Raw genomic sequence first — 140,209 nt, forward strand, 5'->3', positions numbered from 1 at the left:
GCAAAGGACGCATTCTTCACCGAGCATCCTCTTTTCTTGCATATTCAGGTTTGACATCGATTTTTATGGTTTCTTCTTTAAGTCGCATACTGCCGCTTTCGCTGCTGCCAGTGTTTGTTTTCATATTGCCAGTATTTTCACACGCCAGTGTTTTCTTGTTGTCATTCCTGTTTGCTTGTCTGTACAGTAACATGGAATCGCGTTTTGAAGAGATAAAGAAAGAAATGAAAGAATTTAAGAGCAAGGTTGAACGAGACCTCCGAAAAGAACTGAGGGAGATTAAAGAAAGTCTTGAGTTCTACAACAACGAATTTGAAGACGCCAAAGCAAAAAACGAAGCCCTAGAGAAGGAAAATGCAGCATTGAAAAAGGAAAACGAGGCTCTGCGGAACGACTATGACAACATAAAAAAGCAACTAGAGGAGCACGATCTCAGGATCGTAGCAGGAGAACAGTACTCTAGAAACTGCAATGTCGAAATAAAAGGTATTTGCAGGAGCAGGATGAGGATGTTACAGGTACTGTATGCAAAGTTGCAACATTGCCGGACATGACAATAACGCCTGATGACATTGACGTTTGCCACAGAGTAAAGGCTCGCAATGACTCAACTTGTCCTAACATTGTTGTTAAACTGAAAAACGGATCGCAGCGCAGCCTGCAGTGTTTCTTCAGAAGGCCAAAAAACCCCCACTTTCAATGACTGACCTTGGACATTCTTCAAGTAACCCCATTTATGTGAATGAACACCTCTGCCCAGCCCTAAATGTGCTATTGGGTAAAACTGTTCAAAGGAAAAAAGCTTGCCACTGGTAATTTGTCTGGGTTAAGGATGGCAAAATCTTTGCCCGTAAGGAAGAAAAGTCAAACGTTCTGCATGTGCAGTGTGAGCGTGATGTTGAAAAGATTGCCTAACTTGTGTGTGCCTGACCTCGTGCTGTGTTTCTGCATCCCGAAATGGCGAAAACACCTGTAGAAGTTAACTCAATATTTTGCTCCCATGGTCTAAACAGTCTCACATGTTTTCACTTAAATAGGCGGTCAGCGCGAAATAAAGACGATCAATTAACCGCTCTTCTAAACAGTTTTAGATTTCAATTCGACGTAATAATGCTTACCGAAACATGGTTTATATGCGATTCTGACGTCATGAAGGATGCAGATTACAACACGTTTTTTCTAAACCGACCAAACAAACACGGAGGTGGTGTGCTAATGCATATGAAACGATGATTTCAGTCTGAATTACTTGAAGAATTTCCTTTTATCACGTTGAGTACTGAGTGTCTTGCTCTAACATGTAAAAAAATATCTGCTTTAGTAATGTATCGTCCCCCTGAGGGTAACGTCTCTAGTTTTCTCTGTCTTATTTATAGGATACTTAATTATGTAAATGAAAATAAGCTCGTTCTTATCCTTGGAGGTGATCTCAATATTGACATGCTAACTCCATCTACATTACAGCATAACTTTGAAACACTCCTTGACTCGCATGGATTTAACAACCTAATTGAAACGGCTACACGCGTGACACCGAACAGCAACACACTGTTAGATCTATTTATAACGAATGAAGCTATACAAAATAATACCTCCGGTGTTCTTGCCTCACATATCAGTGACCACATGCCAATTTTCCTATTTAGTCGAATGACACTGAAAGACAGGCTGAAGAAGCCAGCCGTCCCAAAAATACAGACCATAAACAATAGCACATTACAAAAATTTCGCAATATGCTCCTAGGAACAAACTGGGATGTCATATATACCTCAGAAACATCTGATGAAGCGTATAATAATTTCTTGTCTCTATTTCTAAAAGCCTATTTCGTATCATTTATTTCAGTCCCTAAGCAAAAACCAACAAGATCTCAGAAACCTTGGATATCAAAAGAATGCCTTAAAATGATACGAAGAAAAGATAAATTGTTCAAGAAGTTCATCACTACAAGAAACACAAATGACTGGGAGATATTTAAACGCCATAGAAACAAAACCAATGCTTTTATACGGAATAAGAAGCGAAAGTACCTTTACGACCTTTTACAGCCAGAGTGCAACTCTAAACCGGATGTTCTCTGGAAAAACATAAATAAAATCTTAAACCGTTCTTCTACAGATCATAGCGTTGGTGAATTAACAATAAACAACTCCCAGGTTTCTGGCATTGAGTTGGCGGAGGCTTTCAATAATCATTTTGTAAGTTTAGTTTCGAGTTCATATCATCCTGAGGCTACAAATGGAATCAATAGGAACAGTGAGAGTTTCTCCTTAAGTCCCACAAATGAGACTGAGATTCATACAGCATTCATTTCTTTGAGCAATAGCACGGTTCGTGATATCGATGATATACAAATTAAGCCAGTGAAATATTGTCACGACCAGAGGAGCCGTGAAGGTAGACGGCGGGGAGAACCCAAGACCGGGAGCCTTCTTTTTAATTATCGAGCCAGCTTCCACGACACAGAACAGAACAGCGCGCCACGAGAGCCCACCGCCGCTTCGTCGTCGTCTTCGACTCAGCGCGGAGGCCGCGCGGCGCGTTAGGCGCGTGGCATTATTCCCCCCCGCGAAAGCAAACATCGTCTCGATGTGGAATGGGATATGTACAGTGAGGGGAGGACTGGGGGTGAGGTGAACTGTACAGTGCGCGCTAGATGACATGCAGGGGAGTCAAGTTCACACGTGGGGTAAGGGGAAAAGGTACGAAACAGCGTGAACACAGCGCTCAGTCACGCGAAAAGTACGGCTTTAAGCGCACTACATGCACGATTTCAGGCCGTTGACGCTGAGGGCCGACGACCACAGTTCCATGGGGGACAACTTCGTAGTTGACGCTGTTCAGGCGGCGCAGGACCTTGTACGGGCCAAAATACCTGTTTAAAAAGCTGTTCGCACAATCCCTTGCGGCGCACTGGTGTCCACACCCACACGTGGTCGCCCGGCTCGTTGTGCACGTCCCTGTGCCGAAGGTTATAGTGTCGGGCATCGGCGCATTGCTGGTCCTTGATGTGCAAGCGGGCCAGCTGACGGGCCTGCTCTGCTTGCTCCACGAAGTGGCCAGCTTCAGGGGGAAGCTCTGCGTCGCCGTACGGCAGCATGGCGTCTAGCATCATGCGGACCTCTCTGCCATACACGAGACGGAACGGGGTGAACTGGGTGGTTTCCTGCGTCGCGGTATTATATGCGAAGGTGACGTACGGCAAGACCTCATCCCAGGTGTAAAGGTATCGGTAGCGTTCGCGGGGGTCATCGGAACGCGGCTGGGGGCACTCAAAGCGGAGCGTCTCCTTTCTTGGAACGCGGCCGCTCGCGAACGCGCCGGGAAGTACGGGTGTCCACCCGACACGCGGTACCGAGCACGAATGTATATTTGTGTTTATTTTCATTTGACACGACCGTGCGTTTGGGTTTGTGGAAAGGGCGTTTTGTCCTACGGAAGCTGGAGGGCTGGCCAGGCTCTCGATAAACCAATCATGTGAACATCGTAACATGATTGGAAGCCACGAAATGTAGGCCGGGCCTTTAGGGCTTTAAAACCGGGCCCCGGAGCTGGAAGCGGGGTTCTGCGCTAAGGTGAGATGCTACGCATCTTCGGCCACGCCGAGTAGGGGCCTCCCCTAGTATTAGCCAGATCCACCCTTTTTGTTGTTCGTTGTATCCAACTTGTACATCCTGTAAATATCTGTATATAAATCTTCAGTTATTGCCTTTTTTATCCCTGTGTCTTCAAGTCTTCAAGTTGGAACAAACCGTCTCCGACGGGGGCACCCCTGGTGCAAGGAGAGTAGAAGAACCTGATCTTTACTCCAGGTTTTGTGTTCAACGTCGACGTACATCGAGATCATGTCCGCCAATGTTTTGTTGAGCCGTTCCGTTAGACCATTTGTTTGGGGATGATACGCTGTTGTTGGTCGATGAGCAGTATGGCTAAGCGCTAAGATGTCACGTAGGACTCGGGCTGTAAACGCCTTGCCTCGGTCAGTAATGATGGCCGATGGGGCGCCGTGTCTAAGCACGATGTCGTGCATAAAGAAGTGGGCAACTTCGGCGGCAGTACCTCGCGCAAGGGCCTTCGTTTCAGCGTAGCGGGTCAAGTAGTCTGTGGCGACTACGATCCACTTGTGGCCGGAAGACGAGAGAGGAAATGGCCCCAGAAGGTCCATGCCGACTTTGTCGAATGGTATTTGTGGCGGCTCGATGCACTGAAGCAGCCCAGGAGGCTTGAGCGCGGGTTTTTTTCGCCGCTGGCATTGCCGGCATGTCCGGACATAATGCTTGACACTTGAAGTTAGGTTGGGCCAGTAATAGTTCTGCCGAATTCGGGATAAGGTGCGGGTAACTCCAAGGTGGCCGGAAGTCGGTTCATCATTGCAGGCAAGGAGGACTTCATCCCGCAGATCAGACGGTATGACGAGCAGGTAAGTTGTCGGACTTGAAGTAGAGCTCTTTTTATAAAGCACCCCTCTCCGCAGGCAGAACGACGATAGTCCACGAGCTAAGTTTCGTGGTATTTCAGGGCACCCACCTTCGAGATGTTCGATGAGCAGACGGAGCTCGGCGTCGGCACGCTATCTGGAAATGAGCTCAGATGTGCTGACCGCTCCAAGGAAGCTATCATCGTCGGTGGTGTCTTGCGGAGGAGGTTCGACGGGAGCACGTGACAAGGTATCAGCGTCGGTGTGTTTCCGGCCTGACTTGTAGGTGACGGTGAAATCGAATTCCTGCAGGCGTAATGCCCAACGTGCTAGGCGGCCGCAAGGGTCCTTTAAATTTTTCAGCAAGCACAGCGAGTGGTGGTCGGTGACGATACGAAACGGTCTGCCATAGAGGTATGGGCGGAACTTGGCGGCGGCCCAGACTACCGCTAAACATTCTTTTTCCGTGGTAGAGTAGTTCAACTCAGCACGCGACAGTGCGCGGCTGGCGTAGGCAATTACTTTGTCGACACCGTTTTGCCGCTGAACTAGAACGGCGCCAAGACCGGCGTTGCTCGCATCCGTGTGCACCTCCGTGTCGGCATCTTCGTCGAAATGTGCCAGGATGGGCGGTGATTGGAGTAGGCGTCGTAACTCGTCGAAGGCAGTCTGTTGTTCGTTGCCCCAGGAAAATGACGTGTCATCACGGGTTAGGAGCGTCAGAGGGCTGGCGAGCTGGGCGAAGTTTCTAATGAAGCGGCGATAATAGGAGCACAGGCCCAGAAAACGTCGGACAGCTTTTTTGTGGGAGGGGACCGGAAAGGCAGCAACGGCAGCAAGCTTCTCTGGGTCAGCGCGGATTCCGTCAGCACTAATGACGTGCCCGAGGAACTTCAATTCGGTGAACCCAAAGTGGCATTTTTCTGGTTTGAGGGAGAGGTTGGCGGATCGAACGGCTTTGAGGACAGTCCTGAGGCGGTGCACATGTTCCGTGAACGTTGCGGAAAAAATGATGACATCGTCAAGATAAACAAGACAGGTCTGCCACTTCAAACCGGTGAGAACGGTGTCCATCATTCTTTGGAACGTGGCAGGAGCACAGCAGAGCCCGAATGGGAGGACGCGAAATTCATACAGCCCGTCCGGTGTAATGAAGGCGGTTTTCTCACGGTCCCTCTCATCAACTTCTATCTGCCAATAACCACTTCTGAGGTCGACCGAAGAGAAGTACTTGGCTTGACGAAGTCGGTCGAGTGAGTCGTCGATACGCGGGAGCGGGTACACACCCTCATTGGGGAGCTGAATTCGAGAGGACAGTGCACGCTCTGCGCTCTCCCGGCGGTCGCTGTTGGCGTACGTACTCAGGAGCTGACGTCGAAAGTCCGGCCACGTAGAGAAAGTAGTCTCATGGTTTTCGAACCACGTTCGTGCAGAGTCTTCAAGGCGGAAGTAAACGTTACGCAGCTTTGTAGCGTCGTCCCAGCAGTTAAAGGTCGCGACCCGTTCGTAGTGAGCCAACCAGTCTTCGGCATCTTCAAACAGGTCGCCGTGAAAGGGCTTAGGCGTGCGTGGAGTCTGAAGGGTGAGATAGGTGGGGCTGGCTGCAGGGACAGTCGTAGGCAGGGCGGGCAGTGGCGTCGCCATGAGTGGAGTGGTAGTTGAAGGCGCGCTGACAATAGGAAGGGCCTCGGGGGACAGGCCGCGGATCCTCCGGCTGGCACGATGGACAGGGGTGGTCACAAGAGGCGGACTCGTCGAGTCGTCCTCAGGAGTAGGGAGCATCGGCCGCACCTCCACCAGTGTCACGACCAGAGGAGCCGTGAAGGTAGACGTCGGGGAGAACCCAAGACCGGGAGCCTTCTTTTTAATTATCGAGCCAGCTTCCACGACACAGAACAGAACAGCGCGCCACGAGAGCCCACCGCCGCTTCGTCGTCGTCTTCGACTCAGCGCGGAGGCCGCGCGGCGCGTTAGGCGCGTGGCATTATCTTTTAGATCTAATCTTACCACCTCTTTCATTTATATATAATTTGGTTCTTTCCAAAGGAAAGTTTCCTCAAAAAATGCAGGAATCAAAAGTAGTCGTTCTGTACAAGGGAGGTGATAAAAACAACATGTCGAACTACCGTTCGATATCTATCCTACCTGTTTTTTCTAAGGCCTTAGAAAAATTAATACAATCTAGAATCATTAAGTTTGCAGAAAAATGTAATCTAATTAATTCCGCACAATACGGTTTTCGTAAAGGCCGATCCTCTGAACTGGCCCTCCTGGCACAGAAAGAATTTATCCTGAAAGGCTTTGAAAACAAAGCGATGGTCGCTGGTGTATACATTGACTACTCCAAAGCATTCGACCGTTTAAATCATCAGACTCTACTAAAAAAGTTTGAAATATATGGAATTCGAGGTATACCCTTGGACTTAATACGTTCGTACCTGGAGCACCGCAGACAGAGTTGTAATAGGCGAAAATCTTTCTTCTTCTCAGCGTGTTACTACAGGCGTGCCTCAAGGAAGCATCCTAGGGCCCCTATTGTTTAATTTTTATGTCAATGACATTGTAAACATTAGTACAAGGCCAGAATATATAATATACGCTGATGACACAACACTTTTATTTCGAAACAATGATCACAGCCAGCTTGTAAATAACATAAATCAATCATTAGATAATTTAAACGCTTGGAGCAAATTGAATTCACTGGAGATAAATGTAATCAAAACAAAAGCTGTGTTTTTTCCACAAGGCAGTCTCCAATGCCTATCATGCCCTCAAATCATTACCTAATTTTTGGCCATGCTCCTATCGAAGTTGTTGATGAAATGAAAACTCTAGGCGTTTATTTTCACAATAATATGTCCTGGGATAAGCACATAAATGAAATAATTTCACGCCTGGCAAAAACAGTAGGTATTTTAGCAAAACTCCATTTCTTCCTAGCCGAAAATTAAGCTACATATCTATAACTCGCTATTCTTGTCTCAACTAAATTATTGTTTTCTTGTATGGGGTACAACTAGACAAACAAATTTAAATCGAATATATACACTACAAAAAAGGCTATTCGCCATATAGCTGGGAAAGACTACTACACTCATACCGCGCCGCTTTTTAAGAATTTTAAAGTAATGTCAGTGCACTATCTCTACTCGTATAACTTAGCAGTTCGCTACAAACAGCACATAACTACCTCTGAGAGTGCAATGCTGTCTATCGCCAGTTTAACGACACTTACACGAACATATCCTTCGCGCTCTGCTCATTACTGGACGGTACCTTTCGTACGAACGACGTTTGGCCAGAGAATGCTCGCACATTCTCTCCCCACTGTGTTAAACTATTTTCGCCAAAGTAATGTTCATATTGAAAATGTTAATAAGAAAACAATACATTCATTCTTTCTCTCACAAATGTAATTTTTTCTGGTTTCCTGCAGTGTGTTCCTCCTTGTCTTTTTATATTTTTTTGGGTTTGCTACTATTCACAGTTGCTGTTATTTGCTGATCATGTTTATCCTTCACATTGTGCCTTTGCCTTTAACACACACACAAAAACTGAACTATGTGTAGTAAAAGCTACTATGTCTGTAAATGTGCTCGTACAACTGTTACTACTATCGACACCTCGCTGTCTTGCCATGTAATGGGGCCCTGAGCGCCGTCAAGTGAATTAACGTTCACTTTTTGTCTCGGGTCCCTCATTTCTTACTCAAATGGAAATAAACTTCCAACTTCAAACTTATAATAAAGGTAACTTTTATCCCATACATAGCCTGTTGCATACTACATATCTACATTATACCGACCTTCACTGAAAACACTACATCAACTACACAAGCAGCATAAAACAATCTCCTTCTAAAGCACTATTTTTGCTTGTGCAAATTTTTAAATTTCGACTCTTTATATAGATAGTGCTGCTTCATCCAATGCTTTCAGCATATGCACCAGCAGCAATTTTCATTAATTACATTTTGCCGGCACAGAAGAATGCAACCTTTATATAACATCTTTTCAGATGCCTAGCATAATGAAATTGTAAACACTGACTGACAGCATGCAAGTATGGCTATTAAAACAGTTGCCTTTCATACCTGCTTTCACGTGCAGGCCACGTGAGCTTAATTAAATTTTATGTTCACTACAATGTGAAATAAAACAAGTATGGGTTCTGGTGAGTTATTGGAAATTATTCACATCAGTAAACATCACCTTCTTATTCAAAAAGGAAGTGTGAACAGTGCAAAAAAGGTTAACAGTCTCACACATCTGCACATCACATTACAATTTACATGCATAAACGCTTTTGTGATCTAATGTTTGGTCATCAACTAGCCCAGACCTTTTCACTAGTAAAAAGACTAGTAAAAAGAACTGAACAAACCCACTTTTTAGCCTGAATGAAGAGCAAGTTACATATCAACTTAACATCATTAGCACGCGCACCTTGCCATTCGAATGCCTGCCGGCATGAAAAGTCACTCTTTGGGTCAGCAAAGAATGTTGCAAGCTGTGTGCAAAAATGACCGCATGCTAGGAAACGCAGAGCACATATGAGCTGCTAATTTCTTGCCTATCAACATTTCACGCTCATTGTTTTCTCTCTCGCTTTCTACTTCATAGTAAATAAAAAAAAGAAAAATTAGCCCCGTCTATTCACTCCCAAAAAGCGACTTGGCAGGAGGACTCGTCTTGTAGCGCTAAAATTATAACAGGATTACTGTCCAATGAGAATCGCATACAGTGCTGCGGTAAATGTGAGCACTGCGCGCAGTACGTGCCACAGAAGCGCGCACACTATTCGGAACGGAGACTGTGCTTTGGACTTACCTGACTGAATGGTCGTCAGCAGGGAGAAATACGTTGTGTTGAAGAGACGACCGGCAATGTTCTTGCGCACAGGAGACGAAGGATCAGAGCCCGCAGCGAAAGAAAGCATGGGAATGATGCTTGCACATTGCGCCGAGCGGTCGTGTGAATAGGCTTCCTCCGGCCGCTACGCGGCAGCCTCAAAACAAACGGGGCAACAGCCTTCGGAGCTTGCAATGCGCGGGTTGCTCGCTTCTTTTTGCGTGCGTCGCTCTGTCCATGTGGTACTAATTTTTCCGCCCTCTCCGCGTGCTCAAAGCTCTTGCGTTCTCGGATACAACTAGCGCCTTTCAGTATGCGTTTTAAGTATTTAGTGCAGCCGGCTATTATGCAGATGCTGCCGTAAATCTGCGGTGTATGGAACAGAATAGTTTTCAGAGTAGTGGAACGTACGTTCTCCTCAGCTCTCATTTACTGCCACATGCGGAAGTCACTGCGAAATAAATATCAATAAACGGCCCTTCCTGCATTTCTAAGTCATTCATAGAACTGGCTAAAAAAGCCATGTAAATGCTAGAGCTTTACTGATTCCACGTCATATACTTCAGCTTTCTTTTTGCTTATGGGGCGGCACGTGTTAGGAGAATCCGAAGAAAGCAAAAAAACCAGCTCAGTTAAAAAATAATTTCGTTCAAGCGAAATAGATACACCTAGAGAAATATGAATTTATTAAAGCCGAGCCGAGTGATAAGGAGTTTCAGGATAACAAATTCGATTCACGACTTTTGAACTTTTGAAGAAAATGGAACTGAAGAGGGTTTCAAACGAGAGTCGAGCACTGCTGATGTAGCAGTTCTCATCGCTCGAGTGTGCGCGAAGTTTCTGAACTATTTTCATGTATGGGTCAACTGAGCGAAAATTCAGCACTGGCAGAGCTATGCCAGTCCAAGCACCCGTTAAGACGCTTCAACCGACGGGTGATTCGGGCGATTCCGTCTATTATACGCGCTTTCATTTTATTCAATATAGGCAACTACCACCGCTGAATTTATTTTTCTTGCTAAATATCGGTTCATCAGTGCGATACAATGTGTCCTTTAGCTCAATATCATTTGTGCGTACAAGATACAAGTCTCAATCATCCGAAGCATCTTACGATGATGAAGGAAAATCTGTCTGTTTATATGCCATGGTTTCATTTATGTTCGAGCTTGGGCCTTCGGACACGTGTGGCACCAGGTTTCTTGCTCAATTCTGTGCTTTCATAGCGCTACAATTCGAAAAAAATATTGGAGGCAATCAACTCCATTTCTGCCTATCAATACTATTTGACTGTATTAAAGCTGCACAAAACAACCAAAAAGCTACAAATTACGTACACGTACACTGAGTTCCAAGCTAATTTCTGCTCTTGTGTGCGTGCAGCACAATTTCAGCGGCAAGAGAAGTGCGTAATAGGCTTAAATTGCGTTGGTCGCCTCGCTCCCTGTTTATCAATTTAAAATAAGCTGAAATCGATCTGCTTCTACATAAAACATTTGTAGGATCCAAAACATAATTAGGAAATACAGCTATCTCGAAAACTGATTACGGTGGGCTTCACTATCTTGTGATTAGAAAAAGGGTCCCTAAACATCTTGGAAAGGAAACGTCGAAATGTCTTATATGCTGCGTTGAGAAGTTTCCGAGCAGATGTACAAGTTCTGGTGATCTCATAGTGGATCCGCAAAACTGCGACTCAGAGACCTAGCTCGTGTCATAATAAAAGAGATCTAAACAAAAAACTATGTATATATTATATCGAATAATCAGTCCGCGTTCACAACGCAGTTCAGCCGCAAAATTATAGTTTCTCTAGTTGCTTGCCGTTTTCGTTTTCAGCGTTGTTTGTATTAGCGGCGAAGGGACAAATTTATCAGCGAGTAGCGCTCGTTTTTGATGAAATCGAGCAGAAATATGAGACTGCAATCTATTCGGTATTTGCGTTACCTTACAATATATCTTCACTTAACATAAAATTACTGCGTGAACAGTCTTGCTCGTTAGTGCGCATTTGATTTATTAACTTGTATGTTTGTTAAGTTGAACCATTTCTGTTATTCGTCTGGCATCGCTGATGTTCCAGTTAAGACTCGAGCGACTGTAACGAGCAATGCTTTATCGAGGCTATTCTTGACATGTGCAAGGTGCGATCTGGCTGGTGCCTCACGAGAGAGCGTAACGCTGGTTTCATGAACACTATCAGGAACACGGGCCATGTCATAACAAGGGTTTCCTCGAAAAGCAGTACAAGTGATTCGGAACTGCACGGGGGGAACTAAGCGGCCTGGTGTTAATCTCACGCTATTAGAAAATTAACAACAGCGGTAACGAATAGAGCTTAAGCTGGTTGCAAAGCAGAACGGTTCGTTTTAAAGCTTTTATTGATGTTTCAGTAAAACATAGGCGAAATAATTTTGATACTTCGGGTATATGTTTGTTAGAGAAGCGCTAAAATTTTGATTTCGCTCAGAGCTGCGATTGGTCAAAGGAGTAACACAGCACCTATCATGCCGTCTGTATTTGCTGACTTGCTGCTTTTTTGAAACGATATTCAATCAAGAGTATGCAAGCACATGGACCGAATATTAGTGATTATTTTGATCGTTAGCGACGAAGAGCATGTTTGCATGCGTGAAGGTTGTCGTGGCCGATCGCGGCCAATGGACCTTTCTCCAGTAATGTTCAGCGCATCCGCCAAGCTTCCTCGCCCGCCATTATTGCTGACCATGTCAGGCGGAAACGGGGAGAAGATCGCTGTACGTGTTCTTCCAAGAAAGTGCTTCTGATTCCTCGCAGAAGCGAGGAGGCGCATTCAGTTTCGCCAGCGCGGATGATAGGATCCTTGCAGTGGGAAAGCGTGTGTCCACAGATGACTCACGCCTACCTGTTCTGGCTAGGCGATGCCAGCTTAGCTCTGAATTGTTGTTCTCAAAGTAACCCCGTCACCCCCGCTTTCGGGAGGGGGCCGTCTTCGAGAGGGAGGGGAGGTGGTCAGGGCTGCATACTTTGCTGTACAGCGTCTTCGCGCAGAAGAAACAGAACTGGTTTTAGCAGAGTAAAAAAGAGGGTAAGTTTTCTGAAAGAGAATAACGGCCTCAACGTGGGTGTTAGCAGAGTGTATCGTTAGTCCATGCGCCTTCAAATAGCATAAATCATTAAATGCACCCTTCTTAACCCCTTCCTTCTTATGTTGAACTCCCATGGCAGATCCAGATCAAGTTTTTCTGCTCCGGTGGGAGCAAATCTATTCGAATGGCAAAACGACACCCCAAATCGTCTGTTCCAATGGCAAATCGCGATCAAGCGCGCACCGCGATGCGCTCCGTGTTGCGAAAAGATTTCCTCCGCCGAAATCTGCGGATTTGACCGGAAGCTCGCGTGACGTGTACTTGCTTTCGCGTCTACTTGCTGTCATGACTGCGCGCTTCCTGTCGACGCTCTGCTGTGGATCGGACAGCAATGGACGGCATGGATGCAGCGTCGTGCCGTGCGGTTCTACTACAGCTTTGTGGGAGCGACAGTTCCGAGTCAGACACGGAATCAAGTAGTGATGATGAGTTCGATTTCTCCGACACAGACAGCGAGAGTGAATTTTCTCTGCGTAAACGAGTTTTTTGCCTTTCAAGAGACTTATGGTGGTAGGCTTCGTCGAAGACGTCGTTCGGCAGTACTCGGACGAAGAGGTATCGTACAATTGGATTAATCGCGTTTGCTAGAAGAGCCGTTTTGTGAAATCCTGTGTTCTCCTTAGTTCCGCAGGCATTTTCGGCTGTCGCGACGTGTATCCGAGCAGCTCAGAGATTCGCTGCTTCATCAGAATGCCCTTCAAGCAGTCACGGTGGAGTGCCAGCGAAATCGGCGGAAACTCACGTTCTAACTTTTTTATGGTGAGTGTACACTCTTGTTTACCTGCTTTGCTTGTTTTTTTTTTGTTCAAAAGATAAGTGTTTATTTCCCGATCGCAGAGCTGCGCCTCCTCGTGAACGCGCCTATTAGTACTACGTGGCCGGTTTGGTATCCGATGGCCAGTCTCACTGTGATGGAACGTAGGTTCAGTTCCGGCCAATCCGTGGTCGCTTAGGCGCTGTCTTCAATGCCTCGCGTCCCGCGTGCATTTAAGACGAATTCGTCTTTGCGTTTGCTTCGCAGGCTTTTTTTTTCGCGTAACCTTTCAGATTCATGACTAACCCCTTGTGTACATTGAAGCAGTGCCAAACACTCGAGTTCTTAACCTTAAAAAAGAAGCAACGATAACAGCGAAATTCCATTCAGCTTTACTCAGGTGAGTACGAAATAATTATAATCTATACAGGCTCGCTTTCTGTTCCTTTGCGAACAAAGATGCCAAACTTGTTGCCAAAGATGACCTTTCCTGCTGACAAGAAAAAGCTGGCATCTGAATTTCAGTAGGTTGGTATTCACACTTCCTAAAAACTATTTGTGCAAAAGACTATGACATTGTATTAATGCCTGTCTGCATGTTCCAGTGACGCCAACATTGCTTTTTTTCCCACTAGGTGTCTCGAATTCCAGGAGTGGTTGGCTGCCTAGATGGCTCCTATATCAAAATTCAGTGCCCAGAGAAAAAGGTCGCGTCCACATACTGCAACAGACATCAATACCTGTCCTTAACGCTTCAAGGAGTATGTGACTACAACAGACGACTTCTTGACGTCTGCGTTGGAGGTTCGAGCAAAATTCACGCCTCGCCGATCTTTAAGCTGTCGTCGCTCTCAGAGAAACTGACAAATTGCCAAATTTCACAGGAAAGGTCATTTACAGGAAGATATTTTGCAACTAAAAATACTGTTAGAAGAGCATTTTTAATCCGAGCCTGACCACAAAAAGGCTGAGACCACGAAATAGGAAAGCCAACTGCTTCGTGAAATTCCGAGTTAAAAAAAAAATGCTTCATTCACACACGCAGCTTCTACGTAGAAAATTGTAGGTTCTTTGCCGACAAACTACAGTCAAGTGGTCACCCCCCGATCGCAACATATTTGTACTCGGAGCTGAGAAGAAGAACGGAAAGAATTGGTAAAATGATAACGTATACCTTGCCTTTCCGGCTCTGCCGAAGTCATGGTGTGTAGCAAGGCGCTCAATTCTGGGTTTGCATCCGGCGTGAATCCGTGGATTTGGTCCATTTCAGACCTCCGTCAGAGAGCAGAAACAAGTGCAGCAAAATGCACGACGCACGTGGAAAGAGGCGGGAGGAAAACAAACGCGGACGGAATGCTGGGATTGTCTGTGTCCGGTCACGCCTCGCGCCCGCTGCAGAGCTTTTCCTGCACTAAGCGCTCCCGCGGGAGCGGGTACCTTCCATTTGCAAACTAGGAGGCAGTGTACTCCGTCGGAGTGGGGCGCTCCGTTTGTGATCCGACCGAGCGTTCGCGCTATGCCATTGGAATTCAACATTAGTGTGCGGCGAACGTGCCCCATGCCGCCGCAGCGCAGACACTGCATCGGCCGCCCGGGCACCACCACGAGAGCCAACTCGCCAGCAACTCGAACTTGGTGGGGCAGGTCGCCCACCTTCATGGCTGGCTTCATCTTTAGGAGCACGGTCCTCATGGTGGACCCTTCTTCTTCATGCCGGCGACGCGCCAACGCTCCCGGGTGACCTCGTTCTTGTTGCCGAACGCCGCGAAAGCTGTCCGGATGTTCTCGTCGGCAACGCCGTGTAGCACCCAGTTCAGGGGCAGCTTCTCCTGGTGGTCTTCTGCGTCGAAGAAGATCCAGCGACGTCCCTTAACTTCGAGCTCCTTCATGGCGGCCAGTTTCTTTTCGGCATCAGCGCTGCTGAAGGTTACCGCCCACACATGGTTAATCTGATACGCCCCTAACGCCACAACGTCGGGGAGAGCACCAACTTTGACGAGGGCGTCTCTGCAGTCTTCGAGCCTGTACGGTCTCACACGCACGTCACCATGCAGAAACACAGTGTTTAAAACAACACGTCCGGTGGGCAGGGTCGGCAGAACGATCTCGTAGTACTTATCTGCATCGCTGTCAAACCTGTTTTCGCGGCCCGCAACGGCCGCTATCACCGCTACGTGGGAGCTCATGATTCTGCGATCGTCCGCTATCGCGTCAGGAAGTAGAATGATAGCGGCCACTGTTCAGGTCCGATTAATTCTGTGGCACAAAGTTATCTTCCTATTGGCCAAAACAAAAGCGAAGCCACCAGTAAGGTTCGAACTCACGACCGCTGGTTTACAAGACCAGTGCTCTACCACTGAGCTATAGCGGCTTTTTTTTTCTTTATTTTCGGCTTGGCGGAAAACGAGATCACTGTACATGAAATGTTAAAATGCGTCCTCCGACACTGGGAGGATCGTTCATTAAACGTTTGCTAGTTCATCCATTATACCCATCTATTCTGGCGGGTCATTTCCGGACTTGAGTGCATCTCTGACATATAAAATGCTCTCAATAAAATACTGCCTCGCAGGGCGAGTATCAATGTCTGCATTCGACTGCCATACGCACTTTCCGCATACTGTGCAGTCCCAGTAGCATGACCATATCGAGGGGTATGCAACCAAGATATCTGACAGGTAGAAACCGGATGCCGCGAGATGACAACGGGAGGTCTTTTTTTAAGGATCTTTGAAGGATGTCCCACAAGAATACGGTATCCCAGCACTCGAGGAAGATATGTTCTCTGGTCTCTGGCTTTCTGCACAATAGACAGTTTGCAGACAATGGAACAAAGATTCCTTTTGCTTAAAGCCAGGGTTTTACCGGCAGTGTACTGCTGTGGAACTGCAAGAAGAACGTTTTGGCTGAAGAACGAATTGGAATCTTTTTAACTCTCTTTGGGACGTCTCCTCCTAGACCTGCACAGTACATGCAACGATACATAGGCACAGGCATCGTTAATTCCATATATCTTTGTACAATTGCTTCTCGGAGACAGTACACAAAAATTCTAAAGAAAAACGAGATTTCAACATCTGGAAAGCAGCAACAATCTCAAACAAGAAACCGCGGACACACGTGCTTCGTACGTCACTTGTCGACGCAACGAAATTGGGAAGGAGTTCATGTAGCCTAACTTGTATGACGCTTCTTAAGAAAGGATCACATTGGTGCCGAAAAAAATATAAATCTGCAGACGACCCGTCTCAAAAACAAATAGGCTAGCCCCACCCTCCTCTTTGACCGACCGGAACAAATTAATCCGACTCATTCGCTCCCATGTAGAGCCCCACACAATAACTGTGAGAACACTGTGCAGTTTATGAAAATTTACAGGCTTCTTTTAGAGGCTTCATGCACATAACTTGAAGCACATACCAAATTTTCGCCACTATAATCAAGTTTCATACTGCAGCCTGAGCAAACACTGACAGCTCGCGTCCTCCCAAGTTCTGTGTTCTCTCTCGCGCTTTGTCAGTTTAGCCATTCCAATATTCAGTAGCGTCCTTGTAATGCACAAGGGTACCCCTAAATAGTTTCCTAGTGATTCAGTCCATTGCATGTTTTGGAATGATAAAGGTTTGGTCTCCCAGCTCCCGTGCCAAAAACCTAAGCATTTCCCCCAATTCACAGTGCTACTTGACATTCTACAAAAATTTCTTTACAATGCTCCCAGTTTCGTTGATGCTTTCCCTGTCTGTACATGAAACTGCTGTATCATCAGCGTAGGCTAAGAGTTTATATTCTCTCGCCACTAGATGGAAACCCCTCACTTGTTCATTTTGAATAAACTTCAAACAAAACGGTTCCATGTATATCGAAAACAACAGAGGAGATAGTGGGCATCCTTGCCTCGCGAATGTCAACAACTGAAAGGGTGTTGTGACGCACTTGTTGACAATAAGGCTCGTGAAACTCACAGCATATGACATCTTAACGCCTTCCAATAGCACCGAACCTACATTAACGTGTTGTAATATGCTGAAGAGAATTTTATGCACGACGCAATCACAGGCCTTTTGCAAATCGATCTGCATCATGGCGACACGTTCCCCCCATGCATCACAACACTCTATGATGCTTCTGGCCACATGTATGCTTCTAAAAATTGATATTCCTTTAATCCCGCATGTGTGGTGGGGTCCAACTATTTGTTTCATAACGCTCTGGAGTCTTCTCGCCAAAGCCTTCGTGAAAATTTTATAACCCACGTTTGTCAGGCTGATGGGGCGATACGATGTTACTGAAAGCTGTTTCACGGGATCGTCTGTTTTAGGAATAAGCACAACGTGCGTTCTCTGAAAAGACAGGGGCAGTCGCTTTTCGTCATAAGCCTGTTTGAGTACGCGGTGCAGTGCACCTGATAGTTCGCCCTTGAAAGTCTCATAAAACACCCCGCCTATAGCCTCGGTTACATGAATGCGACAGAAGTCGACAACACTAAACTTTTCGAGGGAAAGAGCAGGTTTTGAGAAGGAAAGGCACGACTCAGCCTCTACTCTCCTTCTCGACGTTTTTGCACTTTCCCTCAAAAAGTGAACTGGAGTCGACTTTTGTCGCATTCATGGTGGTGGTGGTGAAAACTTTTATTTTGTGAAAAAGAGTTTGGGAGCCATAGAGTGGCCCCGCTACATGGTCGGCGTCCGGGACACCGCATGACAAGGCCCCGTCTCTCGGCCGTTTCACCAGAGCCCTTTGGGACTCAAGCGAGGAGCAGTCCAGGAGGGCAGTCTCCCATGCCTCTCTGGAAGGGGTAGGGGAAGGGGGGAGGTGGGGATTTTGAGAACATGCCCACACCATGTGGAAGATATCACAGGTCTCCCCACAGTGTGGGCATCGCCCATCCGTGTTAGGATCGTAATGTTTTAGAGTAGAGTACCTGTCTGCAGGCGCCTTAAAGTTCGCTCTTCCGTCTTACTCAGCCCTTTTGCAGGGGCCGGGAAAAGGCGGCGGTTGTCCCTATAATGTGTCAATATTTCCCTGAATCGCACAGCGGCTGGTTAGTTTCCGAGCCAGAAGAGCTGGGATGAGGAGCCCGGTGAGTAAGCGCTCGGGCAGCCGCGTCAGCGGCCTCATTACCTCGTAAGGCCTGGTGGCCAGGAGCCCAAATGATTCGTTTGGGTGTTGGATCAGTGGCAGTCCGTCGTAGAATACAAGCAGCTAAGGGGGAGATCTCCCCTGCCAAGTAATGTTCACATGCTTTTCGGGAGTCCGTGATGATTATTCTCGAATTGGCGCGGGCGGCAGCAAGCGCTATCGCTACTTCCTCGGCCCGCATTGAATTCGGGGCTCGAAAGGAGAGTCCATCAACGTGCATTTCCTGGTGAACGACAGCGGCCGAGTAGAATCCCGTGGGCGATGGCCCTGCTACGTCTAGATAATATACACCGGGTCGGGAGCGGTGTTGTCTCTCAAGAGCCCGAGCCCGCGCTTGTCGTCTGTTTTCAAGCATGTCGGTGTCCATGTTACGGGGGAGCGGGGAGACCCAGAGCATATGGCGCCATAGTACTGGGATACGCTCCGCCTTCTCTGGAGTGCAGTCGTGTTGGATGTGTAAACGGTTTAGCAGGCGGCGCCCAGGAGCCGTCTGCGTGAGCGCGTGTATTGGTTCACGAGGTGGGCCTCCCGCAGCTCCTGGTAGGCGTTTAGCACCCCCAATGCCTTGAGTTTGGCATTAGATGTAGCCACCGGGAGATCCAGGGCTCGCTTAGTTGCCTTGCGGATGATGGCGTCTATTCGCGCCTCGTCTTGCTTAGTAGTGCGGAGATATGGCACGGCGTAGAGGATCCGGCTAGTCACGAAGGCATAGACGAGCCGAAGCGCGTCCGTGCCCCGCAGACCACCCCGCTTGTTGGAAACGCGGCGGATCATGCGCCCTACCTGTTCGCCTACTCTCTTGAGTTTCGCAATAGTGGAGTCCGGTCTGAGTCTCTGGTGAATGAAAAGGCCCAGAATACGGAGCTCCTGCACCTCTCTAATAGGACCTCCTGATAGAGAGATGTGTATTGCTGTCCTATCCTTTGGGTTCGCTCTGACATGCAGAAGCTCTGATTTCGCTGGAGCACATTGGAGCCCACAGTCATTAGCATATGCATCGACTATGGAAGCAGCCTGCTGAAGGCGGTCCTCCATGTCCCCAAGGCTCCCCTGAGTGGTCCGAATTGTAATATCATCTGCATATAACGCGTGTTGAATGCCTTCCACCCGGGCCAATTAATTGGCTTGGGAGGCGCATCATAGCAATGTTGAACCGGAGCGGTGATAACACTGGTCCCTGAGGGGTACCCCGTGTTCCCATCATGTAAGGGCCGTATTCCTCGCCCTCAATCCGAAGAAAGGCCTGGCGCATTCATGTAAACGGGGCTTATGCCGTCTTGTCCGGCCGTTTGGCCAAGGCAGAGTTCACCAATTGCTGTCCTTACCTCTTCCACCAATTCTAGCGCAAAGATAGCATCCTTATCTAACTTAGGCATGAGGCTTAGAAATTCGTGTTCAAATCCGTCGTCTACACTTCTCTCCCGACCGAGTAAATCACGATAGTAATCTACAAAACCTTCCCGGATTAAATCGGGGTCGCTGGTCACAGAATCAGCGTGCCTTATGTGTTTGATTTCATTCTTTGCTGCGTATCTCTTTTCGTCTGATAGAGATCGCTTCGTTGGTGCCTGTCCTAAAAGCAGTCTGTAGGCACGTGCCCGCACAACGGCTCACATGTACTTTTCTTGGGCGATAACTTCTTATTTTTCAGTTCTTTGATTTCCTCCGTATACCTGCCTGGATGCCCACATTCCAAACTCAGGGCAAAAGTTAGGTCGCACTGCAAATCTTTTTCTTTTTTCCTTTGATTGTGCTTTAAAAGGCCGCTTCTTCAATAGCTTTCATCTTAATTTGTTCTTTAAACTGTTCCCACATTTCGATTGATCTTTCTGGCTGAGCTTCTAGTAGAATATGATACTTTCCATTACATGGTTTAGAAAAACTTCGTCTTGTAGGAGTTGAACATTCAATTTGCATAACTCCAAGTTGAACAGCGACTTCGTTTTTTTAATCCTATTGCGGCAATTACTTTATTGTGATCGCTGAAAGATACACGTTTGACTTCATATCGCGTGCACACTGGCAAAAGATCAGTGGAACCATCAGGCTATCGAGTCTGGCATGGCTTGTTCGTTGAAAGTGCGCGAACTCCGGAATATCACCACTCGATAAAGCGTATCCGATGTCCTCCAAGTCATTGTCAAGCATCAGTTCGCTCAATAAATGTGCACTCTTGTCTCGAACGGCTTGCCGACCAACTCTGTTTTTGGCTCTGCATACGCAGTTGAAGACTCCAAGTAAAATAACATATCTGTCAGATTTCAGATAAGGCTTTACTTTTGCAAAAAACAATTTACGTTCTTCCTCCCTATTGCGCGCATAAACGCAGATACTTCGCCACTCCACGTTTGACAATAAAAAATCACAGACAATAAATCTACTGTTTTCACACACAGTCATAGCTTCAAATTGGACAGACAGCCAAGGATTTGCGAATAAAGCACAACCTCCCAACGCCCCAACAGCATGGCACACACATACTTCGTATTTTTCTCTAAAAGGCTCGACCATGCGGTTCGTCTGCTCTTCACTTATTTTCTAAAAAAGCACGTCTCACTTGATACTACTTACGCTGCGCAGACAGCCCTCGCACTTCCAAAGTGGCTACACGCAGTGCTGTGATGGAATTTGCTGCCATGTTGGCAACGAGTGAAACGAGCCGCATGCTCTCACCTTGAGCTCGTCGGCGAATAGAGACGTCTTATGTGCCGCAACATCGCTCCGGTCTAGTGCTTGGCGCCTCGGCAACTGTTTAGGCGTCTCGGCCCCGTCACCGACGCCACACACAACTCTTAGTTCCACGCTGGTAACGAAAACACTTTCCCCTGTCATGACGGGGGCGTAGTTCCCGCAGGTCTCCGTTCCGGTGGGATGGTAGGCTTTGGCTTGAAGCTTGGGCGCTGTTGAGTCTGGGCATCCCACCGCTCCTACCACTGTTGGGACTGGGTGTCCGAGCCAGGAAACGGTCGAGGCGACGGTGCGACGGTGAGTAAAATGCCTTTTATGTACAGTATGTACAAGGGCTTTTACATGATACAAGGGTCAAGAGCACCACGGGCTAGCAGAAAGAAGAAGGGCGGCCCCGGCGGCGAGCGTAGCTCCGGCGTGATGGCTCTTCTGCTGCCCGTCTGCTGGTCGGGTTCAGCGCGGCTCCGCTTTTAAAGCCGCTGGTAACGGTTACGGCAGCCAGCCGTTCAAATCCTCCAATCAGGTCACGGCACTGGCCACCGTTCAAATTAGACCAATGGTCGAGAGGCGACGGCCGATGACGCGTCGGAGGAGCCCGCACCGACGGAGAGGAGGGGAAGAGGAAGGGTCCGTGTCGGCGCCGGCCTGGCGGGATGAGTCACGCTGCACGTCGCGACATGTCCAAGAGAGTCTGGGCCTGCTTTGAGCGACGGCGGGCGCGCAGCGCTTGTTTCCAGAGAGGCCAGCCAGTGAAATGTGGGCTCCGGCACTACAGCACCACCGCCGCCAGACAATGCGCCACGAAGACGAGCTACTTCCGCGTGGCTCGGATGCGGGGAGCGCTCGTACGCCAGGCTCCTCCAAGTTCTCGTCCGGTGTTCAGCCGCAGGTAGCTCCAGGCTCCTTTCCAAGAACGGGTCCCGCTCGTCAGGACAGGATCACTGTTCCGCAGCTTTGTCGCCCATGTGACTGGACCAGCTTCACTCGGTCGTTCGGAAGAGCTTGCTTCTCAGCATTGGTCGTACATCGTTCTGCAGGTTGCCAAGAACCGACCGACAACAGGCAACACCCAACAAGAGCAAGTGCCCTCTGTCACCCGTGAAAACGCCAGACTTAAAGGTCATAAAATCTCCGCTAGCAATAGTTCTGTCCCCTTTTTGCTCCCTCTTCAACAAGAGACACATGTGGGATACAAGAACTTGAAAGTAATTAACTCAAACAAACTGTCAGACACATGAAACACTCGGAATGAAATGAATGCCAAATAAATTCGCTCTCTTGATATCACTCGGCCAGGAAAACACTCAGCTGAGGCCACAAATGAGGATATCAATTTTTCCCCGATCTGCGAGCGAACTTAACAGCTGTTCTCGAAGAGACAAAATGTAAGTCACGAGGAGGCGAAGGCAGCCTTGCTTAGAACACACGGGTTAAGGCGTCTACGCCAGCGTTTAACTCGGTTAAACGACACCCGCCACCGCGGAAGCTAATGACTCTGCCTCTTTCGCTGTGGCTGCGCTTTTCTCTCTCTCTCTACTACCGTGGAAGCTAATGTCTCTGCCTCTTTCGCGGTAGACGCGCTTTCCTTTCTCTCTGTACTTGTCTTTCCAGTTTCTACGGGCGGTACAGTACGAGAATGACTGGTTTTCTCTTACTAGCGACTTGTCCCTTTCTTTGCGCTTCGCGCGTCAGTTGCGACGATCCATAGCGAGTGCGCAACGCTTCCGATGAGACCGTTCTTTCTTTCTCTTTGTTCGTGGTTGCAAGTGAGATCCACGACTCCTCGATTTCTCGCGCACCTTTTTGCCTCTCCGCTGAATGTGAGGTTCGTATCTACACGGCCTTTTGATTTCACGCCTACCGAATAGCGTTATCCTGACACGCGGCTTTTCATCCCGCTACCTAAGCTTGGCCGAGCGCTTAGGCGGTTTTTTCTTGCCTCTGCCACTACGGCCCCGTAAAATCTTGGCCTTTTTGAGCCGTACACGCGCTTTCCTTGCGCGCGCGTACCGCTTTCTGCGGGAGCGCGGTTTCTCCCGTTACTGCAGCGGAAAGCGAGAGCCGTCATGAGAGCACGCGCCTTTGCGCGTCTTGCTCTCTCCGTGCTGGCGGCAAGATTCACGCTTGTCCCGCTCCTTAATTTTTCGCTTCCCGGGCAGCGCTCTCTTTAATCTCGGTTTGCTGCCTTGGTGCACTTTTCCGCGCGAATGTTTGTACGATTTCTTTTTGCAGTTTATTTGACTGCTCAGATCTATGTGCCTCGACACACTGATGCGCTTCGCTTTGCGCGATAGCGACGCCTCGAACACTTCTTTAGCTCTGATTGTGACTCTAGTTTCAGGGCTAACAACGTGAATGACTTTACTGAAGTCACTTTGCCAGCGACGCTGGCGCTTCCGATGGTGGAAACCCGTTTTCGCGCGTTTGCCCTTTCTCTCTTTTCGGCGGCGCCCGTCTTTCTTCTGCCTGCCTTTCATCTTTCGGCGGCACCACTCTTTCTTTTGCCTACCTTTCATCGTCTTTCGGTGACAGCTCTCTCTCTTGAGCTTGCCTTTACTGTCGTTTCGGCGGCAGCACTGCTTGTCGATCACCTTGTGGTGATAGCTCTCTTTTCGGAACTGGCTGTTACTTTCTTTCCGGTTGCAGCTTTCTTATGCCTTCCTTTCATCTTCTCCTGAGGAAGCACATGCTGCTTCCGTCGCCTAGGTTCCTGTTCCCTGACAATATCACTCTGATTGTCAGCCGATTCATATGTGCTACCTAGTTCAGGCCTGTCTCTAGCGCCTTTATTAAGTTCCTCCAAACTATGCTCTTCCTCGTCAGCCTTTACGAGTGCACATTTGTCCTCATCTACCTCGGATGGAACGGCATCTAGAGCACCCATATTGTCTGGAAGGTCCTGTGCTCCACTGTCGTCCAGCACCTGAGCTTCTTCAGGCGCAGACGAACCAGTGTTTTCTCTTGACATTAATGCTGACACGCAGCTCGCGTCCTGCTCCTGACGGGTTTCAGCCGATTGCGGATGAGGGTTGGCTCTGCACTCAGTCGCGGTGTTCTCGCTACTGCAGCTGCTTGCTGGAATGTCACAAAGCTCAGAGCAGTGCGTAAGCACGGGACTCGTTTCGCATTCCTCGCCAGAGACACTAACGCACAACTCAACGTCCGCAAACTCTCCATGCGCCTGCTTCCGTTGATCGTAAGTTTCGGGTTTCTGCATCTCTGCCCAACGCGCTGCACAACACGGTGTGCCGTCCTCGTTTACTTCGCTAGCGTTGGCACTGGCGCTTTCATTAAGGTCCAGACGGACATCCTCTCTGCCCTGTTCGGCAACTTCTCCTGCTTTCGACACGCTAGGAGATCCGCTTTCCGGTAACTCCGCCACAATTTCAATGGGCGAGACCTCTGTAAGTGATTCGTCCGATGCTGTGACTACGTTATCCGATGGTAGAGAGGTTTCCTCGGTTGGCGAATGCGGGGCAATTCCCAATGTTACAGCAGCAGTTACATCCGCCAAGTACGGACTACGTTCCTCTGAGCCGCACTGGCAGTGCTGCTCCACAGCGACGCACTCTACCTCTGTGTCCCGATCTTCCGAACCTTCCGCATTTTCGAGCCATTCTAAAATGTCGGCTTTAAACTGGTAGGAAAAATCGTTAAACGATGGGGTGCTATTCTCTCGCAGGTACCTTTGGCGAAGGTCCAGCGGTGACACGTTATATCTCGCCAGTAAGAAGCTTTTCAGCTCACCGTAGTCCGCCAAGCCGCCGTCCAACAGGCGCTTGACAACGTCCTACGCTTCGCTGGAAAGCAGGGCTACCAAATGCTGTGCCCAACCATTCCGCTCAACGCGCTTTCTCTCGCAGACGCGCTCGAACTCCGCTAAATATTTCGCCATATCTTCGGCGATCACGAAGGGCTGCGGCCTGTCTCAGCTGCTGACCGTCAGTCTCATGCAGAGCGGACAATGTTTTATATCTCTCGAAATCGATCTCATGCGCTTCAAGCTCCAGATCCATCAGTTTCTTAGCGCGGGCATGCCGTTTTATCTCAAGCTGCCTCCGTTTTTCTGCCTCTTCGCGCTCAAGCTGCTTCTGTTTTTCTGCCTCTTCGCGCTCACGTTCTGCCTGTTCGCGCTCAAGCTGCTTCTGTTTTTCAGCCTCTTCGTGCTCACGGCGTCTTTCGGCCTCCTCGCGCTCACGGCGTTCTGTGATCTCTTCCCAGGCCTCATTGGCTTCCTCAGCCGTTACATTCTCCTTTCGCATGATCTCAAGAATAGCCTGCTTTGGTTTTGCGGGGCCCAAATCAATGCCCAACTCTTCACAAATTTCGATGAGTTCCTTCACTTTGAAGTTCTCCATCGCGCGCAATAGCCTCTTGTAGTTTGCCCTTTTCTTAGAATTCCCTTGCCGTTCACTACTATAGCGCTACTAGTATGACACGCGCAAGTGATTCTTTCCAACAACGCCTCGTTTACTCCCTCTGCACCAGCTTTCGTTTCAAAGCGCCCCGACTTGGCTCGAAATAGCAAAGCTCTCCACAGTGCTACACACACAGCCCTACTCTAGACTACAATCACGTGTGCTAGAGCAGTCTGGCGAATTGAGGAGAAAACATCAGGCACTCACCGCGCCGAGGTAGCTGACGCCGGTCGATCCCGCAGCTGCCATCCACTGTTAGGTCTGGGCATCCCACCGCTGCCACCACTGTTGGGACTGGGTGTCCGAGCCAGGAAACGGTCGAGGCGACGGTGCGACGGTGAGTAAAATGACTTTTATGTACAGTATGTACAAGGGCTTTTACATGATACAAGGGTCAAGAGCACCACGGGCTAGCACAAAGAAGAAGGGCGGCCCCGGCGGCGAGCGTAGCTCCGGCGTGATGGCTCTTCTGCTGCTCGTCTGCTGGTCGGGTTCAGCGCGGCTCCGCTTTTAAAGCCGCTGGTAACGGTTACGGCAGCCAGCCGTTCAAATCCTCCAATCAGGTCACGGCACTGGCCACCGTTCAAATTAGACCAATGGTCGAGAGGCGACGGCCGATGACGCGTCGGAGGAGCCCGCACCGACGGAGAGGAGGGGAAGAGGAAGGGTCCGTGTCGGCGCCGGCCTGGCGGGATGAGTCACGCTGCACGTCGCGACATGTCCGAGAGAGTCTGGGCCTGCTTTGAGCGACGGCGGGCGCGCAGCGCTTGTTTCCAGAGAGGCCACCCAGCGAAATGTGGGCTCTGGCACTACAGCGCCGAGTTGGGACAGTCTTTGCGGGCGCTTCCTCATTCTCGGTGTTCTCTGAAGTGCCTGTCAAGATTTCGTCATCCTCACGAGTACGCTTCGCCGCAGCGCCGCTGCACACATCCTCACTAGCGTCCATGGGGGCTGTGTCTTCCCTGAAAACAGCCGCGAAACCGTCGCCCAAGGAATTCTCTCTTGCGTTAGATTCTCGTGCCGTAGCATATTCATGCTGTATGGTGGGTGGTGCCTGAACAGTGTTCTCACGGTCTTCAGGCACCTGCTCAGAAGAGACGAGGTAGCCGCCGTATCCGCTTCTTTGAGACCCCGTTGTGCCCCTGATGTCTCTTCGGCCTCCGCTTCATCATTAAGTGCTCCACAAAACCATCACCTTTACAGACTCCGCCGCACTTGCTTCCGTTTTCACTCACTGCCCCTCGTAATGTCAGAAGCGGCGGCACAGGCTGCAGCACGGAATCTTGCAATCCCGTCGTATATGTCCGGTCGACTTGCACCGCATGCAGAGCGGCGGCTTTCCCGGCATAAAAATAAGTGAGATCTCACCTGAACTTCTCAGACGGCGTGGAATGTCGTCAGTCTTCACTCCGACTTTCAGTTTCAAGGTACGCGCTGTGGGGCCTTTGTACACGTCTTGAGCCCGCCACCTTTCCTTCGTCACGTTCGTCACCTTTCCGTACAGGGACAGGGCCTCGTGCACATCCTCGTCGGCGACGCCGTAAAGCACCCAGTGAATCTTACGCCGAAGGTCTTGGTTGTTCGGATCCACGAGGATATACGGGCTGTTTTTTCCGTTTCACATCACTGGCAGTCAAAACCTTCTTCGTCGCGTCGACGCTCTTCACTGTGACAGCTCACTGATCGTTCATCTGGTACGCCTCCAAAGCCAGCACTTCGGGGAGCAAACCTAGACGAACCAACGCATCCCGGAAGAACACGGAAAGGCCTGTTCTTTGAATCAGCGTGTCAGATGACATTGAATGCGACAAGTTGGACTCGTACAGTCTTATTACTGAAGATTTTGAAGTGCTATCAGCCTGTACTGGCAGGTTCGTGTTTTCGGTTTGCTATCGTCCACCGAAGGGAAATATGGTTAGGTTTTTGGAATTTTACGACTGTTTTCTTTCATTTATAACAGATAACAAATACACTCTAATAGCTGGAGGTGATTTTAATATCGATATGTTGAAGGATAACTCCTCTACTAGAGACTTTAACGCAGTCTTGGCCTCGAACGGATTTATTAATCTTATTAACGACCCAACAAGGGTAACACAAGAAAGTGAGTCACTTCTTGATCTGCTGATTACGAACACTTCCCAACCGATAGTTGAGTCGGGCGTAATATCATGTGCGATCAGTGACCACCTTCCAGTGTTTGCATGCATAAATAAGACTAGACTGGTAAAGTACCGACAGGAGAAAGCGAAGTACCAAAGTATAACCAATGCTACCCTCAATTCATTTCACAGTTCACTAGAACAAGTTGAGTGGGATAGTATTGACGTTACCAGTGACGCAAATGAGGCTTACGATGAGTTCCTCCGAGTATTTAAACAGCTCTACCATTCCTCTTTCCCGCTAAAAGTGCGTGCAATAAAGCGTAAAACTCGCAAACCTTGGATATCTTCTGAGTTGCGCCAAGAAATTAAAACGAAAGACAAACTGTACAAAATCTTTTTAAACACACGTTCAACAGATGACCTAAGCATTTTTAAGAAATACAGAAATAGATTAACAAAAAAGCTACGTCTCGCTCGTGCGGAATACTTCGCGACATTTCTTGAAATTAAAAATGGTCGCCACGATCTGTTGTGGTCAAGGTTGAATTTCTTACTGAGGCGTGAGCAACCACAGGCTGCCCCGCGGGCTTTAAAGCTTGATAACAAAGATGTATCCGGCAGAGAGTTGGCAGATGCCTTCAACAACTTTTTTACCACTCTTGCCCATAACACCCCGTCAAGTGATTTCAACACCTATTTTAGCTCTTACAATAGGGACACAATATTTCTGAACCCAGTTACGACAGAGGAGGTTATATCAGTCGTACAAAGCCTAAATAACAGCCATAGCTGTGACATTGACGGCATTCAAGTGAGGCCTGTCAAGCATGTTATAAGAGTTATTGCCCCTGTTCTTGCAGATATATTTAACTTATGCTTTACTACGGGCACATTTCCTAAAAAAATGCAAATAGCCAAAGTAACGGTTTTGTATAAGAAAGGAGACCGCAATGATTTAGGAAATTATAGACCAGTATCGATACTCCCAATATTCTCGAAAGCTTTTGAAAAAGTTCTCTATACACGGTTGTCTGATTTTATTGATAAACATGACCTTTTGTCACCTAATCAATTTGGGTTTTGTAAAAATAAATCTGCCGAGTTAGCACTACTCGAACAAAAGGAATATATACTAACACAGTTTGAAAATAAGGCCTTTGTTATTGGTGTCTTCGTGGACTTCTCGAAGGCATTCGATTTAGTAAACCACAGTGTACTCCTGAAAAACTTGGAGCGTTGTGGTATTCGTGGACTGGCTCAAATGATCCTGAAATCATATCTTTCGCATAGAAAACAGGCTGTAAGCATAGACAATGTGACATCTGAACTAAAACTTGTTACTTCTGGCGTTCCCCAGGGTAGTATATTGGGACCATTACTTTTTAATATGTACCTAAATGATATCTCCAACATTAACTCCGCCGCAAAATTTATTATCTACGCTGACGACACTAGCATCTTTTTTACTGGAAATGACCTTGATCTCCTTGTTCGGGAATGCAATGACACCTTGAGTGAATTACAAAAGTGGTCCGAATCCAGATACATGCGTATAAATGAGAAGAAAACAAAAGCTGTCATATTTCGTCCTAAAAACAAAGTACTTCCTTCCCCCATCGAGATTAAACTAAACTCGCGACGTATAGACATAGTTGAACAATTTAAATGCCTTGGAGTAGTTTTTTCTTCCAGCATGTCTTGGGAACACCACACGGACCATATTGTCACGAAACTGGCTCAAATAACCGGAGTCATAAGTCGGCTCAGATACGTCATTCCAAGAACAGTAAAGTTACTCCTCTACAATTCACTTTTCTACTCCTATTTAAACTACTGCCATCTAGTGTGGGGCACAGCTACGGTTAGCTGTCTTCAGCGTATCTACATTTTTCAGAAAAAGTTCCTTCGTCATGTTTACAATGTCCCCTGGGACTCGCCAAGCAAAGATCTCTTTCTACAAAGTGGTGTGCTAAAAATACACAACTTGTATAAATATCGCTTGAGTGTCCGGTTTAAACTCGAAACACGTAGAAATGTAAACCACATACGTAAACTAGCTGAACTACATACCCGAGATGCAAGCTACACAACAAGGCATGCGGAGACGTGGATAGTCCCGACCCCACGGTTAAACTCGGATAGAGAACGCCTGCAGTTCACTCTTCCGTCCCTGCTAAACGCGTATATATATAATAATTTTGACCTTTTCAGTTCGTCAAACAGGTCTTTGCGTGCTTTGTATGCTAGCATGTAGGATTTTTGTTTTGTGTTTTTTTTTTCTTCTCTCCTTTGCTGCCATTACCTGTGTCTACCCAATGTGAATATTGTGTCAATATTGTATAATGTTCTTTCGTTTTCTCTTGTATTGTATACTTGTTATCACCTTCTGTATTAAAAGTCTTGCTGTCAAGCTGCTGCCAAGCGAAAGGGGGCTGCGGCTTAGTCAAGCTGTTTCTCAGCTTTTTCTGCGCCTCCGCTGTCTGTATGTTTACAAGGCAGAAATAAAGAATTTGAATTTGAATTTGAATTTAAAGATGTCATTGAAAACAATTTTTTCCTGTTGGCAGAGCTGACAAGATGACCTAGTATTCTTCATCCGAAGCAGCAAAAAACCTGTTTCCGCGACCAGCAACGGCCGCTGACACCGCTCCGTCGGAGCACATGATAAAACGTCCGTTCGCTTCTGCGTCCGGAAGTAGAATCCTGAGCTATTGCGGCCGCTGTTCAGGGCCCATTAACTCTGTGACTCAAAGTTACTATCTTCCTCTGGGCCAAAAAAAAGCGAAGCCGCCAGTGAGGTTCGAACTCACGACCGCTGGTTTACGAGACCAGCGCTCTACCACTGAGCTATAGCGGCCGTTGTTCAGGGTCGATTAACTCTGTGACACGAAGTTACTATATTCCTCTGGGCCAAAACAAAAGGGAAGCCGCCAGTGAGGTTCGAACTCACGACCGCTGGTTTACAAGACCAGCGCTCTACCACTGAGCTATTTTTTTTACTGCCAGGATTATAGTCAAAATGAAAGGGTACAAGGAGTAAAACATATCAGCCACACTTGGGCTAACATGACACTAAAATTTTTTCAGAGACACCAATGCATCCAGACAAGCAATCCATTCTGGTGGATCAGGGAGCGCTCGATAAACTTCTCTGAGACATACGATACTTTCGATAAAGTGGTCTCTGACAGAACGCACGACAGGTTCGGCATGTTCAAACTGCATTCTCGTTTTCCACAGCGCGTGGAGGCCCAGGACCATGATAAGATCGTACGGTATATCGTCCGAAGCGTCTACCGGCAGGATTCGTATTCCATATGGGTCAAGAGGCAACTTTTTCGTTAATGTGCGCTGGAGTACGTCCCAACGGAAAATCGGGTCCCAGCAGTCTAGGAATATGTGCTCTATGGTTTCGGGCTTTTTGCATAAAAAGCAGTTTGTTGACCACGGTATGAAGATGCCTCTTTCCTGAAGCCAGGTCTTAACTGGAAGTGTGTTGGTATGTAGCTTGCCCCCTGAAATGCCACTGGGCACGGTGGCATTTCAGGGATGCGGTCACCTAATCCGTTCCTCTTCATTCCGCAGTTGTGGATCGGTGTGCTGTTGGCCACCGCCAGCTGCTTCGCCGGGCCGCCTGTGCATGAAAAGGAGTTCGTCATCCAGAACATCACCGCCTTTCACGTGGATCCTGTGCTTCATCCGACGCCCTGGAATTTCATGATAAGACAGTCAGCGGCTACACGCACCGATGACAGCGTGCATGACCCAGGAACAGCGCCACCACATCACCAGCCTATAAATGACCCACTCGGGACCGGCGCGCCCACTGGGCACGGTGGCATTTCAGGGATGCGGTCACCTAATCCGTTCCTCTTCATTCCGCAGGTGAGGAAACGCTACGCAAAATGTATTCGTTCTAGTGATCCCTTTCTATTTCTGCTGCCGTGCCCATGGATATGTTGGTTCTTCTATCGAGTTGCTCTGTACTTGAAAGAATTGTTAGTGCTGGATGGTGATATTGAGACAAATCCGGGTCCCAATAATGCACAACTTTCAAAACAACTGGAAGATATAGCTGCAGACATCAAAGAGATAAAAGAAAAACGGTTGACTGACATAGAAACTAAGCTGGACGCAGTATCGAGACTGGAAGCCAAAATCGTTCTCTGTCAAGACCAGCTCGAATCTATGAATCGTGTAATTCAAAACCTGGAAAACAGAATAGATGATTTGTAAAACCGCAGCCGTAGATCTAACTTAATTGTTTACGGCTTCAAAGAAGAGGAAGACGAGACTTCTGAGTCCCTGGAGCGTGATGTTAACCAAAAGATCATTCAAGACAAACTTGATCTCGCACCAGTTACCATAGAGCGCATTCATCGTTTGGGAAAACCTGCAGAGAACAAAACTAGGCCAGTTATATTCAAGCTCCTGGACTCTCGTCAAAAAACCGAAATTCTAAAGCAAGGACGTAAACTGAAAGACAGTGGGATATCGATCGGTGAAGACTTATCCTATAAAACAAGAGACATAAGAAGAAATCTCTGGAACAGTACCAAGCCTAACCGCGATAAAGGCGACAAAGTTTCGTTAGTTTTCGACAAAATTTTTATCAACAGTCAAGCCTACGTTTGGGACTATGAAAAGAACGACAATGTGCCTTTGCGAAAAAACTATCGTACGAAACAGGCACGACCCTTAACGCCTTCAGCGGTGCAGTCAACTCCATAGATCACGCAATTCTAAGCCATAAAAAGGTCTGTGCTTCTAAATACCGAATTCCCCAACATAAACGTAATAGAGGCGACAAAGGAATTGCGACAGTGACAGTGAATAAGCATCTCCGAATAATTAATGTTAACGCTCGAAGCGTCGCCAATAAAACCGAGCAGCTTGAAATCCTTCTCCTGCAACATGACCCTCACGTTGCGGTTATAACAGAAACTTGGCTGCACAGCGAGATTACCGATGACCTCATCTTTCCACCCTCGTACAAGGTATTTCGCAAGGACAGGCCCTCGAGAGGTGGAGGAGTTGCAGTACTCCTTAAAAATAATATACAGGCTGTTTCGCTAGAAGATGTACCTGATCTTGAGTGCCTTTGCATGACACTGTTTTGCTGGGGACATTGCTTTATTTTGTATGCGGTTTACAGGCCTCCTAATGTAACACAAGATTATCTAACTAAGTTACAAGTTCACATGTCAAATTACAAAAAGAGTAAAATATTGCTATTCGGTGATTTAAACTTACCTGGCGTTGACTGGGAACGTCTGCAGCCATGTTCCGGGTACAAAAAAAACGTGGATATTGTATTCGACATTATGTTCACGCACAACTTGTGTCAAGTGGTTCGCGAGCCAACCCGCGAATTTCGCATGAGTAATTCAGTGTTGGATCTTGCATTTGTTCCCCAAGTTTTCCATGATTGCAACGTGTCTGTCGCACCAGGACTTTCAGATCATCATCTTGTTAGTGTTTTCATTCCCATAAAACCGCTTGCCAAAACAAAAACATGTAAAGCACATCCTATCATGGACTTCACACGTGCCGATGATGTCTCAGTTATTGAGCATCTTGAAACATGCATTGTCGAATTTGATGGAACCGACGCCTGCGCACTCTGGAATCAGTTTAAGAAAATGTGTCACTATTGCCTTAAAAATTTCATACCTTTAAAATACAAAAACATTCGCAAGCAGACGCCTTGGATGACACGCAGTATCATTCATCTCAGACGCCGAATCAAAAGGCTAAAAAAGCATCGCGCACAGCAGAGCACAATCAACCATTTAAGAGAAAGCCTCGCCCTTGCTGTACGCCGTTCAAAAGATTATTATTTCAAAACAACTCTGCCGAACTTCATAAAAAACGACCCGGGTAAATTCTGGCGCCACATTAGCGATAAAAAAGCCCCTATATCAGAAATTACTATCAACGGTACAACGGTTACCAATCCGCCTGCCATTGCTCACCATTTTAACAATTACTTTCACAGTGTATTTTCTCAACCAAAACCGTACGATGCACCAAGCACAACTTCAGCACATCCATCTGAAGTTAACTTCATCTCATATGATGGTGTCGTTTCAATGTTACTAAACCTGAAAATTGAATCATCCCCAGGGCCCGACGATATTCCTAACGGTTTTCTTCGGAGGTATGCTGAATCTCTGGCCAGGTTTTTGGTTATTATATTTCGCGTGTCATTGTTAACCGGATGTGTACCTGAGGACTGGAAGATAGCCCGAGTCGTACCTGTATTTAAAAAAGGCGACCGCCTTCAGGTGACCAATTATCGACCTATATCCTTAACGTCATCTTGCTGCAAATTAATGGAACATATTGTCGCAACTAGCATTAATGAATTCTTAGATCGCAACAACATTCTTACAGATTACCAGCATGGTTTTCGCAAAGGGTTTTCCACAGTAACTCAACTACTTTCAGTCATCCATTCATTTGCGGCATCACTTGACAATAACAGCCAGATTGACGCGATCTTTCTAGATTTCAGTAAAGCGTTTGACAAAGTGCCACACCACAGCCTAATTCTAAAACTAAAAACTATTGGACTTCCGCCTATTTTTATTTCCTGGATAAATGATTATTTAACTAACCGGAGTCAACATGTTTCAATCGGTCAGCACCAGTCTGGCTGTCTCCCAGTCACATCAGGTGTGCCACAGGGAAGCGTACTGGGGCCACTACTTTTTCTAATATACATTAACGACATCATCAATGAAGTTTGCCCTGGCGTACATATTCGATTATATGCTGATGACTGTGTCCTATTTCGCGATGTTAGCAATGAAAACGATCAGAGTGACCTACAAAATACGCTTACTAATATTGTACAGTGGTGCAAGCGCTGGGACATGACACTGAACGCAGATAAAAGCGTTTCTCTTCGCATAACTAACAAGATAAACGCTCTAGAATATGTATATAAATTAGAATCATCACCATTGCAACAAGTAGCGTCCGTAAAGTACTTGGGTGTAACACTTACTAATAACCTTTCTTGGAACTCTCACATAGATATCATCTGTTCACTCGCATTCCGTAAGCTCTGTTATATAAGGCATAAACTTCGAAACGTCCCCGCTAACGTTAAGCTCTTAGGTTATAATACTCTAATTAGACCCAAGCTTGAATATGCTTGCATAATTTGGGACCCGTATACTAAGTCTAACATAAGAAAGCTCGAGAACATTCAAAGGAAAGCAATTAGATTCATATATTCAAAATATCTACCCACTGACTCCCCCTCAGACTTGATGCATGCTAACGGTATTGAAGAACTACAGTTAAGGAGACGAAATTTTCGTTTAGATTTTCTTTCATTACTTCTTAACAATAAACTCAGACTTGACCTTTCTGCTTATCTTTCCCCAATGCCAACACGGAATACACGACACTATCACAAAGCTCTTTTAAAACCATATTTTGCCCGGATTAACTCGTTCAAGTTTTCCTTTTTCCCACGCACCATATCCGACTGGAACTCATTAACCGAACCTAATCAACCCTGAAAATCAGACGCGTTCCTCAGCCATCTTTTTTCATATTGCGTATTATGTATTTTTTCTGCTTTGTCTTGCATTGCTGTATTGTTGTTTTACTACATTATCTTTGCTGTATTGTATTTTTGTTGCTATAATTTTGCTTTTTGTGCACCTGCCCTTCCTGCTTGGACCTAACCATGGTCTGCAGTATGTACATAAATAAATAAATAAATAAATAAAGAAAAAGGTTTTAACTGAAGGTAATATTGGCATTTTCTTTACTCATTTGAGTACGTTTTGTCCAGGGCGTCCACGGTGTGGTAAACGGTATAACGGTACAGGTAGCATGGTGTGAACAAGGTCTTTATACAGTTTCTTCTTACTAACACTGCACAAGTAGTCTTGTGAAAACCGCACGTTTAACAACCTGAACGCGAGCACTACTTCGCGCAGATAACCAGTCACAGCGCCACATGTGTTATCGCATGACGTCACAATGAATCCTGGGAGAAGTCTACGTAGCCTCACCTGCATCACGGTGCGGAGAAAGGGGTCATTTTGATCCCTTAAGAAAAGAAATCGTGACACGACTTGCCGCAAAAAACAAGTGAACCAGACCTAGCCCACCACACTTGACTGAGATAAACAAATTAGTTCGGCCAGATCTCTCCCAGGTCGAGGACCAAATGAAAACAGCGAGGACACGATGGATTTTTTGTATGCTCGTTCGCGATGCACACAACACGTTCATCACATACCATATTTTTGAAATTAGGAAGACATTGGAGACAGTCGCACGGGAAAACATTGACAGCAGTCTTCCCTGCCATGCATCAGCCTTTTCTTTTGCCTTCGTTGTTTGATCGGTCCAGTATTGTTCAGGATCACGATAACACTCGAGGGGCGCACCGAGGTATGGTTTAGGAACTGTTGACCAATGAAGGCGACAAAATTGCTCCGGCGTGGCGTCCCAGTCTCCATGCCAAAATCCATAACTTTTGTCCCAATTTATCTGGGCTCCGGTGTATTCGCAAAATTGTTCAACAACAGCTGTGGCTTCTTTAATGCTTTCTTTGTTTGCGCATAATACGGCGATATCATCCGCGTAGGCCAAGATTTTTATTTCTGCCTCACGTACTCTATATCCTGTTATGCGTTCATTGTTTGCAATTGCCAAACATAGGGGCTCAAGGTAAGCCGCGAACAGCAAGGGCGGAAGAGGGCATCCCTGCCTCACCGACGAGCGAACGCTCAGGCTGACTGTCAGTTCCCCGTTTACGATGATTCGCGTTGAGCAGTCAGTGTACGCCATTCTGACGCCTTCAGTGGTAACGCAGCCTACGTTAGAATGCTCTAAAATGCAGAGCAGAGCCTCGTGCGAGACACGGTCGAAGGCTTTGGCCAGATCAAGCTGCATCATCGCAACGCGCTCGCCAAAAGCGTCACAACACTCGAGGACCGTTCGCGCGACATGCACGTTTGTTGCAATGCTTCGGCCTTTGATGCCGCAAGTCTGATGCGGCCCTACCAACTTTGTTATAACGCGCTGAAGTCGTGTCGCTAATACCTTCATAAATATTTTCTAGTCCACATTGACAAGGGTTATCGGGCGATAAAACCCTGGCAAGAGACGTTTTGCTTCATCGTCACTCTTTGGTATCAGCACGACGTGTGACGTTGTGAATGATAAAGGAAATCGCTTTTCGTCGTATGCCTCAGTGATGACATTGTGCAAAATCTGAACAACAGAACAGTTGAAAGCTTTACAAAAGGCAGCTCCTAGGCCGTCAGGCCCGGGTGCTTTGCCAAGGGACAGGTCATCTATTGCGTGTTCTATTTCACTGACGGTTATCGGTTCTTCCAGTTGCGTCTGTACTTCTTCGTCCAGCTGTGGCATAAAGGAAAGAAATTCTTTCTGGAAGCTGTCTTTCGTATCACGTGGGTGACCTATCAAGTTCCGAAAATGCTCGGCCATCACTGTCTTGATAACCTTTTGGTCAGTCGTGATCTCGTTTCCGTTGGCAAGCTGCCGGATTTCTTTCCGACATGCGTATCTTTTTTCGTCGGATAATGTGCGCTTTGTTGGCGTTTCTCCCGCCCACAGCTTCTCGGATCTTGCTCGTACAATTGCCGCTTTGTATCTTTCTGTGTCTATAGTTTCGAGCTGTGTTTTCACCCGCCTTATTTGCTCAGTACATTTACCGGGCTGAATGTTTTCCATGCTTATCAAGAATTCTAGTTCCTGGCGAAGTTTTGTTTCGTTTTGTTTCTGGTTGAACTTATTGATGCTGCTTCTTTCGATGGCTGTTATTTTAACTCTCTGTTTAAACTCTTCCCATTAAACTCCGAACTGGTTTGGCTCCAGTGTGAGCAACTTCTCTAATTCTTCCGTTACTGCGGTAACAAATGCATCATCTTCCAAAAGCTTCACGTTAAACTTCCAGAGGTTCCACTTGAAGCGAATTTCGTTTTGCCTTCTTCCAAACGTTGCAGTTACCCAAGCAGTGGTCACTGAACTGGACTGGTTGCACTTCATATGCTGCACATGAAGAAACCAGTTCGGGTGATGCGTATAATCTGTCTAATCTCGCGTGGCTGTCACGCTGAAAATGGGTGTACTGAGGACGTGTACCATTCGTCAATACGCTACCAATGTCTTCTAAATCATAATCATGCACCAGGGCACTTAATACTTCTGCGCTCTTGTCCCGAACTCGTGTGCGTTTAGCGCGATCATCCATTGTACATACGCAATTAAAGTCGCCCAACAATATCAACACTTTGTGACAGTTAAGGTAGGCTTCAACACGTTCAAAGAAAGATCGACGCTCGGTCTCAACGTTGGGTGCATAGACACAAATGACACGGAAAGATAAATCCTAAACAGCAAAATCAACAACTAAAAGGCGACCACTTTGGCATGACAACACTGACTGTACACAGATCCACAAGTTATTAGGGATGAAAAGGGCGCAACCACCTGATCCACCATTCGCATGACAAACGCATACATCGAAATGCGTACGGAAATTGGACACCATTCAGTCGGTCAGTTCTTGGCTTTCGATTTTCGTCTCTTGTACGGCAACTAAGTGTAATTCTTTATCAAGAAGAAGGCGGCTTAGCGGACACTGTCGCCTTCTTGCACCTAGCCCCCGGACATTTAACGTTGCTACGCGTAGCATTTCCCCGAGATTAAGAGCCATGGTAACACAATGGAATGGTGCCCATCGCCGGAAAGAATTCTCGCTCCCCAGGTCTGTGTGCCCATATACACACCGCAAGTCTGCCAACAAAATATACACTGGGGCCTGCAGGAAGAACCTTGGTGCCAACAGCACCTTGCCTCGATACGAAAAGAAAACGGCACATCGACACAGCCATATAGCTTAGAAATACCCCCGTTCCCATTATGACGAAGGCAACACAAAGCTACGGAGGCGGTTTACCCGCCTGTCGAGAGTCGACCGGAATGTTCGGTCGCGGCTTGAACGACGCCCGCCTACCTGGCGTTTTCTGCGGCGGCTCGTCCCCGCCGCTTTCGTCCCGCTGCTGCAGCATGCTGGTGGTGTCTTCATGCGCCCGCTTCCCGGCTGCGGGACTCACTGATTCACGGGATGTGTCCATGTTCTCTGCCGCGGTGTGGTCGTCGCTCACGTGCGGTTCAGGCTGCTTTTTTTCTACGCCTTTCGGCGTAGCCGCGACGTCCTGGGCAGGCGGTTATTGCCGTTCCGCGGCGTTTGCCACAACGACAGGTTTCTGCGTAGTTTGCATTTGAGGCTGATTTGCCGTTGGCAAATGCGCTGCTTGTCTGCCTCCCGCCGACGATAACTCCTCGACGTCCGCCTCATCCATTAGCAAGTCGGACGTATCCTCCTTGCTCCCCAGTCCGGTGACGCTGGCATATGTCCGCTCGCACTGGCTGTCTTCCTGTCTGAAGCGCCGGCAGGCACCACACCGTGGGATGCGGCACTCGCGGCGAATATGACCCGTGCCGCGACAGCGAAGGCAGAGCGGAGCCCTGCCCGGCACAACCACGAGGGCCAGCTCACCTGCAACACTTAGCTGATGGGGCACATCGTCGATTTGCACTCCAGCATTCAGCTTCAGTGTCACGAGCCTGGTGGTAGTGCCCTTGTCGGTCACTCCTTGGACCCGCCAACGCTCGCGGGCGACTTCAGTGACTTTGCCGAACGGGGCGAAGGCGAGGCGTACGTCCTCATCCGGTACACTGTGGAGAAGCCAGTGCACCTTCATGCGGACGTCCCTGTTGGCCGGGTCGATGACGAGGCAGCGCTGCTTCTTCACTTGCAATTCACCAATGCTGGCTAGCTTCTTCGCCGTTTCAGCGTCCTTGAACGTGACAGCCCAGACATGGCTCATGCGGTACGCCCCCAAGGCGATAACCTCGGTGAGCACCGACTGTTGAGCGAGGGCGTCGCGGAAATCTACTACCCGGTACGGGCGAGCTCTTACGTCCGCGTGCCAAAAAAACTGTATTCACAACGAACGGACCTGAAGGCAAACTGGGCAGAACAACCTGGTACTCACTATCAGTTGACATAAACCTGTTTCCGCGGCCAGACATGGCCGCTGTAGCCGCTCCAACGGAGCCCGTCATCACACGTCCGTTCGCTTCGGCGTCCGGAAGTGGAATCTTCGCTTCGGCGCCCGGAAGTGCAATCACTGAGCTACAGCGGCCGTTGTTCAGGGTCGATTAACTCTGTGACACAAAGTTACTATCTTCTTCTGGGCCGAAACAAAAGCGAAGCCGCCAGTGAGGTTCGAACTCACGACCGCTGGTTTACGAGACCAGCGCTCTACCACTGAGCTATAGCGGCCGTTGTTCAGGGTCGATTAACTCTGTGACACACTTACTATCTTCCTCTGGGCCAAAATAAAAGGGAAGCCGCCAGTGAGGTTCGAACTCACGACCGCTGGTTTACGAGACCGGCGCTCTACCACTGAGCTATAGCGGCCGTTGTTCAGGGTCGATTAACTCTGTGACACACTTACTATCTTCCTCTGGGCCAAAACAAAAGGGAAGCCGCCAGTGAGGTTCGAACTCACGACCGCTGGTTTACGAGACCAGCGCTCTACCACTGAGCTATAGCTTTTTTTTTTTCTTTATTGCCGGCTTGGCGAAAAACAAGATCACTGTACATGAAAGGTTAAAATACGTCCTCCGACATTTGGTGGAGCGTTCATTAAAAGTGTTTCAAATTTGCAAGTTCATCCATGATACCAATCCATTCTGGGGGGTCATTTTGGGCCTTGAGTGCATCTCTGACATATAAAATGCTCTCAATAAAGTACTGTCTCGCAGGGCGAGTATCAATGTCTGCATTCCGGACTGCCATACGCACTTTCCACAGACTGTGCAGGCCCAGCAGCATGACCATATCTAGGGGTATACTACCAAGATCTCGGACAGGTAGAAACCGGATGCCGCGAGGTGACAACGGGAGGTCTTTTTTTAAGGTTCTTTGAAGGATGTCCCACAAGAATACGGCATCCCAACACTCGAGGAAGATGTGTTCTGTTGTCTCTGGCTTTCTGCACAATAGACAGTTTGTAGACCACGGAACAAAGATTCCCTTTGCTTCAAGCCAGGGTTTTACCGCCAGTGTATTGCTGTGGAGCTGGAAGAAGAATGTTTTGGCTGAAGAGCGAATTGGCATCTTTTTAACTCTTTTTAGGACGTCTCCTCCTGGGCCTGCACTGTATATGTACGATACAAAGGCACGGGCATCATTAAATCACATATATCTTTGTACAATTGCTTCTTAGAGACAGTACACAAAAATTCTAAAGAAAAACGAGCTTTCAACATCTGGAAAGCAGCAACCACCTCAAACAGGAAACCGCGGACACACGTGCTTCGTACGTCACTCGTCGACACAACGAAATTTGGAAGGAGTTCATGTAGCCTAACTTGTATGACGCTTCTTAAGAAAGGATCACTTTGGTCCCGCAGAAACATAAATCTGGAGACGACCTGCCTCAAAAACAAATGGGCTAGCCCCACACCTCCCTCTCTCACCGACCGGAACAAATTGGTCCGACTCGTTCGCTCCCATGTAGAGCCCCACACAAAGACGGCGAGAACTCTGTGCAGTTTCTGAACATTTACACGCTTCATGCACATAACTTGAAGCACATACCAGATTTTCGCCACTATAAACAAATTGCATACTGTGGCCCGAGCAAACACTGACAGCTCACGTCCTCCCCAGTTTAGTGTTCTCTCTCGCGCTTTGTCAGTTTCGCAGTTCCAATATTCAGTGGCGTCCTTGTAATGCTCAAGGGGTACCCCTAAATAGTTTCCCAGTTATTCAGTCCATTGCATGTTTTGGAATGATAAAGGTTTGGACTCCCAGCTCCCGTGCCAAAAACCCAAGCATTTACCCGAATTCACAGTGCTCCCTGACATTCTACAAAATTTGTTTACAATGCTCCCTGTTTCGTTGATGCTGTCTCTGTCTGTGCAAAACACTGCTATATCATCAGCGTAAGCTAAGAGTTTAACTTCAGTCGCCATTAGACGGAAACCCCTCACTTGTTCATTATGAATAATCTTCAAACAAAACGGTTCTAAGTATATCGCAAACAACAGAGGAGACAGTGGGCATCCTTGCCTCACGGATGTCAACACCTGAAAGGGTGTTGTGACGCACTTGTTGACAATAAGGCTCGTGAAACTCTCGGCATATGCCATCTTAACGCCTTCCATTATCACTGAACCTACATTAACGTGTTCTAATATGCTGAAGAGAATTTCATGTACTACGCGATCAAAGGCCTTTTGCAAATCGATCTGCATCATGGCGACACGTTCCCCCCAAGCATCACAACACTCCATGACGCTTCTGGCCACATGTATGTTTGTAAAAATTGATCTTCCTTTAATTCCACTGAGCTATAGCGGCCGTTGTGCAGGGTCGATTAACTCTGTGACACACTTACTATCTTCCTCTGGGCCAAAACAAAAGGGAAGCCGCCAGTGAGGTTCGAACTCACGACCGCTGGTTTACGAGACCAGCGCTCTACCACTGAGCTATAGCGGCCGTTGTTCAGGGTCGATTAACTCTGTGACACACTTACTATCTTCCCCTGGGCCAAAACAAAAGGGAAGCCGCCAGTGAGGTTCGAACTCACGACCGCTGGTTTACGAGACCAGCGCTCTACCACTGAGCTATAGCGGCCGTTGTTCAGGGTCGATTAACTCTGTGACACACTTACTATCTTCCTCTGGGCCAAAACAAAAGGGAAGCCGCCAGTGAGGTTCGAACTCACGACCGCTGGTTTACGAGACCAGCGCTCTACCACTGGGCTATAGCGGCCGTTGTTCAGGGTCGATTAACTCTGTGACACACTTACTATCTTCCTCTGGGCCAAAACAAAAGGGAAGCCGCCAGTGAGGTTCGAACTCACGACCGCTGGTTTACGAGACCAGCGCTCTACCACTGAGCTAAAGCGGCCGTTGTTCAGGGTCGATTAACTCTGTGACACACTTACTATCTTCCTCTGGGCCAAAACAAAAGGGGAGCCGCCAGTGAGGTTCGAACTCACGACCGCTGGTTTACGAGACCAGCGCTCTACCACTGAGCTATAGCTTTTTTTTTTTTTCTTTATTGCCGGAAAACAATACATGCGCAGGCATAAAAAGTCGCTAGCCAGACTTTGGCTAAGGCGACGGATTAAAACATTTTCATTTCGATCAATTTGTCCATAACTGCCACCCAGTCCGGTGGCTGAGGTTGACTGCGGAGAACATCTCTCAGAGAAACTACACTTTCTATAAAGTTTTCCCTGACTGGTTTCACATTTGCGTCTGCGTGCCTAGCCGCCATCCTAGTTTTCCAGATGCTGTGGAGGCCCAGTAGCATAAACATATCGTATGGCACTTCGCCACTTTCTATAGGCAGGAACCGGATGCCATATGGAGTAACAGGTAGCTCTTTTTTTAAAGTTCTTGGCAAGATATCCCAGTGGAAAACCGGGTCCCAACAGTCGATAAAGACATGTTCGATGGTCTCGGGTTTTTTGCACAGTGTGCAGTCGACTTTCCATGGTACGAAAATGCCTTTATCGTTTAGCCATGTTTTCACCGGGAGGGTACCCGAGTGTAATTTAAAGAAAAAGGATTTGACGTTCGGTCTTACCGGCATCTTCTTAACTCGATTTAGCACATCTTTGCCTGGGCCTCCGCAGTAAAAGGATCGGTTAAGGGTACAGGTATAAAGATATCTAACAAATCCTTGTACAATTTTTTCCTGGGTACAGCAGCCAGATATTCAGTCGAAAAATGAGAGCTCAAAATGTGAAAGGCAGCCACAACTTCACGTAAAAACCCAGTTACAGCACGATTCGTGGCTGGGAAACTGGACACAACAAATTCCGGTAACACATTTCCTAAGCGCACCTGCAACATTGTGCGCAACAAAGGATCGGTTTGATCACGTAGAAACAAAAATCTTGAGACAACTTGTTTCAGAAACAAGTTGGAAAGTCCAAGGCCACCTCTTTTGACCGGTAGGAACAAATTAGCTCGACTAGTTCGCTCCCAATTCGAGCTCCAAATAAAAACAGCAAACACTCTATGCAGCTTCTGCACGTTTGCTCTGGTGATGAGCAAAAACTGCAAAAAATACCAAATTCTGGCTATCAAAAATACATTGCACACACTTGCACGCGCGAAAACAGAAAGGTCACGTCCTTTCCATCCATCCGCTTTTTTCCTTGCACTCTGCGTTACCTCACCCCACAACTCTGTACTGTTCTTATAGTGCTCTAAGGGTACCCCCAAATACTTCGCAGGGGAGGTCGTCCATTGCATGTTAGCAAACACTGCGGGTGTGCTCTCCCAATCACCGTGCCAAAATCCAATGCACTTATCCCAGTTAACTTCGCACCCGGTCTTTTTGCAATAGGCCCGCGCAACTTTGACAACTTCTTTAACGCTTTCTTGGTCCGCGCAAAAAACAGCAATATCATCAGCGTAAGCAAGCACTTTTACTTGCACCGACTGAAGAGTGAAACCACAGATCCCATCATTGTGTAACAGCGATAACAGAAAAGACTCAAGATAGATCGCAAAGAGCAGAGGCGAGAGCGGGCAGCCCTGCCTGACCGAGGAACAGACAGGCACAGGTTCAGTAAGCTGTTTGTTCACTATAATACGCGTAACACAGTTTTCGTACGCCATCTGTACACCTTGTAATATTACAGAGCCGACGTTGGCATATTCTAGAACGGCGAAAAGAATTTCGTGTGACACGCGATCGAAGGCCTTCGCCAAGTCAAGCTGCATCATGGCAACTCGTCCCACGAACGCATCGCAACATTCAAGTACAGTTCTAGCAATGTGCACATTCGTTCCAATGGTGCGACCTTTAATACCGCACGTTTGGTGCGGCCCTACAAGGTCCTTTATAACCTTTTGCAGTCTATTGGCAAGAATCTTCATAAACACTTTATAGTCGACGTTGGTCAGGCTTATCGGCCGATAAGCCCCAACGGACAGCAGTTTAGCCTGGTCTTCACTCTTGGGCACTAAAACCACGTGTGCTGTTTTAAATGACGGCGGCATTTTCTTTGTTTCATACATTTCAGTGAAGACGCAGTGCAGAGCATAAGTGAGTTCGGCTTTGAAACTCTTATAAAAATCACTGCCTAGGCCGTCAGGACCAGGAGATTTTCCGGTACTCAGTTCTTCGATCGCTCTTCCCACTTCGCTTACGCTGAATGGTACCTCCAGCCCTTGTTTTATTTCATCTCCAAGCTTTGGCATACGAGACAAGAACGTTTCTGTAAAGCCCTCTTCTTCAAGCTGACGGCGCCCAAACAATTCCCCATACTGTTCAACAAAAGCTAACTGAATCATCTTGCTATCATTCGTTGCCTCGTTTCTGTACCTAATTTGTTTTATTTCATTTTGAGTCGCATACTTCTTTTCGTCACTAAGCGAGCGTTTAGTAGGCACTTGGTCAAGCCAGAGACGTTCAGCACGCGCCCTTATCACGGCAGCTGCATACTTGTTTTTTTCGATAATCTCAAGTTTACTTTTTGTTTCTCTTATCTCTTTCTTATATCTTCCCGGCTGGGAACTTTCCAGGCTTACGAGCAAGTCAAGTTGGCAATGTAGTTCTTTTTCTTTAACACGTTTATCATGGCAAATAACGCTTGCTCTTTCAATCGCGTTCATTTTCACTTGCTGTTTGAAATCTTCCCATCTAATTACCCAGTTCCCAGGCTCTGCTGATAGCAATGCTTTAATACATTCATTAACTTTACTACCAAAACGTTCATCCTCGAGTAACTGTGCATTAAACTTCCAAAGATCCCACGAGAAACGAGATTTCTTTTCTTTTTTTCCCAGGGTAAACGCAACTAAGCTGTGGTCGGTAAAAGACATGTTTTCCACCTCGTAGCTGCTGCACAAAGGAACAAGATCAAGGGACACATACGCTCTGTCCAATCTCGCGTGACTTTCACCCTGAAAGTGAGTAAAATGCGATGCTACCCACAGAACTTCAGCAACATCATCTAAACCATTTTCGTGTACAAGCGAATTCAACAATTCCGCACTTTTGTCGCGGACAAGTCTTTTTGTAGTTCTGTCCTCTGCTTTACATACGCAGTTAAAGTCACCCAACAGCACAATTAACCGCTCACAGCATACGTATTGTTCAAGACGCTCAAAAAATCCCTCGCGCTTGTTCTCTTTGTTAGGGGCATACACACATATGATCCTCCACAGTAAATTGCAATAAAGAAAATCAACTACAAGCAAACGGCCAGTTTGACACACAGTTAAATTCTGTTCGACAATCCCCATGGAATTCCTAATAAAGACAGCACAACCCCCCGATGTGCCAGACGAATGGCACACACAAATATTGTAACGTGTCGTAAAAGGCTGCACCATACGGTCCGTCTGTTCCTGTCCTTCGACTTTGGTCTCCTGGACGGCTATTATGTCGAGGTCATTATCGAGGAACAACCGGCTTAGTTGGTACTGACGCTTTTTAGAAGCCAGTCCCCTGACATTAATTGTTGCAATGCGCAACGCTCCAACAGGTGTCGAAGCCATCTAGTTTAAGTACAGGAGCCGTATGGTGCGTACCTGAGGACACAAAGCGACGGCGGAGGGCGACTTGCCTAGTCCATGGTGCTCGATGGGTACAGTGCCGGTATTCCAACGTCTCTTGCACCTCTGCCTCATGCGTACGGACTGGAGACCCAGCCCATGCAGTCCGTCACCAAAAAAGGCCATCTCGCGTCCACAGAAGCCACACACAACGCACTCACTCAACTAAGGCGGCGGCTTAGCCGCCGCTCGTTGATCGGCCGGTATATTCGGCCGCGGTTTCAGCGTCGCTCGCCTCACACCAACAGTCTTCGGGGGTGGCTCGTCGCCCTAGCTCGCCTTAGGCTCTCCGTTCGCACTGTGCTCGTGCGGTCGCTTTCCTCCCTGGTTGCTGGTTGACGCATCCGTCACTTCCATGCTTTCAGCATGTTGGGGAACGACGGGAACTGACGCCCCACTCCCCGAGAGGACTTCGCTCTTTGACGTCTTAACATCTGCAGGCGGCGCTTCCTGTTGCTGCAGCTTACTGCTGAGCGTCTCCGCGGTTGCGGATGTTCCAGGAGTCGCCACAGCCGGGGATTTTTCCTTCTCCGCTCCGTCGCCTGCCTCTGCTGCAGCGTCTTCCGCGTCAGCCTCGTCCATGACAAGCTCGGACGAGATGTCATTGTTGACTGGGACGGCAGCGCTCGCGTACGTGCGTACACAGCTGCTATCCTCATGTCCGTAACGGCGACAGGCGCCGCACCTTGGAACTTTGCACTCACGGCGAATGTGCCCAGTACCGTGGCAGCGCAGACAGAGCGGAGCTCTGCCCGGTACAACCACGAGAGCCAGCTCACCGCCAACCCTGACTTCGTGAGGGAGGTCTTCCAGTTTCACGCCAGGATTCATTTTCAATGAAACCAAGCGCGTCGTCGACCCCTTGCTGGCGACACCCTGGACGCGCCACCGTTCCTTGGTGACTTCGCTCACCTTGCCGTACGGGGCGAAGGCTACCCTCACGTCTTCGTCGGGCACGTTGTGCAGCAGCCAGTGTAGCTTGACGCGGACGTCTTGGTTTGCCGGGTCAATAACTAGACAGCGGCGGTCCTTCACTTTTACTTCCCGGGCAGCAAGAATTTTCTTCACCGCATCAGCACTGGTGAAAGTAATAGCCCACACATGGCTCATGCGATACGCCCCCAAGGCGATAACCTCGGGGAGCAGCATCAGCTGAGCCAGCGCATCCCTGAAATCTTCGACCCGATAGGGGCGGGCCCGCACGTCAGCGTGCAAAAACACTGTGTTTAACACAACATTTCCTGTAGGAAGGGTAGGCAGAATCACCTGATATTCATCTTCCGAGGCAAAAATCCTGTTTCCGCGGCCAGACATGGCCGCTGTAGCCGCTCCAACGGAGCCCGTCATCGCACGTCCGTCACGCTCGGTGGCCGGAAGCCGAATCCCACTGAGCTATAGCGGCCGTTGTTCAGGGTCGATTAACTCTGTGACACACTTACTATCTTCCTCTGGGCCAAAACAAAAGGGAAGCCGCCAGTGAGGTTCGAACTCACGTCCGCTGGTTTACGAGACCAGCGCTCTACCACTGAGCTATAGCGGCCGTTGTTCAGGGTCGATTAACTCTGTGACACACTTACTATCTTCCTCTGGGCCAAAACAAAAGCGAAGCCGCCAGTGAGGTTCGAACTCACGACCGCTGGTTTACGAGACCAGCGCTCTACCACTGAGCTATAGCGGCCGTTGTTCAGGGTCGATTAACTCTGTGACACACTTACTATCTTCCTCTGGGCCAAAACAAAAGGGAAGCCGCCAGTGAGGTTCGAACTCACGTCCGCTGGTTTACGGGACCAGCGCTCTACCACTGAGCTATAGCGGCTTTTTTTTTAACCTTTTTATTGAACCAAACACGATACATTGCTAAAAGAACTCGGCCTGCTTCGGCCGGTCACAAGTTAAAATTTCTTCAGTGTCACCAATTCATGAAGCACACTCAACTATACAGGTGGGTGCGCATGGGCTTGGTACACATCTCCTAAGTAACATACACTCTCCACGAAGTTCTCCCTTACAGATCGAATAACAACATCTCCATTCCGGACAGCCATTCGAGTTTTCCATAAACTATGCAGGCCCAGGGGCATAATTATGTCATAAGGGACACCGAAGGAAACAGAAAGGCTCGAGATAAAGCGCAAACAGCAAGGGCGAGAGTGGGCATCCTTGCCTAACGGAGGGACGCAGAGGGACGGCTTCACTCAGGTTCTTATTGACAATTATCTGCACCGTACAGTTGCTGTAGACCATTTTAAGCCCATCTTGTACTACCCTGCCTAAATTCACTTGTTCCAGAACCGAGTACAGGACATCGTGCGCCACACGATCAAACGCCTTCGACAGGTCTAGTTGCATCATTGCGACTTGGCCCCCGAATACATCACGGCATTCACACTCAGCTATAGCGGCCGTTGTTCAGGGTCGATTAACTCTGTGACACAAAGTTACTATCTTCTTCTGGGCCAAAACAAAACGGAAGCCGCCAGTGAGGTTCGAACTCACGACCGCTGGTTTACGGGACCTGCGCTCTACCACTGAGCTATAGCTTTTTTTTTCTTTATTACCGGTGTCATGACACTCAATATACAGTCAAAATACACCAGCCTGACTTCGGTTGGCGGAATACAGTCAAAATTTCTTCAGACACACCATTCCATCAAATACATTAATCCACTCAGGGGGTTCGGGTAACGCCTGATAGACTTCTCTCATGTAGACCATATGCTGAATAAAATTTTCGCGTGCAGACCGAACATTAACATCTGCATGGCGGACTGCCATTCTGGTTTGCCACAGACTGTGGAGGCCCAGTAGCATGAACGTATCAAAGGGAATGCCTTCATCACACTTGACTGGGAGAAACCGGATCCCGTATGGCGTTATTGGAAGTTGTTTCTTTAGAGTTCGCTGCAGTATGTCCCAATGGAATATAGGGTCCCAACAGTCAATAAATACGTGTTCAATAGTTTCTGGTTTTTTGCAGAGTAAGCAGTTAATTGTCCAGGGTACAAATATCCCTTTCTGATCTAGCCATGCTTTTACGGGTAGTGTGTTCGTGTGCAGCTTAGAGAAAAATGATTTGACTGAAGGTCTTACCGGCATTTTTTTAACCCGTTTTAAAACGTCCTTTCCTGGGCCCCCACAGTAAACAGACCTGTACATTGGTGTCGGCAGTAGATTTTAAATTAAGTCTGCATACAGTTGTTTTTTTGTAACAGAGCATAGGTAATCCATGGAAAACCTTGAATGCAACATGCGGAGGGAAACAACAATTTCATGGAAGTAACCAGTCACACGGCGACATCTTATATCACTTCTAGTCACAATAAATTCAGGAAGCGCTTTTGCAAGTCGAACTTGTATGACTGTGCGCAAAAACCTGTCGCTTTGGTCGCGCAGAAAAAAGAAACGTGACACAATCTGCCTAATAAACAAATGAGAAAGACCCAGGCCTCCATCGCGGACTGAGCGGAAAAGGTTTGTACGACTCACCCTCTCCCAAGTTGAGCCCCATATGAACACAGCAAAAACCCGATGCATTTTCTGCACATTTGCGCGGGTCATACACAGCACTTGCAACACATACCAAACTTTGGCAATCAAGAACAAATTGCAAGCAGAGGCACGCGCAAACATTGAAAGGCCGCGACCCTGCCAGTTTCCCGTCCTCTCCTTCATTCTCTCCGTTGCATCACTCCAGTAGCTTGCGGGTTCCTGATAGTGCTCGAATGGCACACCAAGATACGTCGTAGGTGTGCCTGTCCATGTCGTACAAGCAAACCTTTCTGGCTTGGTGTCCCAGTTACCGTGCCATATACCAACACTTTTTTCCCAGTTTATCTCTGAGCCCGTCAGCTTACAGAAAGCCTTAGCGAGGTTGACCACTTCCAACACACTCTCGCGATCTGGACAGAATACGGCTATGTCGTCAGCGTACGCCAACAGTTTTACCTAAGTAGAATGCATTCTGAAACCTCGTATTGCTGTTTGACGAATCACTGCTAAACAAAAGGGTTCGACATATATAGCAAACAGAAGAGGAGACAGTGGACATCCTTGTCTTACTGAAGATTGCACTAGAACCCTTTCCGTTAGTGACTTATTTATTATCAGCTGGGAACAACAATCGTGATAGGTCATCATTACACCGTCTAAAATTGTGCTGCCTACATTTGCATGCTTCAATATGCAGAAGAGGACTTCGTGTGACACTCTGTCGAAAGCTTTCGCCAAATCGAGTTGCAACATGGCAACTTGGCCGTCCATGTCGTCGCAGCATTCTAACACATTTCTGGCTACGTGAGTGTTCGTGAAGATTGTTCTGCCTTTGATGCCGCATGTTTGATGCGGCCCAACTAAGTGCTTGATCACACCTTGCACCCGCTCCGCGAGCACTTTCATACACACTTTGTAATCGGCGTTCGTAAGGCTGATAGGTCTGTATGAACCTACTGACAGCAGCTTGTCACGATCATCCGTCTTAGGAATCAAGACGATATGAGCAGCTCTGAAGGACGGTGGCACCCGCCTTCTTTTATACGCCTCATTGATAACGCGATGCAACACATATAAGATAAGATAAACTTTATTTTCCATCAAAAAAAAGATGGAGGGAGACGGGGCTAAAAGCTGCAACCGCAGCTTGACTGGTCCCCGCCCCCCTATATGAAAACGACAGGTGGCACTTGACAGAAACATTTAGCAACAAAAAGCATATCAGAAGAACAGTCGTTTTGACACGACTAAATGAAGAAATGCCTATTGTAACAATACATGGCAACAAAACATGATACTGAAAAAAAAATCTCAGGAAGGTACATTGAACATGGTTAATTGAACATGGAATTTGAACATGGTTACCGAAAAAGTGATACATCAGATTTCAGGACTAACAACAGAACATCTCTATGAATTATACAATATTAATAGCGGTTACATACAGTTTGCGTTTTATTGAAGAAAAATATTCTTAAGCTGCGTAGAATTCAGCGCTAAAATGTCTACATCTTCAGACAAATAGGAGTTTAAGACCGAAGGAATGCGGTGTTTTAGGGTTTGTGCAGCGTAATTTGTTCTGCAGGAGCCAACTTTCCAGTATTCTGGTTTTCTTGTGAAGTGACCTGACGAACTTTTAACGGCTAGTTGTGCTAATTTTGTTAGGATTTTGCTATTTTGCCTCCTTTCTCGAATTAATGCGAGACATAGGTTGTACTTGTACATCTCTTTAATGTGTAATAGGCCCAGCTTGTGGAATAATGGCTGTACATTAGAATCATGTGCAGAGTGTGTAATGATTCTAACTGCCTTACTCTGTAGTCTGCTAAGTTTCTGGATACCGGTCATTGTGGTCGTTCCCCACACGAGTATGCAGTAATTTAAGTAAGACAGAAAAAGAGAGTTGTATAGAAGCATCATGACATTTTTCGGTAGAAAATATTTGTTTCTGTGGAGAATCCCAACTACACTGGCGATTTTTGAGGCTATATATTCTGTGTGCCTGTTCCAGGACATCGTTTCTGTAAAAATAACCCCTAGTGTTTTAAATTCGTCGACAACATCTATCTCCGAACCATTTAACTTAAGTCTTAACTCAGACGGAACTAGTCTTGATTTCGCGCGGAAAACGATCGCTTTTGATTTCGAGCTATTAATTATTAGTCCATTGTGTTTTGCCCAATCACTTACTTTAGCTAACACGGAATTTGCAGTGCTAAACAATTCTGTACATTTATCGGAAGCACAAAAAATGCTAGTGTCATCGGCATAGATGACGAACTTAGTCTGCATATCCACGTTCACAATGTCATTTAAGTATATATTAAATAAAAATGGCCCCAAGATACTTCCTTGCGGGACTCCTGATTTAGTACAAGTCACGCTTGAAGAATAACCATTTAGCTCAACATATTGTACGCGATTTGAGAGGTATGATTTAATTAGCTCAAATGGTAGACCGCGAACACCGTAATGTTTTAATTTTTCGAGGAGGAGATTTCGGTTGAGGTAGTCAAATGCCTTGGTAAAATCCAGAAATATGCCTACTACATACCTTTTACTATCTATATTGGTTAAAATGTATTCTTTCTGGTCAAGCAAGGCAAGTTGGGTAGATCGAAACTTCCGAAAACCGTACTGGGAATCAGTTATGCTATTCATTTTTTCAAAAAACGTTTCAAAGCGTATTAGAATAAGTTTTTCTAACCCTTTAGAAAACACGGGAAGAATAGAAACTGGGCGATAGTTATTAAGATTGTTACGATCACCTTTCTTGTGTATAGCTCGTACTTTTGCTATTTGCATGTCATTAGGAAAGACTCCAGAGCTTATGCACAAGTTAAAAATGTATGACAGGATAGGTGATATAACATCGAGGACATACTTTACAGGCTTGATTTTCACGTCATGGACATCACAACTGGTTGAATTTTTTAGTTGCATCATTGTTAAGTACACTTCATTGGGGGTGACAGGATTCAGGAAAATACTACTAGGATATTCTTTATTGAGGGACTTTGCATGATCATGATTAGGTAATGCTGGTACAGGTAAATTGGCAAAGTGGTCGTTGAATGCATCCGCTAAGGCATGGCCAGATACCGTCGCGCCATTTATCTTTAGCTCGCTAACCGAGCCCGAAATTGATGAACGGCCAAGAACATCATTGAGTTTTCGCCAAGTAGACTTGCAGTCATGCTTGACTGCATTAAAATAGTTTTCAAAAATAGGCACTTTTAGCTTTCTTGATTTCTTTATTAAGACAATTTCTATATTGTTTAAATTCTTTCAGCTTAGCCATATCTCGGGTCTGTATAAACCTATAGAACAAGTCATTCTTAACTCTAATTTTACACCATAGGTGATCGTTTATCCAAGGTTTCCTGATCTTCCTAGACACACTAATAGTTCGGAAAGGAAAATGTTTTCTGTAAAGCTCATTGAACCTATCTGTGAATAAGCAGAAGGAAACATTAGGATCATCTGATTCTAGAACGTGTGACCAGTCCTCCTTATTTAATTCATCCCGAAATTGGTCTAATTGCGCTGGTAAAATTTGCTGGTAGGTAACTACGCGATTTACTTTTTTTCCCTTTTCTAGAGGCTTCACACATATAAAAATAGGAAGATGATCACTGAGATCGCATACAAGGACACCTGATTTAGTTTTATTGGCTGTGTAATTAGTTAAGAATAAGTCAAGCAGTGTTGATGTGCTGGATGTAATTCGTGTTGCAAGGTAAATGGTGTTTCTTATATTTTGTGCTTCAAGCAACAGCTTAAATTCTTTGATACGACCTGAAGTTGTTTCAAGCATGTTTAGGTTGAAATCTCCCCCGCAAACAAGGCCAAGTTCGCAGTCATTAACGTAAGAAAAAAGGGACTCAAGAAAATCGAAGAAAACTGGCAAGTTTCCTTCGGGGGGTCTATATACCACAACAAGAACCATCTTGTTGCAACGTAAAGACAATACCTCAAAATCTGTTGTTGATTCCGTGAAAGCTGTCAGCAATTCGTATTTTATCTCCTTCCTTATCAGCATGGAAACACCGCCTCCTCTGCCGTAACTTTGGTTGAGATTACATGCCTGATATTCCGCCGTACAAAGTGCCTCATCTTCGTGCCGATACCATGTTTCTGTCAACATGAGTATATTAAACTGGGTCTTAATTTGACTGAGCAGAACCTCTAGTGGCGTGCTTTTATTTCGAGCAGATTGCATGTTAGCATGAAATATTTTAAAGGACGAGTGAAAGTCTTTGCCTACAGAAGTGTCAAAGTTATTCAGAGAAACATATTGTGTATCCATGGCAGAATCTGAGGGAAACAAAATAAAAGCACAAACGTGGAACTATCGAGGGCCACTTCTTGCAACTTTGTTCAGTTCGTTCAAAGCCTGGATGCGCCATGCACGCTCTCCGTCTCTGCGCCGTAGAAAAATCCTAGCATTTCTGTGCCACACATACTGGAAGTCGTGCTCTTTGGCCCATTTCTTCGCTTCAAAAAGTAGTTCCCGTGAGTGCTTTGTCAAGTTCTCTTGTATGTAAACCTGTGATGGGTGGGTGCTTAAGGCGCGCCTCTTCTCAAACCATTCTTCTCGTGTGTCTTGTCTGGCGAAGCGGAGTATAATGCCAGGAACCCTACCGGGCTTTGCCGGAAGGCGGTGAATGGCTACAACTTCATGCTTGGCTAACTCTGGAACATCAATTGTCTCAGCGAGAGCGTTGATTTTGTCAAGCAGATTTTCCTGCTCACTCTCTGCGACTCCGTGAATCTCTAGGTTTTGCTTACGGTTCCTCCATTCAAGGTCATTTAACTGTTCTTGCATAGTTTGCACTCCCACTGTGTCCTGCTGTTCAAGTTTTTCAACCCTAGCCTTAATTTCCTTGATTTCTGTTTCATGACGTGCTGTGTCCACGAGAATCTGGTCGTACTTGTCAGACATTAATTGCACAGCTTGTTCGATGTTTTCGACGGTGCTCTTCAGGCTCAGAAGGGTTGCAAGTTTTTCCTGTATGTCCACAAGAGCTAGACTAATGTGGGACATTTCGTTAGTCTCATCTGCAGCCTCTGAGGAACTAGCTTTCTTCGATGCACCTCGTGATCGCCCTACTCGGCACGTTTGGCATCGCCATGCCTTTTTTGTCGTTTCCCTCATGCCGTTAAACTGAGCTTCGGCGATACCAGTGCATTTCCCCAAGTGATAGACATAATTGCACTCATTACACTTCAGGTAGGATTCATCCTTGTCTATTTCTGTTGAACATGTCAAGCATATCAAATCATCACCCATGTTTACAGCACAAGTTTCTGGCAGCAACAGAGAACACACAAACTAAAAAAAAAAAACCGCGCAATCGGTACAAGAAAAAGAAGACTGACCTGTAAAAAGTCACAAAATTGCCTTAGCCGGAGCTGTCAGCGTGTCCCCTGTCGCTGCCAAAATGCCCGCAGATGCGTGCCGTGTCTTCTTTATAGTCCGTGTTGCAGGTGGGCGTGGCTCCCGGCAGGCTTCACCACGGCTATGATAAGGTCATTCCGCTTCGTAATCGATGGTCCTCTGATATGGCTTCGCCGACTGCAGCAGGCCACACGGTGCTACGCGCAGGTCAAGCGCTGCCGATGACAACTGTAAAAAGTCACAAAATTGCCTTAGCCGGAGCTGTCAGCGTGTCCCCTGTCGCTGCCAAAATGCCCGCAGATGTGTGCCGTGTCTTCTTTATAGTCCGTGTTGCAGGTGGGCGTGGCTCCCGGCAGGCTTCACCACGGCTATGATAAGGTCATTCCGCTTCGTAATCGATGGTCCTCTGATATGGCTTCGCCGACTGCAGCAGGCCACACGGTGCTACGCGCAGGTCAAGCGCTGCCGATGACAACTGTAAAAAGTCACAAAATTGCCTTAGCCGGAGCTGTCAGCGTGTCCCCTGTCGCTGCCAATGCTAGTTGATGGGCGAACGCTTTGTAAAATGTGGCTCCTAAGCCATCTGGTCCAGGGGACTTTCCTGCCGGCAGTTCGCCGATTGCGGCCTCGATTTCGCGGACACTTATCTCTTCCTCAAGACTGTCTCTGACGTCATCTGCTATCTTTGGCATACCAGTCATGAATTCCGTGATGAAAGTGTCGCTGACACGAGTGACGTTGCTAAACAACTCGCGATAATATTCCACGAACGCCTGCTCTATCTTTTCCTGCTCACCCGTCACCTCGTTCTTATAGCGGATCTGTTTGATTTCATTTTTTTTTATGCATACCTTTTCTGGTCAGTAAGAGTGCGTTTATTCGGTGCTTCCCCAAGCCATAATCGTTCGCCTCGTGCACAAATCATAGCTGCCTTATATCTTTCATTGTCTATCACCTCAAGTTCACTTTTGGTTATTCTTATTTCGTCTGCCACTTTTTCAGGCTCCAAACTTACAGCGTTTAACAAGTATTCTAGCTGGCGCTGCAGAGCTTTCTCATTCTTCATCTCATTTCGACGCTTGACGCTTGCTCTTTCAATCGCAGCCATTTTTACTTCATTTTTAAATTGTTCCCAGGCAGCCGAGTAAATTTCGGGCTCATCATTCACTAGCCGCCCTAGTTTTCCTTCAACTCTTTCAACAAAGGGTTCATCATTGAGCAATTTAGCGTTCAACTTCCACAGGTGCCAGTTAAATCGTGGCTGCTTTTGCTTATTGCCAATGACGAAACTTACGAGGCTGTGATGAGAGAATGAAACAGGTATAACATTGTAGCTATTGCAGGGGGGATTAGAGCTAGGGACACGTAAACTATGCCAAGCCTTGCTTGACTCCCTTGCTGGGCGTGAGTGAATTGTGGCCGCCCGCCGCTTGTTATTGTGTGACCTACATCCTCCAAGTTATAGTCGTCCACCAAGGACCTAAGTAAGTCGGCGCTTCGATCATATACGTAGGCCACTTTCGATCTATCCTCCGAAAAGCATACACAATTAAAGTCTCCCAGCAGAATAACATTTCTTTCACAAGACAGATACTGATTAAGTTGCTCAAAGAAAATACATCTCTCATTGACATTGTTGGGGGCATAGACACAAACCAGACGCCACTTTTTCCCGTCAACGAAAAGTCCAAGACGATGAGGCGTCCATTTTCAGACACAGTAATCATTTCCTCAATAATCCCCACACTTTTGCGTATCAATACAGCACAGCCGGTAGATCTTCCTACGGCATGGCATACACAGACATTATAACACGTTGTGAAAGGTGACACCATGCGATCAGTCTGCTCTTGTTCTTCCACCTTTGTTTCTTGTACCGCAATTAGGTCTAGCTCGTTTTCCATGCAAAGGCGGCTAAGCTGGTATTGCCGTCGTCTTGCAGCCAAGCCTCTGACATTAATTGTCGCTATGCGTAGGGAAGAATTTAAGTTATTCGCCATTTTGAATCAAGTAAATCAAGCAGAAAGATACGAATGGTATCATTACAAACATTACTGGCACTGTTCTATCAATTCTAAGGTGAAAAATTACAAAATGACACAGTATAACCAAGTCCAGTGAAATCTTCAACCGTACCTCGAATGTGTTGCTAGAAGTTTCCGTTGTTTCTTCCATTTCCAATCAGAAGAAGTCCGGCACCTTCGACGGCACCAAGCTTGTCCGCTAAGTGGGCGTTACCGCCGAACTTCTATCCGGCGGGATGTTCGGTTTCGGGCGTAGCGTCGCCCGTCGCACCCCTGGCGTCTTTGGCGGGGGTTCATCGTTATTCGGCTCGTTTGGTTGTCCATCCTGGGCAGCTAACTCATCATGAGTTCTCTTCACCACCACACTTGTGCCTTCCTCGCTCGCGTCCATTGCCTCAGCATCGTCTGTTGGAATTGTTCCGCCGTGCGAGCTTAGAGAGCTTGCACCCGTAGACGCGTTCGACGTAGCGTGCTCCGGTTTAGAAGTAGTGGGAGACGCAGAATCACTGGCCTTGGCCTTGTGGTCATCTCCGGACTTCTGTTCTGGAGACTTCGCGTCCTCGCCACTCTTCTCCTCTGCTCTTTGCAAAGATTCCTCAACTTCGGCTTCATCCATCAACAGGTCGTTGACGTCTAATTCCCTCGTAGCTTTCTGCGTAACAGAGGCATACGTCTTCTCGCACTGCTGTTCTCCGTGGCCGTATCGGTGGCATAGTGCGCAGCGTGGCACGCGGCAGTCACGTCGAATGTGGCCGGTATTGCGACAGCGCAAGCATAGCGGGGCCCTGCCGGGCAGCACCACAAGCGCCAGTTCACCTGCAACACGGATCTGATGTGGCAAGTCGTCCACCGTCACGCCCGTCTTCAAATTTAAGGCCACCAAGCGCGTCGAGGACGCTTTGTCTTGCACACCTTGAGCACGCCACCGTTCCCGGGAGACGTCCGTCACTCTTCCGTACGGCAAGAGCGCCACACGTATGTCGTCGTCCAGTACGTTGTGAAGCATCCAGTTAAGCTTGATACGCAAAGCTTGGTTGTTAGGGTCTATCACAACGCACCGCCTTTCCTTCACAATCAATTCCTTCAAAGCCAAAAGCTTTTGCACGCCGTCTCCGTTTTTGAAGGTTACAGCCCATACATGACTCATCTGATACGCCCCCAGGCCGCTAACTTCAGACAGCAGGCCTAGGCTAGCCAGGGTGTCACGGAAGTCTTCCACACGATATGGCCTTTCACGCACATCGGCATGCAAAAAAAGAGTATTTAAAACAACTCGCCCTGTAGGTAGCTGAGGCAAAAGTACTTGATAATCCCGGTCATCGGAGCCAGAAATCCTGTTACCGCGGCCCTGCTGGGCCGCTGAAGCCGCTCCTACGAAGCCCATGACACACACGTCCGTTTTTTTTTCTTTATTGCCTGTTCTGCGGCCAGCAACAATACATACACAAATGGAACAATTTAAAAGGCACTTGCCGTTCTTTGGCATGCGCCGGTGTTTAAAAGCGCTTCAAATTGACAAGAGCGTCGAACAGCGGCACCAGTCTGGCTGGTCACTGCTTGCTTTACAGACTTCACGTATGAAAGCAACACTTTCAATAAAGTACTCTCTGGCGGGTCTTGGGTTCAGATCGGCATGATGCACAGCCATCCTAGTGCGCCATATGCTATGGAAGCACAGGGTCACAATCATGTCATAGGGCACCCCTCCTCCATTAGCGGTAGGAGAAAGCGGATGCCGTACGGCGTGACTGGCAAGTCCTTTTTTATGGTGCGTTGCAGAATGTCCCATAGGAAAACCGCGTTCGAACACTCAAGAAAAATGTGGTCGATGGTCTCCGGTCTTCTACAGTGCAAACAGTTTACAGTCCACGGGACGAAGATGCCTTTTTGCTCGAGCCACGGCTTAACCGGAAGCGTCGCAGTGTGTACTTGAAAAAAGAAGCTTTTTACAGATGGCCTAACCGGCATCCGCTTTACCCTTTTCAAAACATCTTTACCCCCTCCATGTGGATATACTGAACGATACAATGGCACTGGCATACACACATCAACCATATCTCTGTACAGTTTCTTCCGGGTGACGTTGCTCAGGTACTCTGCTGAAAAACGTGCCTGAAGAAAGCGGAAAGACAAAACAACCTCCCGTAAAAATCCGCGCACACTTGGCCCGTTGGCCAGAGGAGATGACACAACAAAAACCGGCAAATGATCACGCAGTCTCGTTTGAATGACTGTCCGCAGAAATCCATCGCTTTGGTCTCGCACAAACAGAAACCTGGAAACGACTTGCTTCAAAAACAGGTGGGCACACACACACGTCCGTTCGCCTCGGCGTCCGGAATTGGAATCCACTGAGCTATAGCGGCCGTTGTTCAGGGTCGATTAACTCTGTGACACAAAGTTACTATCTTCTTCTGGGCCAAAACAAAAGGGAAGCCGCCAGTGAGGTTCGAACTCACGACTGCTGGTTTACAAGACCAGCGCTCCACCACTGAGCTATAGCTTTTTTTTGTTTTTTTGCCCGGGATTTTTTTTTCTGTATTGCCTGTTTTGACAACGATAACAAACAAACACACAAACAAAGCGCTAAAACACGTGAACCGGCCTATGGTCAGCGTGGTTGTTTAAAACTTCTTGAGGGCTTCAAGTTCATCCAGCACGCCAAGCCATTCGGGTAGCTCCGATTGGGCTCGGTAACATTCCCGCACACGCACAACACTTTCAATGAAATTTTCTCTTACAGGTCGAATGTTTACATCGGCATTTCTCACTGACATCCTGGTTTTCCATATGCTGTGGAGGCCCAGTAGCATGATGAGATCATAAGGAACATCTCGGTCATCTTCTACCGCTAAGAACCGGATTCCATACGGCGTGATTGGCAGGTCTTTCTTTATTGTTCTTTGTAGAATGTCCCAATGGAATACCGGATCCCAACATTCTATAAACACATGCTCGACTGTCTCAGGCTTCTTGCAGAGCATACAGTTAACCGTCCATGGCACAAAAATGCCCTTTTGTTCTAGCCAGGTTTTAACTGGCAGAGTGTTAGTATGGAGTTTGAAGAAAAAACTTTTCACGTTAGGATTTACTGGCATACATTTCACCCTTTTCAGAACATCTTGCCCTGGGCCTCCGCAACCAAGCTGTCGATACACAGGTGCAGGCAGCATGACATCCAACAAATCTTTATACAGTTTCTTTCTCAACACATAACTTAAATAATCTAAAGAAAAGCGCACTTTCAGCATGTTAAAAGCCGTGACAACTTCGCGCCAAAATCCTCTTACGGCTGTCGTTCTTTGATCAGAACAGGACACCAAAAACTCAGGCAAAGCATTGCGCAGGCGCACTTGCACAAACGTACACAAAAAAGGGATCATTCTGGTCTCGCAGAAAAATAAAACCCGACACAATCTGTCTGATAAACAAATGCACAAGCCCCACTCCTCCTTTTCGAACCGAAAGAAACAGATTTGTCCGACTCGTACGTTCCCATGTGCTTTCCCACACGAAAACAGCAAAGATTCGATGTATTTTTTGTATGGTTACGCGCGACATGATCAATACCTGCCAGACATACCACACTTTTGCAACCAAGAAAAGGTTGCAAACAGTTGCTCGTGTGAACATAGATAGGTTCCGGCCATTCCATGCTTGCGTTTTCCTTCTGAGATTCTCTATTTCCCTATTCCAATATTCCTCAGTGTCATTGTATTGGTCAAGTGGTACACCCAAGTACTTTGAGGGCAGCGCTGTCCATCGCACATTGGCAAACACTTCAGGCTTTTGATCCCACTCCCCGTGCCAGAATCCCGATGATTTCTCCCAGTTAACACGGCATCCCGTTTTAGCGCAGAAATCAGCCGCCACTCTAACAGTTTCTTGGACGCTTTCTTTGTCTCTACAAAAAATAGCGACATCATCTGCGTACGCAAGCATTTTTACCTCCGTTGCTTCCACCGCGAAACCGCGTATCCTTTCGTTCTGTATCATGCTCAAGCATAACGGCTCTAGGTATAAAGCAAAAAGCAACGGGGATAATGGACAGCCCTGCCTCACAGACGATTTCACTGGCACTCTTTCGGTGAGATTCTTATTTATAATAATTCGCACTGCACAATCAGAGTAATCCATTTTGACTCCCTCTGTAATAACACTTCCTATGTTCACAAATTCTAGGAGATTAAAAAGCACTTCATGGCACACTCGATCAAAAGCTTTTGCTAGGTCGAGCTGCATCATAGCAACTCGTCCAACAAAAGTATCGCAACACTCCAAAACACTTCTCGCCACATGTATTTTGGTCGTAATACTTCGTCCTTGTATTCCACAAGTTTGGTGGGGTCCCACTAGGTGTTTAATGACGCTCTGTGTCCTTCTCGCTAAAACTTTCATAAGGATTTTGTAATCTACATTGGTGAGGCTTATCGGCCGATAAGACCCAACCAAAAGCAGCCTTGCTGAGTCCTCGTACTTCGGAATCAATACAACGTGGGCAGCTTTGAAAGATGGCGGCAATTGTTTTGTTTCATAGGCTTCTTCGATTACTCTATGCAGGACCTGACTTAGTTCATCTTTAAAGGCTTTGTAGAAAGCTGCACCCAGGCCGTCGGGCCCAGGGGACTTCCCGGCATTTAACTGGTCAATTGCTTTCTCTATTTCTGTTATACTGATTGGAGCTTCAAGTCTTTCCTTCTCACTCTCATCTAATTTGGGCATTAATCGCAAAAAGTCACGTTCAAAGCCGTCCTTCTTCACTTCCTCCTGTCCTAGCAAAGCTTGATATTGCTCAAAAAAGGCGTGTTTTATCTTCTCTGGATCAGTGGTTTCTTCATTTCTGTACATTATTTTTGGTGTTTCTTTTTTCGAGGCATAGCTCTTTTCATCGCTCAGTGACCGCTTAGTGGGCACCTCACCCATCCATAATCGCTCAGTGCGTGCCCGCACAACGGCCCCTCGGTACTTATCTTCATTGGCCTGCTCTAGCTTTCTTTTAACTTCCTTTATCTGGTTCATGCATAAACCAGGCTGCGCAGATTCTATGTTCAGCAATAGTTTCAACTGGCTGTGCAATTCCTTTTCTTTGTTTTTCTTCGCGTCTTTGTATGCTTGCTCTCTCAATAGCTTTCATTTTTACGTCATTTTTGAAACCTTCCCACCTTTCCAACCAGCTTTCGGCTCCAGACACATGCAATGACTTCAGTAAATTATTTACCTCGCAAACGAAGCTGTTGTCGTTCAGAAGTTTGGCATTAAATTTCCATAAATCCCAATTAAATCTCACCTCCTTTAATTTTGATCCTAAGGTGAAGGAAACCATTCAGTGGTCAGAGAAGGATACTGGAATGACTTCGTAGTTTTCGCAGAGCGGCGCCAGATGCACCGATATGTATATGCGATCGAGCCTGGCATGGCTTTCACCCTGGAAATGAGTAAACTGTGCCTGACTGCCGGGTGATAACATGCAGCCAACATCAATTAAGTCGTACTCCTCTACGAGCTCATCCAGAACCTGCACACTTTGATCCTTTAGAGTACGGACTTTAGCTCGGTCCTCTGGCCTGCAAACACAATTGAAGTCTCCCAAAAATATAACATGTCGCTCTGTTTTCAAATACTGCTCGAGGTTTTCAAAAAAAAATTCTTCGGTCGGTTTCTTTGTTAGGCGCATAAAGACACACAACACGCCACGATAAATCACAGAATGAAAAATCCAGGATAACAAAACGGCCACTTTCGCAAACAATGACTTGTTCCTCCAAAATCCCAATACTGTTACGTACAAAGAGCGCGCATCCCGCCGATGTTCGAACCGCATGAGCTATACAAACATTGAAATGAGTTCTAAAGGGCTGCACCATGCGGTCCGTTTGGTCCTCGCTGCTGACCTTCGTTTCTTGGACAGCAACGATGTCCAGCTCGTTTTCGATAAGTAGCCTACTAACCTGGCACTGCCTTCGCCTACTTGCCAAGCCCCGAACATTCAATGTTGCTACACGGAGGGATTTTGTAAAGTTTGCTGCCATATTTACGCTAGGACACAAGGACCGCACGAAGCTTACCTCGACAATCTGAGGTACGCCGCCGGTGTTGAAAACCGCGGCACTGTATGACGCAAAGTTACTATCTTCCTCTGGGCCAAAACAAAAGCGAAGCCGCCAGTGAGGTTCGAACTCACGACCGCTGGTTTACAAGACCAGCGCTCTACCACTGAGCTACAGCGGCCGTTGTTCAGGGTCGATTAACTGTGTGACACAAAGTTACTATCTTCCTCTGGGCCAAAACAAAAGGGAAGCCGCCAGTGAGGTTCGAACTCACGACCGCTGGTTTACAAGACCAGCGCTCTACCACTGAGCTTTTTTTTTCTTTATTGCCAGGCTCACAACAACAATACAGATCATAAAGAAAACTGATAAAAGTGCCGCCAGTCCTTTGGCCGACACGTGTGGTTTAAAATTGCTTCATAGTAACCAAATCGTCAAGTACATTCAGCCAATCCGGTGGATTAGGTTGGGCTCGGTATACATCTCTGATATACGCCACGGTCTCAATTAAGTTTTCTCGGACGGGACGTGTATTGACGTCTGCGTGCCGTACCTGCATTCTGGTCTTCCATAAACTATGGAGGGCAAGGAGCATTATCATATCATACGGTACTTCTTTGTTGTCGACAGTTAGAAATCGGATGCCATAGGGATCTATTGGGAGTTCTTTTTTTATCGTTCTTTGAAGAACATTCCAATGAAATATTGGGTCCCAACAGTCTATGAAAACATATTCAATTGCCTCTGGTTTCTTGCACAGAAGACAATTCGTTGTCCACGGGACAAATATTCCTTTTTTCTCAAGCCAAGTTTTCACTGGAAGTCTCCCAGTATGTAATTTGAAGAAAAAGGATTTCGGCGCTGCTTCAACTGGCATCCGCCTTACTCTTTTTAAAACGTCGCTTCCAGGACCTCCATAGTACATAGAACGGTACACAGGCACAGGTAACATGATATCAAGGAGGTCTGCATGTAGTTGACGTCTTGAAACGGAAGAAAGATATTCCATCGAAAATCGGACACTCAACATTCTAAACGCACATACCGTCTCGCGTAGGTAGCCAGTGATTGCTGTACCTGCTTCTGTGCAGGATGATACAATGAACTGGGGTAACATTTACGCATCCTCACTTGCAAAACAGTTCGCAAAAACGGGTCCTGCTGGTCTCGAAGATAGAGAAACGAGACCCAAGCCTCCGCTTCTGAGAGGTCGAAACAAATTTGTGCGGCTCATTCTTTCCCAAGTAGAAGTCCAAATAAAAACAGCAAAAACACGATGAACTTTCTGGATATTGACACGTGGCACAGACAAAGCATTCATGATACACCATATTTTGGAAACTAGATAAACGTTACAGATACTGTAGCTCGCGAAAACATAGATAAATCTCTGCCCTGCCATCCTTCCGCTTTTTCACGTACTGGATTTGTTTCTTCTGTCCAGTACCGCTGAGTGTCTCGGTAACAGCACAGCGGTACACCGAGGTACTTTGTAGGCAATAGCGACCACTTCATCAGAGCGAAGTATTCCGGCCTGTTGTCCCAGTGCCCGTGCCAAAAGCCTGAACTTTTTTCCCAGTTAATTTGGCACCCAGTCTGTTTGCAGTATTTCCCTACAATAGTAACAACTTCACGTGTACTATCTTTATCTGAAAAGAAAACAGCGATGTCATCCGCATAGGCTAGGACCTTAACATGAGCGTCCTGAAGCTTAAAACCAACCACCCTATCACTTTGAAGCGGAGCTAAACACATCGGTTCAAGGTACAGCCCAAATAGCAGCGGTGATAGCGGGCAACCTTGTCTCACCGATGAGTGCACATTCACGCTCTCGGTAAGATTGCCATTTACGATGACACGCGTCGTACAAGATGCGTATGACATTTTAACGCCATCCAGTATCACTCGGCCCACATTGGTGTGCTCAAGGACGCAAAACAAAACTGCGTGCGACACTCGATCAAAAGCCTTTGCTAGATCGAGTTGCAGCATAGCAACACGACCTTCAAAAGCATCGCAACACTCCAGAACACTGCGGGCAACATGAATGTTAGTATTTATCGTGCGGCCTTTGATGCCACAAGTTTGGTGCGGGCCTATCAAAAGAGTAATCACTTTCTGCAGTCTGTTTACTAGTACCTTGGTGAATATTTTGTAGTCTACGTTGGTGAGGCTAATTGGGCGATAAGACCCCACCAACAGGCGTTGTTCAGGATCGTCAGTTTTAGGAATTAGAGTAATGTGCGAAGTGCCAAAGGACAGCGGCACTCTTTGCTTATCATACACCTCTGATATTACACAATGTAAAAGAAGGGCCACCGATGCTCTAAAGGCTTTGTAAAAACCTGCAGTTAACCCGTCCGGTCCAGGTGCTTTTCCGGACTGTAAGCCTGCAATGGCGCTTTCAATCTCGCTGACTGTAATCGGTTCTTCAAGTCGTGCTTTTGTCTCCTCATCAAGGGTTGGCATAAGCGGTAAAAAGTCAGCTTCAAACTCTCCTTCAACGTTTCTTTCCTGTCCTAACAACTCACTAAAATATTCAACAAATGCTTGCTGTATGGTTCTGCTGTCTGTAGTCACCCCATCCTGATATCGTATGTTTGATTTCTTTTTGAGAAGCATATCTTTTTTCGTCAGAGAGGGCGCGTTTCGTGGGCGTTTCCCCCGCCCATAGCTTTTGAGCTCGAGCTCTTATCACTGCCGCTTTATACTCATCTTTGTCGATCTGTTGTAAGCAGTTTTTCACAGCTCTTATTTCGTTCATATGTCTTCGTGGCTGACCACTTTCACTACTAGCCGCCGTGGTGGCTCAGTCATTCTACTTCCAGCCACCGAGCGTGACGGACGCAGAATCATGGGCTCCCACGGAGCGGCGATAGCGGCCGTTGCCGGCCGCGGAAACAGGTTCGCCAGCGACGCAGATAAGGATTACGAGATCGTTCTGCCTACCCTGCCCACCGGACGTGTTGTGTTAAACACGGTTTTTCTGCACGGGGACGTGCGTGTGAGACCCTACAGGGTCGAAGACTTCAGGGACGCCCTAGCCAACGTTGGTGCGCTCCCCGACGTCGTGGCGTTGGGAGCGTACCAGATAAACCACGTGTGGGCTGTGACCTACAGCAGCGCCGACGCCGCAAAGAAACTGGCCGCCATGAAGGAGCTGGAAGTCAAGGGACGCCGCTGTATCGTTTTTGACCCAGAGGACCACCAGGTCAAGCTGCGACTGCACTGGATGCTTCACGGCGTCGCCGACGAGGACATCCGTACGGCATTCGCGGCGTTCGGCAACGTGACCGAGGTCACCCGGGAGCGTTGGCGCGTCGCTGGCATGAAGGAGAAGGGGTCCACCACGAGGACCGTGCTCCTAAAGATGAAGCCAGGCATTAAGGTAGACGACCTGCCCCACCAGGTTCGAGTTGCTGGCGAGTTGGCTCTCGTGGTGGTGCCCGGGCGGCCGATGCAGTGTCTGCGGTGTGGCGGCGCGGGGCACGTGCGCCGTGATTGCAAGGTGCCCAGGTGCTCGAAGTGCCGACGCTACGGTCACTCCGAGGCCGACTGCGTGCGCACCTACGCGTCGGCTACCGGGCGTGTAGCGGCGAGCGACTCCGCAGAGCTCATGGACGTTGTCGAGGCGGAGGAAGCAGCCAGCGGCATCGACGACACGAGCAAAACGGCGGGGGTTGAGCCTGCGGTTTCGACCAGCAACACCGACGCGGCTGGCGCAAAGGAGAGCGGGTCTCCCATCTGTGACCAACCTTTGACGCCTCTGGAGACGCCCAAAGATAACCCGAGCCCCCCAGAGCACGTGGAAGCGGAAACAACGGCGGCCAGCGAGAACCGCGACGAGAAGGCAGACGCCCGCGTGAACACCGGCGTGACCACCCCTGCGAAGCGTCCGCACACCGAGACCAAGGCCGACGGGGAGAAGGCAGCAGAGTCCAGCGTGGAGGAACCGCCGACAAAGACGCCGCAAGCACGACGACCCAGTCTGCGACCGCGCCCGAAGGTTCCGGATGACAGGCGTGGCGGCGGCAAGGCGCCGCCTGACCAGGTCCATGTGCTCGCGCCGGATGACACCGGCGGCGACGGCATCGTCTAGCGATATGCTGGGCGCGGGAGGTAAGCACCATGCTTTCGGTCCCTTCTTCTTAAGTTGAAATGGCTTCCGCAACTCCGTTCAAAGTCGCCACCTTAAATGTCAGAGGCCTGGCAGGCAAAAGAAAACAAAGCCAGATGTACCGACTTATAACGGAGCAAGATATTGATATATTAGCAGTGCAGGAAACTAAAGTCGATGGTGAGGAAGAGACCGGGAGCATGGTGCGACGTTTCACGTCTAGATATTTTGCCGTTGTCAGCCATGCGGTGGGCACATCGGCTGGTTGTGTTCTGTTTGTCAAGAAGTTGCCGGGGCTAGAGGTACACGGGCATCATTCGTGTTTGTCGGGTCGATACGTGTCCATCGATTTTTCGCTCTGTAACATCGACTGGCGCATTGTTTGTCTGTATGCACCTAATGTGGTTGATGGCCGAGCCGCGTTTTTTGAAAGCGTCGAAGAACGGCTTCGCACGGACAGGCAGCTCATTGTTATGGGCGATTACAACTGTGTTCTAAGTGCGCGCGACAAGACAAGCGTCCGAGGTTTCAGGGATAAAAGCACCGAAGTGTTGTTACGAATGATTGTGAACTGCAACCTCGAGGATGTAGCAGAGTGTCTTGAAGGAACGCGTGCTGTAAGGTACACACGATTCGAGGGCACAAGTCACGCACGGCTAGACCGAATTTATGCATCCGCGGAAACTGTCCCTAAATGCAATAGTTATGTAGTTCTGCCGGTTTCATTTTCTGACCACTGTTTGGTTCAATGCTGCATAGGGTTCATTAAGAAGGGGAATGGTTTTTCATGGGAAATGTGGAAGTTAAATGACAAGCTACTCCAGGACGAATTTTATAACCGAGCTGTAAGGGAAGAAATAGCAAAAATAGAACCAAGTAGTAACATGAGGATTTGGCAGCAGTGGGAGCTCACTAAAGAAACTTTAAAATTAAAAGCAATAGAAAGAGCCACCTGTATACGTCATGAAGAAAAAAAAGAGGAAATGGAGCTAAAGGCACTGCTTCAGAAGATGATAAAACAAGAATGCCGAGCGCCTGGTAAATGGATAGAAGACATAAGAAAAACCAAACAAAAGTTACAGCTTATTGAAGAAGAACGTTATCGGGGAGCGCTGGTGAGGGCAAGGGCAGAAGATATGGCTGCAGGGGAAACGCCAACGAAACGAGCGCTCGGTTTAGAAAAAGCCCGCGCCGAAAGAAATCACATTAACGAAATAGAATGGGGAGGTGTTTCAAAAACGGACATCGATCACATCAAAGCAGCCTTTTTCCAGCATTACCAGGCGCTCTTCGCAGCGCATCCGGTAGATGTTATCACATTTAAGGAGGCGTTTCTAGCCGAGATGCCGCGTCTGGATGACGAAACAAAAGACAGATTAGAGCAGAAGATAAGTCAAGGGGAAGTTGAGCAAGCAATAGACAGTTTAAACCCTGGTAAGTCGCCTGGACCGGACGGGTTCAGCGCGGCATTCTACAAAGAATTTAAAAATGTAATTTCCCCGGTCTTGCAGGTAATCTTTAATGAAGCCTATAAAGTAAAAGCACTGCCTCCGTCCTATGGGTCGTCCCATACAGTGCTGATTCCCAAGACGGACGACATAGACAGATTACGAATGGTAACAGCATACCGACCCATAGCACTCACTAACGTGGAGTACAAAATTTACATGAAAGTTTTGGCACGAAGGTTGCAGACCGTGATTCATTTATTAGTTGGTCCGCATCAGACCTGCGGGATTAAAGGGCGGTCTATTTTTACTAATATTCACGTTGCGCGCAGTGTCCTAGAAACCTGTGATGACACTAACGGTCAGGTGGCTATTCTCCAGATCGACTTAGAAAAGGCTTTTGACTGCGTTGCCCATGAACTTTTGTTTTCAGTATTAGGCCATGTTAATGTTGGTTCTGTTATCCGCGAGGGTGTGGCCCTGGCATACCGGAACTGCACGACGAGATTGATCGTTAACAAGAGTCTGGGGGCCCCCATTAGCGTGCAGCGTTCGGTGCGCCAGGGCTGTCCCCTCAGCCCCCTTTTATTTTGTATTTATGTGGAGACCCTTTGTTTAAAGATACTGAACAGCAGGAGTATTAACGGATTCACTTTACAAGCAGCTGAAGTAAAGCTCTTGGCGTATGCTGACGACATTGCTGTGTTTTCCGTTGACGAGGGTGGCATAAGCGAGGCCGTTCAATGTGTACGAGATTTCAGCCAAGCTACTGGAAGCGGCGTTAACTGGTCGAAGTGCCTCGGGCTTTGGCACGGAAGGTGGGCATCTACGCCTGAGCGGTTTGCCAGCGTGCCTTGGACGACGACGCCAGATAAATACTTGGGCGTTCCACTCGCTGCTTACCGTGACAGTGAACAGCATTGGACAGCACAGATTAAAGAGATACGGGAGAGAGCGGATAAGTGGAAAGGAACGACCTTGTCCATTTTCGCCAGAGCCACTGTTTGCAACTTGTTCTTTATCAGCAGGCTCTGGTACGTCATGCAGGTGCTGCACTGTTCACGGTTAAGTATTCAAAAGCTACACCGAATTTTCGCCATCTTTATCTGGTCGTCTGAATGGGAGCGCTGCAGCCGGACCAACCTGTTCCGACGGGTTCAAGACGGCGGGCTGGGACTGGGCCATTTGTTTTTGAGACAGCTGGTCAATCGTTTTTTGTTTCTTCGGGACACAAGAGACCCGTTTTTGCGTACCGTATGCCAAGTTAGGCTGCGGCATCTGCTTCCAGAGTACATCGTCGGAACTGCTGATGTTTACAGTAGAGTCACCGGTTTTTACCGGGAAATCGTAGCCAGTGTAAGGTTTCTTTCCGCGCGGTTTTCAAATGACTTTCTGTCGACTGTGAATCGAAAGAAACTGTACCGTGCTTTGTGCGATGTAGTTTTCCCGGTGCCCTTGTACAGGGCCTTGTACAGTGGAGGCCAAGGCAAAGATGTTTTAAAGAGATTTAAAAACATGCAGGTGCCATCAGGAACAAAAACCTTCTTTTTTAAGCTCCACACCGGAACCTTACCGGTTAAAAAATTTTTAGAAGGAAAGGAATTATTTTTACCTTGGGGATCCAACTGTTTAATTTGCAGAAAGCCGGAAACAATAGACCATGTATTTTTGCACTGTTGGGAAGGGGTTTATTTTTGGGATGTTTTGCAGCGAACCTTAAAGAAAGAATTTCCACTAGACCCGTATGGCATCCGGTACTTATGTGTTGAAAATGAGGATGGGGTGCCTTTTGACTTAATAATGCTTACAGGCCTCCACTGTATATGGCGCTCCAGAATGGCGGGCTACCATTGTGACAGAGACGCAAGACCTGCTAGAATTTATTTCCGCGAAAGCATGGACATGTTTCTCGCCATTCAGAAAGCCGCTGCGGAGCCTCCGGAGTGGCTCTCAAGACTAGAGCCGCTCTGTACATTGCGTGAGTTTTAATTTGACGAAGCCAGATGCATGCTGGCTGACCACGAGTCATATGTATATAGCGTTTATTGTCTTTTGTTGATTGTTTGTGTTGTGAAATTTTCTGTGTCAAAGCCAGGCAATAAAGAAAAAAAAAAAAAAAAAAAAAAAAAGCCGTGGTGGCTCAGTGGCTATGGTGCTCGGCTGCTGGCCCGAAAGACGCGGGTTCGACCCCGGCCGCGGCGGCTGAATTTCTTTGGAGGAGAAATTCGAGGCCCGTGTACTGTGCGATGTCAGTGCACGTTAAAGAACCCCAGGTGGTCGAAATTTCCGGAGCCCTACACTACGGCGTCTCTCATAGCCTTAGTCGCTTTGGGACGTTAAACCCCATAAACCAAACCAAACCAAACCACTTTCACTACTCGAGAGAAATTCAAGTCGCTCGTGAAGTTGTTTTTTTTTTTCATGTTTTGATTACACCTATTTATGCAGCTTCTTTCAATTGCTTTCATCTTTACACGCTGCTTGAGTTCGTCCCACTCGGCTGCAGCATTTGCCGAATTAGCTTCAATAACATTTTTTATTTCCTTATCAACGTATTTAATGAATTCTTCATCTTCGAGAAGCTTTTCGTTGAACTTCCATAGATTCCAATTGAATCTTTGTTTTTTCGGCTTTGTTCCTATCATTACAATGACTAGGCAATAGTCACTAAATTGAACGGGTATGACCTCATACTTCGTACAGAGCGGCAAAAACTCGACTGAAACATATATTCTGTCAATTCTGGCATGACTTTCATTCTGAAAATGCGTAAACAGTGGCCGCGTACCATCTATGAGAGCTGCTCCCACATCTTCTAAATTGCATTCTTGTACTATCTGGTTGAGCCAGGAGGCACTCTTGTCCCTAAAAGGCGGATTTTTAACGCGGTCAGCAGTACGACAGACACAGTTGAAGTCTACGAATAGTATTCTACTCTTGTCACATGAAATGTACTGCACAAGGCTATCAAAAAAGCCTACACGATCAGTTTCAACGTTCGGTGCATACGCACACACTGCTCTCCAGTTGGATAGCAAAAAGGAAAAATCTACAACCAGGAAACGGCCACTTTCACAAGCAACAACAGATTCAGCGGAAACTGCTAAATCATTTCGAATAAAAAGAACACACCCTCCCGATGTTGCAACAGCATGGCTGACACAAACATGGTAACGCGATAGGAAGGGAGCCACCATACGATCCGTTTGTTCCATGCTTTCGACTTTAGTCTCTTTCACGGCTACTATGTCTAGTTCTTTTTCTAAAAGCAGCCTATTAAGCTGGTATTGTCTCTTTTTTGCTCCCAACCCTCTTACGTTTAAAGTGGCAATGCGTAGCGCTGTTTTGATGTTAGAATCCATGATTTAGTTTAAAGACCGAATCGTATGATGTCGCCCCTGCTGGCATACTTAAATAGGGGCAAACTGGGTTTGGATGACTGCTCCCATTGCGATACCGACACACAGTAGCAAAGTAACTAGCTCGGCTCTGTCCGCACAAAGTCCACTCAGCCCCTCGAAAGCTCACCATTCTAGTTTCACAGGTCTTCAATGCCTACGGCGGCGACTTCTCGGCCGATCTTGTGTCGGCCGGTATGTTAGGGCGCGGCTTGTAACTCGGCCGTCTGGTCGATACCGCTTTTGATGGTGGTTCCTCGTCGGCGCTGTTTCCGGTCGTCTCTGTTGCACTGCTTGCTTCGTCTCGCGGGCGCTTTCCTGCCAGACCACCAACTCCTTCTTCGTTGAATTCCATGGCGTCGCGTTGCTCTTGCGACACCTGTGCTGACTTATCATCTGGTGGCCCAGCATCCTTTTTTGTCATGCCCGCTTGCTTTGCATCGGTAGCTGCCTGTTGGGTCTTGGCTGAAGCATCATGTTCAGGTGTCGTCTTTGGCTGGGAAGATGCGGCCGGGTACACCACAGACGTGTTTTGCGTGTCAGTAGTGGCTTCCTTTGCAGCCTATTCTGATTCGGCTTCGTCCATCAGCAGATGGGACGCATCCTCTTTGCTCACGGGCCCTTTGGCGCTGGCGTAAGTGCGCGTGAACTCGCTTTCTTCGTGCCCATAGCGACGACAAGCCCCGCAACGCGGTACTTTTCAGTCCCGTCGGATGTGGCCAGTAGAATGGCACCGGAGGCAGAGAGGTGGTCGCCCGGATACAACCACCAGAGCTAACTCGCCAGCGATTGACACTTGGTGCGGAAGGTCGTCAAGCGTCATCCCTGGCTTCAGCTTGAGAGACACCAACCGTGTCGTCGAGCCTTTGTCGGCCACACCTTGAACACGCTACCGCTCTTTCGTTACATCGGTCACTTTACTATACGGAGCAAAAGCGAGCCTAACGTCTTCATCTGCTACTCCATGCAGAAGCCAGTGCACTTTCATACCTACTTCTTGGTTGGCCGGGTCGATAGCAAGGCACCGGCGCTTTTTAACCTTGAGTTCGCCCGCACTCAGGATCTTCTTCACACCAGCCGCATCTTTGAACGTCACCGCCCATACATGGCTCATTCGATACGCCCCCAGAGCGATAACGTCTGGGAACAAAGACAGACCGGCCAACGCGTCACGAAAGTCTTCCACCCTGTATGGGCGGGCCTGTATGTCAGCGTGCAAGAAGACAGAATTCAAAACAACTAGCCCGGTTGGTAGACTAGGCAGGATAACTTGGTATTCCTCGTCAGATGCAAAAACCTTGTTTCCGCGGCCATACATGGCCGCTGTAGACGCTCCAGCGGAGCCCTGCATCCTGCGTCCGTTCACTGGCGTGGCCGGAAGCAGAATGACTCTACCACTGAGCTATAGCGGCCGTTGTTCAGGGTCGATTAACTTTGTGACACAAAGTTACTATCTTCCTCTGGGCCAAAACAAAAGGGAAGCCGCCAGTGAGGTTCGAACTCACGACCGCTGGTTTACAAGACCAGCGCTCTACCTCTGAGCTATAGCGGCCGTTGTTCAGGGTCGATTAACTCATTGACACAAAGTTACTATCTTCCTCTGGGCCAAAACAAAAGGGAAGCCGCCAGTGAGGTTCGAACTCACGACCGCTGGTTTACAAGACCAGCGCTCTACCACTGAGCTATAGCGGCCGTTGTTCAGGGTCGATTAACTCTGTGACACAAAGTTACTATCTTCCTCTGGGCCAAAACAAAAGGGAAGCCGCCAGTGAGGTTCGAACTCACGACCGCTGGTTTACGAGACCAGCGCTCTACCACTGAGCTATTTTTTTTTCTTTATTGCCGGACTTCGACAGAGGTCAAACAAAGAACATTCACCGAAAATAATCACAAAATCTGGCACAATAGTAGCCTAAAACCCACTTCGGTTAGGCGTTGTCAGGTTAAAATTCTCTGAGATGCGTCAAAGGCTCTAACTTTGACAACCACTCAGGAACACATGATCTTGTTTGCAGTATCTCACAAAACTTGTGGATGTTTTCCCGGAAATGCATTCGAGCCGGCCTCGCGTCCGGGTCACAGTGGTACCCCGCCGTTCGAGAGCGCCATATACTATGAAGGCCCAAAAGCATGATAAGATCTTTTGGTAAGCCACCTTCGTTCTCTGTAGGCAGAAACCTGATTCCTTGAGGGTGAAGCGGTAATTCTTTCTTTAAGGTCATTTGCACGACGTCCCAGAAATAAACTCCCTCCCAACAATGAAGAAAAACGTGATCTATGGTTTCTGGTTGCTTGCATATTAGACAAAGTGATCCCCATGGAAGAAAAAGCCTCTTAGCCTGTTGAAATGATTTGACACTCAAAGTGCCTGTGTGCAGCTTGAAAAAAAAAGTTTTTATCCCTGACGGCAAGTGCATATTTTTAACTCGTTTAAGGACATCGCTGCCTGGGCCTCCAGTGTATAAGGCTCTGTACATAGGTTCTGCGAAAACAGTTTCACATAGCCTCTTGTACAACGTTTTCCTCTTAACATTGCTTAAAAATTCTAATGAAAAACGGGCGGTGAGAAATCGAACACTGAGGAAAATCTCTCTGAAAAACCCTGAAGTTCGTCCAGTCATTTGTTGTGTTGAGACAACGCACTCCGGCAAAGCGTACCCGAGCCTTACTTGGCACATGGTGCGAAGAAAGGGATCTTTAATATCCCGGAAAAAAAATCACATACTTACCACTTGGCGCAAAAACAAATGCCCGAGTCCAAGTCCGCCTGCTTTGACGCTCCGGAAGAGATTCGTCCGACTACACCTCTCCCCACTTGAGGCCCAAATAAAAACTGCGAACACACGATGAAGCTTTTGCACATTCAACCGAGAACAGTGCAACACTTGCATTACATACCACAGCTTCCTTATCAGAAAACGATTGCAAACTGTAGCTCTCGAAAATATAGACAAATGGGCGCTTTTCCATGTTGCTGCCTTCTCTCGCGTTTCGTGCACTTGCTCTCGCCAATAAGGCTCAGAATCTTGATAAAATTCCAGCGGAACGCCCAGGTAATTAACGGGTGCTGTCACCCATGAGACATTGGCGAAAGTTTCTGGGGTTGATGGCCAATCTACATGCCAGAATCCAAGACACTTCCGCCAGTTCAAGCTTCCAGTAACTGCTCTAAAGCTTTTTGCAACGTCGACAGTATGAGTTATACTCCTCTGATCGGAACAAAACACAGCGACGTCGTCTGCGTATGCAAGCAACTTCACTTCCGCTGCCTGCACTCGGAAACCATGAATTGAATCGTTTTCAATAATTCTTAAACACAGTTCTTCAGTGTACGAGGGGGTACCCAGAAGAAACCGGACTTATTTTTGTTTGAACTTATTTCTTCACATTTTAAGCACAGACCTTCAATCTCCTTCAAAGTATTCCCCACTTTCAATGATACGCTTGTCGAATCTTTCATTCAATTTTTCAAAACATGGTTTAAATTCATCTTTTGTGATGCTTCACAGTGCCTCCGTCGTTTTTTTCTTCACCTCAGCAACATCAGCGAAACGCTTTCCATTCACCTATTTTTTCATTCTAGGAAACAAAGAAAGTAGCACGGGGCAAGGTCGGGAGAGTATGAGGGTTGAGGAATAGGGGTCATGCCATTTTTGGTCCAAAATTGTCGTAGAGACAGGGTGGTGTGAGCAGGGGCATTGCAATGATGGAAAAACCAGTCACCCGACCGCCAAAAATCTGGCCGCTTCCACCGCACACTGCTGCCCAATCTTTTCAAAACATCCAAATAGAAAGCCTGGCTAACTGTCTGACCCTGCGGAACAAATTCTCAATGGACGACTCCTCTCACGTCGAAAAAACAAATCAGCATTGTTTTGAGGTTTGGTTTCACCTGACAAGCTTTCTTGAGGCGAGGTGAATTTGAAGTTTTCCATTGGCATGATTGTTGCTTTGATTCAGGATTAGATTCAGGAACACTTGAGTTGTCCCCATAGCATCGTCCTTGTACGTCTTTCTTAATATTTCAAGAGTTTCCATTCAATTTTTTCCTAGCAAAAATCGTAATTTTACCGGCGCACGCTGTTCACGAAAATCAGCCATTGCAAAAACGACGTTCACACAAAACAGTCGTCACTCTAAAACTCTGCCTAAACTAGTCTGACCTCCTTCAACGATGGCACTCGGCTTACTGACTCTGGAATGTTCGTTCTATGCGCTCCTAGTGGCAAAACGCGGTACCAAAGAAGCTTTGCCGAGCAAAAAATTTAGTCCGGTTTCTTTTGGGTACCCCCTCGTATATACAAAACAAGAGGGGGCTGAGGGGGCAGCCTTGGCGCACCGAACGTTGTACGCTTATGGGGCCCCCCAGCTTCTTATTTACAATTAACCTTGTACTGCAGTTACGGTACGCCATGGCAACTCCCTCACTAATTACGGACCCGACATTAATATGGTCTAGAACACAAAACAAAAGTTGATGGGACACACAATCAAACGCTTTCTCGAGGTCGAGCTGGAGGACTGCACACGGTCATGCGTGGCATCACAGCACTCCAGCACGCACTTTGATTTGTGGATGTTATTAACAATGGAACGCCCTTTTATCCCGCATGTTTGGTGTGAGCCAACTAATACCCGTATTACGGTTTGTAACCAGGCCGCTAGAACCTTCATGTATATCTTGTAATCCACATTTGTCAAAGCGATCGGCCTGTAACAGGACACCTGTCTTAATTTTTCTACCTGCTTGGTTTTCGGAATAAGTACGGTGTGAGATGACGCATACGATGCGGGAAGTGAATCTAATTCATAAGCTTCATTGAACACAGCGGTTAGTATTGGTGCTAAATCGTTCTTAAACGTTTTGTAAAACACCGCGCTTAGCCCGCAGGTCCCGGCGACTTTCCCGCGTTCAATTTATCTATGGCCAGTTCTACTTCGGCTTCACTAATCGCCCGCTCCAATCTTTGTTTGTCTTCATCGGCTATACGAGGCATAGCCTCCAAAAATTCTTTTTTGAACCGTGCCACATCTACTCGATGCTGGGCAAAAAGCATTTGATAATGATCAAAAAAGGCTCGCGCGATACCATCATTGTCATTCACCGTTTGGCCTCCTCTCTCAATTTCTGCTACATGATTTCGCCGTGCGCGCGCTCTTTCCATTCCCAGTGCTCGTTTTGTGGGCGTCTCACAAGCAGCAAATTCTTCGGCTCTCGCGCGTACAAGCGCCCCTCGATAGCGGTCTTCTTCGATCACTTCTATCTTTTGCTTGATTTTTTTGATATCGTCTAAGAACATACCCCGTGATTTGCACTCCTCAGCAAATAACTTGTCAAGCAGGGGCTTTAATTGTGCTTCGTGTAACTTTTCTTGGTATTTTATACAGCTAGCTCTGTCGATGGCTTTTATTTTAATTTGTTGTTTGCAAATTTCCCATTGCAACCCCCATACGTGTATGCCGTCTCGCGTTACTTTCTTTACTTCTTCTTTTACCATCTCAGTGGATGTTTCGTCCCGTAAAAGCTGGTTATTTAATTTCCATAAGTCCCACTGAAATACACTAGATCGTTTTTTAAATCCTATATTGCACTGCACCATGCAGTGATCTGAGAAAATCACGGGCACAACATCATAACTATGGCATTTTGGCACCAGATCTAAAGATACATACACTCTATCGAGACGAGCATGACTACTGCGTTGAAAATGCGTGAACATAACATTGCGCGTACGTTCCACACATTCAGCCACGTCCTTCAAGGCAAAAAGATCTGTTAATCGACACAAAACTTCGGTGCTTCCATCCCGGTGGGAACGTGTGCTGGTTTTATCAGCAGCATTCAAAACGCAGTTAAAATCACCGAGTAGAACTACCTGTTTTTCAGTGCTTAGATATTGCTGGATACTTTCAAAAAACACAACTCGGTCCTCCAGTACATTGGGCGCATTAATGCAAATGAATCGCCATTCAACACTCGCGAAACGAAAGTCCACCACTGCACATCGACCCAATGGACATGAAAAATGCGCCGGCACCTCAAGACTCTGCATTTTTCTAACAAAAATAATACATCCGGCCGATGTGCCATTTGCGTGGCTAACGACTGCGTAATATCTGGCCGTGAAACGCTGCACCAAAATCCCGGTCTCTTCGTCCCCTTCCACTTTTGTTTCTTGGATAGCAAGAACATCAATCCCACGGTCTGTTAGGAGGCGGTAAACTTGGCTCTGCTTCTTTTTACCGGCTAGACCCCTCACATTGAGCGTACCCACCGTGAGCGTAAGCGCAGTAGCCATTTTTATAGAGAGTGAAGAGACCGAGAGATCGGTGCTTACCGCCCACGTCTAGCACGCAGCTAGACGCCGTCGCCGCTACCAGAACCATCCGGTGCAAAAGCCTCGCTCTGCTGCACAGGCCCCTCGTCGTCGATCCGCTTTTCCGACGAGACATTAGGCCGCGGCTTGAAACTGGGCCGCCGCACTTGGGCCGTTTTCGCTGGCGGCTCCTCGACCCTAGTTGCTGTCACCTTGTCTCCATCGCCGCCAGTGTGGTCGTGGGGTCGCTTAGCTGCTGCGGTGACGCTAGCAGTGTGTGCGCCGCACTTGTCTGGGTTATCCGCGCTCCTGGACGGCTCGGCACCCTCCACCTCTCTGGTTGCGTCGTTGCCCTTGGCGTCACCGCTGCCAGGTATTCAAGACGCTGTCACTGGCAGGCCCTTTTCGGCTGACTCAGTGCCTTTCGCCGCATCCTCTGCCTCAACGACGTCCATGGTCAAATCAGCCGGCTCGTCCGCTGGTACAGGCCCTGTGGCTGTCGCGTACGTGCGAACGCACTCGACGTCACTGTGGCCGAACCGCCGCCATTTCGAGCACCGGGGCACCTTGCACTCGCGGCGGACGTGTCCTGTGCCGCGACAACGCAGGCATTGAATTGGGCGTCCAGGAGCGACGACGAGGGCCAATTCGCCGCCGACTCGTACCTGATGAGGCAGGTCGTCCACTTTCATGCCAGGTTTCATTTTCAGAAGAATGGTCCTCGTTGTCGAGCCCTTCTCCTTGACGCCTTCGACGCGCCAACGCTCCCGCGTCACCTTCGTCACCGTTCCTTACGCCGCGAAAGCCGTTCGGACATCTTCATCGGGTACGCCGTGCAGCAACCAGTGGAGCCGAAACTTGAGCTGCTGGTCCTCGGGGTCGATGATCAGACAGCGGCGGTCTTTCACCTTAAGCTCCTTCAGCGCAGCCAATTTCTTCGCACCATCAGCAGAGTCGAAAGTCACCGCCCATACGTGGTTGATATGGTACGCCCCAACGCTACCATGTCGTGGAGCGCGCCAACGTTAGCGAGAGCATCCCTGAAATCTTCGACCTTGTACGGTCGCATTCGCACGTCAGCGTGCAAAAAAACGGTGTTGAGAACAACACGTCCTGTAGGCAAAGTCGGCAAAATAATCTGATACTCATCTTCAGCGTGTTCAATCCTGTTACCGCGGCCGGAAAGGGCCGCTGTCGCTGCTCCGTTGGAGCCCATGATTCTGCGTCCGCACCGAACGGTAGCCTGGAAGTAGAATGCACTCAGCTAGAGCGGCCGTTGTTCAGGGTCGATTAACTCTGTGACACAAAGTTACTATCTTCCTCTGGGCCAAAACAAAAGGGAAGCCGCCAGTGAGGTTCGAACTCACGACCGCTGGTTTACAAGACCAGCGCTCTACCATTGAGCTTTAGCGGCCGTCGTTCAGGGTCGATTAACTCTCTGACACAAAGTTACTATCTTCCTCTGGGCCAAAACAAAAGGGAAGCCGCCAGTGAGGTTCGAGCTCACGACCGCTGGTTTACAAGACCAGCGCTCTACCACTGAGCTATAGCGGCCGTTGTTCAGGGTCGATTAACTCTGTTACACAAAGTTACTATCTTCCTCTGGGCCAAAACAAAAGCGAAACCGCCAGTGAGGTTCGAACTCACGACCGTTGGTTTACAAGACCAGCGCTCTACCACTGAGCTATAGCGGCCGCTTTTTTTTTCTTTATTGCCGGTCTCCGACCGTGAGCAGTGATGCAGGACGATACACTAAAACAAAAAACAGAAAGAAACAAAAAATGCAGTAGCAGTCAGCTTTGCACTGACATTGTCGCATTAAAATTCCTTCAGCGCTGTCAAGGCTTCTACTCTCGGCAACCACTGTGGTACACACTCAAGCGATTTCTGAACTTCAACAAATCTGGATATACTCTCTCGAAAATACATCCGTGCGAGCCTCGCGTCCGGATCACAATGGAAACCGGCCATGCGAGAACGCCATACAGAGTGGAGGCCAGCCAGCATTATGAGGTGAAATGGAATCCCGTCTTCATTATTTACTGCTAGGTATCTAATGCCGTGAGGGTGCAGTGGGAAATCTTTTTTGACCGTTCTCTGTAGAACGTCCCAAAAGTACACACCTTCCCAGCAATGCAGAAAAACATGGTCTATAGTTTCGGGCTGTTTGCATATCAGACAGTCAGCTCCCCACGGTAAGAAAAAACCCCGTTGCTCTAGAAATTTCTTTACTGGCAGTGTTTCCGTATGTAGCTTGAAGAAAAAGGATTTCGTGCCAAGTGTCACCTACATTCTCTTTATCCTTTTTAAAACATTCTGACCGGGCTGTCCACTATGTAAGGCTCTGTACAATGGTTCTGGAAAAATGTCACATACATCTTTGTACAGTGTTGTTCTTTTCACTGAAAAAAGATAACCACTTGAAAAGCGCGTCGACAAAAACCGTATACTAGTCACCACCTCTTTGAAAAATCCCGAAACGGGTCCGGGCATCCCATTTGTGCCAACAACAAAACTAGGAAGCGCACTTCTTAATCTAACTTGGCACAGTGTGCGCAAAAAAGGATCGCTTGTGTCATGAAAAAACATAAACCTATTTACAAGTTGTCGCACAAAGAGATGCGACAGACTGAGACCACCATCCTTCACCCTTCTGAACAAATTCGTTCGGCTACACCTTTCCCATTGCGATGCCCATATAAAGATGGCGAACACTCTGTGCAGCCTTTGCACATTCAGCCGCGAGCAGTGCAATACCTCCATCAGATACCAAAGCTTACTTACAAAAAAAAGGTTACACACCGTGGCCCTGGCAAAGAACGATAGAGGAACCCCCTTCCACCTCTCTGCTTTTTCTCGCGTTTCCTGCAGCTGGCTTAGCCAGAGGTCATCATTGTTTTTGTAGAATTCCAATGGGACACCCAGGTACTTCGCTGGGGGTGTTCACCCACGTCACGCCAGCGAATGTGTCTGGGGTTGTAGGCTATTCTCCATGCCAGAATCCGAGGCATTTACCCCAGTTAATTAAACTGCCCGTGAGATCCCGGAAACACTTCACTACTTCAACCGATGCTGTAATACTTCCTTGGTCGACGCAGCATACGGCGACATCGTCGGCGTATGCTAAGAGCTTTACTTCAGACGCTTGCAGTTGAAACCCACGAATTGAATCATTCTGAATGATAACCAAGCATAGTGTTTCAATGTACAGACAAAATAAAAGTGGGCTGAGGGGGCAGCCCTGGCGCACCGAACGCTGCACCGCAATGGGGGCCCCCAATGACTTGTTTATGATTAGCTGCGTGGTGCAATTTCTGTACGCCATGACCACTCCCTCTTTGATAATCGAGCCGACATTAATATGATCAAGAATAGCGAACAAAATAACATGTGGGACGCAGTCAAAGGCCTTCTCTAGGTCGAGCTGCAGCAGAGCGACACAAGCTTTCATGATGTCTCAGCACTCAAGCACGCACCGTTTCTTATGTATGTTACTGACTATAGACCTGCCCCTGATTCCACATGTCAGGTGGCAGCCTACTAGGTCTTTAATCACTGTTTGGAGTCTGCTCGCTAAAACTTTCATTAAAATTTTGTAGTCTACGTTGGTTAAAGAGATTGGTCTGTAATATGTCACAAGTCTAAGTTTTTCCTCTTCATCAGTCTTAGGGATAAGAACAGTGTGTGATGTACTATAGGACGGTGGTAGAGCTTTCATTCGGTACGCCTCATTGAACACTTCCGTGAGCACTGCAGGCAGCTTTTCTTTGAAAAACTTATAAAAGGAGGCGGACAAGCCATCGGGCCCAGGCGACTTTCCGTTGTTTAAGTTTTCAATGGCAACGCACACTTCACCTTCAGTTATTGGTCGCTCCAAAAATTCTCTTATCTGATCGTCCAATCTCGGCATGTGGGCAAGAAACGTCTTTTTAAACCCGTCCAAGTCGGCAGGATGGACCGCAAATAGCGCCTGATAGTGCTCAGAAAACTCTCGCCCAATGCCCTCATTATCATTCACAACGACGCCATTCCGCTCTATCTCTGCTATGTGGTTTCGTCGGCCGTTTGTCTTTTCAAATTCTAAAGCCCGCTTCGTAGGCACCTCGCCTGCTTTCAGTGAATTTGTTCTCGCGCGCACCAGCGCACCCCGATAACGTTCTTCCTCGATCAACTGCAGTTTCTGCTTTAAATTCCTGACGTCATCTTTGAAATTACAGGGCGTTTTGCACTCCTCTGCTATCAGTTTCTGCAATGTTGTTCGCAGCTCGGTTTCCTTCATTTTTTCGTGGAAGCGAATCGCACTGGCCCTGTCAATTGCTGCGACTTTAATCTGCTGCTTGCATAGTTCCCACTGCTGACCGAGATTCAGGCTACTGTTCGGTTTTAGTCTGTTAATTTCTTCTAATGCTTTTGCTACGAATTGTTCGTCGCCAAGTAGCTTAGAGTTCATTTTCCACATGTCCCATACAAAGTGTTTCAATTGTTTTTGTTCCTATTGCGCATTTAACCAGGCAGTGATCAGTAAAACACATCGGTACAATGTCGTAACTACGGCACCTCGGGATCACATCCAGAGAGACGTAGATGCGATCCAGGCGTGCGTGGCTAGCACCCTGGAAATGAGTGTACTTTACAGCGCGTGCGCTCTGCAGGCATTAAGCTACATCTGTTAATTCCGCTTCGGCAATGACCTCTGCTAATAAATCTGTACTCTTGTCTCGAAAAGCTGTGCAACTGGTTTTGTCTGCAGACCTAAGCACGCAGTTAAAGTCACCGAAAATAATGAGGCGTTTTTCAGGCATCACGTACTGTCGGACATACGCAAAGAAATTATATCTTTCCTCCACTGTATTAGGCACATACACACAAATCACCCAATATTCCGCTTCACACAGAAGAAAGTCACTCACTATTAATCTCCGAGACGGGCATGACATGATGCTTTGAACAGTAAGACCGGGCAACTTTTTCACAGAGTACACATCCTGCTGACAACCCAACAGCGTTACTAACGACGGCGTAGTACCTCGCAGTGAAACGCAGCACCATGCTCGCAGTCTCCCCCTCTCCCTCGACTTTTGTCTCCTGAACAGCTAGAATGTCAATGTCATTTTCTGTTACCAGCCGATACAATTGACTTTGTTTTCGTTTTTGTGCCAACCCTCTGACATTTAAAGTAGCTACACATAGAGACGGTTCAGGAGCCATTTAGGTTTGCCGTACGAGGGAGGCCCGGAGCATGGTGCTTACCTTTAGCATCTAGCAAACCGCTAGACGCCTCCGGGGCCGTCCTGTTGGCTGCAGTCGCTTTTCGTCGGGGGAGGCTTGTCGGCAGGCTTCCTGTACACATTGACGTTTGGTCGCGGCTTGATGGTAGCCCGCCGTCCTTGCGCCGCTTTCACTGGCGGCTCGTCAACGCTGCCTGAGAGCACCTTGTCGTCGTGGTCCCCGGAGACTTCGTGGGGGCGTTTCGTTGCAGTACCGGTACCCGTTGTAACGGAAGCGCCATTGACTGGTGCATCCTGTCCCTTGGTCGATAGAGGCATTTGCGCTTGACGACTCGCTCCGCTTTTATCAAGGTCCTGCTGCACCGGTGGAGGGCCAGCCACCGGCTGACTGGGACGGTGTGCACTTGTGTCCTGCGGTGCCCCAGCGAGGGCTGATAGTTCTGCCACTGCGCTAGGCACCGGCTCACCCGTTCCCTTCGCCGCGTCCTCTGCTTCGGTCGCGTCCATTAAGTGCTCGGCTTCTTCCCTTGCACTCGGTCCCATTGCCGAGGCATACGTACGGATGCACTGGGAGTCCTCGTGTCCGAAACGCCTGCAGCTCGAGCAGCGCGGCACCTTGCACTCTCTCCTGACGTGGCCGGTGCCGTGACAGCGCAAGCACTGCATCGGACGACCGGGTGCGACGACTAAGGCCAACTCTCCTCCAACCCGTATTTGATGCGGCAAGTCTTGAAGTGTCATGCCCCTCTTTAGCTTCAGAACGACGGTCCTCGTCGTGGAACCCTTGTCGCTCACACCTTGCACACGCCACCGCTCTCTACTAACGTCCATGACGGTCCCAAACGCCGCTAACGCGGTCCGCACGTCGTCGCCAGCCACACCGTGCAACAGCCAGTGAAGCCTAAGCCTCACCTGCTGATCCTGTGGGTCGATGATGACGCAGCGACGCTTCTTCACGTTTAGTTCCTTAAAGGCCAGCAGCCGCTTTGTAGCCTCCGCGCCATTAAGGGTGACTGCTCACACGTGATTGACCTGGTAGGCTCCCAGAGCCACCACGTCCGGCAGCAAACAAGTCGGCAGGAGGGCGTCTCTTAAATCTTCAACCCTGTAGGGCCGCGCTCGCACGTCACCATGCAAAAACACAGTGTTCAGAACGATGTTTCCTGTTGGCAGTTCGGGCAGTATAAGCTGATAATCACCGTCCTCGCTATCGGTGATCCTGTTTCCGCGGCCAGCCAGGGCCGCTATCGCCGCTCCGCCGGAGCTCATGATCCTGCGTCCGCACCGAACGGTAGCCGGAAGTAGAATGACCACTGAGCTATAGCGGCCGTTGTTCAGGGTCGACTAACTCTGTGACACAAGGTTACTATCTTCTTCTGGGCCAAAACAAAACGGAAGCCGCCAGTGAGGTTCGAACTCACGACCGCTGGTTTACAAGACCAGCGCTCTACCACTGAGCTATAGCGGCCGTTGTTCAGGGTCGATTAACTCTGTGACACAAAGTTACTATCTTCTTCTGGGCCAAAACAAAAGCGAAGCCGCCAGTGAGGTTTGAACTCACGACCGCTGGTTTACTAGACCAGCGCTCTACCACTGAGCTATAGCGGCCGTTGTTCAGGGTCGACTAACTCTGTGACACAAGGTTACTATCTTCTTCTGGGACAAAACAAAACGGAAGCCGCCAGTGAGGTTCGAACTCACGACCGCTGGTTTACAAGACCAGCGCTCTACCACTGAGCTATAGCGGCCGTTGTTCAGGGTCGATTAACTCTGTGACACAAAGTTACTATCTTCTTCTGGGCCAAAACAAAAGCGAAGCCGCCAGTGAGGTTTGAACTCACGACCGCTGGTTTACTAGACCAGCGCTCTACCACTGAGCTATAGCGGCCGTTGTTCAGGGTCGATTAACTCTGTGACACAAAGTTACTATCTTCCTCTGGGCCAAAACAAAAGGGAAGCCGCCAGTGAGGTTCGAACTCACGACCGCTGGTTTACAAGACCAGCGCTCTACCACTGAGCTATAGCGGCTTTTTTTTCCTTATTACCGACTTGGCCGGGCAAACAAAACAAAAAATACAGTGGCATGACAATAAAAGCACAGGTCAGTTTCTAGCTAGTGCACGATGATAAAATGGGTTAAATGATTTTAGTTGGTCGAGGACAGGCAGCCACTCAGGCTGAGGAGCTTGCTGTCCGAAAACTTCCTGAATACATGATGCTCTCAATGAAATACTGATGAGCCGGATTCACAACAACAAGTTCATGCCTGACATCCATTCGCGTACGCCATAGGCTGTGCATGCAGAGCAACATTTGCAGGTCGCAAGGCACTTCACCTGGCTCTGCACATGGTAGGAATCGGATACCAAAAGGAGTCAGGGGGAAATCTTTTTTCAGTGTGCGCTTCAACACATCCCAAAGAAAAACAGCATCATGAAGGTCGAGAAAGATATGTTCTATAGTTTCCACTTTTTTGCAAATAAGACACTCTACTGACCAAGGTACAAAGAGGCCTTTGCTTTGCAACCATGGCTTCACTGGGAGGGTTCCAGTATGCAATTGAAAAAAGAAAGAACGCACTGAAGGCTTCACCGGCATTCTTTTGACTCTTTTTAGCACATCCCTTTCGGGACCCAGAAGATATGCACTGCGATAAACAGGCACTGGCAGAAACACATCAAGCAGGTCCTTGTACATCTTTTTCCTTGTTACAATGGTTAGATACTCATCGGAAAATTTTGACCGAAGAATACGGACTGCTGCAACAACTTCTTGCAAAAAAGCACTTAACCCACTCCGCCCTGCAGACATGGATGACACAACATAATCAGGCAGTGATTCTGACAATCGCACTTGTATAACAGTTCGCAGAAAATCATTATCTTGACGCAAGAAAAAGAATCTAGTGACTATCTGTCTCAGAAATAAATTTGACAACCCTAGCCCCCCGTTCCGCACCTTGTGGAACAGATTGCATCGGCTGGTACGTTCCCATGTTGACGCCCAAATAAATGTTGCAAACACTCTGTGCAACCTTTGCACGGAAGTCCTTGGTAAAGTTAACGCTTGCAGAACGTAAAAAATCCTCGCTATTAAAAATATGTTGCACACCGTAGCTCTTGCAAACATGGAAAAGTTGTGACCGCCCCATTTGCTTGTCTGAGCTTTGACTCGTTCGGTTTCATGGGCCCAATATTCTTTTCTTTCTCTGTAGTTGGTTAGCGCCACGCCGAGGTACTTTCCTGGCGTGTCTACCCACTTCATTCAACAGAATACTTCTGGCGTGGCCTGCCACTTTCCATGCCAAAAACCAAAACATTTCTGCCAGCTTATCGCACAGCCACTTGCATCACAAACATTTACGGCTTCTCTCACCACATCTTGCACGCTTTCCTGGTCTCTGCAGAACACTGCTATATCATCTGCATATGCCAATACCTTCACTTCATTATGACAAAAGGCGTAACCTCGAATGTTTTGCGTAATTAACAGCTTTAAACAAAAGGGCTCTAGGTAAAGTGCAAAAAGCAGTGGAGAAAGAGGGCAACCCAGCCTCACTGACGACAAGACAGGAATACTATTACTCAGGCGGTTATTAATTATGAACCTTGATGTACAGCCATCATAAACCATTTTCACGCCATCAGTGATGATACATCCTACATTCACATGTTCCAACAGCGCGAACAAAATTTCATGCACAACTTTATCAAACGCCTTATGCAGGTCCAGTTGCATCATGGCGACACGACCCTCCGTTGCATCACAGCATTCAAGGACACTCCTAGCTACGTGTATGTTACTAAAAGAAAAAAATCTCTGCCTCTCCCGTAAAGGCCGGGATACATGGAGCGTTTTCTTCGGCGTTTTTCGCCCGACGGCGCGCATTTGACGCCCGGCCTCAAAAAAAAACGCCCGCCGCCGCCGATCTGGACCCACCAGATATTTGACGCGCGTCGTCCGACGCTGCCGGAAGCGGCCAGCAGGGACAGCCAATCATGGCTCACTGGCGTGTCGACACTTCCGTCTTCCTCGCCGGCGCATGCCTTTCGCGCGTGCGCTTCTGTTTACTTGCTCAGCTGGGCACTTTTTTAAGCATGGCTCTGTCAACAAAGTCAGCTCGTGTGGAATTCAACGACCGGCTGATTTGCGAGGTGCAGAAGCGTCCCATTTTGTGGGACAGTTCGAGGAGCGACTATAAAGACAGCAAGAGAAAGGCGGAGGCGTGGGCCGAAGTCGTCAGAGAGCTTGGATGCGACCCAGGTATGTTTACATTGCTACGAGTGTACCTTTCAAAGCAGGGCACCCTTCATGCGCCATCTGCGCCTGCTTGAAAGAAAGCTGGCAAATGGTGTTGCGGGCCGTGGTCAATGAGCTTCAACCGCGCCGCTGAGCTCGCAGCATGCACGGCGGTGCCCGTCTCCCGAGCTGCTCGTCGCGTATTCCCTCGCCCGAAAGCACATTGTAGTGGCCTCTAGAATTCTTCCACAGTGCAAGAACGAACAGCGGCGTGCCGTTTCGTGACAGTGCAAATATTACTTGTTTGGAGAACTACTTTCATAGAGATGCAGCTTTTTACACATACACCTGGGCGCATAGACATACGAGAGACTGAGGTCCGAGCATCGCGGTTCAAAGTGAGCATGCAGGCGGGCAGTATGTCATTTGTGCCACAGCACAGCGGTTGACCGCTCTAGACTGGCTGCTCATTTTTGTAGAGCTGGATTGGCCGCTTGGAGTTCAGGGTAACATTCACGGAAAGTTTTTTATAGCTCAGTAGTCGATTAGCAGTAATCAGCTATTTCCTACTCGAAGAACGGGTTGTAACCACCTTTTATAACTTTTAGAACCTTGGCGAACACTGGTGCTAGCGAAGAATTCGGTCGCGCTGCCGAAAAGCCGCGCGAACGAGGACGTCCGGAAATGCTATCCTGAGCGGCCTGCATTTTACTAGCGCCACATTCCGCGCTTCGCATTTCTTTTGCGATTGCGAACAACGAAGCGCGACGCTTAGCTGCTTCTCGTGTGGTTTTAAATTCCGAGCTGGTGCATAAAGACGAGAACAGCTTTTATAAGTTGTTTTGTGATGAAAATTAACAGCGTACAAATTGCAACCGGCAACGGATTCTGGAAGCCACACTGGCTCATTCCATGGAGTCCATGTTTTGCGCTGGTAAAAATGGAAATGAGAATAACATAATAGTTATCAATTACTTTTGGGGTGCTGAACTGACCACAGAAATCTGTTACACTTTAGATGAATTGCAATTTCAGGCCTCGCAACCATACCACGGTGAGTCAATAGTCAAATTAGTGGCACGCTAGTGAGGCAACTACTGCTGAAAGTGATACCAGAAATGCTCATGTTGACCTTTGTACAACTGCTGGCACAACTGGCTTGTGCACTGTAGCAGTGGACATTGTAGCGAAGAAAGTTGAATCCAGTTGGTCTCTTATAACAAGCACTCTGCAACTGGCACGGCAAATTTAGTCCCTGTACCTCTTCTCTACTACAAGCATAGTCTCTAGAGCAGAGTACCTGCCAAAAAATGTCACTGCCTTTGTGTGGCAGGGCAGCGTTCCAGCGCTTTAGGCTGGCATGTTGACAGCTGTGCTAGATACGATATGTGGTGGTGAACAGAGTTTAATGCTGTGAAACTCTACTTGCAGGCTCTAATGTCCAGGCACGGTGGAAGAGCCTGCGGGACACTTTTACAAAAAAACACCGTGCCTGGAAGGATGGTGCACCGAGTGGGTCAGGTGCGAGCGATGGCAAACAGGTGCGGTGGCAATATTTCAACCTGCTAATGTTTTTGAAGGACCAGGTGGATGTTGGCAGGTATGTTATCATTGGCCAATGCTCATCTTTCAAAATCATTTATTTTTCTTTTGGAGCCAATGAGAGGTTTAACATGTGTGGGGCAGGGGTCAAAGCACATGGCAAGTGAGACTGGCAGACAATGCAGGAGCAGGTAAAATATGCAAGTTTACAGTAGTAGTTCCAGTACCAGCAAGGCGAAAATGTCAGTCACTTTCAGGTTGTACAATGAAGCTACTTGGGTACCTCATTTTAGGCACAATGAGATCAGAAAAGTTGGGGTGAACAAGTGTTTGCAGAACTGTTGGGATGACAAGGCCACACAAAAGCTGATGACAAGGCCACACAAAAGCTGGTATAGCACAACTTATGTAACTATTTACACTCCCACAACAGTCCTGTGTTTCCAAACATTCAAAAGAAGTGTTTATGAAGATGACATGTGAAAAGCAAAGCAGTGTGTGCTAACCAGCCTGACAATTTTTTTTTTCAGCACGATCTCGAACAGCCAGAGCGCAGCTGAAGAAACGGCCGAAACATTATTTAATTTAATTTATAGTGACACAGAAGGTGAAGGTAAGAGTCTGCATTCCAGTTGCAAAAGTGCGTACTATCGGCCAACACTAGAATTAGCCAACAGTGAAGCCTCACACATATGCAAAATGTAGTTCTGCTTTTCATAAGTACCAGCAACAACCATTACAAAAGTGCAAAGTACTGCAGTACTGACTTCTGAACTCTGTGTTAGCCACAGCAGAGTGGCCTCAATTCTGAAATACATGCATGCATTATGAAAAAACATTGCACAGAAAGTTTTCGGAGAGCCATATTGGTCTCCTGAACTGCATTTATACCATAATGTAAAAAAGTTCACAGTGCCTCAGCTTTGCTTTTATTTTTCTCTAGACACACTGGTAGAGCCCCCACAAGAGGATGCCCATCCAGTGCAGACCACTTCAAATGGCGTCCAGCAGCCCTCCACCACCGCGGCCGCCCCTCATGCTATGAAACCACCGCAGAAAAGAAGAAGGAAGGAGGCCCAGAGGTCGCGGTGGGAGGAGGACATGGACAGGGTGGATGCCCTCATTGCAGATGATAAAGATCAAGCCTCAGTTTATGGCCAGTTAGTGGCACATAAGCTACGGGCGTGCCCAAAAAGTCTTAAGAAGACTATGGAACTTGAGCTGCTTGCTTTTGTAACCAAATATACGTTTGATGATGCAGATTAAATGTACATTTCCAGCAGCACCCTGTCGAATTGAATACACAGTCTTCGAAAAACGTAGCGCGAAACACAAGACACAGGTAAGGTGAAGACAGGACACGAGCGCTCGTGTCCTGTCTTCACCTTACCTGTGTCTTGTGTTTCGCGCTACGTTTTTCGAAGATGCAATTGCTCCGACTAGCCCAGTTCAGCTTACTTGTGAATACACAGTGTTGGGGGCAAAATAAACCCCTGCCAAAAAGGTGCAAGGAGAACCAGCAGCTAAAGCACGGTCAATGCACTGCTCAGAAACGACAGGAACCAAGCTTCCTTGCATGAGCAGACAGTGGCCCACAGACAGTGGGCATGTCTAAAGTATGCTATGGAGGCTAACTCTTATATTCATCACAAAATAGACATTTCATGACACACAATAACAGCAAATACATAGCACTGTCTTGTTGCTAAATGCTATGAGTCACAGGTAGACAGGATGAAAGGTAGTAAAGCGCAATTGCAATGCACAACTTTGTTTTTCCTGTCTGCTACAGTACACCAGCTATCCTTTTCTAAGCTCGATTGATAATCTGCAAACGCGCTCTTCAATGCAAATGGCATTGAGGGTGCCGAAAGAAAGAGTGCATATTTTTGAAGCACGTGCGCAATGCTTTGCAGTTTGCTAGCACCCGTGAAGGCAAAGGAGAATAAGTTTAAAGAACTCATGGTAACTCTAAGCAGCCACTTTTAAGCCCCGCTCATCCCTGTCGTCATGAAAGGAATGGCAAGGCGTATGGTTTGATGGCTAGGAATAGTAGCTGAAAGAAAAAAGTGCACTTGACAATGCGAACAGTGTTTGCACAACTCTCCAATGTTAAGACAGAACCAGTGTCATGGCCTGAGCCAAGTGAATGCTGGGAGTGTGCACCTAGATTATGCCGCACCATTTGGTGGGAAAATGCTTCTTATACTTGTGGACACCAAATCAGAGACACAGAGATGCTCCCTAAAGACCCGGACTGTGGTGTGCACAGCCACACGCTGGTCGATGCAGCAATGTAGCTAGTATGAATTAAAACCCTTGTTATGTTAAAGAAATGCACCACAGTCGAGGCATCGCAGCACTCAAGGCAACCACAGAACAAGTCGCGAGAATGATAAACAGTCAGCGAACAGGAAGTGCAGCCTGAAGGAAAAAGACATGCTAAGTCTTGTGGATAGCCTAGTAGTCAGCAGGGTGCAATACAGCCTGCTGTATCAGGAACTCTAAAGACCAAGGTAAAGCAGGAAGAGACCGTAACACACAGTGTGGACAAAAATGTGCTCAAAATACCACAAAACACCCCCAATGATAAATGAATGGCCCTGGATGTGCACAACACTTCTAAGCAGTTACAAAAACACTATAAGCAGTGCAGAGGCAACGGGTGATGCAAACGAGTACAGGAAGGGCTCTCCTAACGAAACTTGGGATGGGGACAGGAGAAGGCGAATACTATATGAGGAACCTGAAAGATGAACACGTGTCTGCTCAGGGTCATGACTGCGCCCAAGCACATAGACCCGAAGCTCCATAAAGAGAGGAGAACGGCACGAGCAGAGGAACTACAGAAGTTGCATGGGAAAAGCAAAGGCACCGCACACATGGATGCAGCGAGTACCCAAAAGGGGCCTAAGCAGTTGCAGCAGTAGTGAAATACCAAATGCAAGTGCCAAGTGCAACCATCAAGGGAGCCAGCATAACCAAAGCAAAGGAAGTTGCCTCGCAATGGCCATAGTTGACGGCATCAGAAGGGACACTCCTGACGGTACTAACGGACTCCAAGCAAGCATGCTGAACTACCTCAATGGTAGGGTAGGCAGGCAAGCGGGAAGAAATACAGAAATCAGAGAATCAAAATTGAAAACCACCATGTGCTGGTATGGATGCCAGGACATGCAGAGGTCAGAGGCAACCAAAGGGCTTATGACACTGCATGAGGATACGCAGCAAGCCGCAACATCTGCAAGACCCGAAGGGCAACCTGAACCCAATGCCGGCAAAATACACAACAGACATTCTGGATTATTACAAAGGGAGCAGGAAAGGTATCTGGAACTTCACAAAAAAAAAGACTCCGAGCCGATGCGTACCTGTGCCTAAACAGACGAAGTAAAATGTGCCCAACACAATACAAGGACAAAAGCCCATGGTGCGGGGGCAAACCTACACTCTACCACACCACATGGTAGTGCGCCAAAGTGCCTTTGAACTCTGTGGTGGAACTGAGTGCAGTGCAGTGGAAGCAGATGCTTGCCAGCGAGAACAAGGACCAGCTAGGCTTGGTCTTCGAACCAAGTGGGTACAAAGCAGTGGACTACGGGTACACCCACGAAGCAATCAAGAAGCACCTGACAGGGATCTTTGGTTGCGACTTACAAGAAGTCCAGTACAGTTGACCCTATCTCTCCCGTGTTGTCAAAAATCACATGAATTACACAGAGCAGACATGGAAAGGGAAATGAGCAGCTTGCCATGACATACATATAAAGGAAGCGACATGTCACCGACACACAAGAAAAGTGTTGGGGATTTTGTTTTTAATCAGTCGTGTTGAGCAATAAGGGCCTCCGCAGTGGCTGAGCGGTTTGGTGCTCGGCAGCTGACCCGAAAGAAGCGGGTTCGATTCCGGCCACAGCGGAAACGCAAGGCACCCGTGTACTGTGGGATGTCAGTGCACGTTAAAGAACCCCAGGGGGTCGAAATTATCCGGAGCCCTTCACTACGGCGTCTCTCATAGCCTGAGTCGCTTTGGGATGTTAAACCGCATAAATCATGTTGAGCGAAAGCAATTATTAGTGCAATAATTCTTTTACTGAACAATATTTCATTAGCAAGTTGCAGAAAAGACAGCCAGATGCTGCAAACTGGTTTGGATCACATTGGTGCCATGTGGTCTTTCTTCTGATCTGTAATCAATTACCTTTCAGGTAAAAAAAATATTATGCAGGTACATCTTGAATGATTTACACCACAAATTAAAGAAAAACATTTCCCTATGTTCTGCTTGGTGTCGGTGGCTGTTGGCTTCCTTTATATGTATAAATCACGGCGCATTTCAAGTTCTGTACACACTAGGGTGCTGGAAGTTCAGTGTGTGCCCATTGCCATGGCACAGCCCTTTCACTCATGAAATACTGTGCAAACAGGTTTCTTGCCTGTGCAGCACCTGCCCTGAAATTCCGTGACTGTGTAGACTCCAGGTTAAGCAGACCTCCTGACTCAGCATCAGCCCTCCACTGGCCTGGGGAAATGTTGCCGAAGCTGTCCTCGCTATCTGCATAGCCAGGTGGGCAGTAAGGTGTGTCCTTAGCAGCCGAAAGAAAGTTATGCAAAGCACAACATGCCAGGACGGCATATGATGCATTTTTTGGCAGGAGGTTGATTGGGCCAAATAGGATCCTCCAGCGTGCTGCCAGAATGCCGAAGGCATTTTCCACGATGCGCCTGCAACAAACACACTTAGTAAATCCATGATAATTCTGTTACCCTGCAATAAAATTGCACACGTTGGTTATTTTGTACAAGTAAAAGTATCATATATGGGAATGTGCACTGGACAAGTAATTAGTACTACATATCACGAAACAAACTGTACAGGCCAGATGCAGTATATGTGATCTGGTAAAGAGGTTTATCTATACTGGTCTGCTTTGTTTTAGAAGTTTCTTCTCCTCCTTGCCCTTCATGTGCAGCATAAAATAGTAAACAGGATAAATAGCACTCTCGAGGAGCAGTATGAAATAAACAGCACTTGTGTAGTCTTTCAGTGTTCTTTCAGTAACCAATTTTTTTTTCTTTTCTAATAAGAGAGGAAGGCATGCCTAACTTATACCTTGCTCTGCTCAGCCTGTAGTTGAAGACTCTCTGGGTCGGCTGCACGTTTTTTCCAGGGTACGGACGTAGAAAGTCTTCCCTCAGCTGGAAAGCTTCGTCGCCCACAAACACGTGTGGCGCAACTCTCTGGCTTTTGGGGAGCCGTGCTGCAGGCGGCACGTTCGCAACGCCGCTGCTGAGTTTTTTTCAAACGTCGACGACTTAAAGATGCCCCCATCACTGTGGCGTCCTGGAGCCCCAACATCTACAACGAGGAATCTATACCTTGCATCGACCACTGCCATTAATACAATGGAAAATGTGCCCTAAAACAGAAAAACACAACATATTCATGAGCAACCTTTGTACATGTATGAAGCTTGGAGCAGTTATTCTAATGAAAAACTGTGCTCAATACCTTGTAGTTGTAAAAACTGCTGCCAGAATGTGGTGGAGCTGTAATTTGCACATGTTTCCCATCAACTGCGCCAATGCAGTTGGGGAAATTCCATCGTGTGCCGAAGTCCCGTGCCGTGGTCTCCCACTGCTCAGGTCCTGGATCCTAGAAAGCAGAAATAAAAAGGCTCACCATGGTGAAGGAATAGTTTTGCATGCGAGTGAAATGCCAAAACTGATTGTGCTTTTTATATTACTTCACCTCAGCCCTTATACTATATAGTTTATATTACTGCACTTTTGGGTTTTTAATATGTATCAAACATACATGCTACCCAATAAGAGGTGAGCAATACTCACAGGCATGTAGAGCGGCTCCAAATTCTTCCAGAGAGCTCGGCAAGTGCCATGTATCACGAGCCTGCATGTTGATGGTGCTACCCGAAACACCATGGCCACTTGCTTTATGGCCATCCCTGAGGAGAGGTACCTGTATACAATAAAAAAAAAACGATGATAACTTGTGTGAAAACATTAGTATCGTCACAAGTGTTGCAGTACCTGAGGGTGATCGCCAGCCTTTCTTCTGAGGAAACAGGCTCTCTACACAGATGATGGCGCTCCAAGTCCTCCCGGACAATCTTGATAAGAACATCAAATTGTTCCGGATACATCCGGTAGTACCGGAAAAACATTGGCGGGTCTTTTCTCATGACTTTGTACTGCAATAATGACAGCAAAACAAACATAAATCTGTTAAGTGCATACCGCTCTTTATGACCATGACACAACTGCTCTCCTATCCTGTCACTGCATCCACGTCAAGGTACAGCACTTTTTAAAATGCAGCTAGCAACCAATCGGGGAACAACCAGCGAACAATGCAGTGGTCACTACACTTTGCAGCGTTTCTTTGAGATGTACACAGCCAGTCCCTCCCAGTCTCCAAACTTTTTCACGATTCCTGTCACGCGTCGCGCGGTGTCGGGATTGGTATGCAGGAGGATCATGCTCGCTGTTTATAGCAAAATAAACGCCTTTCGGGAGAATGCCGAGCTCCCGACAGCATGTCTCGGCCCATGCGAAGCGTATTCGAAGCTTTAATCATAGGTCAGAAGCAAAGAAGCAATCTTTGAAATAATTCCCATATAAGAAAATGTGCCATGGCATCGCACAGTACACGGGCCCCTAGAATTTCGCCTGCACAGAAATTCAACCACCGCGGCCGGAATCGAACCCGCGTCTTTCGGGTCAGCAGTCGAGCGCGTCCACTGGCTGAAGTCAGTGCGAGTACTAGGCGGACGGCGCAACAACAGTGATTTTCAAAAGTAGCATGTAGGAAGACACCCCTACCGAAATGTAAGCGCTTGCGATGACGCGTTGTACGAACTTTTTCATTTTGAGTGCAATTACCGCAGCTCACGTAAAGCCATTCTCGCGTTTTTTTACACTAGTTTGCATCCAGAATGTATCACGAAAAATAAGCCGGAAGACCTGTCTGATGTAAGGTGCTCTCCGAACGGTATAAACTCTGATGGTTATAGAATGTGCAAGCAGGAATAGCGGTGCTACTTTAGGATTTCACTCGTACTGTAGCAGGGTATTACACGGGATGAAGAGCGTACGATCGTTCGCAATCAACCAAAAGGTACTTACCGCGGTGTGGAATTCGCCCTCCTGCTTTCTTGCCTCCCATACTGGATGCACCCAGAACCTCCTCTTCCTTTTCTTCTTTTCTTGGAGCAGCTTCATCAGCAATAACTTTTTCTTTAAAAGCAGCAGACGACGAAGTGCACCCATGAAGGCAGTCGAGGTAGCGCTGTGTACTCGATCCAAAAATCTTCCCTATGCTGCTCGCAGTGCGCCCGAAGTCTAAATTTGCACCGAGCAAGCACAGCTCGAATCAGCCAAGGCAGATAGATGTGCTCCGCGTTGGATCAGCGACTGGAAAGAGACTCAGACGCGTCGCTCACTTCTGTGCCTCGATTTCTGCCGATCACGCACAGCGTGGCCATACCACCAATTTTCCAACGCGCACTCTCCGCTAAACAGGCACAAAACATATTGAGACATTCTCAAAAGCAAGTAAACGAGTTATAGACAATTTGTTAGCAATTATTGTTTGCGTTTAATTGTTAAAAAATACAAAAATGGTCTTTATACTTTATTTGTGCGTTTCGTGTTGAGAAAAGCATTTTTAGCTCGTCTGGCCACACTGAGGCGGCACCCACCGCTTTTTCGCTCCATGTATTCCGACCCGGCGCAAGTTGCGCGTCGCGCCGCCTCAGCGTTTTCTGCTGGGCGAAAAACGCCGTAGAAAACGCTCCATGTATCCCGGCCTTAAACGAGAGTAGAGTAAGCATGAAATGTTTACGGGCCTAATGTCACCTCGGTGGACACCCGAACCGCACCGTACAGGAAGGGAGGAACGCCACCACCCGTTCAGCGCGATGCCCTGCCATTTGAACGCAAGGTTTTTTCAGGAAAGGAAATGGCGCAGTAATTCTCTGCCATCTCGGTGGACACCCGAACCGCACCGTAAAGGAAGGGAGGAACGCCACCACCCGTTCGGCGCGATGCCTTGCCCTTTGAACGCAGCGCTTCTCCCCCGGATCACGTATGACAACGAAGTGTAACGTGGCATTTATGTGCTTTTTGCACGCGTTATTAGAAATCGGAAATTATAATTCCGTGCATTATCAAACCCACAGCTCCACTGATATCTTGATAAACATTGAGAAGGCACTGGCAGCAGTTATTTTTTGTCTCGTTTGGAGACCAACCGGCGCTTGCATGCCGGTCGCGTAGGAGGACTTAGAGAGTCTCGTTAAATCTCGTTAAGTCTCGTACGGTGCCCGGATGTTCTCGTTTCAGAGAAAAGATCCTTGCCCCCCCCCCCCCCCCCCCCCCCCGTGCGTCGTTGCTACGGGAGGCTGATTCTTTGTCTAGTGTTCGTTCTATGCACTATAGGCTGTAATTTGTGATATGTACGGTGTGTTAAAATAAGGTCATGGTGTTTCTGGGTGGCCACCCACTTTGTATACATTTGTTTTGCCCTCAGTCATGAGTGTGTTTCCAATGTTTTGTTTGTTTGCACTGTTGAATAAACTTCCCTTTTATTCAGAGCCCGGATGACTGGAATTCAGTGCCGGATGAGTGATTTCAGTGCCCGGATGACTGGAATTCAGCGCCCGGATGAGTGGATTTCAGTGCCCGGATGAGTGGATCTCAGTGCCCGGATGATGGCTCTCGGTCTCGGCGTGACGTCACCACACTGCCGACAACGGAGCTAAAAGCATTTCATGCTTAAAAATATGGATCTGTCTTTTATGCCGCAGGTCTGATGTGGGCCAACAAGGGTTTTAATTACTGTTTGGAGTAGTCCGGCTAGCACTTTCATATAAATTTTGTAGTCTACGTTAGTTAAGCTTATTGGGCGGTAACACTCAACTGACTGCAACCTACTCGGGTCGTCCGATTTTGGGATCAACACCACGTGGGAAGTTCGAAAAGACGGCGGAGTTAACTTTCTTTCGTAACACTCGCTTATTACGCGCTGCAATGCTATTGCCATTTCTGTTTTCAAAGCCTTGTAAAGTGCGGCACCGAGGCCGTCCGGCCCAGGCGACTTATTTAAGCTCAGCTGCTGTATCGCAGCTTCGATTTCTGCTAACACTTGTTGTTGGGCTAGTTGGTAATACATAATTCTGAAGGAACCAGCGCACAAAACACAACGGACAAGAAAAAGGCGGAACACGACGGACAGGAGCGCTGAACTTACAACTTTATTTCGGAAGTACAAATGCAACATATAGCTGCGTTAAAAGAACAGTGCATTAGCCAGCCTTCAGTGTCGCTATCTGAGAAAGAACTCGCCTATCTGGCAAAAAACTCGAGGCACTAGCATTTTAACTTCCCACATTATGCATCCGTCTTTTTTCCCGCGAACTTTATTCCGCTATTCGATACACAAGACTTAACTTTATGTTTCTGTGGGTTTTACCTTTTAGCTGTTAGTTTTTCCGCGGTGTTTTCTTAATTTTAGCTGTTAGTATTTTTGCCGTGTTACTTGTTGGCATTTTATCTTTTTCATTTGCATTGCCCTGTTAACTTTATTGCCTCACACTACCTCTCCCTCCAGACACGTCCGCAGAGGCTGCAGAGGAAGCCGCCATTGCCCTTGCTATAACCCGCATGGAAGCCCGGTACATTTTAAGCGATTCTAAAACTGCGATTCTAAATTTTGCTCGAGGCCGAGTCCATGTCCCTGCTTTTGGCATACTGGACTCGCCCGATGCCCCCCCGCCCCGCCAAGTGGAGCTGATATGGGTGCCCGTGCACTCCGAGAATCCCGGAAACGAGGCCGCCAACCTTTTAGCCCGAGGTTCTTTAAACCGGGCTCAGGTGGCCTCTGATCGGGGATTCACGAAGGAGCGCATGCACTCATTCAGTGAGCTGACCCAGGCGCACAGAGCCTTACGCCAGCTCTACCCCCCGCCCCACCCCTCCCTAGATAACAAACACACAACACTCTGGCGCAGACTACAGACACACACACTCCCTTCACCCCTTACCCTAGCCCATTATCATCCCTCCTTCCCCACTCCGGCATGCACTCTATGCCCAGAACCCTTCGCTTCTTCCCTCCACATCCTTTCCCTCTGCCCCGCGGACCCTCCCCCGCGGGACCTAGAGAACCTCAAGACCTGGGAGGACTGGGAGACCCTGCTGCGCTCGGAGGACCCGGCCGTGCAGACCATCGCCACCGGCCGTGCTGCCAGTGTTATGGACCTTCGGAACATAAACACTTGAGTGCAGTGGGGTCGTGCGGGGACCCTGGGGCGTGCCCCGAATCCCTTTGTAAATAAAGTTTTCTCTCTCTCTCTCTATTGCTTTTATCGCTTTTATTGGTTTTTACCTTTTTGTTTTTATCTGTTTTTATTATCAGTATCAATTTTCATCTTCACGAGATCTGGCGTTTTTCCTTGTTTTTTCCCTGTTGTTTTTCTTGCCTCCATTGAAACTTCTCACCTTCACTTGTTATATTAGTTAAGATCTTTGGGTTTGCTTGTGTCGCTTGTCTCTTCATGACCTTGTAGATTCCACTTGTTCCTTCTTTCCTTGTGTGGCACGCCCCCCTGACATGGCTATATATATATATATATATATGTTGCATTTGTACTTCCGAAATAAAGTTGTAAGTTCAGTGCTCCTGTCCGTCGTGTTCCGCCTTTTTCTTGTCCGTTGTGTTTTGTGCGCTGGTTCCTTCAGACGATTTCTGCTGCCGTTATGGGCTCCTAAAGTACCTGCGCCAGGTCCTCCTCGCGTCTTGGCATTAGCGACAGGAATGCAGTTTTGTAATGTTCAACATCAGGCGTTTTAAGGCTGAATAAGTTTTGGTAATATTCCAGAAACGCCCTTTCAATCACCTCAGATTCGGAAGTTACGTCATTGCGATAACAAATTTCCTTTATCTCTTTCGAAACTGCATACTGTTTTTCGTCGCTGAGCGCCCTTTTTGTGGGCGTCTCCCCAAGCCAAAATCTTTCGCTGCGCGCCCTTATCACAGCACTTCGATATTTCGTTTCATCTATTAGTTCAAGCTTAGTTTTGGTCTCTTTTATTTCTTTTCTGTACAACCCCGGCTTGACGCCTTCCATGCTGAGCATGAAATCAAGCTCGGTACGAAGTTCCTTTTCTTGCTGTTATTCTTTACGCTTTAAAACACATGCTCTTTCTATAGCGGCCACTTTCACGTCGCATTTAAATTGTTCCCATGTTTGTATAAAGTCTGTCTCTTTTTCTAACAAGCTTTTGACTGAGTCTTTTAATTTCTTGCTAAACTCCTCATCCTCCGACAATGAGTCATTAAATTTCCATAATTCCCAACTAAACTTGACAGTCCTTTTCCTCTCCCCAAGTGTGATCACGACTAAAGAATGATCACTGAAGCTGACGTGCACAGTCTGGTACTGGGAACACAAGGGCACAACCTAAGAAGGAACATAAATTCTGTCCAGCCTTGCGTGACTAACGCCTTGGAAATGCGTGTACTGTGCTTCTTCTGAACCTTGCATTATAATGCCAATGTCTTCCAATTCTGCTTCATTAATCATCTCAGACAGCAGCTCGGCACTCGTGTCCTGCAGGGTTTTGTTGCTTGTTCTATCTTCAGGTCTACACACGCAGTTGAAATCTCCAAGCAATAGTACACGCTTTTCTGTCAGCAGGAAAGGTTGAACACGGCGAAAAAAGGCATCTCGTTCGGGAATTCTATTAGGTGCATATACACACACAGCTCTCCACTCTACACCAGAAAAGTAAATATCGCATGCTACAATCCGGCCACTTTCACAGGAAAATACAGTTTCCACGGCGATTTTGCCGTTTCGAGTTAAAATCAGACACCCTCCCGACTTTCCTTCTGCATGGCACACGCAAACACTGAACTGTGCACGGTAAATTTCTGCCATCGCATCTGTCAACTCTTCGCTTTCAATTTTTGTCTCTTGAACAGCCAACAGATCGATTTCGTTTTCGAACAAGAGACGCTTAAGCTGATTTTGCCTCCTTCGCGCAGAAAGACCTCTCACGTTCAGTGTGGCAATACGCAAGCAAGATGTTATTTGAGACGCCATCTAAATGGTTGGGATTCGCCGCTCTCGAAGTGACATCGGTTTGCAGCTCACCTCATCAAAAATCCTTCCAGTTTGCAAAGTACGGCGGTGTCAGCACTGAACCCGATCGAAGACCTGCTTACCAACACGAAGACCCTGCAAGTCACCTCCGCTAAGGCGGAGGGACACCCGACGAAGTCCTACGATACGGAGGGATGTTGGCTTGGGCTTGTAGGCCGCACGTCGAACAGGAGGCGCTTTGGGAAGAGGTTCCTCATGGTCCGTCCCGTCGTAGCTCGTCGCCTTGTCATCAGCTTCGTCGTGCGTCCTCTTCGCTGGCAAAGTTGACGCCGCGGGCATCTCCGTGTCAATGTCCTTCTCGTCGGTCGATTCCAAAACCGTCTCAGGTGCACCTACCGCAGCATCATCTGCTTTTCCCGCGTCCGCCTCAGTTCTGGCGTCAGGCACAGGTGGTGGTTCTGAGTTGGCAGCCTCATGTTCCGTGGGAAGCGTTTCTTTTTCTGAGGCTATGCTTTTCGGTACTGCGTCTTCCCGACTCTCACGGGTCGCCTCTACCGCGTCGACTTCGTCCATAATATGCTCCTCAGTAGTATCCCTACGACCAGGACCAGCTACGGTAGCATATGTTCGCACGCACTGGGCGTAGTCGTGGCCGAAGCGACGACAGAGCCCGCAACGTGGCACACGGCACTCCCAACGTATGTGTCCGGTGCCGCGGCACCGGAGGCAGAGCGGAGCTCTGCCAGGAACGTGGACGAGTGCGACGTCCTCTCCAACACGCAGCTGGTGCGGTAAGTCCTCGATGGTAACGCCCACCTTCAGCTTCAGTGTCACTGAGCGCGTAGTAGACGACTTGTCGACGCAGCCTTTGACTCTCCACTTGTCCCGAGTTATGTCGGTCACTTTTCCAAAAGCCGCCAGAGCTGCCTTCACGTCGTCATCTTGCACGCCGTGTAGCAGCCAGAACAGCTTCAGCCTGACGCCCTGGTTGCGTGGGTCAATGACCACGAAGCGGTGGTCCTTGACGCTGAACGCCTCCGCCTGTAGCATTTTGTTTTTTCTTTCTTCATTGCAGAATATCACGGCCCAAACACGATTCATCTGATATGCCCCGAGGGCAACCACTTCCGGCAGCAATGACAGACGCTCAAGAGCGTCACGAAAGTTTTCAATACGGTATGGCCTGGCTTGGACGTCGCCATGAAAAAAAACAGTATGCAAAACACTCGAACCTGTTGGCAAATGCGGAAAAATCAGCTGGTAGTCCTCGTTCGGTTTGATCGTACTCCTGATACCGCGGCCCGGCTGGGCCGCTGAATCCGCTCCTTGGGAGCCCATGATACACACGTCCGTCACGCTCGGTGGCCGGAAGTAGAATCCACTAAGCTATAGCGGCCGTTGTACAGGGTCGATTAACTCTGTGACACAAAGTTAATATCTTCTTCTGGGCCAAAACAAAAGCGAAGCCGCCAGTGAGGTTCGAACTCACGACCGCTGGTTTACAACACCAGCGCTCTACCACTAAGCTATAGCGGCCGTTGTACAGGGTCGATTAACTCTGTGACACAAAGTTAATATCTTCTTCTGGGCCAAAACAAAAGCGAAGCCGCCAGTGAGGTTCGAACTCACGACCGCTGGTTTACAACACCAGCGCTCTACCACTAAGCTATAGCGGCTTTTTTTTTTTTCTTTATTGCCGGCTTGGCGAAAAACAAGATCACTGTACATGAAATGTTAAAATACGTCCTCCGACATTTGGTGGAGCGTTCATTAAAAGTGTTTCAAATTTGCAAGTTCATCCATGATACCAATCCATTCTGGGGGGTCATTTTGGGCCTTGAGTGCATCTCTGACATATAAAATGCTTTCAAAAAAGTACTGTCTCGCAGGGCGAGTATCAATGTCTGCATTCCGGACTGCCATACGCACTTTCCACAGACTGTGCAGGCCCAGCAGCATGACCATATCTAGGGGTATACTACCAAGATCTCGGACAGGTAGAAACCGGATGCCGCGAGGTGACAACGGGAGGTCTTTTTTTAAGGTTCTTTGAAGGATGTCCCACAAGAATACGGCATCCCAACACTCGAGGAAGATGTGTTCTGTTGTCTCTGGCTTTCTGCACAATAGACAGTTTGTAGACCACGGAACAAAGATTCCCTTTGCTTCAAGCCAGGCTTTTACCGCCAGTGTATTGCTGTGGAGCTGGAAGAAGAATGTTTTGGCTGAAGAGCGAATTGGCATCTTTTTAACTCTTTTTAGGACGTCTCCTCCTGGGCCTGCACTGTATATGGTACGATACAAAGGCACGGGCATCATTAAATCACATATATCTTTGTACAATTGCTTCTTAGAGACAGTACACAAAAATTCTAAAGAAAAACGAGCTTTCAACATCTGGAAAGCAGCAACCACCTCAAACAGGAAACCGCGGACACACGTGCTTCGTACGTCACTCGTCGACACAACGAAATTTGGAAGGAGTTCATGTAGCCTAACTTGTATGACGCTTCTTAAGAAAGGATCACTTTGGTCCCGCAGAAACATAAATCTGGAGACGACCTGCCTCAAAAACAAATGGGCTAGCCCCACACCTCCCTCTCTCACCGACCGGAACAAATTGGTCCGACTCGTTCGCTCCCATGTAGAGCCCCACACAAAGACGGCGAGAACTCTGTGCAGTTTCTGAACATTTACACGCTTCATGCACATAACTTGAAGCACATACCAGATTTTCGTCACTATAAACAAATTGCATACTGTGGCCCGAGCAAACACTGACAGCTCACGTCCTCCCCAGTTTAGTGTTCTCTCTCGCGCTTTGTCAGTTTCGCAGTTCCAATATTCAGTGGCGTCCTTGTAATGCTCAAGGGGTACCCCTAAATAGTTTCCCAGTGATTCAGTCCATTGCATGTTTTGGAATGATAAAGGTTTGGACTCCCAGCTCCCGTGCCACTAAGCTATAGCGGCCGTTGTTCAGGGTCGATTAACTCTGTGACACAAAGTTAATATCTTCTTCTGGGCCAAAACAAAAGCGAAGCCGCCAGTGAGGTTCGAACTCACGACCGCTGGTTTACAACACCAGCGCTCTACCACTAAGCTATAGCGGCCGTTGTTCAGGGTCGATTAACTCTGTGACACAAAGTTACTATCTTCTTCTGGGCCAAAACAAAAGCGAAGCCGCCAGTGAGGTTCGAACTCACGACCGCTGGTTTACAACACCAGCGCTCTACCACTAAGCATAGCGGCCGTTGTTCAGGGTCGATTAACTCTGTGACACAAAGTTAATATCTTCTTCTGGGCCAAAACAAAAGCGAAGCCGCCAGTGAGGTTCGAACTCACGACCGCTGGTTTACAACACCAGCGCTCTACCACTAAGCTATAGCGGCCGTTGTTCAGGGTCGATTAACTCTGTGACACAAAGTTAATATCTTCTTCTGGGCCAAAACAAAAGCGAAGCCGCCAGTGAGGTTCGAACTCACGACCGCTGGTTTACAACACCAGCGCTCTACCACTAAGCTATAGCGGCCGTTGTTCAGGGTCGATTAACTCTGTGACACAAAGTTAATATCTTCTTCTGGGCCAAAACAAAAGCGAAGCCGCCAGTGAGGTTCGAACTCACGACCGCTGGTTTACAACACCAGCGCTCTACCACTAAGCTATAGCGGCCGTTGTTCAGGGTCGATTAACTCTGTGACACAAAGTTAATATCTTCTTCTGGGCCAAAACAAAAGCGAAGCCGCCAGTTAGGTTCGAACTCACGACCGCTGGTTTACAACACCAGCGCTCTACCACTAAGCTATAGCGGCCGTTGTTCAGGGTCGATTAACTCTGTGACACAAAGTTAATATCTTCTTCTGGGCCAAAACAAAAGCGAAGCCGCCAGTGAGGTTTGAACTCACGACCACTGGTTTACTAGACCAGCGCTCTACCACTGAGCTATAGCGGCCGTTGTTCAGGGTCGATTAACTCTGTGACACAAAGTTACTATCTTCCTCTGGGCCAAAACAAAAGGGAAGCCGCCAGTGAGGTTCGAACTCACGACCGCTGGTTTACAAGACCAGCGCTCTACCACTGAGCTATAGCGGCCGTTGTTCAGGGTCGATTAACTCTGTGACTCAAAGTTACTATCTCTTTTGGGCCAAAACAAAAGCGAAGCCACCAGTCAGGTTCGAACTCACGACCGCTGGTTTACGAGAGCGCGCTCTTCCACTGAGCTAATGCAGCCACTTTTTTTTCTTTATTACCTGGCTTTGACATTACACAAGAATGAGCAGAACGATATTGAGGGACACAATAAACACGTTCACAGTAAACGGTATTGATATAGTCAGCCTGGCAAGGGCTGGCTTCGTCACATTAAAATTCATTTAGGGCCAAAAAGGCTCCACCCTTGACAACCACTCGGAAGCCACGCCAACTGCTTTGGCCCTCTCAAGAAACCGATGCACATTTTCACGAAAATAAATTCGTGCTGGCCTTGCGTCGGGATCACAGTAATATCCTGCCATTCGCGAGCTCCAAATACTGTAGAGGCCCATTTACATTATTAAATCGAATGGTTCTCTATCCTCGTTTTGAATAGACAGATACTGTATTCCATGGAGGGTGAAGTGGAAACTGTTTCTTTATCGTCCTTTGATGTACGTCCCAAAAATAAACTCCTTCCCAACAATGCAGAAAAACGTGATCTATCGTTTCTGGTTGCTTGTAGATTAGGCAGTGATGACCCCACGGAATAAATAAGCCTTTTTCCTGTAAAAACATTTTAACTGATAGCGTTCCAGTGTGCAGCTATAGCAGCCACTGTTTTAGGGCCGATTAATTCTGTGACACAAAGTTATTAGCTTCCTCTGGACCAAAAGAAAAGCGAAGCCGCCAGTGGGGTTCCAACTCATGACCTCTGATTACAAGACCTGTGCTTTACCACTGAACTATAGCGGCCACTGTTCAGGGCCGATTCACTCAGTGACACAAAGTTATTATATTCCTCTGGGCCAGAAGAAAGGCAAAGCCGCCAGTGAGGTTCGAACTCATGACTGGTGGCTTACAGGACTAGCTTTCCACCACTCTTAACGTTACACCGATCATTTTTCTTTTCATAGCTCCCTGCGTTTTCTTTAACTTAAGCCGAACCCTCTTTTCTAGCCTCTAAGATTCTGCCCCATAGGCGAGCACCGGTAAGATGCAACCGCTGTATGCTTTTCTCTTGAGGGATATTTTTAAACTGCCATTCATGATCTGAGAGAACCTGCCATAAGCGCTCCACCGCATTCTTATTCGTATAGTTATTTTCCTCTCGTGATTCGGATCAGCGGTCACTACCTGCCCCAAATAACCATATTCGCTTACTACTTACAGCACCTCATCACCATTTGCGAACTGCTGTTCTCTTGCTATACGGTGTAACACTAGTTTGGTTTCCTGAAATGTTAATTTTTAGCCCCACCGTTCTCCTCTGCCAGTTTAACTCATTGGTCATGCATTGCAGTTCATGTCCGGAGTCACTTAGCAAGGCAATGTTATCAGCGAATAACAGTTTACTTAAGTGCTCTCCATTGACTCTTATCCCCAACTGTTCCCATTGCAGGCCCCGGAATACCTCCTGTAAACAGGCGGTGAATAGCATAGGCGAGATTGTGTCTCCCTGCATTACATCTTTCCTTGCTGTAATTTTATTGCTGACTGTATGGAGAACCATGGCGGCTGTGCAATCGTTATAAATATCTTCCAATATTTTCCCATAACACTCTTCTACCCCCTGTCTCATCATTGCCTTCATGACTGCAAAAGATTCTACTAAATAGAATGTTTTCTCGTAATCAAGGGACGCTATATTAGGGGCCGTTTATATTTGCGCATTTCTCTATCACATGATTGACAGCGTGAATACGGTCTATTGTCGAGTATCCTTTACGAAAGCCTGCTTGATCACTCGGCTCATTGAAGTCTAAGGTTGTCCTGACCCTATTAGCGATTACCTTAGTAAATACTATCACGTAGTGGTGACTGCAATCCGGCGAACAGGAAAACAGCGAGATTGTCTCCGAAACGAAATTGTTCATTTGGGCTGACTTGCGCCCACAAAGAACTGAATCACTCAGCGGCGGCGTAGCAACAAGCGTGCTCGGTGGTTGTTGAACAGAATGCCCGCCCCTCTCGGCCGTGCTCTTTTTAAACCTGATAGCGAACTTTCGAGATAAAGCTTGGAAAGTTACTAGAACACTCTGGAACAACGTAGAATCGGCCCCGCCTTAATGCGATCTATCGAGATAAATCTAGGCGCGTCTTGCATCGCAAACAAAGCGATAAAGAGGCGTGCCGGAAGCTTTGAAGAATGAGCAAACAAACACAACAAACATTTGCGGAATAAATCCCCTCTCAAAGAAGCATCGACCCGATGCTTTAGTAGGTAATGCGGCCGCAAACAACTAAACGGGTTGCGTAAAAATAAAGACCAATGGTGTAAGCACAACGTGTTGTAGCGCGCATAATAGGGCTTTAGACGGACGACATGGACAACTTCTCGTCGTTCGCGGCGTCGCTGGGATACAGTCATTTCGTCAGAGACGACTTCATAGTCAAATTCACCTAGCCAACGAAGAATCTTGCACGGGCCGAAATAGCGGCGCAAAAGCTTTTCACTCAATCTGCGGAGGTTAATGGCCGTCGAAACCCCGACTCGGTCTCTTGGCTTGTATTCCGCGTTGCGTCTTCGTAGGTTGTAGTGTCTGGCGTCGGTGCGCTGCTGGTGTTTGATCCGTAATCTGGCAAGTCTTTGGGCTTCTTCTGCACGTTGAAGATAGGCGCCGACGTCGAAGTTTTCTTCGTCGGTAACATTGGGCAGCATGGCCTCTAGCGTGGTCGTGGCTTTCCAGCCATGGACAAGCCTAAAAGGTGTCATTTGCGTGGTCTCCTGTACTGCGGTGTTGTATGCGAATATGATGGAGGCAGGATAACGTCCCAGGTCTTGTGTTCGACATCAACGTACATGGCGAGCATATCGACGAAGGTTTTGATCAAGCGCTCGGTCAGTCCGTTGGTCTGCGGATGGTATGCAGTTGTCCTCCGGTGCCTGGTTTGGCTGTAACGCAGGATGGCTTGCGTAAGTTCCGCCGTGAATGCTGTACCTCTGTCCGTGATGAGCACATCGGGGGCGCCGTTTCGCAGAAGAATGCATTCCACGAAAAATTTGGCGACTTCTGCTGTTGTTGCGTCCGGTAGGGCTTTTGCTACGGCGTAGCGCGTCAGGTAGACAGTCGCGATGATGATCCACTTATTTCCAGATGTTGACTTTCGGAAAGGGCCAAGTAAGTCCATGCCGATCTGCTTAAAGGGCCTTGAGGGGGGTTCAATGGGATTTATAAATCCTGCTGGTCGAGTTGGAGGGGTCTTTCGTCGCTGACAATCTCGGCAGGTTTTCTCATGTCTTGCGACATCGGCAGACCGTCGGGGCCAGTACACTTGTCTTGAATGCGGCAAAGGGTGCGAGAAAACCCGAGATGTCCAGCTGTCGGCTCGTCATCTGTAGCATGAAGAACTCCGCGCAGACTTGCAGGCACAACGAGGAGGCAGGTTGTTTTGTTCGCTGCAAAGTTCTTCTTCGCGAGGACATCTTCCTGTAAACAGAACCAAGACACTCCTCTCCTAAACGAGGCGGGGGAGTGAAGAAACCTTTCCTTCCAAGTACTCGGTGAGGCATTTTAGGTCGGGGTCGGAGCGTTGCTGTTGTGCAGAAGAGCTAGAGCTGATGGGTCCCAGGAAGACGTCCTCATCGTCGTCCGGCGGCGGTGCATCTAAAGGGGCTTGTGACAGGCAGTCGGCGTCAGAGTGCTTGCGTCCGGATTTCTAAAAGTTGGTGACGTCGAAATCATAAAGGCGCAGCCTCCATCGAGTGAGGCGGCCGGAGGGGTCCTTCAAACTGGCAAGCCAGCACAGCGCCTTGTGATAGCTGACCACCTTGAATGGTCGTCCGTACAGGTAGGGGCAGAATTTCGACGTGGCCTAGATGATGGCAAGGCATCCCTTCTCGGTTGTCGATTAATTAGCCTAGGTTTGAACGCGGAATTTCTGGCGTATGCGATGTCCTCCTCCACTCCGACATTTCCTGAACGAAGACAGCGCCTAGGCCCACGCTACTTGCGTCGGTATGAATTTCAGTCTCGGCATTTTCATCGAAGTGCCCGAGGATCAGTGGGGACTGTAAACGACGCTGAAGTTCATTGAAGGGTTCCACTTGAGGCGCTTGCAATTTAAATTGCATGTCTGCCTTTGTCAAGTGGGTCAATGGCTCGACGATGCGCGAAAATTTCTTGACAAATCGTCCTTAATACGCGCACAGTCCGAGGAATCTGCGCATAGCTTTCCTATCGGCCGGTGGCGGAAACATTGCGATAGCAGCTGTTTTCTGCGGGTCTGGGCGTACTCAGCAGCTCTTTATAGGCAAAGTGGTACTTCTCTGCTTTCAGTGTTAGGCCGGACGATTTCACTGCGTCTACTGCTGTTCGAAACCTTTTTAGGTGCTCCTCAAAGCTCGAGGCGAAGACAACTACTTCATCTAAATATACGAGACAATTCTGCCACTTCAGGCCTGCCAGCATTGTATCCATTACTCGCTGAAAGGTCGCTGGTGCGGAAGATAGACCAAGCGGCATCACCTTGAACTCGAAGAGACCATCTGGAGTGATGAATGCAGTCTTCTCGGCATGTCTTTCATCGACCTCAATTTGCCAGTAGGCGCTCTTGAGGTCCATTGATGAGAAATATCTGGCGTTGCAGAGCCGGTCCAGTGTGTCGTCGATGCGAGAAGGGGGATAGACGTCCTTCTTTGCGATGTTGTTAAAGCGCCGGTAATCAACCCAGAATCGAAGGACACCGTCTTTCTTTCTCACAAGAACAACGGGTGCCGCCCAGGGGCTCTTTGTAGGCTGTATAACGTCGTCGCGCAGCATTTCTTCCACTTGGTCCCGGATGGCTTGTCGTTCTCGCGGCGACAGTCGGTAGGGGCTCTGGCGTAGAGGTCTTGCGTGCTGGTCGGTTATAATGTGCTGCTTGGAAATCGGCGTTTGTCAGACCTTCGGCGATGACGAGAAGCACTCGCTGTAGCTTCGAAGGAGATTGGGGATCTGATCTTGTCTGTTCCGGGGCAGGGCTGGGTTTATGTCAAAACTGGGCAAATTCTCTTGGTCAGGCGAATCTTCTACGAATGGGTCGGAGAGCGCTAAGAAGTCTCGCGCGTCGGATATTTCTTCGAGGAATGCAATCGTCGTTCCTCTGTTAACGTGCCGGTATTCTTCGCTGAAGTTAGTCAGCAGTACTTCGGCTTGTCCTTTGCGGAAATGTGCGATGCCTCTTGCGATGCCGATTCCTCGGTCGAGAAGCAACTGCATGTTCCCCTCGATAATGGCTTCAGTGTTATTCGCTTCCGTGGCACCTACGATGATGATGACGCTTGAGTGGGGTGGGAAACTCACTTACCCCTCTAGGACACTAAGCGCTACGTAATGTTCCGGAGTTCTCATCGATAGGATGGCCTCGTCCGTAAAAAGTGTGATCATCTTGGATCGCAGGTCGACGATCGCCTGATGCTCATTAAGGAAATCCATGCCCAAGATCCCTTCGCGGGAACATTGCCGTATCACGACGAAGGTCGCGGGATAAGTATGTCCCTTGAAAGTAACTCGCACTGTGCATCGTCCTGATGGCGTAATGAGGTGGCCCCCTGCGGTGCGAATTTGTGGGCCATCCAAAGTGGTCGTTGCCTTTCTCAGCGGCGCAGCGAATGATCCGCTCATCACCGAGTAATCGGCTTTTGTGTCTACTAGAGCTTTTATTTATTTTATTTATTTATTTCGTGTACCCTCAGGGCCAGAGGCATTATAGAGGGGAGTGGTTACAAAAATTTAAGAAAAAAAAAATGTACAGTGCAGCAAACTAATTAGTAATACAAAAATGATTGCTCCTAGTTATACATTATTAGCTGTTGGGTTCATGGTGTGCTGGTTAATAGTATATAATACACAAAATACACAAAATACAGCGCAGCAATACAGTGAAAAACAAACAAACAAAACGCTCGTACAGAAAACAAGAATATAGAATTAAAAGAAAAAGATGATGCTCCTACTTATACAAAGTTTTCTAATGCTGTTTTGAAGCGTTGGTTGTCAGTAATGGTAGCGGTAGATGCAGGAAGGTGATTCCACTCAGCAGCTGTGCGCGGAAGAAATGACTGAAACATGGCATTGGTTTTGCAAAATGGAATTCCGACTTTGTTATTGTGACTTTCCGGCCGCTTCTAAGTCGGATGTCCTCGCTCTGGAGTTGGCCGTCGTCCTCGGTGACGGGTTACAGCTTCGTCGGGTATGTGAATCGTGGATGGAGCGTTTGGTCGAAGCTTTTTTGATGGCGGCGTCGTTTTGAAGGTGGTTCGCGTCGTCGTCCAGGTTGTCGTTGTATAAGGCGTCGGTGTAGTGGGTGCGGTGGCTTCATATGGCATGGTCGCTGGAGGATCTTCGTCGTTTCTTCGGCAAGCAACCTGGCCTCCACAGGTTGCTTTATTTAATTTCTCCTACAAGGGTTAGGGGACCTTCCTCGGACAGCCGCGGTGTAGCTTCGGCCCGGTGATGCAAATCGTGCGGTGGACGGCGACGGGGAGCGGGAAAGACAGCTTGACGACACGTACTCCCCTCTGTGCAGGTAGTCGTCGGTTTCACGTGGTCGCTGGCCGGGGATTGGTCGTGGGGCGTCGATGGCGAAACCACGCAGGCCGATGCGTCTGTACGGGCAGTGGCGAAGTATATGACCGGCTTCGCCGCAATAGAAGCACAACACGCAGTGGTTGGAAGTCCTCCAGGCGTCGCACTTTCTGGGGCTTGGGCGTCGTTCGGAGGCTGGGCGGGCGGGGACTGTGGGACGGCATTCGGGAACAGCTGGTTCACGTCGAAGAGGCGGACTTCGGCTCTCTGGTTGGGGCTGAGGACTGCGTAGTGCAGCGGCGTAGGTTAAGGCTGGAGCTTCAGCTAGAGGCGAAGATGACGGGGTGCCAAGCGCATGCTGCACTTCTTCGCGCACGATTTCCTCAAGGTTCGCTACTTGAGGCTGGTTGGAAGATGGCAGCAGACGACGCGGCTTTTCTCGTACAATTTCTATGATAACCTCCTGCAGGTTGCCTCCGAATGCTGTGCCATCCGAGAGGGCAGTCGAGGTCACTTCGGGCTGTACAGGAAAATGACGGGCTCGTGCTTTCAAGGTTCTATCAATGGCGGCTGCTTCACTGGTGAATTACACGACCGTCTTCGGTGGGTTGCGGGTAAGACCGCCGAAAAGTGTCTCTTTAGCACCACGCATCAAAAGCTTCACCTTCTTCTCCTTCGTCATGTCAGAATCGACTCGTCTAAAAATGCGCTTCATATCTTTTACGTAGGCGGTCACTGACTCGTTCGGGTGTTCGATGCGTGACTGTAGAAGCAGCTGAGCTCTTTCTTTCCTGATGATGCTCGTGAAGGCCTTCAGGAACTCCCGTTTGAATAATTCCCATGTCGCTAGGGAAGCTTCGTTGTTTTCTAAACAAATTCTCGCTGGTCCTTCCAAGGCAAAGAAAACATGGCTCATTTTAGTCTGGTGGTCCGAAGTGTTGAACACGGCGACACGTTCAAACTGTTCCAGCCATTCCTCAGAATTCTCGCCCGGTGAAGCGTTGAACGTGGGTGGCAGTCGGGGCTGGTGAAAATAATGGGGCTGGTGTCGTAGCCATGGCTGAAGTCGATATTGAGGGGCCCTTCTTCGCTCGTGTGCGGTGCGGTAGCAGTCCAATTTTTGGTGGACACCTCTGGAGACGACGGCTGCTTCGCCGTTCGCCTGTGGGGGGGGGGGGGGGGGGGGGGGGCGGCTTTTGCGGCTTTCGCGTGATCTTTTTCGAGACGGCTCGGGCTGTTCTGACGGCTCCCAGGGGGTGAGGGCGACAGGGACATGCATTAGCACCTACATCAGATTTCCCGTAGTGGTGACTGCTGTCCAGCGAACAGGAAAACAATGAGGATGTCTTCGATGCGGAACTCTTTATTTGGACTGACTTGCGCTCGCAAAGAACTGAATCACTCGGCGGCGGCGTACCAACAAGCGTGCTCGGCGGTCGTCGACCAGAAAGACCGCCGCTGCCGGCCGTGCTCTTTTTAAAGCTGATAGCGAACACTCCAGATAAAGCTTGGAAAGTTACTAGAACATTCTGGCGCAAACTAGAACCGGCTCCGCCTGGATGCAATCAATCGAGATAAATCTAAGCGCGTCTTGCGTCACAAACGAAGCGATAAAGTGGCGTGTCGGCAGCCTTGATGAATGAACAAACACTACAAACACTCTACAAAGATTCGCGGCAATATTAGAAAAGAAACTTTCGTTCGTAACAAGCATTGGATAGGTCGTCACATTCTCATCCCAGTAAAAGCTAAGCTTAAGGTGTATCCCGACTTGTTCAACTCATATTTAAACCATTTTTCTTTAGTTTTGTCCACCACAACGCGAACTAATCTTAACAAACTTTTTGTTTTGCAGAAAAATATAATCCACTACATTTAAAGTATCGAACCAATGTCAAATACAAAGAATGCATTTGTTTCCTTAAATATTGTAAGATTAGATAACTTTTATCCATATCGAAAACTACAAGCAGCCTCTGGTTCTTTTACCGAGATGAAATAATTATTATCCTCTCTTGCTGCTCTAACACACGGTACGTTATACATGCACACAAGATGTCGAGATGTTTCGGAAATCCCATATTTTCGCACAAATTACAAATGCGAATTATAAGAATATAACCTGCCATTTAACGCTTCTTATGTACAAAGAAAGAAACAACCTAACCCCAAAGCAATTGCGGCATTACTTTGTGATATTATGTATCATGGTGGTATTTGTTTGTCTGTAAGCCATTGCTTTCATCCTTGACTATTATTGGAAGTGTGATGCTGTATTACCCTGTCTACTGAATATTCGGTTCATGTCTTACTGCGATGCATGTGATGTATGCTAAATTTTATTTTTCTTACTCTAGCAAAAGACAGTGTATTTTATGGTGTTCATGGTAATAATGCCTACAGTATATGATATGTAATGCTGTAAATCCTTATATATATTTTTGCCCTTTGAAACACTGCCTTGTAACGACCTCGTGGGCCCCATCTAGCTGCGGCCTCGTCAAGTTTTTGTAGTAAAGTATGAAAGAATTAATGAAAAAAATCTCCGCCAATACGGTCGAAGGGGCGAGGCCGACAATATAGTGGCTGCAACTCACCAGCAGCGTTATCAGGCAGCCGGCACGCTGGGCAAAGTTATACATGCCGCGCCACTACTATCAGAGGTGGGTGTAAGTGTATGTCTCGAAGACTCTGGTGTGGCGGAATTGGGGGTTTGCGTAGAAAAAGGTGCCTATTAGGATCCGTAGATGTCGGGGAAGAATAAGAAGACATTTAGGTCCGTCAGGGTTCGATAAAAGAGGCTATCGCTAATGCCAAAATGTGAAGCAAGGTGGCAGAAGGGCGCGGGATGCCGTAACCGTAGATGGAGCGTTAGAAAGTCCAAAAGACAGGCAGTATATTGATCTTTACGCTGCTTTGAAGGTGACTAAAGGTGCTGATGGCCAGCAAAGACGCTGTGACAGCGAGGGCGGAAAGGATGGCAATCACTGGCTGGTAGCGGGGAGCGAGACAAGTCATGAGCGTTGTTGTGTTTCTACCCCCCCCCCCCTTTAACTCCCTTTGTGTTATTTATTCACAAAGGAAAATTGGGTCACTGACCAAGTCAAGAAATGAAAAATGACGGTTCTCTTTGTGTGTTCCCGTCACACCTGTGTCCACTTCGGACCACGTGGGCCCGATCAAGCCGCTACCGTGAACAATCGCCAAGGTCGACAACCTCGCGACGACCATGGGAAGTGAGAAGCTTGGAATGCCCCTCCGAGCCTCAGCGGATTAGTGTGGCAGGGATGTCAAAGGCCATTGTCAGCCAAAACCCCAGCGAAATTCCTTGAACGGAGTGCAGCGGCGACGAAGGCAGGCGAGGCCCAGGAGCTATTGTCCGAGCAACCACCGTGAATGCGGAGGCGACCTGGCGGCGCCGTCACGCTGGCGGATAATTGAAGAATTCTGTGTCCCCGACTCGCGTTCTGGGCAATCGGCGGGGAGGCAAGTTCATTCCCCTGCTGAAAGACTTCAGGAGATTCCTTTCCCCGCGGGGCTGGATGAGTCAGCAATCTTCCCCTCTCTTCGACCCAGCTGCGACAGAGTGGACAAGCTCGCACCTGCCCAGCCGTGGGCGGTAACAAGGAGGTCCCCTTCGGTCCATCCGATTGGACAGTGCTCGTCGACCATTTTTCCCCAGCCAGGGATCTGGGGAAACCGGACGATATTTAACTCGGCCGTGAGTGTGGCCGAAAGAAGCCTGCTAGCTCCAGTCGACTACGGTTGACGAAGACGTTGCCCTTCCACTGAGAGCCATTCTCAGCCCCGCTCTATGTAAATAATGTAAATATGTGAATACAGTTTTTTCCTTCTCTTCCCCTACTCCCCGTCTCCGGCCCACGTTTCCTTCCTCCTTCGGCACTGCGGCGGTGCTCCTGGACCCGATGCCTGGTGGGACACGCTTCTAGCATCGACAAATATATCAACTGGTTGGCAGCGGCGGGATCTTCCACGCTTGGTCCTGGCTTCAGCAGTGGTGAGCGCTTGACTTTCTTTAAGAATCTGCCAGGCTTGATAACTCTGGAAATTTATCACTACCTGTAGATTGTTTTTCTGCACGTGCTCGCTTAAGCATTTCACGTAGCAGCTTATTTTGAAAGTCCTCGTTCGGAAGTTGCCATGGATTTGAGCAAGCTAAAGAAGCCAGAGTTGATGTTGCTGTGTGAAAAGCTGGGTATTGAGGCCAGGAAGAGTCACAGAAAGCCGCAGCTGATTGAGGCTATTAGGGAATGTGGTGCTAAGGAGGGAGACAAAATTTTGGAGACTTGGGAAGTCATTCAGGAGGGAATCAGGAACGCTAAGGAAGAGGCCGACAGGGTTGAAAGGGAACGCAAGGAGGAGGCCGACAGGATTGAAAAAGAACGCCTTTACCGCAAGGAAGCCGCTAAGAAGGAGGCTGACAGGATTGAAAAAGAGCGCAAGGAGAAGGCCGACAGGGTTGAAATAGAATGGCAGGAGCAATGCCGTAAGAGACGCGCTGAGCTCGAGGAACTACGTAAACGAGAGCAGCAGGAGCTCATACGTACGACTCAATTTCTCAGACGGAAAAGGGCCCGAGATCGGTTGCGGACTTTTCAGAGAGGCGAGAGCTTCAGAACGTTCCTCGCGAGTTTTGAACAGATATGTGCGGAAGAAGAACTAGATCAGGGCGAATGGTCAATGATGTTGCTGGCTATCCTCCCTTGTGATGTCGCTGCCGTATTAGCGCGACTGTCCGATGAGGATGCCCGCAACTACGACAAAGCCAAAAGTGCCCTCTTCCGATACTTCGGAATTCGTGTACAGACCGTATCTAAAAGCCGAAGGGATAGCAGCGGGCAGCGCTCCCATCAGTGCGTCAGTGACCAGCCAAAGAGCCTCGCTTGGTCAGCTACGCACAATTTAACTGCTCAGAAGAACAGTGGCAGTCGGGAAGTTGAAGCGATAATCTGCAGCACAGAGCGTCGTTGTCAGTCACCTGACAGCGACTGTGGCGCTCCAAGCCAGAGCGCAGCGTTTGCTGAAAAGCGGGATGCCGCAGAGATTGTCCTTGCAACCCAGATAGGCGTAGGCGCAGCGCAAAAAGGTAGTCCTCCAGAAAGCAGTCGCGCGCTGAACGCGACAGATGAAAGTTCTACTGTAAGCGAGGAATGCGCCTCATCGCTGCTTGGAAACAAAGATCAGTTCAGCGATAAGGGAACGACAGCCGCTCGCGACCGAACACCCGAAAACGAGTTATGCGTCAATGAAAACTGCGTGTCTTTGCCAATTGCCTGCGTCGCGATCGAGAGCCCGCTCGGGGTGCGTCTGACCGAGGCAGCCATCTCCCAAAACCTGCCTAAGCAGCATCCCTCGATTTTCCCTAATCGCTTGGATATGCTGCCCCAAGAAAAAGGCCTTTGTTTTGGAGATAACGCTGCGAAGGTCCTTACCATTTCGAAGGCTCGTGAGGTCGCGGCGCCAGCAGAGCACGTGGTTGAAAAGGGCAAACCTGAACCTGTAAGCCCGAAGCCTATAAATTCTCACAGTGGTGAGCCAGAGCCGGCTCTAGTAAAGACCGGCGATGAAACGGACGCCGGCGACTTAAGCCGTGACGGCTCCGCGCTACCTAATGACGAGCCAGCCCAGGACTTACTCACTACTAGCACAGGGGTAAAGAGTACCGATAGTAGTGCAGGCGATAGTGAGTCTTCCGAATCAGGCGCAAGTGATGACCTGGAGCTAGGTGAGGAATTGAATTCCAATCTTGTGTTACCCCACTCGGATGGCTTTCTCGAACTCCTTCGTGTGGACAGAGAAACGTTCACCGCTGAGCAAGAGAAAGACCAATCTCTAAGCAAGTTGAGTCCCCAAAGTGACATAGGTGTGTCACGGGAGAAAATACCTTTCCAGCTCCGTTCTGGCCTGCTGTACCGCCAGTATAAGGATAGGAGGGGTATCCAAAACGACCAACTTACGGCCCGCGTCGCGATCGAGAGCCCGCTCGAGCTGCGTCTGACCGAGGCAGCCGTCTCCCAAAACCTGCCTATGCAGTATCCCTCGATTTTATCAAACCGCTTGGATATGCTGCCGAAAGAAAAGGGCCTTAGTTTTGGAGATAACGCTGCGCAGGTCCTCACCGGTTCGAAGGCTCGAGAATTCGCAGCGCCAGCAGAGCACGCGGGTGAAGAGGGCAAACGTGGCCCTGTAACCTTTATAAACTCTCACGGTAGTGAGCCAGAGCAGGCTGGATCACAAACTGACAATGAGGCGAACGCCGACGACTTAACCTGTGACGGTTCCGCGATGGCTAGTGACGCGCCCCGCAAACCAACAGCGAGGGTTTCCACAGAGCGGCGGCGTATAGAGGTGGCCAAACGGGGAATGTTAATGAAGGGGAAAGTGCGCCTCATGTTGACTGCTGCACAGAAAACCGGACAACCGGTTACCCGCCCCAATTTGGCACCTCAGCGCTCAAGAGTTCGCACGCGCCGCTTGAAGGGAACACAAGCTAAGGGGACGCAACGCGCGAACCCAATCCGAGAGAGACGGATACGCTGGCACGGCATTCGCACCCGTTCGTTCCCTTCTCGCATTCTGCTTTCTGAGCGTCAGCCAAACTTCAGAACCGCGAGACTTGGACGAGGAACAGTTAAGGGTCCCAAGCTGAAATTCCTAGCCTTGTGTCCTGTTGCACCTGCTAGAGTAGCTATCGGACCGCGGCCGCGCAGGGGGCGGCTGAAAAATAGGAACCAGTAAATTCCCTGAGTCGCACCGCTGTTTGCGGGCGGGTTCGAAGAATAACCCGTTCTTGAGTTGAATGCTTGTCTCTTTTGTTCATTTAACTCTCCTGTACAGAAATGCAAGCTGAAATTCCTAGCATTATGTAATGTCTTATCTGCTAAATCAGCTGTCGGACCGCGGCCGCGCAAGGGGCGGATATGACGCATAATCTCATATTGAGTTTAATGCTTGTTTTTTTGTCTTTTGTTCATTACACTCTCCTATGCGAAACGAGAGCGAAATTTTGGAGCTTGGCATTGCCGGACTCAGTTTACATGCGTTGCAGTAAAGCGCGAGGTAATGGAAACGCTGATGGCCTCAGCCGAAGCTTTCCCGTGTAATGCCCTTTCCTGACTCCACGGACGTTAATCCGCTATGCAAATTTGTATTTTGTTTTTTTTTGCTTTAGCGGGAATCATTTTTGTCTGTTTTGTATGTGTGTTCAGCAGCTCCACCTTCCCTTTGTGCTCTCACGGGCGGTGGCTTTCTGTGACATAAACCGTGCTACGGCACCCCCCCAAAATTTTAGGAAATTTTCCTCCCTTTTGGCTAAACAAGCTCTGTGTATTCTGGTTTGGTCAAACATGTCAACTTTCGGAGGAGGACGTAAATTTCACGCTACAGCTCATTTTCTCTAAACAGACTTTGTCGACCGAAAACAGCTTGGCAGTTCTTGAAGTCGGTTTGGCGCTTTCTGCTTGTTGGGCTTTGGACTTTGCTGGTTGAGCTCGTTACAGCTGTCAACGAAGCAAGAAGAACCTTTGGGCCCAGCTGTGACCAAAGGCCGAACGGACACAACTCCAGGTCTCTGCGCGCAGCAGCGTTGGCTGCAACCACTACGAGACCTCTTCGGGCGGCGGACGTGCTGTTGTGTTTCTACCCCCCCCCCCCTTTAACTCCCTTTGTGTTATTTATTCACAAAGGAAAATTGGGTCACTGACCAAGTCAAGAAATGAAAAATGACGGTTCTCTTTGTGTGTTCCCGTCACACCTGTGTCCACTTCGGACCACGTGGGCCCGATCAAGCCGCTACCGTGAACAATCGCCAAGGTCGACAACCTCGCGACGACCATGGGAAGTGAGAAGCTTGGAATGCCCCTCCGAGCCTCAGCGGATTAGTGTGGCAGGGATGTCAAAGGCCATTGTCAGCCAAAACCCCAGCGAAATTCCTTGAACGGAGTGCAGCGGCGACGAAGGCAGGCGAGGCCCAGGAGCTATTGTCCGAGCAACCACCGTGAATGCGGAGGCGACCTGGCGGCGCCGTCACGCTGGCGGATAATTGAAGAATTCTGTGTCCCCGACTCGCGTTCTGGGCAATCGGCGGGGAGGCAAGTTCATTCCCCTGCTGAAAGACTTCAGGAGATTCCTTTCCCCGCGGGGCTGGATGAGTCAGCAATCTTCCCCTCTCTTCGACCCAGCTGCGACAGAGTGGACAAGCTCGCACCTGCCCAGCCGTGGGCGGTAACAAGGAGGTCCCCTTCGGTCCATCCGATTGGACAGTGCTCGTCGACCATTTTTCCCCAGCCAGGGATCTGGGGAAACCGGACGATATTTAACTCGGCCGTGAGTGTGGCCGAAAGAAGCCTGCTAGCTCCAGTCGACTACGGTTGACGAAGACGTTGCCCTTCCACTGAGAGCCATTCTCAGCCCCGCTCTATGTAAATAATGTAAATATGTGAATACAGTTTTTCCTTCACTTCCCCTACTCCCCGTCTCCGGCCCACGTTTCCTTCCTCCTTCGGCCCTGCGGCGGTGCTCCTGGATCCCATGCCTGGTGGGACACGCTTCTAGCATCGACAAATATATCAGCGTCCTGATGCTTGCGCGCCGACCGTTAGATGACGCATATGTGATATTCTTTTAGACGGGAAGCCAATCGAGCAAGGCGACCGGAGGAATCTTCCAACGAAGAAAGCGATCAAAGGATGTGGTGGTCCGTGACCCCGTCAAAACGACGTCCATAGAGGTAAGGGCTAAAACTTGCCGAGGGCCCAAACGATGGCAAAGCAATCTTTTTCCGTGAAGGAGTAGTAGGACTGGGCTTTAGCCAGGGTGCGGCTGGCGTAAGAAACTGCATATTCGTCGAAGCCAGATTTGCGCTGAGCGACCACAGCACCGAGTCCAATAGCACTGCCGACCGTGTGTACGTTGCCTGGTGCTTGCGTGCCATAGTGGTGCAGAATGGGTGGCGCTGTGAGGAGAGTGCTCAAGGTTTTATAGGCATAGTCGCATGCGGGCGACCAAGTCGAGAAATCCACGTTGGTGCCAAGGAGAATAGTTTAAGTGGCAACAATCGCAGCAAAGTTCCCAATAAAACACCAACAATAGGAGCAGAGCCCGGGGAAGCTGCGCAGTTCCTTAATAGAAGCAGGTTTGGGAAAAGCAGTCACAGCTCGAAGTTTGGCGGTGCCTGCATAGACACCCTCCTTTGACACAACCTGGCCTAAATTCTGAATTCGCGAGCAGAAAAGCGGCACTTTTTCAAGTTAGGCTGCAGGCCGGCGTGCGTCAGGCAGGTCAAAACGTGCATGAGCCTGGACAGATGACTCTTGCAGTGAGCCAAAAAGACCACGACATCGTCCAGATAGCACAGGCAGGACTCCCACTTAAGGCAGCTCAAAGTAGTGTTCATCATGCGCTCGCAAGTAGCCGGAGCATCAGAGAGGCCAAAACGCATGACGTTAAATTCATACAGGCTATCAGTGCTCTGAAAAGCGGTTTTTGGGAAATCTTCGGCTGCCGTGGGGACCTGGGATACCAGGGCGCAAATCGAGAGAACAGAAGAATTAAGCTTCTAGTAGAGAGTCCAGAGCATCAACAATACGGGGGGAGGGTAAACATTATTCCTCGTGACCTTGTTAAGGTGGAGGTAATCAGCGCAGACAAGAAAAGAGTCATCTTTTTTCACGAGCACCAGGGGAGAGGCCCACTGACTGTCTGAGCCCTAAACCTTACCGCTCTGAAGCATGATGTCAAGTTGTTATTGAAAAACTTGGCGCTCAGTGGCGGAGATACAACATGGGCGGTGACGGAGATGAGCATAGTCACCGGTGTTGATGTGGTTGACGACAGTCAACGTGCACGTTAAAGCGGGTTGGTCTGAATTGCAGGAGGATCGAAATTGATGAAGCTGTGCGAGAAGATGAGTGCATTGAGCAGCATGAAGAGAGACATCGATGGAGGTAAGAAAAAATCTGGAGGCGAATTGTCAAGTTCAAGAATCAGCGGGCTTAGGACATCTACGTCGAGGGTCGAATCGTCATCATTCATCGCCACAGGGAACGAAATCAATCTGGACGTACCGAGGCACTCACCGCGACGCACTGTGGAAGCGTATTCCAATGGGTTGGTCACGAGCGACGCGGTAAGGCTAGCTGGCAGGGTGAGTAATGCGTAAGATTGGGGCAGATATACTTGCGGCGGATAAAGAATGGCGTTGGTGTAAGAAGCATTGAAGAAGGATGGATAACTGGGCGAGTTTGTACTGATACATCGTGGGAGGGAACAGCGCGAAACGAAACGACGGACAAAGGAAGAGGCGCTCGTCTTTGTGTCCTCTTCCTTTGTCCGTCGTTTCGTTTCGCGCTGTTCCCTCCCACGATGTAAGAAGCATGTTTCGCTCACGAAGAAGGTCAGAAGCGATGGCCAAAACAACGGAAGAGTACGCAGGCAGGTCTGTGTCTTCGGCAACGGCGGCTTTTGCAGAGGCAGCAGAAGGAGCATTGGTTGCTGAGGAATCACTGCGCGCAAAATACCTCCAGTGCAGCACGAGCACAATCGATGACCGCGTTATGGCGCGACAGAAGTACCAACCCAAGGTGATGTCATGAGAACGTGTTTTCAAAGTGATGAATTCAGTTACGCAGACAAGCTCCTGCATAACGAGGCGGGCCGTACATGACACTAATGATGGAGTAGCTTGCACCCTTCCGGTGCGCCGCGAGAATCCAGACAGTGCGGTCGTCATTTTTCGCAAGGACCGGAAAACGGTTGCGGCCATGGCAGAAGCAGCAGCACCGGTGGGAGCAGCGTCAGAACAGAAACACCTTATACAGAAACAGAGATCATATTTGTGGGAGATAAATGAGGCCTTTGACGTTTTGCTGGTGGCGCAGTTCTCTCTTCAGGACCTGCGGCAGCTCGGCATGGAGGCTCGGCATTAAAAAGGCAAAGGAGCATTATCAGAACGTAACTATGAAAAACTTTCTTCTTTCGTCCCCAGCAATGTTTTAGCGACATTTCAAACTTAATAATAAAGCTATATCAAATCTTTGCATTGATGGCAGTATTATAACGGAGCAGTGGGCAACTGCGAGTCCTTTTAATGATTTCTTCTTTTCGGTGTTTACAGCTGATGACGGTGACCCACCGCAATTTTATTTTAGCTTACGATTGCAGGGCAGCTGTAGGAAAGCTATGCTGGCTGGTCCCAGTATCCTTGGCAAGAGCCAGAGCTCTGCTACTTTGGAGTACGTGACACAATACCTTCTTTGCGCCTCTTTAAACTCGGTACAAAGGCTAGCTCTGGCGCCTCTGCCTTCTTAAAGTGTCAGTCAAAATTGACAGCAACTAGCATTCTAGTCTGTACTACAAACTGAGAGGCTGTCTTATTTCTGGGTGTTGGTGATGAACTAAATTGGATTATGAGAGTGCCTTATATGCATCACGCTATGTGCTCAAGTTTTGCAGCTCTTGGAGGTGTTATACTTAGCCCTATTGCGTCTGCCTTTTCCCAGGCTCTTCAGACATTCCAGCACGGCCTGTGGAGGAAGAAAATATAACTGCACTGCCTCGCTGAACTGTTATTTCCTGAAAATCGTCGAGTTTAAAGCCGCATGGCAATAAGCTTGCATCAGAAAATGCCTGAAGGAGGTGGCCTTTTAGGGAAACATTACCACTTCTTTGTTGTGTGTAGGCGCACAAAAACGCAGCAAGTCCGGCCGTATTGATTAACTAATGCCATGGATTTCCTACCACAGCGTTAGCCTAGTCGTGGGAGCATTCTCCTCGCATGCGGGAGGTGCGGGATTCGATCCTCAGTGCGGCCGGCTACAGAACGGTGCTACAATGGGTACAAGTTTTCCCTGCCCGGTGCTCGGCTTGTTTGTGGTGAAATGCTTGAGAAATTGGTCTTCCACCCTACCTTGAGTAGAACAAAAAGCCTTCTGTCATGGAGCGCTTTGGTCAGAGATGCCCTGCGCCATTAAAATTCATCACCATTAATTAGTGGCAGTCAAGTACTACGCCCATATACCTAAATACTGGCCAATTCTAGTCAGCGAAAAATAATTTAATAATTTCGTCCTGATTTAACGTGTGTTCTTGCCTGTAACCTTTGTAACCGTGTTAGGACTGTGCATGTAACCATAGGTTTCGTCTATATATTTTTTGTGCTTTTAATAAACTTTGTCAGTTGTTAGTGAGCACTTGTGTTGTTGTCACTCTTTCTCTGTCCCTGTCCCTGTGGTGCCACACCAGTACGAATAATTTAATTACGGACGCAAGATAATCTCGATAATCAGTAGACATGTGACGTCTTGTTCAGAGCTTCCGGTTTGCTGCCTGCCGCTGGTCTTCCTGTCATGTTGTGGCGCCTTAGGCTTAGAGCGAGCGACGCTGTTTGTCGGGTCTTGTGCAGTGCGTTGCAGCAGCTTTGATTAAGGAGAAGAACCAACGGACTTCCCACGCTTCTTTTTTACTGCATCTGCGTAGGTCTTGTCAGCTGCTTTGCCACGCTGTGTTGACTGATTCTCGGAAAGAGCTGCCGTAGTCGTGAAAACCACGTCGGGGTTAGGGGTGGTTCATGGCTCTTAGGGGGTTTCCCTTGTGTTTGCTCTGCCGTGCGAGCAACTGTGGCTGCTTTCTTTTTATAACACCCTCCATAGGAAGCAAATTTTTATGACCAGTTCAAACGGTCCAACACGCTTTCACGCAGTGGAGAGGGGCGTACCACAGGGAGCGATGCTCAGCCCTCTCCTGTTGAATATTGTCCTCATACACATAAGAAGAAACCTTCCGCGAGGGACCCGCATAACAATTTATGCTGATGATATCTGCATCTGGACCACATCACGTTCGCGCTATATTACCCAGCAAGGTCTTCAGAGAGCGCTATTGCACATTTCGATGTACCTGGCTTCCAGAGGTCTTCGTCTCTCGCCAGAAAAGAGCGTTGCAATGGCGTTTACAAGAAAAACGATGACCCGATATCCGCTGCTCCTAGGCGGACGATCGCTGCCATATGTACGATCTCAGCGATACCTAGGTGTTATAATCGACTATAATCTGTCATGGTCACCTCAGATAAAAAAAACTCCGCGAGAGGATTACTGCAGCATCGCATGTGTTCAGGTTCATGGCGGGAACAAGGTGGGGTAGCAACTTCTGATCAATGCTTGTGCGTGAAAAAGCCTACGTTGAAGGAACCTTGCGCTACTGTCTACAAGTGCTTCAAATAGTATCTACATCAAGCAATAAGACTCTCAACGCCGCACGGAACAACTGCCTGCGAATATGTCTTGGCCTCCCAAAGGGTTCTCCCACTAGAGGTCATTGCCGCCCAGGAAACTATGCGTACCCATCACCGCCATGTCCTGCAAGGGAGAAGCACTTCCTACACCGTGTCCTCCTAACTCACAGCAACTCTAGCTTTGGCCAGGCAGTGCAGCTCCTGCCCCTCCCTACTATTAATCAGCCACAGAAACTACTACCTCTGGCATTTCCTCCATGGACGCTCTCTCCTCTAAAGGTGAAGAAGTCTGTTCCAGGTGTGAATGCAAAGCGCCGCATGCCACAGGCAGCGCTTCTGCAAGCTACTCTCGCCTACTTAACAGAAGAATATACGCAGCACACCCATATCTTCACCGATGGTTCAAATACTAAAGAAACCTCTTATTGTGGCCTTTATGTGCCCTCAATAGGCCATGGCCTTTCTTACCGGCTGCAGCGGAGGACATCCTCTACGACAGCTGAGCTCCGCGGCATTAAGGAAGCTGTTTCTTACATCCTGCGCCGAATCGCCAGCCGTTGGGTTATTTTCACCGATTCAAAAGCATCTCTGCAGATCCTGGCCAACCTGCAGAAGAAAACGAATCACCAGCTAGTTTCCCTGGACATCGGGTATCTACATCATTTAGCTATTGCCGCAGGCCACAGCATAACATTTCAGTGGGTACCTGCTCACTGTGGCATTCCGGCGAATGAAAAAAGCAGATGAAGCGGCCCGTAAGGGCCATCAATATCGGAGATACATTCGAACTTTTTTCACGAAATCTGATGTGTCCCAAATGGCTAAAAGTTTTGCTTACGAAGAAACGTATCGGCTTTTGAGTTTGCCGACACATCAGTACCGATTTCATCATTCAGTCGACTCACATCTTAGATCAAGACTCTCACCCAGAATTCCTCGACATCTGGAAACATTTTGTCACCGACTTCGTCTGAATGCTGCATATACAAACGCCTTTCGATACCGTTCTGGACAAATGAACAGTCCGCATTGTGAAAACTGTGCATCGATAGAAACTTTGGAAGATATCCTGCTTGAGTGCCCTGCGTATGCTAACGAGCGTGCGTACTATGAACATTGCATGCAGAAGCTCTGCCCAGTGCCCCTAACAATGGACAAAGTTTTAGGTCTCTTAGCCTGCTTCAGGCAACAGAGGCTTGCAATGAACTTTCTTTTTACATATTTAAAAGACACTGGACATCTCGATAAGCTTTAAATTCCCTTGCACGTTACCTTCATGCTTTCTTCATGCAGTGAACTTCGTCAGCCCATTTGTCGGACTATGCACTCCATCATTCCATAGATTACATCAATACTCGCCATTGCATCCTTAGTACCCATTTCATGGCCGCATTTTATCTTCGTTTTTTTTTTACCTCTTCCACGCTGCTCTCCTTCTGTCTTTATCTCCCAAATTCCCTTCCCTACGCAGAGTAGCATGCCAGCGACATAGAAAAGCCAGCTAAATTCTTTGTATTTCAGTAAAGACTCTACCTCTCTCTCACACAGTATTTGGGGGTTCCCTTACATCGGTATCGCAATAGCAGGACGGAATGGGATTCTCAGATCTCGTTTACATCTGAATAAAGGCGCGTATAGTGAATGCAGAGTTACATTAGGAGCATACGGGTGTAATTATGAGCATATAAATTACACATGCTGCAATATACCGCACAGTAAACTATGTTTTCAGTAAATTTACTTCTTGCTTCGTTTGACATAGCGCCATGATGCGGCACCCACTGAACGCCCCCTCATATAATTATTGCGCTGGCCTAGAAGATGGCCATAATGCAAGCATAAATATATTCACACTACCGCCCGTAAGTTATGTTAAGTGCCTCCTTGAATTATCGTTTTTAATTTATTTCATATTTTTTAATTCCCACGTGACACAGGGGCAGGTAGCTCGATATTGAATGCGCAGGCTACCTTATGCCACGGTGGACAGGCTGCGATTATATCGCAGGGTCACGTGACTTCTCTCTCTCATTAAGTAGTTTCACTTCCGCCTGCCACTCTTGCCGCTTAGCTCACATTCTAGTGTTCAGATTGCCTCCTACCACGTTGGGCAGATTGTTTTGACGTCATAAAGTCACCTGACACTCTACCGATCAGGAAAGTTTGTGAAACTTATGAGAGAAAATTTCTGTGTGGCGAGAAGATAAGCGCTATTGCGTTAGAAATGATCTCTCAACATTATTTGCGGCTGGCGTTCTGCTAATTTGACACGCGGCTACGGCGGCGATAATTCTTGGAAAGTTGTGCAAGACAGATAGACCTGGCAGCTCAAGAGCAACAACGGCTGAGGTAGGCATCGTAGTTGAAGCGAAACACAGTCTGCCATTTGAGCTTAGCGATCATTTTCAACCACATGAGATTTTGCCTGTAACGCTGGAAATGCAAGTCGAAAGTCCTCAGAAAATGACAAGGATGTTGACGGGAAAAGTTCCGCCAAATCTCACAATCAACAAGACGTGAATTGGCCTCAAAAATATCTTGATGCACTGTGAGGGACCATTCTACGCTGTCGGAGCTAGTTTCCAATTCGTATCCGCGGAAACCAGCAGCATTCTCGCCTGGCGCTTCAAGCGAACTGATCGCAGACAACAACCATCGTTGGCATCATCACTGCAAGACAAACCCACCCTTCTCCTACACGTAACACGCACTGCGACCAGCGCCACTAAGCATCTTAATTTTTTTATGTTCTATTGTTACATAGCATACCACTTAATCAGTTCAGTTTTTAAAAAGGCGCTGTTTATGATCTGATTTCTCGATAGCCCCCCACACCAACTCTGGCACGCGTATAAAAATTTGTCCAGGAAACGAATGCATTAGCAAGGCATCGGAAATTTTTTTGTGTTATGCGTACATACCATGCATATCATGCGATTTTTGTGGGTTATAGACACATATCAGCACCGAGACGTTCCATGAAATTTCTTTTTGCACGATTCAGGAAAATTTCAAACACACTAACCGGGTGCATGACTTCAAACAGCGCCGACATTTTTTGTAGACAGGTCCTCGTTGCATTGCTGTATCTCTCCTTGTTATGAGTTGAATGCGAAAAATATGAGCTTCACTTTTCAATGATATAGGAAAATATCGAATCTGGTGGCGTAAATAAAGGAACAGTCACCCTGTGATCAAAGTCACGCACATTCAACCCCGGTATGGTAATTTAGTTTCCCCGTTCGCGAGTTGATGAACGTGCAGCAGCCATCCCAATCTAGAGGTATTTTGTATGTTGGGCCACAGCTCCCGCTGGCTAATTATAACTGACCACGCCCTTTGACGTCTCGCTTTGGGAAGTGATTCTACGAGACGAGTTGCCTCATAAAAGAGATGATGGTGATTTGGCACACGTCAAATGTGGCGTGGACTCTCAAGACACCTCACTGTAGTCGGTCCTTGTGTTCTTTTATCGCCGCCGTTACCCTCCAACTCATCCAGCTTACTGAATTTGAGTAAATTTGCCCGTTCCTACTTTAATCTAAACTTGGCTGTATTTGTTCTGTTGGTTCATGGAGGGCCTTTCACTTTGCCAATGTCTTCAGGTTGCTTGCTGTAAGGTGAAGTGTAGTGTTTGTTTTCTCCAGCGAGAATGTCATCCGCATGCGCCTAAGGCATGTAGCCAGGTGTTTCATTCTGAAAACGAATAAAACTACAGTATACAAATAGACTTTACTCACAAGGGTCTTGTCAGGAGACCGCAGTCCATGGTGATGAGATATAGTAGGTTTCACTTCCCGTACCCTTAGGGCGGGGCAGGACAGCTGCACTATTATTGCTGCTTTAGCTTTCCTGCCCTTGACGACAGCAGAATGCTGTCAGGTGCTCTCCAAACAGAGTTTATTGGAAGTGTTCTGACACACTGTTCATACGAAATGTGCACTATATATCATATATTTAAATCGCAGTTTGGCCAGGATGATTTTTAGGCAGTTTACAGCATTCTAGAGAACTTTTGTGTAGTCTGTCTTTTGATATTCGGATAAAACATTTCATAGGCTGTACTGCATGCTGCATACAGCAGTCAGAAGTGCATCAAATGTCTTCGAGATTTCAGGAAGATCGCTTTTATTCTAGCACGAGAGAACATAACATAATTGGAGAGGCGGCGCTATAGGATCACTTCAAAGGTTTCATGCATGTGGCGATTAATAATGGATATTGAATAAGGGCCTTTGCGCTTGCTTTAGCACGCATCATTTCCGTTAAAACTGATTCAATTTATTACCACCTCATGGTTTCATGAGGTGCTTTCCTGGAAGGAATATAGTTAAAGCCCCCCAAAAGAAGCCAGTTTATTTTTGTGACCCCATTTTTGATCAATATAAAGGGAGACCGTTAGCCAGTAGACAATTATAGTACTGAAGAGGGTGAAGGTAGGAGGGCGTGCAACAATGAGAACCTATATTTGTTTACTTTCTTTCAAAACGGCAACAATGAAAGTGGACAAATTATCTAGTTTTAGTTATTTCAAATTAAGCCTTGTGGCTTTAGTGCCAAAAATAACACTGTCGTATAGTAGCGGACTACGAAAAAAAAGAAACATATAAAAAGAACAATCAGGAGACCCTCTCCACGCGGGACTCCTCACACTATCCGCACTCTCTCCCCTTTCCACTCTCGCCGCCGCACCCACGTGTCTCTTTTCCAGGGATGACGAGTTCTAGGTGAACAACAGGGCGAGTCACTTGCATGAATCATCTTGGGAGTGACTCGTGCCAAAGGCAGGAAACGAGCCCCGCGATGATTTGGTGCTGTCAGTAATGCCAGCAAACAAAAGGGTCCTTCGCGGAACTCAAGTCTCGCAATTTTTTGCGGGATGGGACAGGAATCCACTGGCACGCTTTCTTGGTGCCCCGATGGTGCCGGTGGACACCCGCGGTAGACAATGCTAGCAGTCGCCAGTCATGGCGACGCTGCTAAGCGTGCAGTCACTTCCGGGCTTTTGTGTGTGTTTGCAGGGGACACGTGGGTGCGGAGCACGTGGCTTTACAGAGAAATCTTGGCGTAGACCGGAGGCGCGCAGTGGCCTCAAGCCAAAGAAAGATGGGGGCGTCAATGAAGTGCGGCCTTACAAGGGAGCCGGGGCAAAAGGCAAGTTGGCCTGACGAGGTGCCGGCTCTTGTAGCAGTGGCAGTGGTGCGCAGCACATACCGTAGATATGGAAGCATGATAACATCACGCCAACAAAATACAAAGAATTGGTGACATTATGTACAAAAAACGAGATGGAGAAGGCTTGGATTAGAAAGTGTGGCCACGGTATATAACACACAGGTTATATATATATATATATATATATATATATATATATATATATATATATATATATATATATATATATCCTGTATTGTATTGTAGCAGGATTTCCGGGGAAAGTAACTTAGCGACAGCTAGCCAAAATGCCGGTCCGAGCTTCGGTCATCCAGCCGCCAGCGATCTCGTGCCGCGCGCTAGCAGAGCGGCGGCCGCCGCTGCTCATCTTCCTCTTTACAATTACCCCCGGGCTGAAGGCGAAGCCATCTTGGCGAGTCAGGGAGACGACAACACACACGGGTCATAGTACGGCTTCAGGCGTGACACATGAACAGTCTCGCGGCTGCGTCGGCGTTGATCTGCGGAGGGTGTCACCGGGTCGACAATGCAGTTGACCGGGGAAGTGCGCTCTACGATGCGGTAAGGTCCGTGGTACTTGGGGAGAAGTTTGGAGGAAAGGCCAGGGGAGGTAGACGGCACGTGAAGCCAGACGAGAGAGCCGGGTAGAAAACTGTCATCAGTGTGGTTTGTGTCGAAACGGAATTTTTGACGCCCTGCTCGCCGGATGTTAACGACAGAGCGAGCTGACGGAACTCCTCGGTATGCTTGGACGCCTCCGAAATAGTGGTGCACTCAGACACGTCGGGACGGTAAGGAAGTACTGTGTCGAGTGGTGAGGAAGGATCTCGCCCGTAGAGGAGAAAAAACGGCGAGAAGCCGGTGGTGGTCTGCGTGGCGGTGTTGTAGGCGTAGGTGATGAACGGCAGGATCCGGTCCCAGTCGGAGTGGTCGGAAGACACGTACATCGACAGCATATCGCCCAAGGTGCGGTAAAACCGTTCCGTCAAACCGTTAGTCTGAGGATGGTAGGCCGTGGCGGTATGGTGACTGATCTTACACTGTTTGAGAAGAGATTCCACGACCTCGGACAGAAAGACACGCCCACGGTCGCTCAGCAGTTCCCGGGGCGCTCCATGGCGAAGAATGAAGTGATGCAAGATGAAAGAGGCAACGTGTGGTGCCGTAGCAGCAGGAAGAGCCGCGGTTTCGGCGTAACGCGTGAGGTGGTCGACGGCTACAATAACCCAGCGGTTGCCAGCAGCAGTGTAAGGAAGGGGGCCGTAGAGGTCAATCCCAACTCTGTCAAAAGGACGGGAAGGGCAAGGGAGAGGCTGCATTTGGCCGACTGAGTGGTGAGGAGCCGGCTTGGGACGTTGACAGTCAGGGCACGAGCGGACGTATTTGCGAACGTAGGTGGACATACCGCGCCAATAATAGCGGAGACGGAGTCGCGTGTATGTTTTAAAGGCGCCGGCATGAGCAGACTGCGGGTCGTTGTGAAACAGGGCACAGAATGTCGACCGCAGATGGGCAGGGACGACAAGCAACCACTTCCTGCCGGTAGGGACGTAGTTGCGGTGGTACAATAGACCATCACGAATGGCGAAGTGAGCAGCCTGGCGGCGTAGGGCACGAGGCACGGGTGCCGCCGAGGAATTTGAGAGAAATCTTACAAGCGAAGATATCCAGGGGTCCTTATTTTGCTCGCTGCCCATGGTATCTGTTGAAAACGACAGCGAAGCGCAACCGGTTGGCGAGTGGCAGACAACGTCTGGCGGCAGTGGAGAGCGGGACAATGCGTCGGCGTCGTAATGTTTTCGGCCGGAGCGATAGATGACACGGATGTCATACTCTTGTAGGCGTAGGGCCCAGCGAGCGAGGCGGCCTGTAGGGTCTTTCAAGGAGGCCAGCCAGCACAGGGAATGATGGTCCGTGACGATATCGAAAGGGCGGCCATAAACGTAAGGGCGAAACTTTCCGATCGCCCAAACAATCGCCAAGCATTCCTTCTCGGTTACTGAGTAGTTGGATTCCGGTTTTGTCAGTGCACGGCTCGCGTAGGCAACGACATACTCGGGAAATCCGGGTTTATGTTGCGTAAGGACAGCGCCGAGGCCAACGCCACTGGCATCGGTGTGAATTTCAGTGGGAGCAGTGGGGTCGAAGTGGCGTAAAATGGGAGGCGCTGTGAGCAGCCGACGTAAGGTGATGAAGACGTCGTCGCAGTCAGGTGACCAATCGGACAGGTTGTTGGCGCCCCGAAGAAGTTTCGTAAGTGGTGCGATGATAGAGGCAAAATTTCGGACGAAACGTCGGAAATAAGAACACAGGCCGAGAAAGCTGCGAAGTTCCTTCTGAGTCGACGGCTTGGGGAACTCAGCGACGGCACGAAGTTTGGCTGGGTCAGGAAGCACGCCGTCCTTAGAGACGACGTGACCTAAAATTGTCAGTTGGCGGGCGCCAAAGCGACACTTTTTGAGATTAAGTTGGAGCCCCGCGGCAGTTAAACATGTCAACACGTGCTCCAAGCGGTGAAGGTGCGTCTAAAAATCAGGCGCGAAGACGACAATGTCATCTAAGTAGCACAGGCACGTGGTCCACTTCAGGCCGCGTAAAATGGAGTCCATCATTCGCTCGAAAGTCGCTGGGGCATTACAAAGGCCGAAAGGCATGACGGTAAATTCGTACAGGCCATCTGGTGTAACAAAAGCCGTCTTGGCACGGTCAGCCTCGGCCACAGGGACCTGCCAATACCCCGAACGCAGGTCTAAAGAAGAAAAGAACTCCGCGCCTTGGAGGCAGTCAAGGGCGTCATCGATTCGCGGCAGCGGGTAAACGTCTTTGCGGGTGATCTTGTTAAGCCGCCGATAATCGACGCAAAATCGTATTGTGCCATCTTTTTTCTTCACCAGAACCACAGGAGAGGCCCATGGACTACTGGATGGTTGAATGACGCCTCGCTGAAGCATGTCGTCCACCTGAGTGTTGATAATCTGGCGTTCGGCAGCCTAAACTCGGTACGGGCGTTCACGAAGCGGCAAGTGGGCTCCGGTGTCGATCTCATGGGTCACGGTAGACGTCCGACCGAGTCGGTTTTGAGCCACGTCGAAAGAAGAGCGAAACTGGTTCAGTAGGTGAAGTAGTCGGGCGCGTTGCGGTGTGGCAAGACTGGCGTCGACGGAATCGGCAAAGGCATCGTCTGTGGCCACAACGGGAGATGCGGGCAAAGAATTAGTAGCAAGAGAACATGATTCGGCGCATCGTTCGGGATCGAGCAAAGAGTCGACGGGCTGAATGTGGCCAAGGCATTCGGCACGGAGAAATATGCAGGGGCTCAAAAAAGGGTTCGAGATCGGGATGAGGCTGCAGCCGTCTTGAACAGTGAGCACAGCGAATGGCAGAGGCAGACCGTGTCGAGAGATGAAGACGTCGGATGGTGTAAAGACGACGGCGCCGTCAGATGAGGTGAGGCAGGAGACAGGGACAGGAACAGATGAGCACGGAGGAATCTCGATGTCGTCAGCCACAGACAGTTTGCCCCACGAAGATGACGTATCAGGCGAGGGAGCACTGCACGGAAGAAGTTCGAGCTCGGCACGAGCGCAGTCGATGAGGGCCTCATGTTGGGAAAGAAAGTCCCAACCTAAAATAATGTCATGCGAGCACGATGAGAGAACGACGAATTCAACAGTATATAAGGAACCGTGAATGATGACCCTGGCTGTGCAGGCGGCTAAAGGCGAGATTCGCTGCGCAATAGCTGTATGAAGCGAAAATCCGGATAATGGCGTCGTCACTTTGCGAAGTTTGCGGCACAGTTTCTCATTCATCACAGAAACAGCAGCGCCAGTATCAACAAGCGCCAAGGCGGTGTGGCCCTCCACAGAAACGTCAAGCACATTCGCTGGGGACAAACGAGGCCTTGAACTTGTCGCCGAATACGCAGTTCTTGCCTCGGGAACTGCGGCAACTAGTTTTCCTGGCGCATAGGGGAATGAGGACGCAGTGGCGAAACAGAACGGCGCCGCAGGGATTGCGAACGGCGGCGAGAATACGGGCGGCGATCGGAGGCATCAAGCTGTTCGGCAGCCGACGGACGTGGCGGGGGCTGTGGTGCCGCGTAGACGTAGGTCCTGGGATCATCCACGGGTGGTGGCACACGGCGTCGGCACAGGCGCGCAACGTGGCCAGGGACACCACATGCATAGCAAATAGGACGGTTGTCACGGGTGCGCCAAGGGTTGACACGAGCAGGAGGTGGTCGGGTTGGAAAGGCAGGCGGCGGCGTCGGAGGATAATACGAGACAAACGGCTCGGCTCTTGGTTTTCGGACGGCGTTAGCGTATGTGAGCGGCGCTGCAGCGGGAACCGGCGGACGAACAGGTGGTAGCGCTTCGGTCACTTGCTCGCGAATCACCGTTTGTAGGGTCGGATCCAGGTTGGAGGGAGGCACCTGCATGCCGTGAAGAAGTGACAGCTGTCGAGCCACCTCCTCACGTATAAAGTCTTTTATCTGGTCAAGTAGCGGGCTGTGAGAGGTTGTCAAAGCGAGGCTGGAAAGCGAGTCAGGCTGCACGGAAGGTGGTAGCACCAGAATGCGCTGCTTGCGGAGCTCATCGTAGCTCTGACACAGGTTGAATACTTCGGCAACGGTGGTAGGGTTCCGGGCGATAAGCATCTGAAATGCTTCCGTTTCTATGCCTTTCAGGACATGCTTAATCCGGTCCGCCTCGGTCATAGACGAGTCTACCCTTGAACAGAGGTTGATGACATCCTCGATATAACTCGTGAACGATTCTCCCTGCAGCTGGGCTCTCACTCGCAGGCGCTGTTCAGCGCGCAGCTTGCGTACTGCAGGGTGCCCAAAGATGTCAGAAAAGGCTCTTTTGAAGGCAGACCAGGTGGTAAAGTCTGCTTCATGGTTCCTGTGCCATAGGCTGGCCACGTCCGAGAGGTAAAACACCACGTTGTTCAATTTCATGGCGTCGTCCCACCGGTTGTGGCCGCTTATCCGCTCGTAGGAGGCAAGCCAATCCTCCACGTCGTGATCATCGGACCCGGTAAAAATGGCTGGGTCCCGCTGTCGGAGAGCGCCAGGGCAAACGACGGGCGTAGGCGAAAGGGAAGATGACTGGCTTGCGTCGGTGGGCATGGCTGGAGCGATCGTTCTGCTGCGAAGCTCCAGGACGTTGGCCAAAGGCTGTACCCCGCACCTCCACCAAATTGTAGCAGGATTTTCGGGGAAATTAAGCGTAGAAAGTTGGGCTAGTTGGTTGGTAGTTCTATTGTGATACATTCCAGCGGCTAAAAAGACAGGGACGAAGGTAGACGAGACAGGACGAACGCCGGACGAGACAGGACCGGCGTTCGTCCTGTCTCGTCTACCTTCGTCCCTGTCTTTTTAGCCGCTGGAATGTATCAGAATAGTTTCGGGGAAAGTAACTTAGCGACAGCTGCCAAAATGCCGGTCCGAGCTTAGGTCATCCAGCCAGCGATCTCGCGCCGCGCGCTAGCAGAGCGGCGGCCGCCGCTGCTCATCTTCCTCTCTACAATATATATATATATATATATATATATATATATATATATATATATATATGCATCCCCTTTTCTAGGGGTGGGCACAGAACAGGTAAGTCAGAAACACAAAGCACATAACAGAGAAATACGCAAAAAAAAAACTAGAGGGAGCGCGATCCACACGAAAAAACCAAGCGCGATCGCGATGAAGAGGTACTGAGTAAGAAAATACAACTTCCAGATGCGGCCTGTCGAATGCAATACATAGGCCACACAGACAATTCCTTCCGATTCAGATTTAATAACCACCGTTCACAAACTGAATCCCACCCCAAACTCCCTCTTTCGAAACACTTCCGCGGGAAAGGCCACGTGTTTGATCAACAAAAAGTAACAATACTAAAGAGTAGCTTCAAAAACACTCGTGAGCGCGAGCAACGGAATCATGTTTTAGTTTTAAAATTAACACAGTGCAAAATAGCATTAATGAAACTTACGGCACCCTCACCTCTCTTCCGAGGTCAGAGGCCTACGAAATTAAACAAAGCACCACTGACTATGTCCTCTGAGGTCATACCCCTTTCTGCATGCCACATTTATACCGTTCCTTCGTCCCCTTCCCGGGTATGCTCACTTTTTGGTCCCGCGAACGCCATATTATTTTTTTTTCCTTTTTAGTTTTACTATGTAAGCTTACATTTTTACATTCCTTCCGATACTTCCGTTCGTCCGGGTGTGGGTGGATTATTGCCGATTGCAAAGAAAAAGCCCTGCTTTAAAGTTTCTTTTATTATTTCTCTCCTTTTTCACTTTTTTTTCCTTTTTTCCAAGGTTCTTTTCCTGCTCTTTTCGTTTTCTCGTTTTCTTTTTTTCTCTTCCCTGCTCTCTCTGTTGGGGGGTCAGTTTCTTTTCCTGCCCTCGTGGCCAGAATGCACAAGTTCCCGCATTTTTCCACGAAAGTTGCTCCACGGCCACGCACCCTGTCGAGCACCTCGGAGCTGTACACGCCTGTCAATACGCAAGCCTATGGTGCTTAACACAGCAGAGGCCGCATCTGGACGTTGTATTTTCTTACTGAGTACCTGTGTTGATCGCGCTTTTTTTTTTCGTGTGGGTCACACTCCCTATAATTTTTTGTTTGTATTTTTCTATTATGTGCTTTGTGTTTCTCACTTACCTGTTCTGTGCCCACCCCTATAAAAGGGGATGCATTAACAAAGTAACATCACTCCTGAAGAAGATCGGTCTTTCGATGGGAACGTCGAGTCAAATAAATGTTTGCTTTAACGAAGCGTATGCTTCCCTTTGTACTCCTGCAAGCAGTCAAGTACTTCATGCTCTCGCAACCTATATATATATATATATATATATATATATATATATATATATATATATATATATATATATATGAGAGAAGCCAACAGTCACAGAAACCAAGGAGCACAGGGTTTTTTTTTAATTAAATAATTTTTTGTGGTGTTGATCAAGTAAGAAAATTACTGAATATATTGTTGCTTAAAGCTAATTGATTAGAAAAGAGCAGAAAAACAACCACATGCCGCCGGTGGGATCCTAACCCACGACCTCCGAATAACGCGTCCGGTGCTCTACCTCTGAGCTACGGCGACGGCTGTCAAACCTTCTGCTTTCGTGGGTATTTATGTTAACAAATAACCTAACCTTGAGAGTGTTCATCAGCGACACCACGGTTCGTAAGCGGCGGACGTGGAACGTCATGTGTTACCGCTGGTGTGACATAGAACGCCATCGAACGGCGAGGTGGGAGCTTTGTGAGAACCCTCTTATGCTTCCTATGGCGTCAAGGGTGCCAGAATCGAGGCGCTCGCTAAGCGATTAAGCAAACAAGGGAAGGGGAATGAGAGGCTCGTTATAAATATGAGAGAAGCCAACAGCCACAGAAACCAAGGAGCACAGGGGATTTTTTAATTCATTAATCTTTTTTTTTGTGGTGTTGGTCAAGTAAGAATATTACTGAATATATTGTTGCTTGAAGCTAATTGATTAGAAAAACAGAAGAAAAAACGACCACATGCCCCCGGTGGGATCCGAACCCTGCTTTCTTCTGCTTTATGAGCTTTGTTACATTTGGAATCTTTTTATTTTGTTCACTCTTTTGCTTATGTACACTCAGATTTGCTGATTTACACAGTGCCCGGTTTCCCCTATATAGCAATGACCGCTTGAGAAGGCAATTTCATATGGTACCGCTATGGTGCACCTCATGGAAGGTCACCCATCCTTGGTTCCACAGCTCATTTTTATTTTACCTCCTTTTCTGAACCAAGAGCAAAGGCCTCCGAGCTTCATACAGGCTAAAAAGACGAGCAGTACACGCATGCTTGCTTGCAAAGTTCTTCAAACTGTAGTTCAAACTACCCATATGCAGCACCAACACCAGCCACACCACTTCCCGAGGGACATCTGCCTTAGCTCTCAGTGTTTTCTTCTTCATTTTCCGCATGAGGTTTTTGGCGACCCCTTTCACATTTGATTGATTGAACCCAGCTATAGCCGGCCTGTCTAATTTATTTTAAATGCTCAATTGCATCTCGTGAGAGCATGGCTTCCCGAGACAAGATTCAAGGCAAAATGCAGGAATAACTCTTTTTACTAATTTTGAATGGGCGGAGTCGAATCACAGAAGTGCTTTCGAAACTGAAGCAGACGGGCATAACTGACATTTTGAAGAAATAATGCCACCTTTGCCTGACTTTGCATTTTTTTCCATTATAGAGGAATCCCACTTGCAACGAACTATCGATACCACAAACGCAGGCCCCATGACCGTCTGTAATAAATGGTCTCGACGAAACATAGCAGCTAGAGGAAAAATAGCCGATAATTCAATTCACCGGAGTAGTATTGTTTTGACGCTCGTTATTTTACTTTGGGGCACATAATTGGAATACAAACAAAACTGCTATAGTCGCGCTGCAGCGAGGGCTGTTGTTGACTTGTTGCTTGAAGTACTGGTGGAATCGCTCCTTGGGAAAGTTTGCGGCGCTTCAATGGAATCCCGAAAGACGCACTCAAGAGATCCATCACGTAGTCTTCAGCAAGAAAATGTTGCGTACGAACGTGCGCATACAGCGATACTCTGCCTTTCACTTTTCGTAGACGGTATAGCACGCAAGTTAATGATGTGCCGTGGTTCATCTCTCAAAACTATACGGTTCACCACCCTATCGGCACTGCTGCTGCCCTGCTGTAATTCGACACGGCTGTTAGGACAACCTAGGACGCCGCATTGCATGATCGTTTGCTGTGCAGCTGCCTCCATCCACGTTGCTAGTGCGGCACAAAACTGTTGATCAAGACAGACAGACGACGCAGTATTTCCGCGTACGCTGGCTGTGAGTGCGGCGTACTCGCAGACACGAAGTTGTGCACACTGCTCCTGCGCAGGGTAAACTGCGGTACATGCCTACAAATTGTTGTCGAGGCATCAGCTGACCGCGAGGCAGGGTTATATTAAGCCATGATGTTGGGCTAGTCGGTTCATGGTTAGAACGAAACAAAACTGCGCGAAGACGACGTGACAAAAGAAAGGCACGAATACACGCTTTCTGCGCTTTGTATGTGTGTATTCGTGCCTTTATTTTGTCCCGTCGTCTTCGTGCAGTTTGTTTGCTTATATTAAGCGCCGGCGAGTCACTTCACCGTTCCGCCGTGAGCAGCCGTTGCAAATTAATTATCTTTACCCCAGTGCGGGGAGTTATGATGGGCGATCGACGCGTCACGCACATCGGAGGCTGTGAGAGGCTTTGGGGAAATAAAGTCAAAGTCATCAAAGTCAAAGTCATTTTATTCAGGCAGCAGTAATAGGTGCCTAGGAGGCAGACATAGAGGCAAATTAATGCCTGACTCAGTGTCGGCCCCCTTCCCCCTTCCCAAACACATCACTCAACAGTAGGTACAGTCACATCGTTGTTGTATCGTCTAAGTTTCGGTTTCGCTTTCACTTTGTCCGTACCGTGTTTCAGTTTCGCTTTCACTTTGTCCGTACCGTGGCGCCAGTGTC

At 48.3% G+C, this 140,209-nt stretch overlaps 2 protein-coding genes, 31 non-coding genes and 4 pseudogenes across 33 annotated transcripts; 1 reads left to right on the top strand and 36 right to left on the bottom strand.

Annotated features, from left to right (window-relative positions):
* Window positions 1–15,452: 15,452 nt before the first annotated feature.
* TRNAT-UGU (transfer RNA threonine (anticodon UGU)) lies at window positions 15,453–15,524 on the bottom strand. The gene has a single exon. It is a non-coding gene; the product is annotated as a tRNA-Thr (tRNA).
* Window positions 15,525–30,288: 14,764 nt separating this feature from the next.
* TRNAT-CGU (transfer RNA threonine (anticodon CGU)) lies at window positions 30,289–30,360 on the bottom strand. Its single transcript has one exon. It is a non-coding gene; the product is annotated as a tRNA-Thr (tRNA).
* A 9,420-nt stretch (window positions 30,361–39,780) lies between these two features.
* TRNAT-CGU (transfer RNA threonine (anticodon CGU)) lies at window positions 39,781–39,852 on the bottom strand. Its single transcript has one exon. It is a non-coding gene; the product is annotated as a tRNA-Thr (tRNA).
* Window positions 39,853–39,918: 66 nt separating this feature from the next.
* Window positions 39,919–39,990, bottom strand: TRNAT-CGU (transfer RNA threonine (anticodon CGU)). The gene has a single exon. It is a non-coding gene; the product is annotated as a tRNA-Thr (tRNA).
* Window positions 39,991–40,218: 228 nt separating this feature from the next.
* On the bottom strand, window positions 40,219–41,174 carry LOC149333679 (uncharacterized; annotated as a pseudogene).
* An 832-nt stretch (window positions 41,175–42,006) lies between these two features.
* Window positions 42,007–42,078, bottom strand: TRNAT-CGU (transfer RNA threonine (anticodon CGU)). Its single transcript has one exon. It is a non-coding gene; the product is annotated as a tRNA-Thr (tRNA).
* A 66-nt stretch (window positions 42,079–42,144) lies between these two features.
* TRNAT-CGU (transfer RNA threonine (anticodon CGU)) lies at window positions 42,145–42,216 on the bottom strand. Its single transcript has one exon. It is a non-coding gene; the product is annotated as a tRNA-Thr (tRNA).
* Window positions 42,217–42,282: 66 nt separating this feature from the next.
* TRNAT-CGU (transfer RNA threonine (anticodon CGU)) lies at window positions 42,283–42,354 on the bottom strand. The gene has a single exon. It is a non-coding gene; the product is annotated as a tRNA-Thr (tRNA).
* A 66-nt stretch (window positions 42,355–42,420) lies between these two features.
* Window positions 42,421–42,492, bottom strand: TRNAT-CGU (transfer RNA threonine (anticodon CGU)). Its single transcript has one exon. It is a non-coding gene; the product is annotated as a tRNA-Thr (tRNA).
* Window positions 42,493–46,433: 3,941 nt separating this feature from the next.
* LOC149333684 (uncharacterized) lies at window positions 46,434–47,542 on the bottom strand. The gene has a single exon (XM_089557780.1). The coding sequence runs from the start codon at window positions 47,508–47,510 to the stop codon at window positions 46,434–46,436; it is 1,077 nt and encodes a 358-aa protein (XP_089413906.1). The 5' UTR covers window positions 47,511–47,542.
* An 89-nt stretch (window positions 47,543–47,631) lies between these two features.
* Window positions 47,632–47,703, bottom strand: TRNAT-CGU (transfer RNA threonine (anticodon CGU)). Its single transcript has one exon. It is a non-coding gene; the product is annotated as a tRNA-Thr (tRNA).
* A 66-nt stretch (window positions 47,704–47,769) lies between these two features.
* Window positions 47,770–47,841, bottom strand: TRNAT-CGU (transfer RNA threonine (anticodon CGU)). The gene has a single exon. It is a non-coding gene; the product is annotated as a tRNA-Thr (tRNA).
* Window positions 47,842–47,907: 66 nt separating this feature from the next.
* Window positions 47,908–47,979, bottom strand: TRNAT-CGU (transfer RNA threonine (anticodon CGU)). The gene has a single exon. It is a non-coding gene; the product is annotated as a tRNA-Thr (tRNA).
* An 806-nt stretch (window positions 47,980–48,785) lies between these two features.
* LOC149333688 (uncharacterized) lies at window positions 48,786–49,835 on the bottom strand (annotated as a pseudogene).
* A 9,866-nt stretch (window positions 49,836–59,701) lies between these two features.
* Window positions 59,702–61,019, bottom strand: LOC149333689 (uncharacterized; annotated as a pseudogene).
* A 2,214-nt stretch (window positions 61,020–63,233) lies between these two features.
* Window positions 63,234–63,305, bottom strand: TRNAT-UGU (transfer RNA threonine (anticodon UGU)). Its single transcript has one exon. It is a non-coding gene; the product is annotated as a tRNA-Thr (tRNA).
* A 10,262-nt stretch (window positions 63,306–73,567) lies between these two features.
* On the bottom strand, window positions 73,568–73,639 carry TRNAT-UGU (transfer RNA threonine (anticodon UGU)). The gene has a single exon. It is a non-coding gene; the product is annotated as a tRNA-Thr (tRNA).
* A 68-nt stretch (window positions 73,640–73,707) lies between these two features.
* On the bottom strand, window positions 73,708–73,779 carry TRNAT-UGU (transfer RNA threonine (anticodon UGU)). Its single transcript has one exon. It is a non-coding gene; the product is annotated as a tRNA-Thr (tRNA).
* Window positions 73,780–79,746: 5,967 nt separating this feature from the next.
* On the bottom strand, window positions 79,747–79,818 carry TRNAT-UGU (transfer RNA threonine (anticodon UGU)). Its single transcript has one exon. It is a non-coding gene; the product is annotated as a tRNA-Thr (tRNA).
* Window positions 79,819–79,886: 68 nt separating this feature from the next.
* Window positions 79,887–79,958, bottom strand: TRNAT-UGU (transfer RNA threonine (anticodon UGU)). The gene has a single exon. It is a non-coding gene; the product is annotated as a tRNA-Thr (tRNA).
* A 68-nt stretch (window positions 79,959–80,026) lies between these two features.
* On the bottom strand, window positions 80,027–80,098 carry TRNAT-UGU (transfer RNA threonine (anticodon UGU)). The gene has a single exon. It is a non-coding gene; the product is annotated as a tRNA-Thr (tRNA).
* A 3,576-nt stretch (window positions 80,099–83,674) lies between these two features.
* LOC149333696 (uncharacterized) lies at window positions 83,675–85,982 on the bottom strand (annotated as a pseudogene).
* On the bottom strand, window positions 85,029–85,100 carry TRNAT-UGU (transfer RNA threonine (anticodon UGU)). Its single transcript has one exon. It is a non-coding gene; the product is annotated as a tRNA-Thr (tRNA).
* TRNAT-AGU (transfer RNA threonine (anticodon AGU)) lies at window positions 85,169–85,240 on the bottom strand. The gene has a single exon. It is a non-coding gene; the product is annotated as a tRNA-Thr (tRNA).
* Window positions 85,309–85,380, bottom strand: TRNAT-UGU (transfer RNA threonine (anticodon UGU)). Its single transcript has one exon. It is a non-coding gene; the product is annotated as a tRNA-Thr (tRNA).
* On the bottom strand, window positions 85,449–85,520 carry TRNAT-AGU (transfer RNA threonine (anticodon AGU)). The gene has a single exon. It is a non-coding gene; the product is annotated as a tRNA-Thr (tRNA).
* On the bottom strand, window positions 85,589–85,660 carry TRNAT-UGU (transfer RNA threonine (anticodon UGU)). The gene has a single exon. It is a non-coding gene; the product is annotated as a tRNA-Thr (tRNA).
* Window positions 85,983–87,725: 1,743 nt separating the features above from the next.
* LOC149333702 (uncharacterized) lies at window positions 87,726–90,679 on the top strand. The gene is made up of 4 exons (XM_089557782.1): window positions 87,726–87,895; window positions 89,303–89,471; window positions 89,944–90,026; window positions 90,369–90,679. The coding sequence occupies exons 1-4, from the start codon at window positions 87,730–87,732 to the stop codon at window positions 90,677–90,679; spliced, it is 729 nt and encodes a 242-aa protein (XP_089413908.1). The 5' UTR covers window positions 87,726–87,729.
* A 12,326-nt stretch (window positions 90,680–103,005) lies between these two features.
* On the bottom strand, window positions 103,006–103,077 carry TRNAT-UGU (transfer RNA threonine (anticodon UGU)). Its single transcript has one exon. It is a non-coding gene; the product is annotated as a tRNA-Thr (tRNA).
* Window positions 103,078–103,145: 68 nt separating this feature from the next.
* TRNAT-UGU (transfer RNA threonine (anticodon UGU)) lies at window positions 103,146–103,217 on the bottom strand. The gene has a single exon. It is a non-coding gene; the product is annotated as a tRNA-Thr (tRNA).
* A 1,362-nt stretch (window positions 103,218–104,579) lies between these two features.
* TRNAT-UGU (transfer RNA threonine (anticodon UGU)) lies at window positions 104,580–104,651 on the bottom strand. Its single transcript has one exon. It is a non-coding gene; the product is annotated as a tRNA-Thr (tRNA).
* Window positions 104,652–104,858: 207 nt separating this feature from the next.
* Window positions 104,859–104,930, bottom strand: TRNAT-UGU (transfer RNA threonine (anticodon UGU)). The gene has a single exon. It is a non-coding gene; the product is annotated as a tRNA-Thr (tRNA).
* Window positions 104,931–104,998: 68 nt separating this feature from the next.
* Window positions 104,999–105,070, bottom strand: TRNAT-UGU (transfer RNA threonine (anticodon UGU)). Its single transcript has one exon. It is a non-coding gene; the product is annotated as a tRNA-Thr (tRNA).
* A 68-nt stretch (window positions 105,071–105,138) lies between these two features.
* TRNAT-UGU (transfer RNA threonine (anticodon UGU)) lies at window positions 105,139–105,210 on the bottom strand. Its single transcript has one exon. It is a non-coding gene; the product is annotated as a tRNA-Thr (tRNA).
* A 68-nt stretch (window positions 105,211–105,278) lies between these two features.
* On the bottom strand, window positions 105,279–105,350 carry TRNAT-UGU (transfer RNA threonine (anticodon UGU)). Its single transcript has one exon. It is a non-coding gene; the product is annotated as a tRNA-Thr (tRNA).
* A 68-nt stretch (window positions 105,351–105,418) lies between these two features.
* On the bottom strand, window positions 105,419–105,490 carry TRNAT-AGU (transfer RNA threonine (anticodon AGU)). The gene has a single exon. It is a non-coding gene; the product is annotated as a tRNA-Thr (tRNA).
* Window positions 105,491–105,558: 68 nt separating this feature from the next.
* TRNAT-UGU (transfer RNA threonine (anticodon UGU)) lies at window positions 105,559–105,630 on the bottom strand. Its single transcript has one exon. It is a non-coding gene; the product is annotated as a tRNA-Thr (tRNA).
* Window positions 105,631–140,209: the final 34,579 nt, after the last annotated feature.

Source organism: Amblyomma mixtum, chromosome 8 (genome assembly GCF_055824585.1).
Source record: "Amblyomma mixtum isolate Tamu chromosome 8, ASM5582458v1, whole genome shotgun sequence".
NCBI classification, from domain to species: domain Eukaryota; kingdom Metazoa; phylum Arthropoda; class Arachnida; order Ixodida; family Ixodidae; genus Amblyomma; species Amblyomma mixtum.

Bases quoted from the DNA above. Each gene is read 5' to 3' on its own strand.
- LOC149333702 (XM_089557782.1), top strand. From the start codon at position 87,730: ATGGCTCTGTCAACAAAGTCAGCTCGTGTGGAATTCAACGACCGGCTG. The intron at 87,896-89,302 runs GTATGTTTACAT...CTCTACTTGCAG, and splicing joins AGAGCTTGGATGCGACCCAG to GCTCTAATGTCCAGGCACGG. The intron at 90,027-90,368 runs GTAAGAGTCTGC...ACACACTGGTAG, and splicing joins TAGTGACACAGAAGGTGAAG to AGCCCCCACAAGAGGATGCC.
- LOC149333684 (XM_089557780.1), bottom strand. From the start codon at position 47,510: ATGACGGGCTCCGTTGGAGCGGCTACAGCGGCCATGTCTGGCCGCGGA.